Source organism: Macaca nemestrina, chromosome 14 (assembly GCF_043159975.1).
Source record: "Macaca nemestrina isolate mMacNem1 chromosome 14, mMacNem.hap1, whole genome shotgun sequence".
In the NCBI taxonomy this organism is placed as follows: Eukaryota; Metazoa; Chordata; class Mammalia; order Primates; family Cercopithecidae; genus Macaca; species Macaca nemestrina.
The window spans coordinates 2,444,603-2,588,781 of NC_092138.1; the positions used below are offsets into that span (position 1 = coordinate 2,444,603).

The following is a 144,179-nucleotide window of genomic DNA, read 5'->3' on the forward strand; positions in this document are numbered from 1 at the left end:
ATAGAGAGGCTCCCAAGCCTCTAGTCTCATGATCCATCCACCCAGTGGCTTAACACTATGAGGAAGTTACCAAGACTTCTAACTTGCACCCTCTGAAGCAGTGACCCAAGCTGCATCTGTGCATTTTCAGCCGTGGCTGGAGCTGGAGCTGCAGGGCTGCAGGCAGCAGTGTCCTGAGGCTGCACTTAGAGGGGAGTCACAGGACTGGCCCAGGAAACCATTCTTCTCTCCTAGGCCCAGGGCCTGTGACAGCAAGGGCTGCTGCAAAGGTCTCTGAAATGCCTTCAAGGCCTTTTCCTGTTGTCTTGGTTATTAGCACTGGGCTTCTTTTTATGCAAATTTCTAAAGCCTTCCTGAATTTTCTCCTGGAAAGTCAGCTTTTCTTTTTGACACTTGGCCAGGCTGCAAATTTTCCAAAATTTTGAGTTCTGTTTCTCATTTAATATAAGAGTCAGGACTCATTTAATGTAAGTCCCATCCAGAGGTCATTTTCTTGGTCACACATCAGAGCACAGGCTATTCGATGCAGACAGGACACCTCTTGAGCTTTACTTCCTAGAAGTTCATTCCACCAGATATGCACTAAGTCAAAATCCTCAAGTTTAAAGTTTCACAGATCTCCAGGGCAGGGTCATGGTGCAGTCACATTCTTTACTACAGCAAAACAAAAGTAACCTTGGCTTCTGTTCCCATTAAGTTCCTCATTTTTATCTGAGACCTTCTAAGTCTGGCTTTCACCGACCATTTTCCTGTCAGCCCTCTGATCACAAGTATTTAACAATTCTTTACAAAGATCCAAACTTCTCCTCATTTTCCTGTCTTCGAAGCCCTCAAAACTCTCTCGACCTCTGTCTGTTACCCCCTTCTGAATCTGCTTCTACATTATCAGATATCTTTGTTGCAGCCTGGCAATGTGGTAAAGGAAGACAAGTCCATTTTCAGGGGGAAAATTCAAGAAGGCCTCAGATACTTGAATGAAAAGAAGCTGAGTGCGGATTGCCAAGACATTTGGGAAAAGGCCTTGAAGACATTTCATACATCCACTTCCCGGTACTAATTTTCTCTGTGATCAGAAACAAAAGGGGTTTAATTGGCTCATGATTCTGCAGGCTGTAAGGAAGCACAGCGGCTTCTGAATCAGTGAGGACTCAGGAAGCCGCCCAATCTTACCAGAATGTCAAGGGGCAATGAGATGATTCATGTGGCAGGAGTAGGAGCAAGACAGAGAGAGGAAAGAGGTGCCATGCCCTATTATACAAGCAGATCTCATGAGAACTCACTATCACAAGGTCAGCATCAAAAAGATGGTGCTTAACCATTGGTGAAGGATTCATCCCCCACCCCCAACTCCCACTGTTTCCAGGCAGAAGCCTGATGCAGAGGCAGAGCCTCTAGGAAAACCTCTACTAGGGAAGTACAGAAGGAAAATATGGGCTTGGAGCCCCCACACAGATGGCCACAACGTCCAGACCCCAGATTCACAGACCCACCAACAGCTCACATCCTCAGTGTGGAAAAGCTGTAGGTAGTCAGCACCAGCCCACCCATGAGAGCAGCCACAGGGGCTAAACCCTGTAAAGCCACAGGTGCACTGCCCTAACAGAGGTTTTCCATGAGCCACTGCCTCTGCAGCAGGTTATCCCCCCTTCCTACAACCTCACATCCTCCAATTACAATTCCACATGAGTTTCACAGGGACACACAGCCAAACCATGTTATTCTGACCCTGATACCCCAGAATCTCACGTTTTTCTCACACAGTAAAATACAATCATGCCTTTTCAAAATTTTCCAAAAGTCTTAACTCATTCCAAATGTAAAAAGTTCAAAGTCTCATCTGAGACAAGGCTACAGTCTCTTCTGCCTATGAGTCCCTGAATTCAAAAGGATTTCTTTTCTTTCAAGGTACAATGATGGTACAGGCATTGGGTAAGCTCTCTCAATCCAAAGGGAATAAATTTCCCAGAAAAATCACACAAATGTAAGTCCAAAACCCAGCAGGACAGTATTCACTCAATCTTAAAGCTCCATAATCATCAAGAGAACTCACTATCATGTGGACAGCACTAAGGTAACACAGCACTAAGTGTTTAATCATTTGTGAAGGATCTGCCCCCCATCCTCATCTTTCAACCCCACCCCCAAAATAATCTCCACCATTCTCCCCACACCCTTACCTCCAACACCCATGCTTCACCATGATTAAATACCTTCCACCAGGTCCCAACTTTCACATTCCCCATTACAATTCCACAAGAGTATCAGTAGGGACACAGAGCCAAATCATATTGTTCTGACCCTCATTCCCCCAAATCTCATATCCTTGTCTCACTGCAAAATACAATGATGCCTTCGTTACAGTCCCCCAAAGTCTTAACTCATTCCAGTATTTACTGAAGTGTCCTAAGCCCAAAGTTTTATCTGACACAAGGCTGCAGTCCCTTCTGCCCCTGAGCCTCTGAAATACAAAGTAAGTTAACTACTTTCAAGGTACAATGACTGTACAGGCATTGGGTAAGAATTCCCAGCCAAAAGAAAAAACCTTTGCCAGAAAGAAGCACAAAACACGGATGGGACTTACAGACCCCATGCAAGTCAAAAACCCAGCAGACCAGTCATTCCATTGTACAGCTCCAAATCATCTCTTTCAGTCTAAATCCCACATCCAGAGCACAGGGGTGTGAGGGCTGGGCTCCCAAGGCCTTGGGCAGCTCTGCACTTGTGGCTTTGCAGGGTCTTTCCCCCACAGCTGCCCTCATCGGCTGGGCTAGTGTTGAGTACCTGTAACTTTTCCACACCAAGGGTGCAAGCTCTTGGTAGGTCTATGAATCTGGGGTTTGCAGAATGGTGCCTCCATGTGTGGGGTTCCAACCCTATATGTTCCTTCTGTACTGACCTAGTAAAGGTGTCCCATGAGGGTCTGTCTCTTGGAAAAGCTTCTGCCTTGAAACCCAGGTTTTTCTGTACATGCTCTGCAGTCCAGATGAAGGTTCCCAAGGTTCTAGTCTTTTGCTCTGTGCACCTGTTGGCTTAACACTATGTAGAAGCCACCAAGGCTTGCAGCTCGCACCCCTGAAGCAGTGACCCAAGCCGTACCTGTGCATCTTTCAGTCATGGCTGGAGCGGGAGCTGCAGGGATGCAGGCAGCAGTGTGCTATGGCTGAGACCAGCAGTGGGGCCTTGCAGCTGGCCCAGGAAAACATTCTTCTCTCTCAGGCCTTAGGGCCTGTGACAACAAGGGCTGCTGCAAAGGTCTCTGAAATGCCTTCAAGACCTTTTTTCCATTGTCTTGGCTATTAGAACTGGACTCCATTTTATACAAATTTCTGAATCTGTTTTGAATTTTTTCACTGAAAATCAGCTTTTCTTCTTGACCGCTTGGCCAGGCTGCAAATTTTTTAAACTTCTAAGCTCTGCTTCTCATTTAAATGTAAATTTCTGCTTGAGGTCATTTATTTGGTCACACAGAAGACCACAGGCTGTTGGGCACAGACAGGACACCTCTTGAGCTTTGCTTCCAAAGGTTCATTCCGCCAGATACACCTGAAACCATCACCCTCAAGTTCAAAGTTTCACAGATCTCCAGGTTAGGGGCATCATGCAGTGACGTTCTTTGCTAAGGCAAAACAAATGTAACCTTGGCTCCTGTTCCCAGTAAACTCCTCATTTTCATCTGAGACCTTGTAAGCCTGGCCTTCACTGTCCCTCCTTCTGTCACCCATTTAATTATAACTATTTAACAAATCTCTACAATAATCCAAACTTTCCCTCATCTTCCTGTCTTCTTCCAAGTCCTCCAAACTCTCCAACCTCTAGCCATTACACACTTCTCCACCTGCTTCTACATTTTCAGCTCTCTTTGTTGCAGTCTGTCAATGTGGTAAAAGAAGAAAAGTCCATTTTCATGGGGGAAATTCATGCGGGCTTCAGATATTTTCATGAAAAGAAGCTGAGTGCTGATTGCCAAGATAGGAAGGAAAAGGCCTTGAAGGCATTTCATAGCTCCACTTCAGAGCACTAATTTTCTGTATGATCATAAAGAAAAGAGCTTGAACTGGCTCATGGCTCTGTAGGCTTTAAAAGAATCATAGAAGCTTCTGCTCCTGGGAGGAATCAGGAAGCCTCTCAATCATACAACGAGACCAAGCGAAAACAGAATATTTTATATGGCAGAAGTAGGAGCAAGACAGAGAGAGGAGAAGGTTCCACACTTATACAACCAGATCTCATGAGAACTTACTGTCACAAGGTCAGCATCAAGAAGACGGTGCTTAACCATTGGTGAAAGATCCGCCCCCTACCACATCCCCACCCTCCACTCTTTCTAGGCAGAGGCCTGTTGCAAAGGCAGAGCCTCTTGGAAATCCTCTACTGGGGCAGTGCAGAAGGAAAATATGGGCTCGGATCACCCATGTGTGTGTGGGGGGTTACCAACCTCCAAGATCCCATTTTCTTAGACCTACCAACAGCTCACATTCTCCATGTGGAAAAGCTACAGGCACTCAACACCAGCCCAGTCCATGAGAGCAGCCATGGAGCTAAACCCTGCAAAGCCACAGGTGCACTGCCCTAGTAGAGGTTGTCCATGAGGCTCTGCCTCTGAAGCAGGCTACTCCCCCTTCCTACTGCCCACCACCCTCACACTACCCTACTGCCAACCTACACCTCTCCACCCTACCCACTTGTTTTTCCTTCCACTCCAACAAACCTCCCGTTTATGACTAAATCACCTCCCACCAGGCCCCACCTCCAACATTTAAGAATACAATATCCTATGAGTTTTTGTAGGTAAACACAGTCAAACCATATTATTCTAATCCTGACATCCCCAAATCTCATGTCCTTCTCACAGAGCAAAATACAAACATGCCTTTTGAAAAGTTTCCAATAGTTTTAACTTATTCCACCAGTAACTCAAATGCAATAAGTTCAAGTTTCATCCAAGACGAGACTGCAATCCATTCTGCCTATGAGTCCCTGAATGTACAAGGGAGTTCTTTTCCTTCAAGTTACAATGATGGTACAGGCACTGGGTAAGCTTTCTCAATCCCAAGGGAAGATTTTCCCAGAAAAATAACACAACTGGGACACAGGCCCAATGCAAGCCCAAAAGCCAGCAGGAGAGAATTCATTTATCACAAGAACTCACTATCACACAGACAGCATTAAGGAGATAGTGTTTAACCATTTGTGAAGGATCTGTCCCTGTCTCCATGCTTCACGACCACCCCCACCATGAACCCCCATTCTTCCCCCACCCACACTTCCAAACCCCACTGTCCACCATGATTAAATCACCTTCCACCAAGCCCCAGCTTTAACATTCCCCATTACAATTACACATGAGTTTTGGTAGGGGCACAGAGCCAGATCATATTATTCTGCCCCTGGCCCCCGAAATCTCATGTCGTTCTCACACTGCAAAATTCAATGATGCCTTCTCTACAGTCCACCAAAGTCTTAACTCATTCCAGCATTTACTCACATGTCCAAAGCCTGAAGTCTCATCTGAGACAAGGCTACAGTCCCTTCTGCCCCCAAGCCTCTAAGTTAACTACTTCCAAGATACAATGATTGTTCAGGCATTGGGTAAGCATTCCCAGCCAAAAAGAAGAAATTTGCCATAAAGAAGCACAAAACACAGATAGGACTTACAGACTCCATGCAAGTCAAAAATCCAGCAGGCCAGTCATTCCATCCTACAGCTCCAAATCATCTTTTTTTGAATCTACGTCCCACATCCAGAGCACAGTGTGGTGTGATGGCTGGGCTCCCAAGGTCTTGGGCAGCTCTGCACCTGTGGCATGGCGGGGTCTTTCCTCAAAGTGCCCTCATGGGCTGGGCTGCTGTTGAGTGCCAGTAGCTTTTCAACACTAAGGGTGCAAGCTGTTGGTGGGTCTATGAATCTGGGGTCTGGAAAATAGTGCCTGCCTGTATGGGGGCTCCAACCCTATATGCTTCTTCTTTAATGCCCCAGCAGAGGTTTACTGTGAGGCTCTGCCTGTTGGAAAAGCTTCTGCCTGGACACCCAGGCTTTCCCATACATCTTTTGGAGTCTAGATGAAGGCTCCGAAGCCTCTAGTTTTGTGCTCTGGGCACCTGCTGGTTTGACAGTACATGGAAGCCACCAAGACTTGGAGCTTACACCCCTGAAGCAGTGACCCAAGCTGTACCTCTGCATCTTTCAGCCATGGCTGGAGCTGGAGCTGGAGATGGAGGTGTAGGGGTGCAGGGAGCAGTGTCCTGAGGCTGCACAGAGCAGTGGGGTCATGGGGCTGGCCCAGGAAAATATTCTTTTCTCCTAAGCCCCAGGGCTAGTGACAGCAAGGGCTGCTAGGAAGATCTCTGAAATGCCTTCAAGGCCTTTTTCCCATTGTCTTGAATTATTAGCACTGGGATCCTTTTTATGCAAATATCCGAAGCCTTCTTGAATTTTCCCCCTGAAAATCAGCTTTTCTTTTTGACCACTTGGCCAGGTTGCAAATTTTCCAAAGGTTTAAGCTCTGCTTCTCATTTAAATACAAGTTCCAACTTAAGGTCATTTCTTTGGCCACATATAATACCACAGGTTGTTCGAGGTAGGTAAGACAACTCTTGAGCTTTGCTGCTTAGAAGTTCATTCCACCAGATACACCCAAAATCTTCAGCCTCAAGTTCAAAGTTTCAGAGATCTCCAGGGCAGGGACACTGTGCAGCCAAATTCTTTGCTAAGGCAAAACAAAAAAACCTTGGCTCCTGTTCCCAGTAATTTCCTCATTTTCATCAGAGACCTTCTCTGCCTGGCCTTCACTGTCCATTCTTCTGGCAGCCTTTTACTCACAACTATTTAACAAGTCTCTTTCCCTCATCTTCCTGTCTTCTTCCAAGCTCTCCAAACTCTCTAACCTTTGGCCATTATCCAATTCTGAACCTGCTTCTATATTTTCAGCTTTTTTTGTCACAGTCTGTCAATGTGGTAAAAGAAGAAAAGTCCATTATCGGGGGAATCTTCAAGAAGGCTTCAGATATTTGTATAAAAAAAGCCCAGTGCTAATAGTCAAGAGATTGGGGAAAAAGCCTAAAAGTCATTTCATAGCTTCACTTCGCAGCATTAATTTTCTGTATGTCCATAAAGAAAAGAGAATTAATTGACTCACAGTTCTGTAGGCTGTAAGGAAAGCATAGTGGTTTCTGCTTTTAGGAGGACTCAGGAAGCCTCCCATTTATACCAGAAGGCCAAGCGGCAATGAAATGTTTTGTATGGCAGGAGTAGAAGCAAGACAGAGAGAGGAAAGAGGTGCCACATCCCGTTAAACAACCAGATCTCATGAGAACTCAGTGTCAGGAGATCAGCATCAAGAAGATGGTGCTTAACTACTGGTGAAGGATCCGCCCCCAACCCCACATCCACCCCCTATCGTTTCCAGGCAGAAGCCTGATGCAGAGGCAAAGCCTCTTGGAAAACCTCTACTAGGGCAGTACAGAAGGAAAAGATGGGCTTGGAGCCCCCACGCAGGATACCACCATTCTCCAGACCCCAGAGTCATAGACCCACCAACAGCTCACACCCTCAGTGTGGAAAAGCTACAGGCACTCAACAGCAGCCCAGCCCATGAGAACAGCCATGGGGACTAAAGCCTGCAAAGCCACAGGGGCACTGCCCTTGTAGAGGTTTTCCATGAGCCTCTGCCTCTGCAGTAGGCTACTCCCACTTCCACTACCCACCACACTCACACCACCTTACAGCCAGCCTACTCCTCCCCACCTTACCCACCTTTTTTTGCTTCCAACCCCACCCCTCTCAAATGCATGAATAAATCACCTCCCACCAGGCCCCACGTGCTATATTTGGAATTACAATTTCCCCTATGTTTTGGTAGGGGCACACAGCCAAACCATATTATTCTGACCCTGATCCCTGGAATACCATATCTTCTCACCGAGTGAAATACAATCATGCCTTCTCAAAAGGTGCCAAAAGTCTTAACTCATTCCAGCATTAACACAAATGTAAAAAGTTCAACATCTCATCTGAGAAAAGTCTACAGTCCCTTTTGCCTGTGAGTCCCTGAATTTAAAAAGGGAGTTCTTTTCTTTCAAGGTACAATGATGGTACAGGCATTGGGTAAGTTTTCTCAATCCAAAGGGAAGAGATTTGTCAGGAAAATAACACAAATGGGATCGCAGGCCCACTGAAAGTCCAAAACCCAGCAGGACAGTATCCACTTAATCTTAAAGCTCCAAAATCATCACGAGAACTCACCACCATGAGGAAAACATTAAGGAGATGGTGTTTAACCATTTGTGAGGGATCCTACCCCAACACCCACCTTTCACCCCTCACCCCCACCATAATCCCCCCATTCTCCCCAATCCCCACCTTCCAACACCCACTGCCCTCCATGATTAAATCACCTTCCACCTGGCCCCACTTTTACAATTTCCAATTACAATTCCACCTAAGTTTCTGTAGGGACACACAGCCGAATCTTATTCTGTCCCTGCCTCCCCCAATCTCAAGTCCTTCTCAATTTGCAAAATACAACAATGCCTTACCTACAGTCCCCGTGGTCTTAACTCATTCCAGCATTTACTCAAATGTCCGAAGCCCAAAGTTGTATCGGAGACAAGGCAGTCTCTTCTGCCCCTGAGCCTCTGAAATACAAACAAGTTAACTACCTCCAAGGTATAATGATTGTCCAGGTATTGAGTAAGAATTCGCAGCCAAAAGGAGCATTTTTGCCAGAGAGAAGAACAAAACACAAATGGGACTTACAGGTTCCATTAAAGTCCAAAACCCAGCAGGCCAGTTATTCAAACCCACAGCTCCAAAGTCACCCTTTTTTAATCCTTGTCCCACATCCAGGGCACAAGGGTGTGAGGGCTGGGCTCCCAAGGCCTTGGGCAGCTCTGCACCTGTGCTTTGCAGTATTCAGCCCCCACAGCTGCCCTCATGGGCTGTGCTGGTGTTGAGTGTCTGTAGTTTTTACCCATGAAGGATACAAAGCTCTTGGTGGGTCTATGAATATGGGGTCTGCATGATGGTGGCCTCCATTGTGGGGGCTCCAACCCCATATTTTCCTTCTGCACTGCCCTAGTAGAGGTTTCCCAGGAGGCTCTGCCTTTTGGCAGCCTTCTGTCTGGACACCCAGGCACTTTCATACATCTTCTGAAATATGTATGGAGGATCTCAAGCCTCTGGACTAGTGCTCTGTTCACCCACTGGCTTAACACTATGTGGAAGCCACCAAGGCTCATAGCTTGCATCCTCTGAAGCAGTGACCCAAGCTGTACCTGTGCATCTTTGAGACAAGGCCAGAGCAGGAGCTGGAGCTGCAGGGAGCTACAGTGCTGCCTGCATCCCTGCTGCACACAGCAGCAGGACCATGACGCTGGCCCCGGAAACCATTCTTTTCTCCCCAGGGCCTGTGACAGCAAGGGCTGCTGCAAACATCTCTGAAATGCCTCCAAGGCTTTCTCCCCCATTGTCTTGGCTATTAGCACTGGCCTTCATTTTATGCAAATTTTTGAAGCCATCATGAATTTTCCCTCTGAAAATCAGCTTTTGTTTTGACCACTTTGCCAGGCTGCAAATATTCCAAACTTTTGAGCTCTGCTTGTCATTTAAATATAAGTTCCAACTTGAGGTAATTTCTTCAGTCACACAAAAGAGCACAGGCTGTTTGACACAGACAGGACACCTCTTGAGATTTGCTCCCTAGAAGTTCATTCCACCAGATACACCCTGAATCATCATCCTCAAGTTCAAAGTTTCACAGATCTCCAGGGCAAGGTCACCCTGCAGCCACGTTCTTTGCTACAGCAAAACAAAAGTAACCCTGGCTCCTGTTCCCAGTAAGTTCCTCATTTTCATCTGAGACCTCATAAGCCTGGCCTTCACTGTCTCTCCTTCTGTCAGTATTTTAATCACAACTATTTAACAAGTCTCTACAATGGTCCAAACTTTCCCTCATCTTCCTGTCTTCTTTCAAGTCCTCCAAACTCTCCAACCTCCGGCTGTTAGCCACTTCTGAACTTGCTTTTACATTTTCAGCTATCTTTGTCACAGCCTGGCAATGTAGAAGGAAACAAAAGTCCATTTTCAGGGGCAAACTTCAAGAAGTATTCAGATACTTGTATTAAAAAGAAGACCAGTATTAATAGCCAACACGATGTGGAAAAGTAATTGAAGGCATTTCATAGCTTCACTTTGCAGTACTAATTTTCTGTATGATCATAACAAAAGGGGTTTAGTTGGCTTATGGTTCTGTAGGCTGTAAAGAAAGCATGTAACTTCTGCTTCTGGGAGGACTCAGGAAGCCTCCCCATCATACCAGAAGGATAAGCAGCAATAAAATGTTGCATATGGCAGGAGTAGGAGCAAGATAGAGAGAGGAAAGAGGTGTCACACCCTGTTATACAACCAGATCTCATGAGAACTCAGTATCACAAAGTCAACATCAAGAAGATGGAACTTAACCATTGGTGAAGGATCTGCCACCCAACACACCTCCACCCCCTACTGTTTCCAGGCAGAAGCCTGATGCAGAGGCAGAGGCTATTGGAAAATCTCTACTAGGGCAGTGCAGAAGGAAAAGATGGGCTTGGGGCCCCTAGGCAGGAGGCCACCATCCTCCAGACCCCAGATTCAGAGACCCACCAACAGTCTGCACCCTCAGTATGGAAAAGCTACAGGCACTCAAGACCAGCCCAGCCCATGAGAGTAGCCATGGGGGCTAAAGCCTGCAAAGCCACAGTGCTCTGTCCTAGTAGAGGTCTTCCATGAGCCTCTGCCTCTGCAGCAGGCTACTCCCCCTTCCTACTACCCACCACCCTCACACCACCCTATGGCCAGCCTACTCCTTCCCACCCTCCCCACCCCTTTCTCCTTACACCCCCACCCACCTACCATCCATGATTAAATCACCTCCCACGAGCCTTCACCTCCAAAATTTGGGATTACAGTTCCACATTTTTCTAGGGAAACACAGCCAAACTATATTATTCCGACCTTGACCCTTTCAAATCTCATGTCCTTCTCACAGGGTAAAATACAATCATGCCTTTTCAAAAGTTTCCAAAAGCCTTAACTCATTCCAGCATTAACTCAAATATAAAAAGTTCAAAGTCTCATTTGATACAAGGCTACAGTCTCTTTTGCCTGAGTCCCTGAAGTTAAAATGGAGTGCTTTTCTTTCAAGGTACAATGATGGTACAGTTATTGGGTAAGATTTCTCAATCCAAAGGGAAGAAATTTCCCAGAAAACTAACACAAATGGGACCACAGGCCCAATGCACATCCAAAATCCGGCAGACCAGTATTCATTCAATCCCACAGCTAAAAAATCATGAAGAGAACTATCAGAAGGACAGCATTAAGGAGATGGCATTTAACCATTTGTGAAGGATCTGCCCCCCACCCCTGCCTTTCACTCCCAACCCCACCATAATTCCCCCTAATTTACCCCATCACCCCTCCTTCCAACCTCCACTCTCCACCATGATTAAATCACCTTCCACCAGCCCCCACCTTTAACATTTCCCATTACAATTCCACATGAGTTTTGGTAGGGACACAGGGCCAAATCATATTATTCTGTCCCTGGTCCCCAAATCTCATGTCTTTCTCACATTGCAAAATACAATGATGCCTTCTCTATTGTTCCCCAAATCTTAACTCACTCCAGCAAATGTCCAAAGCCCAAAGTTTCATCTGAGACCAGCATACAGTCCCTTCTGCCCATGAGCGTCTGAATTATAAAGCAAGTTAACTACTTCCAATGTACAATGATTGTACAGGCAATGGGTAAGCATTCCCAGCCAATAGAATAAAAATGCCAGAACGAAAAACAAACACCAATGGGACTCACAGGATACATGAACGTCCAAAACCCAACAGGCCATTCAATCCTACAGCTCCAAAATCATCCTTTTGGAATCCTTGCCCCACATCCACGGCAGAGGGGTGTGAGGGCTGGGCTCCCAAGGCTTTGGGCAGATCTCCACCTGTGGGTTTGCAGTGATCAGCCCCTGCAGCTGCCCTCATGGACAGGGCTGGTGTTGAGTGTCTGCAGCTTTTCCACACTGAGGGGGCAAGCTGTTGGTGAGTTTATGAATCTGGGGTTTGGAGGATGGTGCCTCCCTGTGTGAGGGCTTCAACCCAATACGTCCCTTCTTTGCTGCCCTAGTAAAGATTTCCCATGAGGCTCTGCCTCTTGGAAAGGTTTCTGCCTGGACATCCAGGCTTTTCAGTACATCCTCTGGAGTCTAGACGCAGGCTCTTAAGCCTCTAGTCTCTTGCTCTGTGCACTACTATGTGGAAGCCATCAAGGCTTGGAGCCAACTCTGAAGCAGTGACCCAAGCTGTACTGGTGTATCTTTCAGCCATGGCTGGAGCTGGGGCTGCAGGGATGCAGGCAGAAGTGTCCTGATGATGCCCACAGCAGTGAGGCCATGGAGCTGGCCTGGAAAATCATTCTTCTCTCCTCCGCCCCAGGGCCTGTGACAGCAAGGGCTGCTGCAAAAGTCTCTGAAATGCCATCAAGGCCTTTTCCCCATTGTCTTGGCTATTTGCACTGGGCTCTTTTTTATGCAAATACTCTAGTGTTCCCTAATTTTCCTCCTGAAAATCAGCTTTATTTTTGACCATTTGGCTAGGCTGCAAATTTTTAAAATTTTTGAGCTCTGCTTCTTATTTAAATAGAAGTTGCAACTTGAGGTCATTTCTTAGGTTGCACACAAGAACACAGGCTATTTGACGCAGACAGGACACCTCTTGAGCTATGCTGCCTAGATGTTCATTCCACCAGATACATCCTAAATGATCACCCCCAAGTTCATAGTTTCACAGATCTCCAGGGCAGGGTCATGGTGCAGCCACATTCTTTGCTAAGGCCAATCAAATGTAACCTTGGCTCCTGTTCACAGGAAATTCCTCATTTTCATCTGAGACCTTTTAAATCCGGCCTTCACTGTCCATCCTTCTGTCAACCTTCTCATCACAAGTATTTAACAATTCTTTTCAGTGGTCCAAACTTTTCCTCATCTTGCTGTGTTCTAAGTGTTCCCAACTTTCCCGACTTCTGTCTTTTACCCACTTCTGAACCTGCGTCTACATTCTCAGCTATCTTTGTCACAGCCTGGTAATGTGTAAAAGAAGAAAAGTCCATTTTCAGGGGAAAATTCACGAAGGCTTCAGATATTTTCATGAAAAGAAGCTGAGTGCTGGTTGCCAGGACAATGGGGAAAAGGCCTTGAAGGCATTTCATAAATCCACTTCACAGCACTAATTTTGTGTATAATCATAAAGAAGAGAGGTTTAATTGGCTTACTGTTCTGCAGACTGTAAAGGAAGCATAGTGGCTTCTGCTTCTAGGAGGACTCAGGAAGCCTCCCAATCATACCAGAAGGCCAAGGGGCACAGAGATGCTTCATATGGCAGGAGTAGGGGCAAGACTGAGAGAGGAAAGAGGTCCCATACCCTGTTATACAACAAGATCTCATGAGAACTCAGTATCACAAGGTCAGCATTAAGAAGACGGTGCTTAACCACTGGTGAAGGATCCACCCCACCAACCTCACTTCCACCACCCACTGTTTCCAGGCAGAAGCCCGCTGCACAGGCAGAGCCAGATTCATAGACCAAACAACAGCTTGCACCCTCACTATGGAAAAGCTACAGGCACTCAACACTAGCCCAGTCCATGAGAGCAACTGTGGGGACTAAAACCTGCAAAGTCACAGGTGCACTGCCCTAGAAGTTTTCCATGAGGCCGTGCCTCGGAAGCAGGCAACTCCCCACTCCCACTACACCCCACCCTTCCACCACCCTACAGCCAGCCTACTCCTCTCCACCCTACCCACCTCTTTTTCCTTCCACCCCTACCCACCTTCCATCCATGATTAAATCACTCCCACCAGGCCCTCATCCTTCTGTCATTCTCTAATCCCTCCAAACCATCCCAATCTCTGTTTGCTACCCACTTTCAACCTGCTTCTACTTTTTCAGGTATCTCTATAGCAGGTTGGCTATGTAGCAATAACACAAAACCTGATTTAAGGGGGAACATTCAAGAAGACTTCAGAAATTTGCATATAAAGAAGTCCTGTGCTAATAGCCAAGACAAATGGAAAAAGGCCTTGAAGATATTTCACAGCTCCTCTCTGCAGTTCTAATTTTCTGTATTATCATAAATAAAAGAGGTTTAACTGACTCGGGATTCTGCAGGCTGTGAAGGAAGCATAGTGTCTTTTGTTTCTGGGAGGAGTCAGGAAGCCTCCTAATTATACCAGAAGGCCAAGGGACAATGAGCTGTCTCCCATGGCAGTAGGAGCAAGACAGAGTGAGGGAAGAGGTTCCACAGCCTGTTAAACAGCCAGATCACATGAGAACTCACTCACTGTCAAGAGGACAGCATCAAGGGGATGGTCCTTTATCATTTGTGAAGGATCTACCCGCACCATTTTATGACTAAATCTTTTTCCACCTAGGCCCTGCCTCTAACATTAGGGAGTATAATTCCACATGGGTTTTTGTAGGGACACAGAGACAAACCATATTATTCTGTCCCTGACCCTACAAATGTCATGTCCTTTTCACATTGTAAAATACAATCATGCCTTGCCAGCATGAGTCTTAACTCATTTAAGCATTAACTCGTTTCAGCATTAACTCAAACTTACAAAGTCCAAAGTCTCATCTGAGTCAAGGCTACAGCCTCTTTTCCCTATGAGCCTCTGAAATAAAAAGCAAGTTCACTGCTTCTAAGGTACAATGATGGTACAGGCATTGTGTAAGCTTTCCATATCCAAAAGGAAGACATTTTCCAGAAAGCTTCTTATTTCTATCTGAGGCCTCCTCAGCCTGGCCTTCACTGTCCATATTTCTGTCAGGATTTTTGTCACAACCATTTAACCAGTCTCTAAGATGGTCCAAACATTTTCTCATCTATCTGTCTTCTTCTGAGCCTCCAAACTCTTCCAACCTCTGTCCATTGCCTAGTTCCAAAACTGCTTCCACATTTTTAGGTATCTTTATAGCAATGCTCCAGTCCTCATTTGCCATTTTCTGTATGATTTATTTTGAAAAAGAGGTTTAATTAGCTCATGGTTCTGCAGGGTGGACAGGAAGCACAGTGGCTTCTGCTTCTGGGAAATCTCAGAAACCTTTCAATCTTCGTGCAAGGAAAAGAGTGAGTTGTCTCACACGGCAAGAGGAAAACACACAGAGTAGGAACATGACACAGAGTTTTCAATGAACAGGTCTCATGAGAAGTCACTCATAATTGTGAGGACAGTAGCAACGGGATGCTGCTAAACCATTCATGAGAACTTTGCCTTCAGGATTCAATCACCTTAGACCAGGATCCACCTTCCACATTAGGAAATATAATTCAACAAGAGATTTGGTGGGGACACATACTTGAATTGCATCATCAATCTTTGAATATAAAGACATCCACAGCAGGCTTTATCCAGCCAGCTTCTTTGAGACTCTTCACAGGGTTTGAGGTCTACAGCATATAAACTAAAATATTCACACTTCAAAAGCAATAAAATAAGTGGTATCATTCTTCCAAAAATTACAATGGTAGTGTAGGCATTCATAGCCTGATTTAGTTCATGTTTGCTGCTCTTTCTATTCTATCACCATATTAACTCTTTCCTACACAATTCTGTATTCGGCTGAGTTTCAGTTGAGAACAAAACCATCCTTGTCCTACCACCAATAGCTGGCACTAGCTCTTTGCTAGTGTTATTATTCTGCTATAGAAACTATCCTTGAACTGGAAACAGTCCACAAAGGAGTATCTAGTCATTCAACACTATCAATTCCTGGGTGACTTTTTGAAAAACTAGTATCTCTTGTTGCAAGAAATACTGCATCTGCGAGTCCATGTCTCTCATTTGAATTGGATGGAAGCAGTGAATTTCAGCCAAAGTGGCCACAAAAATCCTGTTCCTGTGATTCTGGCGTCATCAGCCTCTGCACCTCTGTCTTCCCTTCTGCCACATGTTGCCTGCTCTGCATGACTTTGGTAAGAGCTTCCTTGTGTATACGGATGATGTCCAGGATTTTGGTCTGGTGTCCCTGAGACAGCACTAACAGGTCCATGACTGGGTCCAGGTCCTGCCTGGGCTGATTGGCAAAGAGCCAATCAGTGTTGAAGGCATCTCTGGTGAAGTGATGGCCTGCTCCAGCTCCAAGACCTGGCCGAGGCTGAAGAACTGGCCACCTTCTGATGCTCTTTCTTAAAGCCCATCACCATCACCTGCTTGCATGTCAACTCATTGGCTGTGAAGTTGAGCTGAGTGCCCTGTTGTCCATCTTCCTGGTAAAGCACTCAAAGCCATCAATCTTGCTCTCTCACTTCTAAAGGTTGAGCCCACCTTGGAGGTGGGCTCAGCGTCAGGAAGAAGCTGGAATTCACCATCTCATCCTTCTCAGCCTTCCTCTTGCCCTGTCTCCAGGCTGTCTCTTCAGCACTGGTGGGGCACATCAGGAAGTGATGGAAGATGTGGCACAGTGCCCGCACCCAGAAGCTGGCTGTGTGGTTCACCCACCAGACTGGGCCCTTTCTGTACTTGAGCATAGAGTCCTCCTCAAGATGGCCTGTGGTCTGCCTCTTGGCACCAAAGAAGCCCACAGTGCTGTAGGAGCCCTGATGCATGGACCGGAGCCCCAAGGGCAGCGCACACCCTGCTCCTGAGCCTGCTGCTCATTTTCTCTATGTGGCTCCATTTGTAGCATAGTTGTTGCACTGAGGCCTGTGCATGCCAGGCAAGGCCAAGCTGGCTTAAAGAGCAACCAGCCACCTCTGCAAGGGTGTGCCAGGAGCAGGTAGATCAGCCACCAACCTCACTCGCTGCCCTCAGGGTAAATCAGTTATTCCTCCCTGGAGGTAGGGCCTCAGTGCCATCTGCTTTTCCTCAGGCCTCCACTCCATCAGCCATCAGGTGGCAGCTACTCAGGCTGTGGGAACCTGGCCACCCCTGCTTCCTTAAGGGGGTGAGGTTGGTGGCTGGTCCACCTTCTCCAGGCATACCCTTGCAAAGGTGGCTGGTTTCTCTTTGAGCCAGCTTGGCCTTGCCTGGCATGCACAGGCCCTGGGTACTGACAGGCTGCTCTGAGTAAGCTTGTCCTGTCTTGGGCCAAATTCTAAGTCTGGCCAGGGCCATAGAAGGCTGAGTCCCCTGGGTGGTAATCCTGGTTGCTGCTGGGGGCCCATGGTGCCCTTCGCCTCCCAGGGCACAAGATGAGGCCCGACTGGGCCAGGACCCTTTAGGTATGGATCTTATTCCCCAGGAGGGGGCCTCTCTCCCACAGGTTGGGTGAGAAGATGTATGGCATGCTGCTGGCTGCCAGGGTTGTCGGGATGCCACGTTCACCTTTCCCTCCAGGGACCTCAAAGTGACGAGCTTCCCCTTTGAGAACGACTTCCCAAGGCCCAGGTGCCATCTGGGGCTGCAGGGCAGCTGTCCGCATGCTGCCCTGGCTTCTTCCATGTTGTGCTCATCACTACCCATCAAGGGGAGTCAGATGCAGCCACCATGCAGGGCAGTTTTCTCTGGATCTGCTTCTTGGCTATCATGGAGCCAGACTGGGCCTGGTGATAGGGCCCTGATGGGGTTGTCCTGGTGGTCCTTCGGGGGGGCCAGAGGAGATGCAGAATGGAATTGCTGTGAGGATAAATAAGATGACTGTCAGCACAGAACAGGCACCTGGTGAGTGCTCAGGGATTACCCTCAGTAGCTGCCCAGAGGCCAAAACCACCCACCTGATAGCGACTGTCCCTAAGCCAGGAGGAAGAGAACAGAGCAGGTTCCACTCACCTGAGTCTGATCAGTCAGCTGTGCTGAGATGTGCCTTTCACCTAGAAAAGAGTCCTTCACGCAGAGCCACTCACGGATACTGCTGTGTGTCTCTAACTGCTCCACAACACAGAGGCAATGGGGGCTCAGCAACAGTGACATCGTGGGGTGACACAACCCACCACAACTGGAGCCTGCTTGGGTCAAGAGGGCCCAGAGTCAGTGTCCTCTATCCACTGAACTGACATGTGTGCATGCAATGTGTTTGTGCATCTGTGTGTGTGTGTACATATGGGTGTGTTTGTTTGTCTTGCTTCTCTGGGCCAGGTCCTCATCACTGTCACCACCAGGGCGCAGGGCCAGCATTACAGCCTCCACAGGTGCTCCCCAATCTCTGCCCTCCCCACGGAAGGTGGTCCTGGGAATGCAGACAGAGGAGGGGTGCCAGACAGAGCAGAAAGGGCTGGCACCCTCTCTAGGTGGAACCCAGGTCAAGTGTAAAGTTCTAGGTCTGTCAAGCAGTGTGGATTCAACATATCTTCTCATGTACTCTTTCTAGCAACCCTCCAAGGTGCCCTGACCCAGCTTCCCTACAGATGGAGGCAAGGAGGATCCACAGACAAACCCCTTGCCTAAGGTCACACAGCGGCCAATTGGCCAGGTTCCTACTGACCAGGCACCCTTAACCAGGTACCCACTGACGAGGCCCCTAATGACCACTCCTCCATTGACCAGGTCCCACTGACCAAGTCCACACTGATCATGTCTCCATAACCAGGCCCCCATTAATAGGCCTCATGGACCAGACCCCACTGACCAATTTCCCACTAACTTGGTTCCCACTGACAAGACCACAATTTACCAGGTTGCTGCTAACCCCACCTCCACTGAACAATTCTCCATGGATCAGTCCCTAGCTGACCGAGCCCCCTCTGACCAGGCCCTCACTGACCAGGCTTCAAGTCACTAAGGCCCCACACTGACCATGCCCCTAGTATACTGAATAGACCCCATCAATTGTTTACGTTCCAGCAGTTCAGGTTCCATGAATAAGGCCACCACTGACCAGGTCCCCACTGACTAGGCTTCCAATGACTAGGTCACCAGGTTCCCACTGGTAAGGCCTTCACTAAGGAAGCTGCCACTAACCTGGTCCCTGCTGATCAGGTCCCAACTGACCAGGTCCTGATGACCAGGTCATCTCTGACCATGGTCCACTGATGAGGTCCTTGAGCAGCTGTGTTCAAAGTCTCATTACAATGCCCCCATCAGCCCACAGACCCTCCCGCCCTGTATGTGTGCCCAGAGGTCAGGCACTGGGGGTTTTCTTGGGCCCCAAGGCCTCTCCTCCAAGACACAGGGAGAGACAGTCAGCCTCAGGCTCCAGGTGCCCAGCTTCATATTCACCCCCCAAGGCACTCTGGGTCCATCTCAAAGGAGACAGTGAGGTGGCCTGGCACTGCCTGGACACGCCACCTATCCTATTCCAGAGTGTCAGAGTGCGAGGAAGGGAGAGACATCTGGCAGAGGAGACACCCTGTGCTGCTGGGTCTCCCAGGGCCCATCTCACAGAGCCCCAATCTAGAGACACAGCACAGAGGCTGCAGGGAGACTAATCCAGAACCCTTGAGGCTGAGCCAGGGACCACGTCAGGACTGTCCCCAGATAGCCAGAAGGCCCTCTGCTAGTTTCTTGGTACCTCAGTGGATGTAGCAACAGTTCTTCTGTTGGGGACTAGTGAGTGCATGCTGGGGAAGACTCACCTGTGCTTCCTCGGTGGCTCCAACTCTGCTTCTAAGAAAAATTACTCATTCTAGGGCTGAGGCAGAGAAAATACAAGATTAGTTTAGAACATCTCATGCCAGAAAGTAAAAAAGTGCTGACAGAGTAACGGGGACAAATAAGAAGGACATAAAGTCAGCTTGAAATGTCTACTCCTGGCCTAATCTTGGGGAATTGGAGCACCAGAATCATGAGCTTTCCTTTCTCCTTTATTTACTCGTTTTATTTCTCCATGTAGAACGAAGAAGAGAATAAGAAAATAATCATCTGGCAACCATCACAGTAATACTTGTTCAAAGACAAGTCATCAATGAAATGCTAAATCTAGTGGGTTTTGAGGAGTAACCAGTGTTTACAGAGCCTCAAAGTATCTCCACACAAAATACTGTTGAACTACAAAAAGAAAATCATAACATTAGTATGGATGAACCTGGCAGGTACTCCTTAAGTCTCCTACTATATGTAGTAATAAAAACTGTAAAATGAAAATAAGCCTTTGATGACCTTTACTAAAGTATCAGTGATGACTTGGTTGTTTGGCTGTTTAAACAACTGACATTTGGGCAATTTGAGTATGCCAAACTCAATGGATCATTTGCAAGATCCACTTAAAACTTAAGGCGGCGAAGAAACATCATTTAAAATACCATAAAAATTTTCATCATACATATGATATGAAAATGTTATATATTTATGAAAAACAATTAAAATTTCATGTAAATGGCCCAGTGATAAAGTTTTATGATCTTTTAAATCACACAACTTTTCTTTAAGATTTTCTGGTTAAATATCCTCTTCATTAGATGTGGCTTACCAGTGGATTCTAGAGAAGAAAGTAGACCGGAGCAAGTGCCCAACACATCAAAAGCTGGAAAGAAAAAGAAAGAATTATGTTCTTTACCTAAAACATTTCAGTTAACCAAGTGTAACTTTAAAATGTAAAGCATTGAGAACGTTATCAGCGTTAATAAGAATGAGGAATATGTATGTACAATTATAATACAAAACTACTATTAAATAATTTATACATGGCATTAATTCTAATTGTGGTTAAATATCACAGCTTTTTCATTCTTCATTCATGTACTCAACAGCCACATGCTAAGGTACTAGAACTAGCACTGGAATTACAAGATGAAGATGGCATGGTCCACCTCTCAACAGTCATATGCTATAACCTAAAAAACAGACAGGCAGGCAATGTCCATATAGAGTCACAGATACCATGACAGGTATACAGCAGGGCACTACTGGAACACACAGAAGGGACATCTATTTCACTTTTGTGTCAATATCATGGGCTTTCTGGTGGAGGAGATGCATAGGTTGATGCCTGAAGGACAAAGAAAAGCTTGCCAGAAAGAGGAAAGAGGCGAAGGCAAAGAGCCTGATGTGAGAAAGAGCCCTGCAGAGTTCTACTCCGTCCACTTTGGTGCTAGAGCAAAGGGCAGAGTGCGGTAAGTGGCAAGAGACAAGGCTGAGTAACTAGACAATTACATTGACATGGGTGTTTTTATTTCATGGTGAAAATTTTAGAACTTTTCCTGAGAACAGATGTAAGACAAGTCAATGACACAGTAAACGACAGGAGGTTTAAAATGCCACCTGTCAAGTGGCTGCTTATGAAGGGTTATTGCTCAGCTAAGTATTTCTAAGTGAGTCTGAGGTCTGTTGGCCTTCAGTCTGTACCAAAACCCTGAGAACCTGACGATGCCTTTGTTTTCTGAGAATCATTTCGGTGTGCTGGCTGACAGTTCCATGAGGATGGCAAAAGTGAAGAAATTGTAGAGCCAGTGAAAAAGAGATGGATACACTTCTTGGGAATTTTTTAAGGTATGTAACATGATGAATTAACAGTGCATAAGTATACTCTTCACTGTGAAAGTTTTTATTTTCACATCTTTCATTAGATGTGTGTAAGAAAAAGATACTGTACATAGTATCTACTAACCCACAATGAAAAGGAATGCCATTTGCTATTTACACTTTATTACTAAAATAAACCTAAATTTAATTAATAAATTTTGGCAACATACTTTTCTTTGTTTCTCTAATTATTTGTTCTACACAGTCCGGCTCCATCTAAAATAAGTTTAAAAAAAATGTTTAAGTTAAACAGGAGACATTATCATGAGAATAAGATATCACTTACAAAATGTGGCCTTTAGAATTTTTAGTGACTAGACATAACATAAGTTTGCTTAGATAGAAAAATAATCACATAAGTAAAATTTCTACTTATTTTAAGTTTAGATAATAGAGGCTGTATCTGTGTAATGCTATTTAGAGTAATCTGACAAAAATAGATAATATTGGTCTATTGGATATACATAATTTTAGAAAGGCTGGTCACGGCGGCTCACACCTGTAATCCCAGCACTTTTGGAGGCAAAGGTGGGCAGATCACAAGGTCAAGAGATCGAGACCATCCTGGCCAACATGGTGAAACCCTGTCTCTACTAAAAATACAAAAATTAGCTGGGCATGTTGGCGCATGCCTGTAGTCCCAGCTACTCAGGCGGCTGAGGCAGGAAAATCACTCAAAGTCAGGAGGCGTAGATTGCAGTGAGCTGAGATTGTGCCACTGCACTCCAGTCTAGTGACAGAGTGAGACTCGGATAAAAAGAAAAAAAAGGTTAAACAATTACAGTCATATTTTGCAATGAATGCATTGCTTTGAAATTCTTAGCAAAACTCTGCCCTTTATAAAAAGTTTAATCATTTTTTACATCAATAAATTTTTTCTTAAAAAGAAATTTCTATTCTCTACTTATAGAAAAAATATTTTTATAGTACATTTTTCTTTTATTTTCTAGTTTGTATTCTAAATTAAAGTGGAACCTGTGTAAGTTTATTCCAAAGGTATATTGAGGGATGCTGAGGTTTAGAGTACAAGTGAACCCATCACACAGGTAGTGAGCATAGGACCCAAGAAGTAGTTTTTCAATCCTGGCCCACTCTGTGCCTTCCCGTTCTTATTTCCCAGTGTCTACTGTTCCCATGTTCACGCCAACGTACACCTAATGTGTAGCTCCCACATGTGAGTGAAAACAAGATATTTGGTTTCTGTTTCTGCATTAGTTTGCTTAAGAGAGTGGATTACAACTGTATCCATGTTGCTGCAAAGGACCTGATTTTGTTCTTTTCATGGCTGCATAGTATTCCATGGTATATATGGAATTTTCCAATCTACCTTGGATTTTCAATCTATGTTGGGTGCACCTGGATTGACTCCATGTCTTTCTATTGTGAACAGTGCTGCAATGAACATACATGTGCATGCATCTTTTTGTTACAATGATTTATTTTCCTTCAGGTATACCCCTAGTATAGTAATGGGGTTGCTGTGGGTGGGATTACAAGTGCCTGCCACCATGCCTGGCTAATTTTTGTAGTTTTAGGAGAGACGGGGTTTCCTCATGTTGGCTAGGCTGGTCTCCAACTCCTGGCCTCAGGTGATCCACCTGCTTTGGCCTCCCGAAATGCTGGGATTACAGGTGTGAGCGACCGCACCTGGCCAAGCGCAAAGCTTTTAACAGAAAAATGGAAATGAACCTTTCAGTGTTTTGTTTATTTAATTCATAAAATGCACTTATTTTGGATTCTATTAAATAATAAATATCTATATGTGGTTAAGTGTTTGGTTGCCAGTCATTAGTCATTCACTTGTGATTATGGGTGGGAAGAGTTATGTTGATCCTTCTTAGTTCTTAATTTCCAAACTGCTCTCCATAGTAGCTGAATTAATTTACATTGCCACCAACAGTGTGTAAGTATTTCCTTTTCTATACAGCCTCCCTAACATCTGATTTTTTTGTTTGTTTGTTTGTTTTTGCTTTTTAACAGAAGTTATTCTGACTGATGTGAGATGGTTTCTCATTGATGTTTTGCTTGGCATTTCTCTGAGGATTAGCAACGGTAAGCATTTGTTAACATGTTTGTTAGCCACTTCTATGTGTTCTTTTGAAAAGTGTCTGTTCATGTCATTTGCTCATGTTTAATGGGGTTATTTATTTTTTGCTAGTTGATTTGTTTAGTTTCCTTATGGATTCTGAATAACAGGCCTTTGCTGTGTGCATTGTGAGTGAATATTTTCTTCCATTCTTTAGGCTGTCTGTTTAATTAATCCCTTGATAGTTTCTCATGCTGTGCAGAAGCTCTTTAGCTTAATTAGATCAAACTTGTCAATTTTTGTTATTCTTGCAATTGCTTTTGAGGACCTAGCCATAAATTAAGTGACAAGTGCAATATCCAGAAGAGTGTTTCCTAAGTTTTCTTCCAGGATTTTTCTAGTCAGAGGATGTACTCTTAGGTAAGAAAAGTCAAAGTCTTTTTTTTTTTTTTGAGATGGAGTCTCCCTCTATCACCCAGGCTGTAGTGCAGTGGCATGATCTTGGCTCACTGCAACCTCTGCCTCATGGGTTCAAGTAATTCTTCTGTCTCAGCGTCCTGAGTAGCTGGGATTACAAGTGCTTGCCACCACGCCTGGCTAATTTTTGTATTTTTATAGAGACGGGGTTTCATCATGTTGGCCAGGCTGGTCTTAAACTCCTGACCTCAGGTGATCCACCTGCCTTGGCCTCCCAAAATGCTGGGATTATAGGCATGAGCCACTGCACCTGGCTAAGCACAAAGCTTTTAACAGAAAAATGGAAATGAACCTTTTAGTGTTCTGTTTATTTAATTCATAAAATGCACTTATTTTGGATTCTATTAAATAATAAATATCTGTATGTGGTTAAGTGTTTGGTTGCCAGTCATTCACTTGTGATTATGAGTGGGAAGAGTTAAGATGGTGCAAAGAAACTTTAAAAGTGGTATAGGCTGGGTACAGAGGCTCACCCTGTAATCCCAGCACTTTGGGAAGCTGAGGCAGTTGGATCACAAGGTCAGGAGGAGTTTGAGATCAGCCTGACCAATATGGTGAAATCCCATCTCTACTAAAAATACAAAAATTAGCCAGGTGTTGTGGCAGGCACCTGTAGTCCCAGCTACTCGGGAGGCTGAGGCAGGAGAATCACTTGAACCTGGCAGGCAGAGGTTGCAATGAGCTGAGATCGCGCCACTGCACTCTAGCCTAGGCAACAGAGCAAGACTCCATCTCAAAAAGAAAAGAAAAGAAAAAAACATGATATGAACCACAGAGAAACTACAATCAAAGACAAAGAATCTCAAAGTATACTGTCAGTTTTTAGGCAATAACATGCATTTTCTAAAACCTAACTTAAATGCAGCTTTTAAAGAAATTTTAAATGTGTCAGTTTAGTCACATTTATTGAACAAAGTTAGCAATGGGTATCTCTTGAAAATGAGAGCTCCAGGGAATTAAAAAATGTAAAGTTCCCATTTCCTTTCTGTGTTAACACAGCTAATTATAATCTTTACTTAACATGCATAAGTCAACAGAACAGCTTAGTATTTCACCAAATTATAAACAAGAATTATATCAAAGAAATGAAAGCCAAAAGAGAAACGGTCATATAACTAACCTCAGTCAAGGAGTTCTTGCAGTTATTTGAAGTCTGTGGGTTTGAAGTAGGAATTCTTATGGGCGTTTTGGGAATATATTTTCTGTTGAGTCCTGTACTATTAAGATTTTCAGCACAAGGTAACTCTGGGTGTGGCCTCGTAGGAAGAGTGCTGAGAAAATATTTCATCCGCTCTTTCTCCATAAGGAGCTTGGTGTTGATTATTGCTATTTTCTTATTCGATCTGTAAAGATAGCAAAGACAAATGCTTAGTATTTCATTTTTCCTTGAATGATTCTTAATGACTTGCATTTTTTAAAAAGTTGCCCTGAGAGTAAACCAAATTACCCACTCAACAGTGTTTTCACACCAAAGATGTGTGAGAGCCTACCTCTTGTAAGCAATTGTAATTTTAAAATTATTCTAAATAAGTATATGTGTTTCTAAGGTGATTTCTACTGAACAAGGAGTTCAAAGGAGGGAAAAGAAATGGCTATCACTGATGTACGGCTCAACAGGTAACCTAGCTGCCTTCTAAAATAGCTCTACTTGTAAGATTCTACAGATTCCATAGAAATATTTGTATTTAAAGGGTAATATGTGGGACAATGAATATGTTAATTTGCTTGACTATAAGAATGACTTCACTATAAATAATTATACCAAACATCATGTTGTACTCCTTAAAGAATGTAGATTAAGAAAACTAAAATGAACAAAAATAATCTAGAAATACTTGTGTTTAGTAAACCAGTTTCAGGTTTCACCCTTGTACATTTCACCCGTGATCTAAGAACAATTGAGTATTTGGCACTGAGGAATAACTCAGAGCAACAACTCCTGGGGGAGAACCAGATTGGTTGGTTGGTGATCAAAGAGAACTAAAGCATCTCTGAAGGCAATTAGCCCCCAGCACTGTGACCAAGGCACTGTAGGTGGGGCTTGTTCTTTCTGCCTTCCACATACCCCTTTAGGCTGAACATGGTGTTTTTCTTTTAACCACCTTGTGGATTATACTTCTTTTCATTCCTGTGATAATTATTCCATATTTCACAAGGATGCCTTTCTGTAACTCCTTGAAAATGTTACACAAATAGTCTTTCTTGAGGCACCCTCTAGTGATAACACTAAAGATCACAATCAATAACAGTCCCTGCCTCAGCACCAGGATGTGCCCAGAGTAGCAGTACCACTCGACACTTTGGGTTTAGGTTATGATCTACCAAAAAATAAATTAAACTCATTAATATTTCTATTTAGGGAAATTCTGACAAGTAATTTTATAACAAGATCACTTAATTAATTATAAAGCTTCAAAAACAGTGAAAAAACCCAACAGATCAGGTTAACTACATGAGACTTTTCAGGGGAAAAAAGCCATACAAAAGCAAAAAAAAAAAAAAAAAAAGAGAGAGAGAGAATAAAGACAGCAACTATCCTTGATGAACATTTTAAAGGTAAGATTACTTACTAACATTATTTTCCAAAATTACATTATCAGATTAGCATTCACTTCCTACTGATCTCCTGAAGTCATGTCACTAAAAATTATGCTTGCAAAACAAATTAATGAGTTTAATTCGTTTTCTATGAGTGTATGTTTTGACTTACTTCATTATTTTTTTTGACATGGAATTGTTAGCTTTCAATGTTGCTGCAAAGGCTTCCTTATATTCTTCTAATTCGGTTGTAACCTCTTCATAAGCAGTTTTCATTTCGGAGAATTTACATTCCACATCTTTAAGTGTGAGTTCCTTCATATTTAGTGAAGCCGTATTATCCTTGTTTAACTGCTCTAATTGTTTTTCATACTGTGCTTGTTCCTAAAACAAATGAAAGAATACACTTTTAAAACAATTATTACCTAATTACCATGTTTGTGGTCTTTCATTTTGAGTCAGTGATTCAAAGAGCAATTTTTAATACATTAAAAAAAGAAGCTGAAACTTAACATATTTATCAGCAATATCAACAAAACTAATAACTGAATTCAGAATTAAGTCTAATTTAAATAAATTTGAAATAATAATTATGTCAGTATTAATGTAATCTAGTCATATAAAAATAATAGAATCCATTTATAATTTAAAAAAGTGAACAATGAACAACATAGCTTAAGACCAATTCAAAAGTATCACATAATTTCTAAATCACAGTTTTCTCTTATGCCAACTGGTCTTAATATTGAAATGACTCTATAGTGAGAATCATTACTTTTTTTTTTTTTTTTTTTTGAGACGGAGTCTCGCTCTGTCGCCCAGGCTGGAGTGCAGTGGCCAGATCTCAGCTCACTGCAAGCTCCGCCTCCCGGGTTCACGCCATTCTCCTGCCTCAGCCCCCCGAGTAGCTGGGACCACAGGCGCCGCCACCTCGCCCGGCTAATTTTTTGTGTTTTTAGTAGAGACGGGGTTTCACCATGTTAGCCAGGATGGTCTCGATCTCCTGACCTTGTGATCCGCCCGTCTCGGCCCCCCAAAGTGCTGGAATTACAGGCTTGAGCCACCGTGCCCGGCCGAGAATCATTACTTTGAAAGATGAATTTTGTTATAAAAATAATGGAAATTTAAATATTTAAAAGAAAAAAGATGCCACTTTTTTTCTAGAACCCTACAAAGGAAATTGCTGTAAGAGAGGCAGAGGAAACACAATATATACATATCCAAAATATAATTTGCAGTGAAACAAATGAAAGCACATTACAGATAAACTTACCTGACTTTAAAAACTAACCTGTAAATGGATTTCTTCTAATTTTTCTATTATCTGCATTGTCTTTTCATCTAGCTCCGATTTATATTCTTGTGCTTTACCAAGTTCTACCATATTGTTTTCCATATGTGTCTTAAGAGTTAATACTTCTTCTTCCAACATCTTTTTATCCTCCTCAAGTTTTTCACATTTCTCTTGTATTTTTCTCATAGATAAAAACTCTTGTTGAAGAACTTGATTGTCTTTAGCCAAATTGACACATTTTGAAGATACAGCTTCCTTCTCGGCCATAAGATCATCGAACTGCATGAATAAAATAATAGAGCTTGATAGGGAAGTAGGCTGCGAATAATCTAATACAAAACCAATAGCAAATTTTGAAATGCATTTACTTGCAATAACATGTTATCAATAATGTAGCACAGTCTTCAAATGTGAACCCTTAAATTACTCAGAATTTTAAGAGCGAAGTTAAAGCTACCATGAGTCACAAAAATACACGCTCTACTATCATCATCATTGCCACAGAACATCTGCGCTTGATCTTTTTATTTTCCCGATGATTCGTTTTTGTTCCTCCTGAAACGGCACTGAGTGGTCTCTTAGTGAAAAGTGTCCAACCCCTTCCCTCATGGCCACTCCCCAAAATTTGTCAAAAAAAGTTTCAGAGCTATCACATTGAGTTATTTAGGCCAAAGTGATCTCTTAGTGAAAAGTGTCCAATCCCTTCCCTCATGGCCACTCCCCAAAATTTGTCAAAAAAAGTTTCAGAGCTATCATATTGTTATTTAGGCCAAAGTCAATAAATGGCTCTCAGAATAAGACTTTGAAAATAATATAATACTCTAGGCTAGGCCTCGTGACTTGTGCCTGTAATCCCAGCACTTTAGGAGGCTGTGGCAGAAAGATCACTGGAGGCCAGGAATTTGAGATCAGCCAGAGCAACACAGTGAGACACTCATCTCCACAAAAAAATTTTAAAAAATTAGCCAGGCATGGTGGCTCAGGCCTGTAGACCCAGCTAGTTGGGAGCCTGAGGCAAAAGGATGGCTTGTACCCAGAGTTCAGGGCTGCAGTGAATTATGAACACATCCCTGCACTTCTGCCTGGATGACAGACAAAGACCATATCTCAAAAAACACAAAATAATGAATCCTGAAAATAAGGATTCTGATGCCATAAACCTTTCCCTAAACTGCAAATATTTCATGCTAATTTGAATTGCATTTTAAGAAGTAATGATTCTTGGGGTAAAGGCCATAGAATACGGCACCTAGAAATAAATACACATATTTACAGCCAACTGATTTTGGACTAAGATGCCAAGAACATACATTGGGGAAAGGACACCCTCTTCAAATGAATGACACTGGGAAAACTATCCATATGGAGAATGACACTAGCTTCCTATCTAACACTATATAGCGAAATAAACTCAGAATCAATTGAAGACTGAAATGTAAGGCCCAAAATTATCAAACTACTATAAGTAAACATAGGGAAAATGCTTCAGGACATTAGTCTGCACAAAGATTTATATGGGTAAGACATCAGAAGCACAGGCAAAAAACAAACGATAGACAAACAGTACTACAACTGAGTGAAGTGAAAACCTATAGAATGGAAGAAAATATTTTCAAGTTTTTCAGCTAATAAAAGACAAATATCCAAAATAAACAAGGAACTCAAATACCCTGAGAGTAAAAACAATAAACTGAGTTCAAAATTGGGCAAAAGATGTGGTTAGATATTTCTTCTTTTTTAAGAAAGAAAAAAAGAAATACAAATGGCCAATAAATACATTTAAAAATGTTCAGTGTCATTAATCATTAGAGAATCAAACCTACAATGTGATATAATCTTGCTCCATTTAGAATAATTGGCTATCGAGGAAAAGACAAAAAAAAAAAATAACAAACGCTGGTGAGGTTTCAGAGAACAGTAAACTCTTACATGGTGTTGGTGGGAAGGTAAATTAGTGAAGCCACTTAGAAAACAACATGAGGTTTTCTCAAAAAACTAATAATGGAACTGTCGAGGGATCCAGCAACCCCACTACTGGGTATTCAGGCAATAGAAAAGAAAACAATAGATCGAAAGGATACCTGTCCTCATAAGTTTATTGTAGCACTATTCACAACAGCTAATGTATAAAATCAACCTTCATGTCCATCAACAAATGAATGGACAAAAAATTGTGGTACACATGCACAATGGAATATTATACACCATATAAAAAATGAAATCCTTTTATTTGTGGCCATGTGGATCAGTCTGGAGTATGTTACGTTAAGTGCAGACACAGAAAGATAAATACTGTACATTCGCACTCATGTGTAGGAGCTAAAGAAAAATTGAGGGCTGGGCGACACGGCTGATGCCTGTAATTTCCTAGCACTCTGAAAGACCAAGGCAGGAGAATCACTGGACACCAAAAGCTCCAGAGCAGCCTGAGCAACACAGAGAGACATCTCTACAAAGTGAAAAATCAGACAGGTGCAATGGTGCGTGTCCACAATCCCAGCTACTCAGGAGGCTGAGGTGGGAGGATCACATGAGCCCAAGAGTTTGAGGCTGCAGTGAGCTATGATCAAATCACTGTCTCTGGTCTGGGTGACTACAGTTGCCTGGAGAGCAGAGGACACTAGCAAGACCATGTCTCTTAACAACAGCAAAAAAGCTCACAGAAGTAGGGGCGGGGAGTCTGGTTAATGGCTACAAAATCACAGTTAGATAAGAGGAATGAGTTCTGGTGGTCTGTGGCATTGTAGGGTGAATGTGGTTAACTATGATTTATTTATATTTTTAAAAAGCTAGAAGATTTTGAAAGTTCACAATTCAATGAAAAATGGTTGAAGTAGTAAATATGCTAGTTGGCTTGATCTTTACACACTATACTCCCGTATCAAAGTGTCACTTTATAGCCCATAATTATGTATATACTTGTCAATTAAAACAAAAGAGAAGCTATATTCATCCCACTAAAAGAACAGAATTTGGGCCATCCTTACTGACTTCCTTCTAATGAATAGAATGCAGTAAAAGGGATAGCATGTGGCTTCCCTATCTCAGACTGCTTTCCCTTCAAACTCAGCCCCCAGATTGTGAGAGAGATCAGACCACAGAGACAGCCTGGGAGTGCCAGCGTCAGTGTTCATGCTGCCTGCCCCAAGCAAGGTTCCAGCCAATGGCCAGCATCAACCATCAAACGCATGGGTGAGCAAAGCTTCAGATGATGCCATTTCCCCAAATGATCAGCTGTTCCTAGGGAAGCTGAGGGGAGCAGAGACAAGCTGTCCTGGCCAACCTTTTCCCAAACCACAGGTTGATGAACAAAATTAATGTTTTTCTGTTAAGCTAAAAATCTCTGGGTAATTGTTAGAAAAATACGTTTTAAAAAGAGACAACAGGAAACGTAACTTATGCAGCAGAAAAGAGTCTCCTTTAAAGTAGGATCTAATAAATGTTGAGATTAATTTATTGATGACAAACATTATTGAGAAGCAGCAGATAACCAGGAGAGATACATAAGCAGATGAAGAGGAACTTTTCCTAAAACTCCTTTCAATTACGAACTCTGATAACAAGGCAAGGGTGTCTCCTTACAATTTCCCCTCAACTCACGAAATAAGACTGCGAAGCAAGAAGACATATGATTTGAAAAACAACTAGAAATACTTGGTTACATAACCAAAATCAGACATTTACCTGATTTCAATTAATGAAAATTCTAAAAGAAGCAGCTTTGAGTATTTATTAATCAATCTAGTATTCAATTTTCATTTTCCTTTTTCTCAATGAGGCAATAAGAACATTATGGAATGATTTTTAGTCTTCACAGAAGTAATATAAACATAGTGTGCTTTGAGTGTTAAGACATCAAATGCAGTTTCTCCTTTACTCCAGGCTTGTTGTATGGAGAAGTTAAGATCGTCTGCTCTCTATGTTACACCACAATGCTTCTCTATAGCACAAAACTTGCCTCTGAAATTTTGAAATTCAAAATACTAATCTACTATTTGTCTCTGATAAATTGCCTGAATATTACCTGATTTTTAACTGCTGCACTCCTAAAACTTTTTCTTGGAATGAGCTAAACTTTTTATTCCAAGAATCGTCCACTGAGCTGGAAAGCAGAGCTGTGCATCTCTGTTTCAGGAAAAGGAGGTTTATGCAGGAAACTGTGGTTTCTGAGAATGCAAGATCTGCACCAAAAAAAGGATTAGCCACAGTGCTACTCAAGAGAACCAGCTACCACATGGCAAGAGGATCTGCGAACTGGAAGATGATGACTTCACTTGGTTTCCACTGAGGAAAGCTGGCAGCTCAGACTTAAACTTCTCCTTCCTGGATGGTAAACATCTGTGGATGATTCTATGAATTATAATGAGTTAGCAAAACATAATGCACTAAATAGTAGACTATGTCAGCAGATCCTGTGACCAAAATTTACTGAAAATGAAACTATAGAGGGAGGCACTGGATAAGAGACTGAAGGTTTGAATGAAGAAAAAAAGAAATAAAGTGTGTCTTGTAAGCCTGACTTGCCATCATGTCTTAGAGTAAGTAAGGTATAAGCTGGCCACAGACTTCTTTAAGACACAAAAGGTGAAGTAAATATTCCACTACATTTAACTTTTATTATGATATAAGACAACTGGTAACATGCAACATGCTTGGAAAAAATCTTCTCATTAAATTCGATTTGGTCCTGGTTTAAGAATAGACATAAACAAGCTAAGAATTGATAATCTAAAAATAAACTTGCACATTTACAGTCAACTGATTTTATACAAGGTTAACAAAAAAATAGAATGGGAAAAGAATAGTTTTCAACAAATGGTGTTGGAACAACTGGGTATGCATGTGAAAAATATATATATAAAGTTGGATTCTCACCAAATACCATATTTAAAAATTAACCCAAAATAAAACAGTTAACTGTAACAGCTAAAACTATAAAACTCTCAGAAGAAAATACTGATATTAATCTTTGTGACTGCATTTGGCAGTGTTTTCTTAGCTATGACTCCAAAGGAAAAATGGATTCAATGGACTTCAAAATTGAAAACCGCTATGCCTGAGAAGATAGTATCAAGAAGTGAAAACGTAAGACACTGAGTAGAAGAAAGTATTTGAAAAGCATATATCTGATAAGGGACTTACATATATAGGATATATAAAAAATGCTTGCAATTCGTAAATAACAAGATAACTCAATTTAAAAAATGGGCAAAGATTTTGAATAGATATTTCTGCAAAGAAGACATAAAGATGGATAATAAGCACATTAATAGATGCTTAATGTAATTAGTCATTAGGAAAATGTAAATCACAACCAACTTGTGGTATCACTTCACCCCACAGGATGAAACCTTCAATAAAAAAGAGAAAATAAGTGTTAGGAAAAATGCAAAGAAATTAAAACCCTTATCCAATGCTGCTGGGAAGGTAAAGGGGTGCGGCCACTTTGAAAAACAAACTGGCAGCTCCTTAAAAGGTTAAGCAAGAAGTTACCATATGACTCAGAAATTCGAGTCATAAGCATATGCTCCAGAAAAATAAAAACATATGTAAGCACAAAAACTTATACATAAATGTTTACAGCAGCATTATTAATAAGAGTCAAAAAGTGGAAAGAACCCAAGGTCCATCACCTCATGAATGGATACATAAAATGTTTGATTTATCCATACAATGGAATATTACTCAGGAGAATCTCCAACCGGGCCCACAAGTGTCTACACCGGACAAAACATCTGGTGTAGATAAGGGAACCTGCACAGGGTTTTGCCTGGACATGCCAGCAGCGGACCAGAGGCCCACATGCACCGGGGGGTTGGGGTGGAGCCACCAGGAATTCATGCCTTATGCAGAGGAGGAGCCTGGCCTCTTCAGCTCATGTGTGCTGGTCCTGGTATTCAATTGTGAGGTGGAAATCTGATTGCAGGACCCTTCTCTTTGCTGAGAGCTTTCACTTAATAAATTCTGTCCTCCTCACCCTTCAGTGTGTCCACGTGCCTAATTTTTCCTGATCATGAGAGAAGAACCCAGATTTAGCTGAATTAAGGAGCAAAAACCCTGCATCAATACCTGCTATAGCACAGATGCATCATGAAAAATTATGCTGAGTGAAATAAGCCAGTCACAGTAGACCACTTGCTTTTTATTTTAGAGGCTTATAGGCAAATCTATACAAAGAAGGTGGGTGGTTACCTAGGGCTGAGGGAGGAACAGAAAACTAGTGAATATGGCTAAATGATATGGGGTTTGTTTTTAGGGTGATGAAAATGTTCTAAAATTGATTGTAATGATGACTGCATAACTCTGAAAATACTAAAGTCAATGAATTGTATATTTTAAATGAGTGAACTGCATGGTGTGTTAATTATTTCTCAATAAACTTGTTACACCCTGAAATTTATTTGGTACTAGTGATCTGGAGACATGGGCTGCTTGGTTTCAGACCACTGGCCAGGGTTCAAGACATAAGAGAATCAACAGCATGTCTTTTGTATAGAAATATATATATATATTTCTATTATATATATTATATATATTTATTTCTATTCTATTATATATATTATATATATTATATATAATATATTCTAATATGTATTATATATATATTTTGTATAGAAATATATATATTTCTATATATAAATGGTGAGGACAGAATTTATTAAGTGAAATGAAAGCTCTCAGTAAAGAAATATATACATTAAAGTATCCTTTTTATTAGCATCAAGTCTGTAAAATTAAATGAAAAATCTTTCACCGCTTAAAGCACTGAGAGATTTATATTGAGGAGAAAGACCTTGTATTCTTTTGCCCCAATTTCTATCTAAAGGGTCTGGGAATCACACCCTTCAAACTATCAAATCTCATCAGACAGGTTTTATTAACTCTTATGACGTGGCTTACTTTCTAATGTGATTCTGGTACAGCATCACAGAGAGAAGAAGCTGAAAAAAATCAAAGTATTTTACCCCCAGATATATATATTTTTGACACATTTTGAAATGGCTGTTGCAGGACCAAGAAATTGAAATGGCCGTACAAAGCTGTCTTCTGTGGGGGAAACTGCATCTGTGAGAAGTCTTCATTAATGTAGCCCAATCTCTCCCCTTCTAGGTCTTCCCAGATCTAGGGAAGATTAACTAAGAGCCTGATGCATTTAAAGCCTGAAAAGATATTTTTACCCTCTATTTCCTCTGAGGGCTGCCAGCTATGAGGCTTTGTCTACATAATAAGAACCTTAACCTCCGTAACCACCTTATCTTAATTAAGGCCTTCCTTTCTACCTATTTCCAGTTTTAGACAACAGTTTTCTTTACCAATTGTCACCTGAAGAATCCCCAAAACCCACCTATGACTTGTTAGCCCCTCCTTTTTGATGTCCCACTTTTAGGCTGAGCCAGTGTCTGCCTTCCTCATACTGATTTGTGATTTTCCCTATACCTTCTGTCTGCTGGAAATGTACAAAACCAAACTGTAATCTGACTGTCTCATGAAACATTCTCAAGAGCTCTTGAGATTCAGTAATCCAGGGCCACTGTCACCATATTGGCTCAGAATAAACTTCCTTAAACATATTTTGGTAGAATTTGGGTTTTTCCAGCACTAATATTTCCCCAAATTACATGAGTTTTAATCCCCAATCTGATTTAAAATTACCTTATATTGGAATATAAATTATTCTATTATAAAGATACATGTATTTGTATGTTCATTGCAGCACTATTCACAATAGCAAAGACATGGAATCAACCCAGACGTCCATCAATGATAGACTGGATAAAAAAAATGTGGTATATATATACATCATGGAATACTATGGAGCCATACAAATGGATGAGATCATGCTCCTTGCAGGGACATGGATGAACTCGAAGCTGTTATCCTCAGCAAACTAACACAGGAACAAAAAACCAAACACTGCATCTTCTCACTTATAAGTAGGAGCTGAATGATGAGAACACATAGACTTGGGGTGGGGAACAACAAACACTGGGGCCTGTTTGGGTCAGGAGGGAGAGCATCAAGATTAATAGCTAACACCTGCGGGGCTTAATATCTAGGTAATGGATTGATAGGTGCAGCAAACCACCATGGCACACGTTTACCTATGTAACAAACCTGCACGTCTCACACATGTAACCTAGACCTTAAGATAAAATAATTATTTTTTAAAAATTACCTTCTGTTTTAGCTTCTTAAACAGAATATCCATTTTCAGTTGATCTGTATTTAAGTCTCCATGGCAACTGAAGTCTTCATTTCCAAATACATTTAACATATTTATTGTCATTTCTAGGCATTTCTTATATCTGCAGAAATGTACAGATTTAGTAAGTCAATTATTTGTAAAAGTAAATAATAATTGTTTAAACAGATATTATGTTATGGCATATCAAAGAAACAAAGCTATAAACTGTGCTCCTCTCAGTTTCAACTGAACATAGTTTGAAAGCATTCTATATGAAATTATAATCTTAGGTAAATAATATGCAGAACAATTTTATGGCATATATAGCAGGTAAAGTGATATTATAGCCATACAGTTTTGTTTTTTTTTTGAGATGGAATTTCACTCTTGTTGCTCAGGCTGAAGTGCAATGGCATGATCTCGGCTCACTGCAACATCTGCTTCCCGGTTTCAAGCGATTCTTCTGTCTCAGCCTCCCAAGTAGCTGGGATTACAGGCATGTGCTACCATGCCTGGCTCATTTTGTATTTTTAGTACAGATGGGGTTTCACCATGTTGGTCGGCTGGTTTCGAACTCCTGACCTCAAATGATCTACCTGCCTCAGCCTTCCAAATTGCTGGGATTACAGACCTGAGCCACCACACCTGGCCTAACCATACAGTTTTTTATAAATAAACTATTCATATCCATTTTGGTATGCTAAGATAAAATGACCTATTAGTAAACATAAACCATAACCCAGAGATGAGTAACCAAGATAAAAAATGTAAAAACACATACATGTTTGAAAAAGACACAAAAATACATTTTGATATCCGTTGACCACAGTTTATAAGAAGAAAAAAAAGTACACACAAAAAGCATCAAGGAGATCATTCAATGTAGAGAAAGAGAAGTAAGGAAACATCTTTAATATCTGAGTTGAGGAGAAAAAGAAAACAGGCAGTTTTAGAAAAAAGGAAAGGTGGAGACAGATATGTGATGATTTAAAGACTTTGAAGAAGAGATCTAGAGATCTTTACTGACATAATCCAACAAAATGAAAGAGATACAAAACCATGTAGAGAAAGACAATGACAGAAAAATGTTGAATAGAATCAGAGAACCAACTTAAGTGCTCAGTAAATAAATAGAAAACTAGCTGTGTTCAGGGCTTCAAAGACACATTCCATTTTTTAAAAATAATCTGTTATCAAAATATGAATGCCCATTTTACTCTTTTTCTTTAGGTTATACATATATTTATATATACATAATATTTATTTCTATAAAACAGAAGTTTAGTAAGATGTATACTTCATGTATACAAGGGAGGTACCCATGTAAAATGAGTAAATTTCCGTATGTTTTATATCTAAAAGAAAAAGAAAGAAGCAGAAACAAAATACAAGCTATATATCAAGATAAATTTTGATGTTAAAGAATGATACGAATAGGTCTTTAAAAAATTTGAATGCAGAAGAGAAGAATACTACGAAAGGAAGAAAACATGACCAAATACAGCAAAAATATCTTCAGAAATAAAAATTCAAACTAGATAATGAAGAGTGCACTTGACATTACATGTCCAAAGCGTTGTCATTATTGTTTTCAAAACCATTAAACAATATGTCGCCAAGTGTAGTGGCTCATGCCAACTTTGGGAGGCCAAGGCAGGTGGATCATGAGATCAGGATTTCGAAACCAGCCTGACCAACATGGGGAAACACCATCTCTACTAAAAACACAAAAATTCGCCAAGGGGGGTGGTGCACTCCTATAATCACAGCTACTCAGGAGGCTGAGGCAGGAGAATCACTTGAACCCAGGAGGTGGAGGTTGCAGTGAGCCAAGATCATGTCATTGCACTCCAGCTTGGCTGACAGAGCCAGACTCTGTCTCAAAAAATAAATAAATAAATAAATAAATGAATAAATAAATAAATAAATAAAAATAAGTGTAACATTTTGGCATTCAAAAACAATTTCAGATTGTGTTATTTCTTTTTTTCACATATTTTTAATATAAATTTTTTTCATCCCAACCTCACCCCAGCAGCTCATCTGACTTCCGCCCCCTGTTTCTCCCCTTCCATTGGACTCTGTGACACATGATCTCATCCAGAGATCTATTTTTCACCACTTATTGTGTTTTTATGTTGAAATTTGATTTTTTAATAATTCCAACAAAAAAGTCCAAGGGGTCATGGGCTCCTGCTCGTATGCCTATAAAGTTGTGCTGTCAGTTTCTGAAATGCATTTTGAAATAGAATTCGTTCATGAAAATGCTGATATAAAATAAATTTGTGTCTACGTTTTAGTCAAATAAAGATAGAATTAAACCAATTAATAAATGGTTAAAATGTTCTTCAATATGAAAACCATACCCGGTTGTCTCTTCTTCTAATTCATGATTTTTCTTTCTTATTTGATCCACATTATACTCCAGTGATATTAACTCAAAAAGGTTCCCGAATTCTTCACGTTTTCCTTCAGGCTTGAAAAAAAGTGTTTAAAATTATTTTTATAAAATCTAGAGACCTTCTTCTATCTTAAAAATATTATTTCTCATAAGTTGATGAGTAATATGTATTTAGGCAGGTGTATAAAATGCATTTTATAAACCTGATGCCAAGAAGGACAGATTTCAAAACTAGCCATTTTCTTAAAACAGCTAAAAATGATTCACACTTCCATCATTATCTTTTCTGAAGTTTAAATTACCAAAAATGTTTGTTAAAAATGAGAGTTTTTGCACATGAAATACTAAGGGTTAGTGAAATAAATTAAGAGTACTTATATTTACATTTTAGTTTTTAAAGATGCTCTAGAAACATTGTCATTAATAGTTTAAGATATTCCAAGTTAAATTACATCTTATTAAGATGATTTTTAGAAAACTCTTATCTAGTTCCCATTACATTTTTGATCCTCATCTATCTTCAGGCTGAGCTAAGTACTGTCATTCTCTGTACGTATTCACCTGTAGGTTTTAGGTGTCTTTTAACCATTTCTCTTCAAACGAAGTTTATTTTTTCTATAATAAACAAATAATAACTTTTGTCTACTTTTTGTGGCTTTTCTATTATCCTGTTTCTCCCCTTCCATTGGACTCTATGACACATGGTCTCATCCAGAGATCTATTTTTCATCACTTTTTGTACTGAAACTTGAGATAAACCAGTGTACGGCTCTTTAGAGCAAAACCTAGATAACAGACATCTGGGTTGCTTGGCAAAGGTCATGTGTAATCCTGAGTTATGAACCTGTCACAATTTAATTAATTGTTCTGCCTCTGTATCCTTGCTTTTGTACCACTGTAACTGTAAGCCTGCTTCAAGCTAGCCCACCCCCTTTTTGAAGTGTGTATAAAAGTCAAGTGCTGTCTTTGTTCTGGGCCCAGTTTGTCAGATGTTGAGTCTGCTGGGTCTGAGTGCACTCAATAAAGACATCCTCCTGTATACACCCCAAGGTCTCTCTCTGGTCCTCCTGATTCCTTAACAGCACGATCTCCACTCACCACAACCTCCACCTCCCGGGTTCAAGCGATTATCCTTCTCAGCCTCCCGAGCAGTTGGGATTACAGATGCCCACCACCTTGCCCAGCTAATTGTTTGTAGTTTTAGTAGAGATGGGGTTTCATGATGTTGGCCAGGCTGGCCTTGAACTCCTGACCTCATGATCCGCCCACCTCGGCCACCCAAAGTGCTGGGATTACAGGCATGAGCCACGACGCCCGGCTGCTACTCCTCTTTTTACACTTTCTCAGAACTCCTAAAATCTCAAAATGTTAACCCAGATTCCCTAATATACATTTCCAGCTCTGACCTTTTTACTGAGGCCTCTTCCCTTCTAGCACACATATTGTAGACAATGTTGCCAACCACACACTCATACATTGCTACTCGGTGCAGATTAGTTTAGTAGATAGTGAATCTTGTCTATTTTATGTTGATTCTTATTGATGTTACTTTGAGTATAGTGTTATTTTCTAATCTTGAAGGGGAACTGTCTTACCCTTAGGATATTGACCAGTATACTCTTTTCTTTTCTCTTTTTCTTTCCTTTCCTTTCTTTCTTTCATCTCTTTCTTTTCTTCTCCCTTCCTTCCTTCCTTCCCTCCCTCCCTCCCTCTTTCTCTCTCTCTCTCTCTCCTTTCTGTCTTTCTTTCTTTTCTTTCTGTTTTTTGGACCAGGGTACTTTGTCCTTTTTTTCTTTTTCTTTTTTTTTGAGATGGAGTCACACTCTGTCATCCAGGCTGGGGGGCAGTGGTGCCACCTCTGCTCACTACAACTTCCACCTCCTGGGTTCAAGTGATTCTCCTGCCTCAGCCTCCCAAGTAGCTGGGACTACAGTTGCACACCACCACGCCCAGCTAATTTTTGTATTTTTTAGTAGAGACAGGGTTTCACCATGTTGGCCAGGCTGTTCTTGTACTTCTGACCTCAGGTAACCCACCCACCTCAGCCTCCCAAAGTGTTGGGATTACAGGCGTCAGCCATGGTGCCCAGCCCTTTTTTTCTTTTATAATGAAAACCTTCCCATGAGAATCAGATTATCAATTGTTTGCCTTTGCTTTCTTTTAAAGAATGTCCTTTTCCATAGAGATAGGGCATGATGAACATCTTGTTCTAAAGTTTCTTTTGGGGGACACTCAACTATATCATTGGGAAGCTCCAGTCAAGTACAGATCTCCCTTCTTCCTAATTGAGATTCTTCATCTCAAAATGGTGTCCACCAAATGTCTTATCCAGGTAGTCTCTTGCTTAGGAACTCATGAAATAAGCACCTTCAGGAGAAGTTAGAGGCTATTGATTGAGATGGTTTAAAGCTGTCCCTTATTATATGTTTTACTCCCAAGGCAGACATCAAGTGGCTAATAATTCTATGCCTGATGTCTAACTCAATTCTGTGGGAATCTATACAAAATATTTTATTTATGAGACAGAGTCTCGCTCTGTTACCCAGGCTGGAGTGCAGTGGCTTGATCACTGCTCACTGCAGCTTTGATATTCCAAGCTCAAGCGACCCTCCCACCACAGCCTCCCAATGTAGCTGGCATTACAGGCATGCACCACCATGCCTCAGTTAACTGTTAAATTTTTTTTTTTTTTGTAGAGACAGGGTCTCACTTATGTTGCTCTGGCTGGTCTCCAATTCCTGGGCTCAAGCACTGTTCTTGCCTCAGCCTCCCAAAGTGCTAGAATTACTGGCATTAACCACCTCACCAACCAGGTGTTCCATGGAATGGTTTGAGAGGCAGTTCTACACAGAAGCCAGAAGGCCTGGGTCTGAATCCCAGCTCTACCAGATACTAGCTGTGTGACCTTGAGCAAATTAATTTTCTGTGTCTCTGGTTCTTTATCTATGAAATGGAGAGAATAATACACCTACTTCACTGGGATGTTGGGAAGATTAAACCGGGGACTGACATGAAGCACTTAGAAGAGTACATGGTGCATGGTGAGCTACAGATAAGATTTGCTTAGAAGCACTTAGAAGAGTCCATGTACATAGTGAGCTACAGATAATATTTGCTATTAGCATGGTAATTTTTACTTTTTTATATCTTGACAATTGTACACGTTAGGCAGGTGGCATTCCAACGGGAGTGGTCTCCTAGAGCTGCACTGAATCATTCTTCACACCACTGAAAGCGGCAGCAAATGGGGAGTGCATAATTTATAGCTTACTTTTCTCTCCATATGACTCAGTGGGCAACAGTCATGTACGTAGTACAATGTAAACAGCACCTCCTGGATGGAGTAATCCATAACCGACATGACCAGCAGAGACAGGCTGAGCCACGGAGCTGAAAACCCTGGACTCCATTGCTAAATCAAGGCTTCTGAATCAATTCCCTCCCAGAAGCTGTTGCTGTGGCACTGCTTTCACGAGTACTCTGCTGAGCGCTCGGATTAAGGGGCTGTGCTTTCATCGACAAGCTGCACCCAGAACTGTTCAGCTGACAAACTGGCAACCATCCAGAAATACAGTTTTGGCTAAATAGTGAAGGAAGGCAAATTTAGATTCTTTTTTCATACTGAGAAAAACATGAGCATTTGATTGAACAATTCTCCTCTATTAGACTAATTGGTTTTAATTTCATATTTAATTGCTAAAAATACACTTAGAATAAAAGACTTACTGTGTTAATGTCTCAAAGAAGAAATCATTGGTATGGTATATTTTGTTCTATGCTAAAAGTTGCCAAGCTAAAATATTTTCAATTTATACAAGGATAGGTGACATGCATGTCAGATATTATTTTCCCTTTAAGCAAATTTATGACGAGACAAAATTATCTTCCATTAAAAATAAAAGCCATGTCAAATTAAGGGCTAAGTTATTCTGCAGACTGGGCAACGGATGCTGAGATATAAGGTCAGTGAGAGTCAGAACAGCCAGAGAAAGATTCCTGAAGAGGAAATTGCCTGCCAGGTCTGAATGAATGAGGCTAGATGAGCAGGAACTGAGAAGGCAGGAAGGACAGCATGGGTAAAACTGGGGCTGACATCTGCCCAATTAACGCTAGGATAAAGTCCAATGGCAGAGAAATAAAAACATACATCCATACAATAACCTGTAAATGAATGTTCACAACAGCTGTTTTCATAATAGCCAAAAAGTGGAAACAACCTAAAGGTCCATCAGCTGACGAATGAATGGAAAACTGGTGTAGCCATGAAATAGACTATTATTAGAAAATAAGAAGGAAGAAACTACTGATACGTGATACAACATGGATAAAATTCTGAAAACATTCTGCTAAGTGAAAACAGCCAGTCAGAAAGGACTTCATATTGTATGACTCTGTGTATATAAAATATGCAGACCATACACATCTATGGAGACAAAACGGGATGGTGGTTGCCTACAACTGGGGTAGGTGGAGAGACATGGAGAGTGGTTGCAGTCACGGCTAAGAGATGTGGGGTTGCTTTTCAGAGTGGTGAAAATGTTCTAGCATTGATTGTGCTGATGATTACACAATGCTGTGAATATACTAACAGACACTGAGTCGTACATTTTAAATGGTTGAACTGTCTGACATGTGAATTATCTCTCAGTGAAACTGTTTTTAAAATCCCATGGTAGGATCAAGAAAATTTTCTCAGCTCTCTATTTTGGATGTACATACTCTATCAGATCTGAGTATTTCTATGCCATTACAGTATATTTTAAATGAAATGAAGATGAAGGCAATGCCTAACTTTTCAAGTAGTTTGTGAATTAATCTAAAACGTGTGCATTTCAAAGAACAGTATGATGACCTTTCTGTACAAGTTAACCTAGAATCCATGAAATGAATAGGCACAGCTTCTGTGTCCATTCACAAAAGTGAAGAAATGAGACAACTTTCTGGAACATTCCTTTAAACATTCTCCTCTGACTTAATCTGGCTTGCCTCACCAAGGCAATAAGGAAATTATCTAAAAATACTGTTTAACAGGAAAAAAAGTCAATTTTCTGTGAGGAATATTGTATCATTCTCAACTTTCCCAAGAGTAAATATTGTAAGAGAAAACATATGCAACTATTTTTCAAAATGGTAGAACAAGAGCCAGAGTTGAAGAAATAAGTACGCTATAAAGATAATAAAATGGTGATAATTATAATGAAAATATACAACCAGGTGGTCCACTGAAATTAGTATCCTAAAAGACTTTATATTATCCAACCAGCTACAGATTAATGGTCTACATGTTAAATTCCACACATACTTGACTTCCTACTTGAAATAATTTCTTCTTTGAAGCCCGTGTCTCATCCAAATTAATGTGACAACGTGATGTACCTTCCAGTGGAGAATCTGACATAGGAAATTTTTTAAGGTGATTGGCCAGTTCTTCTTGAAGTTGTCTCACAATCACCTAATAAAATATTTTTGTTACTAATTTTATAAAGTGTCTTATTATTAAATTATGTTAATATTTAACTCTAGCATACACACTTTGAAAATTATTACCACACACACAGATTCACTTTCTTTTCCTCATATGTACACATTCTTCTTTATTACTGAATTCAGTGAGGGGCACAGAAGGTGTTATCTTCCTGCCAAATCATTCTCTTACATGACAGATGGATTCAGCCCGCTATTCATTCACCTTAGACCCTCAACTCAACCTGAGTTCCTCACATATTCAGTTGCCTGTTGAAATCCTTCCAACAGATTCCTATCTCAGAATAAAATTAAATTTCCAACGGCCTTCAAGGCGCTAGGTAACATGGCCTCTAACTCCCTCCCTACATCTGTGTCCCGTACTCACTTCCATCCCACTCTCCGTTAACTCTGCCACCCCTCATTAGTCTGAAAATGGGGATTCAATGTCAAACTCATAAATCACAGACAGTTACAAGTATCTTTGTACTGGAAAGAGTTATGTCCAAATGATAGTCATTGAGACTTAAAATGACTTAAAATTATGAGCTAATTATTCATAAAAATATTGACAGTAAATTATAAATACCTACCAGTGGGAACATTACATCAAAATTTTTTTGGCTAAAATTTACCACGTTTATTCCAAATTGTGATTTTATAGCAAGTAGATGTCTTTAAAATTCTAAGTGGTCAGAAAAATGCATAATGTGAGACTGACCTATTTTCAGACTTAAGTCACATTGGTACGAATCAAAACAAAGTTATAACAACTAAAATACATAAAAGAGAGAGCCACTGAAGGAAAAGCATCACAAGACACAGCAACACACTTCAGTTCATCTGGGAAATCTAGAATTAAATGTCAAAGCAGCTCACTTAATTGAATCTTAATTTCAAAATACATATTTCAGGTACAAGCATTTCCATTTACCTGCTTCATTATGGTCTTAAAATGTGGCAACAAAAAGACATTAAATTTATTATTTCTGCAGTATAAGACTATATACCTTATCAACATTGCTCTGTATCTACTAAAATTTCATAGGTGACATGATGTCTTTACTCAAAGTTAAGCATCTCTCAGCTCTATTTTTTATTTTTTGGAAACAAAGTATGTAAGTATGTTTCCAAGCTGATACAGTAAACACATTTTTTTGGTTTTTTATTAAAACAGTTTTGTTGAAATATGATTTATAGAATTTATCTATTTTAACAAGCAGTTCAAAGATTTTTAGTAACTTTACTGTGTCGTGCAACCATCTCTACAATACAACTTTAGAACATTTTCATCACTGCAGGACAATCCCTCATGCCCATTAGCAGTCACCACCCATTTCCAGCCCCAGGCCTACACAAACATTAATCTTCTTTCTGTTCCTATACATGTATTTCCTGGATGATTAATACAAATGGAATTATACAGTATAGTAAACACATTTTCATCTATTTATTTTTATATTTAACTAGGTTAAACATATAGCCAGAATGAAATGTTTAAATTTTCTTTCCAGAAGGTTAAACATAGTTTTTTTCATACTTACTTCTTCTGCTGCTTCTTTCTCATACTGAAACAGTTTTTCTTTCAAATAATTATATTCATTCATTAATTCCTTATTTTTTTCTTCTAGAAGAAGATCTTCCTTTCCATTATCAAGACAGTCTTCTTGGATATTAATGACTGTCTCTTCATTATTGCCTTCCTTATAAGCATCCTTTAGTTGTTGTTCAAGCAAGAGATTTTCAAGTTCTTGTTGACGTATTCTCTCCTCTAAAGAGTTCTGCTTTCCAATGGAATGACTCTCTTTAGCTTCCTCACTTGGATGCATCTGCTTCATTTCCTTTATTTGATGCTGTGCTTGCTTTAGATAGCTTTTTTGATAACTTTGAGAATCCTAAATAAAACAAAACAAACTTTTAACTAGTATTCAATAAAATAACATATCAGGGTTATTTCTGAAGTGAGAGAACAACCTGTACATTCATGCAATTAAAAGTTGCTGTAAGTGGATATCCAACTGGAGAAAAAGTTGAAGCAAAACCTTGAACCTTAGAGAACATACATTTCAAAAAGTTCAAAAGTTTATTTGAAGTCAATGGATCCATAAAAGTAAACACACACACACGCGCGCACACACACTCTCTCTCTCTCTCTCTCTCGAGAATTTTTAAGAATATCAGAATTGGAAAAGCCTTTCTCTGAATTACAACAAACTCAAAGCATAAAGTTAAATGCTAAAAAATTTGACTGAATTAAAATCTTGGAAAAAGAAAATTGTATTTATACTCTGATATCTAACCCAGACACCACCCCATAGTAAGAGCTTTACCTCTACATCTATTTGGACAGATAAAATCTCTCAAAGTTTTGAAAGTTCTGTTTCCCTGATCATATTGTATTGTGATTTGACTAAACATTTTTTAGTCAGTTGTAAGAATTACATTTACTAAATCATAAATCTAGACATTGTACTAAGCACTTCTACACACATACATTGATGAACTTATTCAGTTATCACAATCCTTAAAAAAGAGAGGTTAAAAATATAAGCAAGCTGCAGGATTTTCCTCAGGGCTTCTGATTCTACTTCTAGTTCTCCATCAGATCACAGTTACTTCTGTGGTGTAAATATATCAACATAAAAACAGAGAAACAAAAAGACACAGGCATAAAATGTGTCTTCTGTCTTTGTCACCTGGATTCTCCATGAAATAGCCAGATTGAGAGGATGTGACATGTGGGGCCTCAGAAACAGAAAAGAAGCTTTCCCTTTTCTGCACTAAGCTATTCTTTTCCCCACTGCTTGTTCTCCTTATTTTTTCATTTGGATCCTGGGATACCAAAAAAGTGAAGGTGCTCACTGAAATGAGGAACCAAAGTTTGTCACAACACAAGGAGCCGAGTGAAACTGCTGAGTTGCTAGTGCAGAATCCTGGAAAATGAGATGTTCCTCAAATTTACATTCAATTACCACAAAAGTTTATAGCTGGAAGATATGCAGTATAGTTGTCCACTCTAGCCCCATTACCTACTTGATAAGGGAAGTAAAACCAAGAAATAGTAAGTAACTCACCCAAAGCTCCTAAGGTGGCATTACCTAGCATTTCATGGCACCAAAAGGGAAGATACAATTATATATTGCTGAATTACATAAATTATCATATAAATACATCAAATTCATCAAATAAATTAAAAGTGTGACTTTGGCAAATCAATTTAATGGCTCAGAGGGTGGTGGGAGGCCTCATCTGCTTTTACTTTGAAAGAAGAAAATCTCTAGATTTTTGTCTATCTTTAGAACACAATATACAGAACTCAGCTTTCTACTCTAGAGCCAAATGCTAAATTTTTGGCTGAGAAGTTATGCTACTTATATGATAAAATCATACATGTCAAAACCTACCATATTTTATTTTATTCTATTTTATTTTTATCTACCATATTTTATTAAACAACATCACGTAAAAGTCTCTGACTCAACAGAAACATTGGAGAGTGGTGATTTTTCTAAATATGTGGAAGTGTATGTATTTGTTTCCAAAAATATTTAAAGTGGCCATGATGGAATTATAAGTTTAAACAGTTTGAGTCAAACAGATAAACCTGCATGCATAAAAGCACATTAAACAGACTTCTTTGGCTGGTAATATTTGCTGCAAATCTCAAGGTCAGCTACATTTTCATGTCTCTTCTCAGTCACTGCTTCCCTCCTATTGTATTACCATTTTATCATTTAAATAAATGTAATTCATCTTTAAATGAATATAGAAAAAAGAATCTAGACATTATTTCTTTAGCAATTTTCCTTATGCTTATCTGGTTCAGATCACATGGTATATCGCTAAATAATTTTCCCAGCCCATATGCCACTTGGAAGACTCATAGTGAGACTTAGGTTGATGAATGATCAAAGATTATGAGAATGTTTTCCAGAACTGTCATTTAGATAGCAGGACTAATCTACTTTGACACGTAATTACACATTTAGATAACCCCACTGTAACCATACACATGAGATTTTCTTGAGTAGAAAACCAGAATGAATCAGATAACTTATAATAAGAGAAGCAGCAAGGGAACCTCTTTCTTTTTATAGTTGAACTTTTTTCTTCAAAGCCAGGACCTCTACTTGTAACAAGCCCACCTCATTCTTAAGCCTTTGCATATCTTGCTGTAAGTCTTCTTCTAGATATGCTTTTGATGTTCTGTCACTATGTGGTGGAGAATAACTCAGATTTTCTAATTCGGGTTTCATGCTTTTATAGATATTAGCAGTGGGACTGTCACATGTGGGTCCCTGAAACACACTTGCCAGTCATCTTCTAAGCTTTAGAAGAGCTTCTAAGTTCCATATGGCTTGTGGAACAAGCGCTGTATTGGTTTTCGGTTTTTGTAAGTGTCTGTAACAGCAGAAATACTGTGGCTTTCTATCTGCATCACATGCTTCAATTCTTTGGAGTGAGCAAACCACAAATCAAAAAGACTTTTTGGATTTCTAGACTGAGGCCAATGCCTAATGTCTAATTTCCAATCTGTGGTATTTTGGGTTATATTTTCTTGTCATTTGCATATCAAACTCTTGGTCTTCTTTCATTTCAATCATAACTACTGGGTTCCTTAATTTTTCAACTTCTGTATCATTACAACAATTCTCTTTCTTCTTCATCTCTGTGAGAAACAGGCTACATGTCTGGTTTGTTACAATTTTTACAGTCTGATTTATTTTCATTTGAATAAAGCTTAGAAGACGACTGGCAAGTGTGTTTGAGGGACCCAGAGTATAAATGCAACGAAAAGACCTGAGTGAGATGGGCTTGTTCCGTTCAGGCAATGCCTGGAATACTACAGAGTTAGACACTCCAGGTGCATCTGCTTCCTCACCATCAGGGATATGATTCATGAGATTACGGGGCACTCCCTTTAAGTTTGTCCCTCTTTAGGTTTACAATGTAAGAGCTCTTCCTCAGGACAAACAGTAATTTTGGATTTTTCAAAACTTTCACCAATCTTCAGTTGAACTTTTTTGTAATGATTTTTTTTTTTTTTTTTTTTGAGATGGACTTTCACTCTTGTTGCCCAGGCTGGAGTGCAATGGCATGATCTTAGCTCACCACAGCCTCTGCCGCCCAGGTTCAAGAGATTCTCCTGCCTCAGTCTATCGAGTAGCTGGGATTACAGGCATGCGCCACCACACCTGGCTAATTTTGTATTTTTAGTAGAGACGGGGTTTCTCCATGTTGGTCAGGCTAGTCTCGAACTCCCGACCTCAGGTGATCTGCCCGCTTCAGCCTCCCAAAGTGCTGGGATTACAGGTGTGAGCCACCACATCTAGCATTGTAATGAATTTTAAAAGAAGTCCTGAATATACAGATATATCCTCTTTATTACAATTCTTACTCGGTTCTGGTGCTTGAGACATTTTTTTGCAAGTGCAAAAGTGGAAAATTAATTTGCTTCTTTTGTTTCTCAGATGTCTTTTCTGACAGGGTGCATGTTTTAAAATTAACTTTATTCTAAATTAAGTATGAACAAAGAAAAAATAGAAAATAATTAAAATTGAACTGTGAAACATAATCTATGTTTTACTACCTCTAAATTACTGGATTATAACTAAGAAATAAAAATAATTTGCCTTGGCTTAATATAGGAGAAAAAAGTGACCAAGGAAGCCTAACTCTTTCTGTTTGTTTGGAGTAAACTTAATTCATTATGAATTAAATCTGCCAGAAATGGGTTCACAGATGATACACAGTATTCTAAAGGCTTTCTGTCTTGGAATGATTTTTACCTCAGCATACCCTAAATAGTGAACCCCTACAGTGAATTCATATTTCTGAGGATTAACTAAAGAGTAGGCAATTGCTAAAATATTAGAAGTCAAAATGAACACCAATCAGAAAGAGAAGAAAATTTTTAGATTCTACTCCAATGCTATACCGTAATATGATAGTGTTATCTAGAAGGTTATCTGCTTATATCCAGGTCTAATACATTCTAAGCTCCACTGGTGACAATGGGTTAAAAAATTTTTAAAGCGTTTTCTATGTATGTTAAAACAAGAAAGTTATTGTTTGTACCCTGACACCAAAGTCCCTTTCTGGAAGGCATCATTCTCTCAATAGGCAGTTGGGTTAATTTTATGACCCCATCCTCTCCCTGAACATAGACACCAAAGGCAACCAGAAACCAAAAAACAGATGAAGTCTTTAACCTCAGCACTGGTGACCAGCAACATAAAACTGCAAAGTTCGAACCACTGGGAACCACTCCTTTAACATGAGGTGAACTCAGGGGCTGTCACTGTCCAATTATTCATAATTTCTCTTGCTTAGTAAGTAATACAGCTCCATTTCTGATGTTACCTTCTTTATCATGAAGAAGGTTATAAAAATGAAAGAGCAAAGAGAGTTCTGGAAATTTCTGGCCTCAATTCCAAAGGTACAGATAGCTATGAGTTACTACAGATGGTAAGAATATTTCAAATTTTATAACTGGCTAAAATGTTTTAAAATTCAATATGAAATTATGCTCTGTTGGATTCTAAAAGGATAGTCTAAAAGGTCACTTCATTTGGACTATGCCATGGTATTAAAGAAAAACAAGCAGACAAACCAATATTAAACCAGAAATTTAAATTGTTATATACCTGTGGCTGTTTATTTTCACTTCTTTCAAGTCTTTCTTGCTTTTCCTCTGAAATGACTTTTAAGTTGTGTTCTGCTGACAAATCCATATGTTTAGTGAAAATGAATGACTTAGAACAGTTAACTTAAAAAATTGATACAAAATAACATATACTTTGCTTTCTATATTGAGAGTTTAAATGAAGCTTTATGTTTACTGGAATATTTACATTTTTAAGAAACACTTCTAATTATCTGAAACTTTAACAACCCACTTGGGGAGACACTAGATATCAGCAGGTTCAAGCCACGCAAAAGTCTCAGTGTCAGCCACAAATTATTCCACCTTAACATAAGTAAATAAAAGTGCTGGAAACAAAACAAAATTTAAAAATACAGTGAAAACATATTAAGTTACACTTTACTATTCTCTACTTCATAATAGTATCTGTTTAACAGCATGCTAAGCGAGTTGTTATTTACTAATAATTTGCAAAATTTTTGTTACCGTTATACCTTTATAGTGTACACCCTGTTTTTTACATCTGAAATATTTCCTTCTACTATTCTGACAAATTTATTGTTGTGTTTTCAGACTCAGAATGTAGGCTGGGCACAGTAGCTCACACCTGTTATCCCAGCACTTTGGAAGGCCCAGGTGGGATAACTGCTTAAAGCAAGGAGTTTAAGACCAGCCTGGAGACCATAGTGAAATCCTGACTCTATAGAAAATTTGCCAGACATGGTGGTGTGTGCCTGTAGTACCAGCTATTCAAGAATTTGAGGCAAGAGGATCCCTTAAGCCCAGGAGCTTCAGTTTGCAGTGAGTCTCGATCATGCCATTGCAGTCCACCCTGGGTGACAGATTAAGAACTTGTTTCCAAAAACAGAAAAAGAAAAAAGGCTCAAAATGCTATGTGAAGTCCTCCTTGAATCTGGCTTTCTCCACATACACAGGCTCTCCTTCCTTGGGGCTCCCTTAGTACTTTGTCCATTTTTCTAGTGTCACTTCACCATCTGAACTGCACATCATGTCTTTGCATGTCTATCCCCTTTGTTGCCAGACTGTAGCAGTCATCTTTGTATAAACAGTCTTTATTTTACTAAATATTTATTGAGTTCCTGCTAAGTGGTAGGCACTGGGGTTTAAAGAATGAGAATAAAAGCTGTCAGGAATGGCTTTTGGAGAAAACATGCCTGGACTGAGACTTAGACAGTGAGGTTCACCAGATTAAAAGAGGCAGAGGGCAGGAAAGATAGTACATGCCAGGCAGTGGCAAGAGAGGGAGAGAAGCCTCCCAGACTGTATGTATTTGTCTACATGAGAGGGACGGTGACGGGGGCATCACCAGCAGCTCAGTAATGCCAGAAAAAGAGGCAGACAGAGAAAGGGCTGCAGATGGAGATTTGGGCAGAAGCCAGTTTCTGAAAAGCCTTATATAAACCAACTATTACTGTTGTTTCTTAAATTTTTTTAAAAAGCAAAACAAATTAGAAAAGCATAATTCCAAGAAAAAGACCAACATTTTATTTTATTGTATCTTATTTTACTTGATTTTTTATCAGAGATGGGGTCTCACTCTGCCCCTCAGGCTATAGTATAATGTTGTTATCATAGCTAACTGCAGGCTCAAACTCCTCGGCTCAAGTAATTGTCCTGCTTCAGCTTCCCAAGTAGCTGAGATCACAGGGGCAGAACACCACACCCAGCTACAGATTTTTAAAAAATAGACACGGGGTCTGGCAATGTTGCCCAGGCTGCTGGACCTCCTAGCCTCAAGGGATGCTTCTATCTCAGCCTCCAACACTGCCAAGATCACAGGCAGGAGCCACCATCCCTGGCAACACCAATATTTTCAAATGAATAAACTGGAGCTCCACCGTTTTATTTTATAATGGATGGGTGAAAACCTTGTAATAGACTCATGGACTCCATGGATTTGTGACAAGGAAACTACAGCATTAACTACGGCTGAAGCTTCCCTTGTCTCCCCGTCTCTTCACATGGTTAAGAGCAGAGACACTCAAGTGTCTTACCTTTTGCAACTTCTTTTCCTTTTTTCAAATTTGCAGGCTTCACAGCTGCTGTTTCTGCCAAACATGCAAGCTTGTTAGCTATTCCTTCTAGAAAACATCATCCCTCTGCCTCCTTACCTGGCAAAGTTTCACTCACTCTGCATGCTTCCCCTAAATCCTACCCATTTTTTTAGAAGCTTGCAGTCATCACCACAAATTTAAAACTGCATGGCATCTAATGAACATAATAAATTTCCAGTAAATAATAACTATATGCTCCCAGGTGACAACTATCCTCCATCTACCCTCTACAAAATGGGTCAGCACACTGCAGACCACAGGCCAAATCCTGCCTACCATAAGTTTTTTCTCAGTAAAGTTTTATGAGAGTACAGTCATGCCTATTCACTGACATGCTGCCTATGACTGCTTTCACACTACAATGGCAGGGTTGAGTAGCTACGACAGAGATCACATGGCCTTCAGCTGCTTAAATCGTTCTTGAAAAAGACAGAGAGAGAGAGAGGGAGAGAAAGAGAGAGAGAGAGAGACCCCATGGCCTAAAATATTTCCTATTTGGCCCTTTACAGAAAAAGCTTCCCAATCCCTGATTTACACCCTGAACAGAATGCCCTAATTCTCAAATCGAATCTAACGCCTCCCCTGCTCACAATTTTCCAATGAATTTCTAGAGCAAACACTGCTGGCTCCCTAACCAAGAGCAGTTCCTTGTTGTTTCTTGCTGGAGAATCACAAATTTGGATATTTCTTATCCCAATACCCCTCCCCAGCTTCAAAAGGTAAGCGATTATTCAAAGCTAATCACATAACCACATTTGCTTTCCCAGTGCCTGGTTTAGGAATGAACATGTGGTGTGACCCAGCCAATAAAGTATTACAAAAAGGGCTGAGCACGGTGGCTCATGCCTGTAACCCCAGCACTTTGGGAGGCCGAGGCGGGCAGAACACGAGATCAAGAGACCGAGACCATCCTGGCCAACATGGTGAAACCCAGTCTCTACTAAAAATACAAAACTTACCTGGGCATGGTCGCACATGCCTGTTGTCCCAGCTCCTGGGGAGGTTGAGGCAGGAGAATTGCTTGAACCCGGGAGGCAGAGGCTGCAGTGAGCCGAGATCGTGCCACTGGACTCCAGACTGGTGACAGAGCGAGACTACATTCCCGAAAAAAAAAAAATTACAAAAAGTCCCCTGCAAGCTTCTGAGTTTTTTCTCAATTTAAAAGACACATGTGAAGAAAAGCAGCCCTTCCAGCCTTTAGATACTGTCTTGTGAGAACATGATGTTTGGAGCTGTTGCTAAGTAGCCAACCATGAAAGGAGACATGAACAAGACACTGTCAACAGCATAGCTGAAAGAGGAACAAGTGGGATCCAATAATATCACCGGACAACCAAAACAAGCCTGGTTCTTATGGTTTGGCCACTGTTATGTCCTCTAGTATCTGCAGCCAAAAGCATTCTACCTCAGAAGTTTCCCCTGGCCTACAGGATAAGATCTACTCAGTTCTATACTATTAAAAGTCTTTTACTGGACTTGTTTCTAGACACAGGTAAACCAACAACAAAGTCTCTCCTAAGCCTGCCTTCACTGACACATACTAAACACGATAAATACGTAATAAATAATAACTGTAAGCTATTTTCACCTCATTAACAAGCACTCCATATATATTTTTTTGCACTAGTAAATTTGAGCTGCTCATAAACTCTACAAAGTTCACTCAAGTGTCCTATCTTTTGAACTTGCTCCTTGTGTTTTAAAACTTTCATTCCTCGTGGCTGCTGCTTCTGTCAAACATGCAAGCTTGTTAGATACTCCTTCTGCCAAGCATCATCCCTCTGCCTCCTTACCTGGCAAAGTTCCACCCACTCTGCATGCTTACCCTAAATCCTACCCACATTTTAGAAGCTTGCATTCATTACCACAAATGTAAATGTGCCTGGAACATACTGAACATGATACATATGTAATAAATAATAACTATAAGCTCCCAGGTGACATTGGACACACAGTAAGCACTATTTAAGGTGGTAAATAAATAACAGTGGTAATAACAATCTCCTAACTGTATTTTTTAAATGTATTTTGTAACATTGGAAAAATGCTTAGTCTATAAAAGATAAATGATAGTTATTTTTTAAGTGGATAAGTATATGAATGAATTAAAATATTTTAAAAATTCTGTTGAAAAAACACAAAAATTAACTAGTTATCTATATTCTATTATGAGCACCTTAAAGACAAAAACTATGTCAATTCCATCTTTGTCTCCTGCAATTTGCCAAACCTAACTTATAGAAGTGGTTTGATAAACATGTATGAAATTAACAGTGTCTTTATACAGTTCAGATTGTACAATGCATTAGGTGTTATATTTGTGTTATTGTGAACCATTTTTATAATTTTATTATAATTTTTTAAGCCTAGAGTTTGGCTATTGGAATATTTATTATGATCATCCCTTGCCTAATGGTTAACAGAGTATCTAATCTTTTCTTTTTTTTGAGATAGAATCTTGCTCTGTCACCCAGGCTGGAGTGCAGTGGCACATTCTCGGCTCACTGCAATCTCCACCTCCTGGGTTCAAGCAATTCTCCTGCCTCAGCCTTCTGAGTAGTTGGGATAACAGGTGCCCACCCCCATGCCTGGCTAATTTTTGTACTTTTAGTAGAGATAGGGTTTCACCATGTTGGCCAGGCTGGTCTCAAACTCCTGACCTCAAGTGATCTGCCTTCCTTGGCCTCCCATGTGCTGGGATTACATGCATGAGCCACCACGCCCAGCCTGGTAACAGATTATCTTGTCCCAACAAAATTACTATTATTATAATTATCCAGCATATAAAAAAACACAGCTTGTTCTAAGAAGTGAATATATCTCATGAGGTTCCAACTTATGGTGAATAAATTAAAAGTAGACCTTGTTTGTATAAGAATATGTAACATAACTTCTGCTTCTCGGGAAGGGATTACTTTTCTGTCTTCTGCATTCAGTAGGTATCTTCAGAAATAACCTCCTATTTGTATGGGTGCACAATGGCTCAGTTTTATGGTTCTTATTGCCATTTGTTTATGGTATCAGAAAGGGATTGTTGAATTCCCAGTTCTAAAGACAGTTACTTTCTTAGTGACACAGATTCCTGTGTAACGCAGTTGACCCTGAACAACAAGAGTTTGAACTGCAGGGGTCCACTTATATGCAGATTTTTCTTCAGCCTCTGCAACCAAGAGACAGCAAAACCAACCATTTTCTTCCTCCTCAGCCTAATTAACCTGAAGATGATGAAGATGAAGACCTTTGGGAGGATTCACTTATGTTTATGAATAGTAAGTATATTTTTCTTTTCTATGATTTTCTTTATAACAGCTTCATTTCTCTTGCTTACTTTATTCTAAAAGCATAGTATATAACAATGCAACACATACCAATTATGTGTTCATCAACTGTTTATGTTATCAGTAAAGTTTCCAGTCAACAGTAGTCTACTAGTAATTAAGTTTGGAAGGAGTCCAAGTTATACTCAGATTTTCAGCTGAACATGGATCAGAGTCCCTAACCCCCACAACATTCAAGAATCAACTGTAATTAACATTTATTTACTATATATAAACCATTTACTATAAAAATTAAATAGAAGATCCATTTGCATAACAAGTCCAATTTGTAACAATGTAATTATAGAGGAAATCGCAACATATTAACTTAAAAATCTAATTTCTTACTTATATTAATACAAAAATATAATGTAGAATTTTAGGGATCATAGGTAAGTAAATGAATTTTTTTCAGACAATACTGTTTGAGATTGAGAATTAGCTAGAACTAACTTTTTAAATAACTCAATTCTAAACTAAAGAAATTAAATTTAAAAAATTATTATATATATAAATGTATATATTTTAAACTGCTCTTTTATGATTAAAAATATGTAATGTTTTTTTTTTTGTTTTCTTTGGAGATACAGCCTTGCTCTTTCATCCAGGCTGGAGTGCAGTGGTGCAATCTCAGCTCACTGCAACCTCAATTTCCCGGGTTCAAGTGATTCTCCTGCCTCAGCCTCCCAAGTAGCTCAGATTACAGGTGCCCGCCACCACGCCCAGCTAATTTTTGTATTTTTAGTAGAGATGGGGTTTCACAATGTTAGCCAGGCTGGTCTCAAAATCCTGACCTCAGGTGATCCACCCGCCTTGACTCCCCAAACTGCTGGGATTGCAGGTGTGAGCCACCATGCCTGGCCTGTAATTTTGCTTTCTGAAAATCAGTAAGATCACCAAGAGACATGAGAAATTTACTATCAGAAGTCTTACCTTGATTGTCATTTCGAAGATGATTTTTAAGCATCTTATTTTTATGTTCCAAAATTTGTTGTTGAATGCTATGCATAATAAATGTAACAAAATTAGTATTTTAATAGTGATATGAAAAATAATTACCAAACATATTAAATTCTTAAAGCATTTCAGACAATATCAGAGCTAATATCAGAACTCTAATGTCCAATACACTTTAACATTTTAAGCTCTATAAACTTGTTAAGCTTCTAATTAAAGAAGAAAAACAGAAAGTACACATAAACTGAGAAAAGCATAGCTCAGTAAATTAATTTTAGTTAGCTTAACAGCCTGGAAACTGCCCTGCACTCAGAGTAAGTCCTCGCTCTGTAACCAATAGGTATTTCGTTTTCAGACCAGTTGCTTCTCTTAGGCTCCATGGTTTCTTCTAAAAAACAAAGATTTTAATACTTGACTTCACTAGGTTGTTAGGAGGATGTAATGAGATAACATGTTTAAATGTTCAGAGAAATAAAGCAATGGAAAATTTTATTCTTGAGCTGCATTGCTGGAACAATTTTGGAATCTCAAATAAAACCTGATGGGTGTTTTTTCATAGGTTCTAATATTTAAATGTCATAGTTTTCAGAAAATGTTATTAAGTGCTAATTTTGCTTATTGGTTCTATTCATTGTGGCTTGTAGTTCACAGCATTTTAGCTAGTTCATAACTTGTAACTAAATTTATATATAAATATATTATTATCTCATTAAAACATATAACCTAATTGTCCCCTATTACTGAGCTCATCAATCACACCAAGGGCAGAAAACTAATAGATGTCAAAACCTGGCTGGGACAACTAACATTCCTTCCCTCCCTCCTCAAACTCAGAGTCAGCAGGTCTGTGTTAGAGGCTGCATCTTCTGGGTCCTCTCCGACTGACATACAAGACAAAGCCTTGCTTGTATTGTTTTTCAGTTCCATGAAAGAGATGCAAGTTGATGTTTCCTCATTTTCAAGTCATGTACTAACAACATATTTGCATGTAACATCCCATATGCCACTCAGCTGTGTTCTCATTTCACAGATCACCTTACATGAATACTTCTATAATGTTCATAATAACAATTTCCATATCAGGTGTCTCCTGTTTTGGTTTGACTCATATTGTTTCCTTGAAGCTAGTTAACAAATAGTCAAATGACCTTCTGGGGACTGTGCAACATGTGGAATGCTTTCTGAATTTGTGTGCCATCCTTAGGCAGCAGGCATGCTTATCTGTTCTGTATTGATCCAATTTTAGAATATGTGCTGCTGAAGCAAGTATAAAGCCCTGTTTTATATATGGATATTCAAGAGTCATGGATGAGGCTTAGCTCTGTTAAATCCAAATTACCTACTTTAGATACAGAGAATTCTATTGAATGACTTCCTGTGAGGTAGAATTTTAAAATATTTTAAAAACTTGAGGTAGAGAGGCGAGTAGCCTGAGAGATTTTCATTATTATGGAAACACATTATTTGTGGGGCCAACTGCAAGTTGGTGCCCCCGATTCTATTGAAGGATAATGTGGAGCCTTTTACTTTCTAACAATAGCTGCTACACAGGACAGAAAAAAGCCTCAAGGTACAGATGTGACAACAAAAGGCAAAGGGACCTCGGCTCTCTTCCTGCAACATTATTTGAACATCCCTAACTGTTGAGTACAATCCAACTAATATTTGCTAGAGAAAAGATGGACATTGGTCTCAAAGGATAACATGCCATGAAGGTATAGGCTAAGCCTAGTCAGGAGGTGGGCTACAAGTAAGGTTTTTAGTATTAGTTAGAATGTCAATTTACTCACTGTGTGTGTGGGTAAAGCCAGGAGGACTTGCTGTCAGAGCAGGGTGCCGAGAACAATGGCTGAGCCTATGTACATGAACTAAAAAACACTGTAGCTGTGGGCCGGGCACGGTGGCTCATGCCTGTAATCCCAGCACTTTGGGAGGCCAAGGCGGGTGGATTATGAGGTCAGGAGATCGAGACCATCCTGGCTAGCATGGTGAAACACCATCTCTACTAAAAATACAAAAAAAATTAGCCAGGCTTGGTGGCAGGTGCCTGTAGTCCCAGTTACTCAGGAGGCTGAGGCAGGAGAATGGCGTGAACCCAGGATGGGGAGCTTGCAGTGAGCCGAGATCACAACTCTGCTCTCCAGCCTGGGTGACTGAGCAAGACTCTGTCTCAAAACAAAAAACAAAAAACAAAAAACAAAACCCACTGTAGCCTAGCTAAGAGGTGGGCTACAGATAAGGTTTTTAGTGTTGGGGGAAGTTCAGTTTATTCACTATGTGTGTGGGTAAAGCCAGGAGGCCTCACTGCCAGAGCAGGGTGCTGGGAACAATGGCTGAGCCTATCTATGTACATGAACTAAAAAAGCACTGTAGCTGTGGACACTGTGTATGAGTCACCATGAAGAGAGAGGGATCTGAATCGGTAAGGGCATACTGGTGGCAAAAGTCAATCATTACCAGATTGCAGGACCAGTTACAATGGCAGCAATACAGCAAGTGAATCAATGGAAACAACAGAATGACTAGAACAGCCTTTCCCCCTCTTCTTCTGACTTGTAAAGCAAGATTGTCTTCCTTGGACTTAGGGAACCCCTTAGCTTTCTGAAAAATTCAAAGCAGGAAGGCATAGGAGATAGCCCCAGGGGATAATACAAGATTCTCTGCTAAACTGGACATTTCAAGACCCAATAACTAATTAGAAAAGTCAGTCCAGGCATGGTGGCTAGCAGTTTGTGAGGCCGAGGCAGAAGAATCACTTGAGCTCGGGAAGATCGGCAACATAGTCAGACCTTGTTCCAAAAAAAATAAATAAATAAATAAAAATAAAATAAAAAAATTAAAAAAGGAAAAGACGTGACATTATTTATATCTCACATATAAGGAGTATACTCGGAATAAAATAAACAACACTGAGATCCCTAGGAATAAAGGTCTTTAAAAGTCCTGAAAGAATCGTGCACTCATTGCTACTTCTAACTAGTCTAGCTTTCTGTTTGATTTCTGGCTAAAAAGTGGACTAACTAGTGGCCATTCCAAACTACCTCAACCAAACTATGAACTGTCACCTAATGTATAAGATGCAATATTTGTAATTATTTTAAGCCTTAATTTAGTGTTAACCAGTCTTTTCATATAAGCACGTACCTCCTCAAATCACAACAAACAGCATAATCCTCGGCAGTTTGGCCAAACATGTCTTGAGAAAAGATATTTACATTTTGTTGAAGGAGGAGGCTGACGATACTTGACGAGTTATGCTGCACAGCAAGCATGAGGGCTGTTCTAATATAAAGAAATAACAGCACTCAAGAACTTTAATAAAGATATTTAATTAGCAAATTGGATACACTTTACCAATTTCATATCTTGCCTGTCAGGATAGACATAATAACCATTTACATGTACTAGCTTATGTGTATAAGCATCTTGGGTGCTCAAGTGTTCATCTTGGTAAATTACCACCAAGGCTAAAAGGCAGGGACAACAAGGAAGCTTCTTGTCCCATTGAGGTATGATATAATACAAGTTACTAATTTATAGTCCTTTGATGGCCAAGAAACTGTGCTGAGGTCACTTATCTAAAGTAGGGAAAGATTTAGATGAAGATTTCCCCATTGCTTTTCTAGTCTGATATATTGTAATTCAAAGTCAGCTAGGGATCAAACATGTAAGAGCTATCTGCAGGCTGAAAACAACAGCAACAACAACAACAACAACAACAACAATAATGGTAGTAGTTGTAAACTGAAAGTTAAAGTTACACTTTATAAAATTAATAAAATACAAAACCCCTTTAGCTAATATAAGATTACAGAACTAAAAACATCAGATTACAAATAACAGTCTACAAGAGAAGATGAATCCTACTACATTGTCTTTTTTTATGTTGCTCAGTCCAAATAACTGCTTTTCTACCTAACTAATTATTTACTATACGCCAATAATTATAAGCTAAACTTATTAACATTTCTGACTTGCGTGACTGTTACCACTCTAGAACACTCAGGTTTTTAGGAAATAAACAAACAAACAAAAAAACAAGCAAAAAACCCCAAAACGATTGCACCTTCTGTAATTGTCAACGGCATGTATATTTGCCTGGTTCTTCAATAAAAATTCCACCATTTGCTGTCTCCTAGAATTTATAGCAAACAAAAGTGGAGTGTTTCCTTCCTGTAAGAAAGCAAAAACAACTTATATTTCACAAAATTATGTATATCTCAACTGAACTAAAAATCTTCTATAAGATGCTATGAACTTAAACATGCAATAAAGAAAGTAAACGCAAAGCAGTCCTTTCCTTTTCACTCCTCTGTGATTTCCCACACACTGCCTTGCAAACACCTCTCCTCTGCCTCCCCAGGCTAACTTCAGTCACCTCTAAAACTCACTTTATTTACCAGCCCCCAAAACCCTTGCTTCTATCTCAGCATTTAGCACAGTACATTGTAATTATTTCATTGTTTCCCACTGAAACCAAGAGCTTCTTGAGGGCAAGGGCTGTATCTTTTTTCTCTATAACCCTAAAACCTAAGATATAGTAACAAATACTTTAAGTTTTTAAAATAAATTAATGATCTAAATTATTATCTCTAGAGCAGTATTTCTTAAGCTATATTCTAAAGAATATTTGTTTTACCAGAAGAACTGTACCCTAACAAAAAGATTCCATGATCATCTGCATTTGAGAAGTATTACAAAACTGTATTATATGGCCAACAATCTAGAAATCCCTTGAACTTTGCCTAATCTCAACTTGACAATATTTTTTATGGCAAACATTAACATTTTAGGAACTAAAATTGCAGGGATACAGTTGCCAGAGCTTCCCAATACAATTGGAGATTTCCTCTGGGTGGCACAAACTTGCTTGACTTAGTTCTATCAATGGTGTCAGGATGCCAATATCAGGCACTCCTCATCCAAAGGGATCACCAAGGAAATGAGCTCTGAATTAAGAGAGATTGCCTTCAAATGCACTTATTTTCCTTATCATTAAATAGTCCATGGGATTTTTCCTAATACAAGAGGATAAATTTTTATCTTAACTATTAGAAAGCTCAGTATGTTCTATGTAAGAAAGACCAGTTAAAACTTTTTGAAAATAAATATTAAAAAGCAAAGGTCAGTAAGAAATTCTATTCTCAATTATAATGATAATCCTGGGATGCTAATGCAACTTTACTTTTTAAATCCATTTGTATTGGTTTCCATTTAAATTGCTATTTAACTTTTTTTTTTTTTTACTTTAGGCAAAATATAAGTCAGAAATAAAAATACAATGGCTTATCAATAAAAGTTCTAATACTGATGTATAGGGCTTATTTCGAGCATAATAAAAGCCAATAAGTCACTTGCATTTTTAAGGGACATTGCTGAGAAGAAAGATATAATGTCTGCAATATTTATAATCTATCCACTTCTCAGCAGGAATGACCTAAAAAGGCTTCTAGGCATTCTCATGAGCAGATGACTATTTGTGGTATATATATTTAAAAAGAGTTAAAAAAAACTTCTGAATTCTAAAATTCAAGTCTATAATTGAGGGATTTATATAAACTATAGACTATATATTATGAACCAATATATGCTGTTTTGAAAACCTCGAAATCGTTATGGAAATATACTATAAAAAAGGAATTGTAAACTCAAATACTTATAAAGATGAAGGAATTACCTAAGTAAGTGAAGTACTCAGGTGGGCACAGTAGGAAACTGGAGAATATGTGCCTCCTACACAGGACAACGTCTGCACAGCAGACCAAGCAGTGATGCGGTTCAGGGGACACCAGATTTGATTCTTAAGCCCGAGGTCCATATTTCTGCATGAGTCTACTAAATTTAACATGTTGACTCAATTTAAAAAGGCAAAGAAAAAATCTGTGTGCCACATTTAGACTCTAGCCCTTGTGTTTTTATATTTGCTATGAATGTGTTACTAAATGATTGTGTATAAACCAAGTATTTGCAAGTGGAACGTTTTCTTTCTCTAGTATCATATGTTTAATTAAAAAACTCAGGCCCTGACATATACATAATAAAAATTGCTGTTAAGACTCATAATACCCACCTCAAGAATTTTCCCAACATTTATTCATTTTTCAATCTATGTGTATATCATTTTCCCAGATTGCTAACCAAATAGATAATTAGTTCATAGGACTGCGAAAACTGAATTATTAAAAGAATTCCTATTGTATTCTCACTGACTTCAAGGATTTCAGTGTTTAAAACTGACATCCTGATTATGCCAAAGCTCTATAAGCTTAACAGACACACTGAGATAGTCCCTAACACAACTTCAACTGAAAAAAAAAAAGGGTTCAGGATTTGCTACTAACCTAATTGAGAAAATCTCACTTGTAATGAACATTTGTTGACACATAATCACTAGAATGGTGACAGAGGAACATGAAATTGTGAAAGGGTCAGCCTCTACTTATTGAAAGATTACCCACAAGCAAATTGCTGAAGACTCTCTGAATGGCAGTGAATGATTCATGGTGGGAAGGAAAGAGTGTTATTCTGTAAGCTGAGAGCTGTTGCCAATGATATTTCCTTTCACTTCCCAGTCACAAACGTAGAGAAAGACAGATAAGTCAGGCTAATGTTATTGGAAAGGAGACCTTTGAAGAAAGTAGCACCTATCAAATGCCAACTCTTTTAGAGATTTCTTATGTCTTTGAGATACGGGAATTTATATACTGCACTTATCTATTCTTTGCTTCTTAATCAGGAGTGTATTTGAACGCTGAGGTATTTTTTTTTTCTCTTGCTGTTCTAAGAGACAAGAGTCTTACTATGTTTCTCAGGCTGAACTCAAACTCCTAAACTCAAGCAATCTTCCCACGTCAGCCCCCTGAGTAGCTGGGACTACTGGAACATGCCACCGTGCATAGCTTCAGACAAATATTTTTAACTGTACATGTTCAGAACTTATTATATCTATTACATCAAAATCCTCAGGGGGAAAGCCTACACAGGTAGACTTTTAACAAAATTTCCCCAGGTCACTGTAATGCACAATTCTAGCTGAGAATTACTGCAGCAGACAATCACTTCAATTTCATCTCTCACCCACATGGCCAGTATCCTTTATCAGGTTGGGATGTGGCCAGAAAGAGAAGAGTACGAGATAGTTATTTATGAAAACTACAGTTAATTTTCCTGGGTGTGGGTATAACAGGGACAAGTAAACTCAGAATCCCAGTTGATTTTACTATTTATAAGCTCCTTATCTCCCACCTTCCCACCAAGACATTCTAGATTTAAAAGGAGAGTTTAGACTCTTATCTAAGTGGCTGTTTTTGCCAGGATGGGTAATAAGTTAGTTACTAACTTGTTCCACCCTTTGCTGAAGTGTTTCTCACTTCATCACCATCTACTCACTGCCAATCTGGTTTCCTCAGAGTCCTCTAAGAGTTAATCTTCATGCAAGTTTCAATCTCTCTTTTTACCAAACCAAAAATGATTACCCCAAAGCTGAAGAGCATGTTGTCTCAATACATAAACTGGAAAAACAACAAAATAAAAAACAAAACCTCTTCTTGGCATTTTCCCTCATTACCTAATTTCCAAGTAACCTGCATGTTTTCGATTACTCTCCTTTCCCCTTCTAATTTTTCCCTCCTAAACCTTGCCAATGAAAGATACATCAAGTTTTTTTTTTTTGTTTGTTTGTTTTTTTTTAGAAAACTGTTAGCAGCAGCAAGACTTCCATTTATTGTAAGTTGCTTTAGTTTTGAGTTTTAAGATAAGGCCTCTTTCCAGAGTAATTTTTTTCCTGTGATTTTTTAATACTAATTAGAAAACAAATACACCTCGGGTAGGAAACAAATACTTGAAGAGAAGTTTTACCTTAACAAATTCATAAATATTTCCCATAAGTGCATTAAAATAGCTGTGCCCTCTAATGCTTCTTTAAAAGTATCAATATTTAAAGTAAAATTTTAGACAATTAAGTTATTTCAAAATGTTTTCATTCAGGAACACTTGAGTTCCAAATATGAAAAACTGACTCTTAACTATGTCAATGTTAAACATTTTGAAAAGAAAGTTGATTGATCTATACCTCATTTAGTGCTTCAATATTTGCATGGTGGGAAAGCAGTTTCTCTGCCAGTGAAGTCCCCTTATTATACACAGCATAATGGAGAGCAGTGTTGCCGTAGATATCCTTAATGTTTGGATTGGCGCCACGTTCCAGGAGAATAATGGCACAAGCCTCTTCCTGGCAATGTACAGCCTATTGGTGTTAGATAAAAAATTAGACTATAAATTCTAAGAATTCAAAATACATATTCCACAGGTTTCACCAACTAGTTATATTTAAATGACATAAATTCATTTTAACTCTAAGTATTTAAATCAAATCCATTTCATGCTGAAAGAGTTGGCTACTATATACCTTCATTAAAGGTGTCCTGTTAAGTCTGTCATAGATGTCGATCTGGCATCTTCTCCTCAGCAAGAGAGTAACCACTTCTATATGGCCATGGACACATGCAAAATGTAGAACAGTCCTATGAGAGTGATAGGAGATTTCAGGAAATTGCAGTGCAGTATCTCAAAACCTACCCTGGTTCATGTAATTGTAAACATTGAATAGCATGTTATTCCTCTGTCTTCAAAACAAATAATTTTCTTTTGAAGAAAATACAATATTTATTAGCTCTTACTGCTCCCTACCTTAATGAAACAGCAGCCTATTTGGATAGAATAAGCTTGGTGTCTAGATTCAGTTCAACTATGGCTTGAGTTCTACTTTGAACTCAGTCACATACCAGCTATTGCTTAGACTTTCTGTGCCTCAGTTTCCTCATTAACAAAATAAAGATGACAACGGCAGCTAGCTCACAGGACACCATTATGATGCTTAAATGAGAATCTATGTAAAGCATTTAGAACCATTTCCAGAACAAACAACTCAATAACTGTTAGATTTTTGTTTGTTGAGACAGAGTCTTGCTCTGTTGCCCAGGCTGGAGTGCAATGGTGTATTTATACCTCACTGAAGCCTGGAACTCATAGGCTTAAGCAATCCTCCTGCCCCAGCCTCCTGAGTAGCTGGGACCACAGGAGCGCACCAGCATGATCAGTTAATTTAAAAAAAGTTTTTGTAGAGCAGGAATGTCACTTTGCTGCCCAGGCTGGTCTCAAACTCCTGGCATTATGGGAACTTACCACCTCAGCCTTCCAAAGTTCTGGAAGGACAGGTGTGAGCCGTGCACCCAGCCAGATGTTATAATTATTACTATTACTATTACTTAACAAAAACATTTTAGTTAAGGGAAATGATACAATTATTGCTTTTCTGCAGGATGATTTAAAGGTTAGGTCACATTTTAGTGTATCTGATATTGGAATGGCATTTATAATTCATAACTTTCTATAACTATAATTGGTAGCATTTAAAAAATCATCTTACTAATATAGAAAATAGTAGGGTATCACACAATCCATGAGGTCTTACATTAAGTAGAATATGGTGTACACAGCAGGTCTAGGGCAGTTCTAGGCATCTAAGTGGCACTTAAATACATTTTAATTCCTAAAAGTACCATGGGGAAAGAGCACTGAACAACATGTTTTCTTTAAACAAATTATTTCTTACTTTGATTTTTTAAAATGTGAAGGTAAAGGAAACTAATGATTGAGATGAACGGGTATGGCTCATTTTAGTCAACACTTAGATTTACAGAATATATGCAAATCAGATTTTCCAATGATTAATATTAGTATTTAAGACTGATACATTTTGAAAAGGGCAGTTAAAGGTTATCTCTTACTGTTTTCTACCTTCAGAAATGCTTTTGCTTGAAAGGAGGGAGCAAAAGTTTCAATGAGATTAAGTCCTGCTATTCCTACTTTAAATCTCTCACATTGCAGGAAGTCAGGGACATCAAACGGAGGGACCGGCTTGAGCCGTGGCAGAGGAACATAAATTGTGAAGATTTCATGGACATTTATCATTTCCCTAATAATACTCTTACAATTTCTTATGCCTGTCTTTACTGCAATCTCTGAACATAAATTTTGAAGATTTCATTTTAATATGGACATTTACCAGTTCCCAAAATTAATACTTTTATAATTTCTTATACCTGTCTTACTTTAACCTCTTAATCCTGCTATTGTAAGCTGAGGATGTACGTCACCTCAGGACCATTATTGTGTTAACTATACAAATTGATTGTAAAACGTGTGCTTGAACAATATGAAATCAGTGCACCTTGAAAAAGAACAGAATAACAGTGATTTTCAGGGAACAAGGGAAGACAACTATAAAGTCTGACTGCCTCTAGGGTCAGGCAAAATAGAGCCATATTTTTCTTCTTGCAAAGAGCCTATAAATGGACGTGCAAGTAGGGAAGATATCACTAAATTCTTTTCCTAGCAAGGAATATTGATAATTAATACTCTGGGAAAAGAGTTGCATTCCTTGGGGGGGGGAGGTCTATAAATGGCCGCTCTGGGAGTGTCTGTCCTATGCAGTTGAGATAAGGACTGAAATACTCCCTGGTCTCCTGCAATACTCTCAGGCTTACTAGGTTGGGGAAAAATTCTGCCCTGGTAAATTTGAGGTCAGACCGGTTCTCTGTTCTTGAATCCTGTTTTCTGTTGTTTAAGATGTTTATCAAGACAATACATGCACAGCTGAACATAGACCCTCATCAGTAATTCTAATTTTGCCCTTTGCCTTGTGATCTTTGCTTTTGTCCTTGCCTTGTTTCCTCAGAAGCATGTGATCTTTGTTCTCCTTTTTTGCCCTGAGACCTGTGATCTTTGTGATCTACTCCCTGTTTGTACACCCCCTCCCCTTTTGAAATCCTTAATGAAAACTTGCTGGTTTTGTGGCTCAGGTGGGCATCATGGACCTACTGACTTGTGATTTCACCCCCAGCGGCCCAGCTGTAAAATTCCTCTCTTTGTACTCTTTCTCTTTATTTCTCAAACCAACCAACACTTATGGAAAATAGAAAGAACCTACATTGAAATATTGGGGCAGGTTCCCTTGATATCTGGTGCTCCAATGTGGTTTTAATTTTTCCTAAGTGCATGTGGGAACCCGATTCCCTTTGGTAGGTGTGGAGAAACGTTCATTGGTTCGGTCCACAGAAACGCTTGTTTGGCTCCCTGACGATTGGTGAGTTGTCTGTGTATTCTCCAGGGTAACTATGGGTCACATGGAGTCTAAACATTATGCTTATCTCTGCTATATTAAACTCCTGTTGAAACCGGGAGGTGGTCACGTACCAATGGAAAATATGGTCACCCTATTCAGGGCAGTGGAAGAACACTGTCCTTGGTTTCCTGAAAAGGGAATGCTAGATGTGGAACTATGGGATCGTGTTGGTGCAACATTCCGGGAACTGGTCCCAACAGGAAATTATGTTCCCATCACTGTTTGGGGTGATTGGACATTGGTATGTGCCATCCTAATGACATAACAATCCCGTGATCCCCTGCAGTTACCACAGCTTTCTGAATCTGGCGACCCTCTACTTCTTCCTCAGCTTACCTCTCCCACACAGCCTTCATTGTCTGCTCAGCCTCTCCCTTCGCCTACTCCTCCCCCACCTGATAATGTTGAGAATTCAATATCTAACTCCAGTGACTTTGTCTTAATGTCACCCCCTGATGATCTTATTTATTTTCACGAAGAGCCGGTACTTGAAACTCCCATGGCCCCGATTTGGACAGTCAGGGACTATATATATGCTAATTCTTCCCTCTTCAAACCTTTGCAGCATTTGCCTCTGGAGTCGCCTAATGGCTCCAGGACCAAACTACAATTTACCTGTAATTCTGCAGGCCCTCCCCCATCCATCGCAGCCCCTCACCCTCCTGTCATTTCGGTCCCTCAACTGGTCACTTTGCCATCCACTCAATCTTCTCTGTACCCTTCTTCTCACATGGACGCCAGTAATCACTAGTATACTTCTGCCTCTTCTGCTCCTCCAATACCCCTTTCTCACACTCTCATACCTGTCCAACCTCCTCAACCTCAGTTTCCCTTATCTACACATGCTTTTCCTGTCACTTCTATGCCAACTCCATCTCATGTGCCTGCTCTTGAAACTTCCATTCAATGCTTATTTCACCAAAACGAAGAAACAAGTGGATTAAACGTGCAGTCTTATACAGTCGTGCTGGAACCTCCTGATGCTCACGGCCTACAAGTACATCAATATGTGCTGCTCAATTGTACCTTTTTAAAAGAATTCAAGGATGCTTGTACCCAGTATGGTCCTACTTCTTCATATGTTAAAATGGTATTATAGACTCTTTGTACTGATGTCATTTTGCTTCCTCTAGACTGGGACCTTTGGGCAAAAGCTGTTCTAACCCTGTCTCTGCATTTACAATTCTGTACCTGGTGGTCAGAGGAGGCCCATCTGCAGGCTCAGATAAATTGGGCTGATGGCATTCTAATTACCAAGGCTCAGCTCACAGGCTTTGATAATTACTCTGATACTTCTGCCCAATTAGGCTTTGATGCTGTCACCATGGAACAAGTAACAAAGGTGTGTATGAGAGCTTGGGATAAATTATGCACCCCAGGCCAAGCTCTTGTTTCTTTTATTACTGTTAAACAGGGTCACAGTGAATTATATCCTGATTTTTTGGGCTAAATTACAAGATGTTGTTGAAAAATCTGTCTCTGATGAGTGTGCTCAAGGTATTCTCCTTCATATGTTAGCTTTTGAGAATGTTAACCATGAGTGTAAAATGGCCATGCATTCCATCCAACAACAAAATTTACCTGATCACAAGGTGTTCCCTGCATATATTAAAGCTTGTGAAGGCATTGGATCAGAGACCTACAAAGCTATTCTGTTAAAAACTTCAAAGTTTTTAACTTTGGAGCCAGCTCAACAAACACGGCCAAATGCTGCTGCTACTGTTTGCCCACCTTGTTGCAAAGGTAAACATTGGGCAAGTACTTGCTGCTCTAAGTATGACATAGATGGAAATCCCTTGCCACAGAACCATGGAAATGGGAAGCAGGGCCAGTCCCAGGCCCCAATATCAAATGGGACACCTCAGACTCAGACCAATGTTGCGTTTCCCCTTCAAGCAGTCCCAACGCAGCCCCCAGCACAAACAAATTTACCTACAGCTAATTCAGATGGGTCCCAGCCTCTTCTGTCTCAGTACAATGCTAGTCCACCTCCACAGTAGGGGTAGGGTGGTCGATCTCTGTAGTACCATTCCTCTAAATTTACTACCTAATTCTTTGCCTTTAATTGTCCCCACGGGGTCACTGGCCCTTTATCTCAAGGTTTGGTGGGCCTGCTGTTAGGTAGGGCATCCACCTCTGCTAAAGGAATCAGCATTCATACTAGTCTCATGAATTCTGATTCCTCTGATGAGATTAAACTCATCGTGTCTGCCAAGGTTCCTGTTTCCATTTCAGCTGGTGAGTCAATTGCTCAATTACTTTTACTACCTAATGTTGTTTTAAACAAAGGAGACACGGGCCCTGGGATGGGCTCTGGTTGTGAAAAGCCCGCTTATTGGATTAATGTAATTTCCAAACAATGGCCTACTTGCACCATATACATTCAAGAAAAAAAGTTTGAGGGCCTAGTAGACACTGGTGCTGATGTTTCTATTATTTCCTCTAATTTATGGCCTTCCTTCCGGCTTAAACAGCCTGCTAACATGGGACTAGAAGGTGTTGGAAAAGCTGATGAAGTTCACCAGAGCACATTTATCTTACCTTGCACTGACCCTGATGGTCAAAAGGGTGCAATTCAGCCTTATATCACGCCAATCCTCATTAATCTTTGGGATAGAGACGTGCTGGCACAATGGGGGGCTGAAATTAATATTCCACATAACTCTTATAGTGCTCCCAGTCAACATATAATGGAAAACATGGGGTTTGTTCCCGGATTCAGTCTCGGTCCAAAACATAACGGAATTACTAAACCTCTCTCAGTTACTGTAAAAGAAGACAGGGCTGGTTTAGGTTATCCTCTTTAATGGTGGCCACGGCCACGCCTCCTAATCCTATTCCTTTACAATGGAAATCGGAAACACCTGTTTGGATTGACCAGTGGCCGCTCTCTAAAGAAAAACTGGAGGCTTTAACTCGATTGGTTTCTGAACAGTTACAACTTGGAAATGTGGAACCTTCTCTTTTCCCCTGGAATTCTCCTGTGTTTCTAGTAAAAAGAGAAATCAGGCAAGTGGTGGATGGTAACTGATTGAAGGGCCATTAATGCGGTAATCAAACCTATGGGAGCCATCCAAACTGGCATGCCTGCCCTGCTTGAATACCTAAGAATTGGCCTCTCATAGTCATTGATCTTAAAGATTGTTTTGTTCATATTGCTTTACATAAATCGGATTGTGAAAAATTTGCCTTTACTGTACCATCTATCAATAATCAGGAGCCTGCAGCTCATTATCAGAGGAAAGTACTTCCTCAGGGAATGCTATATAGCCCTACCATCTGCCAACTTTATGTTGGACAGGTGCTTTCACCAGTTTGAGCTCAATTTCCCCAGGCCTATATTCTTCATTATATTGATGATATTTTAATTGCTGCCCCCACTGATAAAGAATCAATTGACTGTTATCAATTTTTGAGCCATCGTGTAAGAGGCTGGATTACACATCGCTCAGGATAAAATTGAACGGACCACTCCTGTTCAATATTTAGGAATGGTGGTTGATAAACAATATATTCAACCCCAAAAGGTTCAGGTTAGGAGAGATTCTTTGAAAACCTTAAATGATTTCCAAAAACTTTTAGGTAACATTAATTAAGACCTACTTTAGGCATTCCAACCTATGTGCTATCTAAGTTGTTTTCTATGCTGCGGGGAGATTCCAATCTCCACAATCCCAGGACTTTGACCCCTGAGGCTTCACTAGAACTGGAATTCATAGAGGAAAGAATCCAAACTGCCCAGTTGTCTAGGGTACAGCCATCCCAGCCTTTTCAGCTTCTGGTTTTTGCTTCATTGGACTCCCCTAATGGACTAATAGTTCAACATAATGATTTAGTGGACTGCTGTTTTCTTCCTCATTCTGTGTCAAAAACTTTATCTGTTTATCTGGACCAAATGGCCACCCTAATTGGACAAGCTCAGTGTAGAATACTTAAAATTTCCAGATTCGATCCGAATTTAATTGTGGTTCCTTTAAATCGGCTTGAAGTCCAGGCCACTTTTCAACATTCCATACTGTGGCAAATTCACTTGGCTGATTTTATCGGTGTTATTGACCATCATTATCCAAAAAACAAATTGTTTGATTTTATAAAAATGATTTTTTGGGTGGTCCCTCGACTGACCACAGATCAGCCCATTCCTGAGGCCGTTACAGTGTTCACTGATGGCTTGAGTAATGGAAATGCTGGTTGTGTGGGTCCTACAGACAAGCTTATTTCTACCCCTTATACCTCTGCTCAAAAGGCAGAGTTAATTGCCATAATTATTGCCTTACAGGATTTCCCCAAACCTTTAAATATTGTCTCTGATTCTGCTTATGTTGTACATGCCACTGAAAATATAGAAACTGCTACTATCAAACATATTGATAATTCTGAATTGGCTTCTTTATTTTCAAGGTTACAACAGGCGGTTCGCCAACGTAGACACCCTCTCTATATTACACATATTAGATCTCATACCACTTTACCGAGACCTATGTCTATTGGTAACCACAAGGTCAACTATTTGGTCTCTTTTGCAACCCAAGAAGCTCAGGAGTTCCATAATCTCACTCATGTCAATGCTGCTGGATTAAAATAAAAATTTGCTATCACCTGGAAGGAAGCTAAGCTTATCGTCCACCGTTGCCCTCAGTGCCAAGTTTTTGTACTTCCAAATCAAGAACCTGGTGTTAATCCCAAAGGCCTAACTCCTAATGATTTATGGCAAATTGTGACTCATGTTAGCTCCTTTGGCAGACTTTCATATGTACATGTTTCTGTAGACACTTTCTCAGGTTTTATCTGGGCTACTTGCCAAACAGGGGAAGGCATGGCCCATGTTAAAAAAAAAAACCTTGTATTCTTGCTTTGCAGTTATTGGGCTTCCATATCAAATAAAGAAAGACAACGCCCCTGGATATGTTAGTAAGGCTTTAGATTTATTTATGCAACAATGGGGAATTTCCCATATCACCAGAATCCCTTACAATCTTCAGGGACAGGCTGTGGTAGAATGAGCAAATCGCACCTTAAAAACTCAATTGTCCAAACAGTCTGAACAGCAAAAGCATAATTTGACCACTCCCCACTCCCAATTACATTTAGCAGTGTTTACTTTAAACTTTCTAAATGTTCCTAAAGACAATACTCTGACTGCAGCTGAACACCATTATACAGGCAAAAAATTCTCCTTAAATGAAGGCAAGCCAGTGTTACAGAAAAACTCCCAAACCAATACCTGGGAACTTGGAACAATTATAACATAGGGAAGAGGATATGCTTGTGTTTCACCAGGAGATCATCAATCCCCTGTCTGGGTGCCCACTAGGAGACTTAAACTTCATGTGAATACTGACAATGAAAACCACAGGGAAAAGACATCCAAGTCAGAGACTACCCTCATACATGGTGAGATCTGTACCGACTCCTCAAAAACTGGCAGGCCAAATCAAAATGGGTCTGGTTCATTCCTCCCTAATGATAATGGAGACCCCTCTAAAAAATTCCACTTCTAAACCTAAAAATCTCACCATTTCTATTAGCCTGAAAATAACATCCCTTTGTTCTTCTCTTCCTCCTTCAGCACTGGATCTCGCTTACAGTAGGTTTCATTTAATGGTTCTCTTCCTTATACTTTCTGTCTCACCAGTTTCCCCTCACACTGATTTACCTGCTACACAAAATTATTCTTATTGGGCTTCTGTACCTTTTCCTCCACTTATTCAACCTCTCACCTGGACAGATGCTTCTGCGGAAATCTATGCTAACGATAGTGTGTGGATGCCTGGAGCTACAGATGACCATTGACCCACTCAGCCAGGAGAAGGCGGCACTGCATTTAATGTTACTATGGGTTACAAATACTCCCCTCTGTGCCTTGGACATGCAACTGGTTGTATCCATCTAGAAACTCAAGTCTGGGCTGCTTATCTTCAGGAAAGATTAGCTACAGAGGAACTGGGACATTTGGTCTCTGACCTCTCCCTTTCTCCTTTAAGACAAATGAAACAGGGAGTAATAGGAGATACCTCATACTTTCAATATAAACCTGCTGGAAAACCATGTCCTAAAAATTTTGAGGACCCATCTAAAACTTTAATTTGGGAAGATTGTGTTAACTCACATGTAGTAGTATTAAAAAATGACTCATATTGTTTAGTAATAGACTGGGCACCAAACGGCTATTTAAAAAACAATTGCTCCTCTGGCAGAAGGGAATGCCTGGGAGGACAATTGGGAGGACAAGGATTATCATCCTACTTAGCATAGGAGGTTCACCTCATTCTTTCCCTTAACATGGGAAGATAAGGGCATTACCTCCCCGAGGCCTCGTATGATATTCCCCATTCTGAGCCCAGAACACCCAGAACTTTGGAAATTGGCTATTGCCATGTCTGGATTGCAAGTATGGGAAGGGGAAACTTTTCTGTCTGTTGTCCTGTTACTGCCCCTTGTGTCCATGATTCTGAACCCCATGATAAATCACCTTTCAATGCTTTTCCTCTTTTTGATGCCAATCCTCCTTTATGGGACTCCAACTGGCATTATGATAATTCTTCTTGACCCAGGTATGCCGCTCTACTTCTTCGGCATCCCTGGGCATCTTGGATTGCTTCTTTATGGCGCAGAATATTGGGCATTGCCACTGCTGCCCCTCTCCCTCAGTATCAACGTAGATTCAGACATTCTGCTTTGTTTACCTCCAACCTTACTATCCCTATACAGAGTTGTGTTAAGCCTCCTTACATGCTGTTAGTGGGAAATATCAAAATTTGGAAATCAAACTGTCCAATGCATTAATTGTCATTTATACACTTATGTTAACTCCCATTTTGACTCCAGAAAAAGTGTAATGTTGGTTCAAGCTTGAGAAGGAATCTGGATACCGTTTACTTTGCCCAGACCTTGGGAATCTTCCCCCTCAGTACATTTAATTAATGAAGTGTTACACAGAATTCTCAAAAGATCTAAGAGATTTGTTTTCACTTTAATCACTGTGATCGTGGGCCTAATTTCAGTCACTGCACTGGCCACCACTGCTGGAATGGTGTTACATCAATCTATTCAAACAGCTCATTTTTTTAATGATTGCCAAGCCAATTCCACCCAAATGTGGAATTCTCAACAAGGCATTGATCAAAAATTAGCTAATCAAATTAATGATTTAATACAGTCTGTCATTTGGCTTGGAGATTGGGTAGTGAGTCTCAAACATCACATGCAAATGCAGAGAGATTGGAATACTTCTGATTTCTGTATCACACCATATTCCTACAATGAGACTGATCATGCATGGGAAATGGTCAAAGGACATCTTCTGGGTAGGGAAGATAATTTATCCTTGGACATAACCAGATTAAAGAAACAAATTTTTGAAACCTCTCAAGCTCATTTATCCATTGTGCCTGGAGCTGAGTCATTAGATCAGGTGGCAGAAATTCTTTCTGGACTAAACCCCATGACTTGGATTAAGTCTATTGGGGGCTCCACTGTAGTAAATTTTGGAATTATGTTTCCCTGTTTAATCTGCTTGTTTTTATGTGCCGGACCAGTCAAAGAATCCTGCGTAAAAACCAAGAGAACAAACAAGTCTTCATTGCCATGGCACATTTATATAAAAAGAAAGGGAGAGATGTTGTGGGAAGTCAGCGACCCCGAATGGAGGGATCGGCTGGAGCTGCGGCAGAGGAATATAAATTGTGAAGATTTCATGGACATTTATCACTTCCCTAATAATACTCTTATAATTTCTTATGCTTGTCTTTACTGCAATCTCTGATCATAAATTGTGAAGATTTCATTTTAATATGGATATTTATCAGATCCCAGAATTAATGTTTTTTTAATTTCTGATGCCTGTCTTACTTTAATCTCTTAGTCCTGTTAGCTTCGTAAGCTGAGGATGTACATCACCTCAGGACCACTATTGTGTTAACTGTACAAACTGATTGTAAAACATGTGTGTTTGAACAATATGAAATCAGTGCACCTTGAAAAAGAATAGAATAACAGCGATTTTCAGGGAACAAGGGAAGACAACCATAAGGTCTGACTGCCTGCAGGGTCAGGCAAAATGGAACCATATTTTTCTTCTTGCAGAGAGTGTATAAATAAGTGGACATGCAAGTAGGGAAGATATCGCTAAATTCTTCTCCTATCAAGGAATATTGATAATTAATACTCTGGGAAAAGAATTGCATTCCTGGGGGGAGGTCTATAAATGGCCGCTCTGGGAGTGTCTGTCCTATGCAGTTGAGATAAGGACTGAAACATGCCTTGGTCTCCTGCAGTACCCTCAGGCTTAGTAGGGTGGGGAAAAATCCCATGCTGGTAAATTTGAGGTCAGACCAGTTCTCTGCTCTCAAACCCTATTTTTGGTTAAGATGTTTATCAAGACAATACATGCACAGCTGAACATAGACCCTCATCAGTAATTCTAATTGTGCCCTTTGCCTTGTGATCTTTGCTTTTGTCCTTGCCGTTTCCTCAGAAGCATGTGATCTTTGTTCTCCTTTTTTGCCCTGAGACATGTGATCTTTGTGACCTACTCCCCGTTTGTACACCCCCTCCTTTTTGAAATCCTTAACACAAATTTGCTGGTTTTGTGGCTCAGATATGTGATGTCACCCCTGGTGGTCCAGCTGTAAAATTCCTCTCCTTATACTCTTTCTCTTTATTTCTCAGACTGGCCGACACTTAGAGAAAATAGAAAGAACCTATGTTGAAATATTGGTGGTGGGTTCCCCCGATACACTCATCTTGCTCAGGCAGAACATGTAAACAAAGTTTTTTGGTTTTTTGTTTTGAGATAGAGTCTCCCTCTGTCGCCCAGGTTGGAGTGCAGTGGCATGATCTCAGCTCACTGCAAGCTCTGCCTCCCGGGTTCACTCCAGTCTCCTGAGTAGCTGGGACTACAGGCACTCACCACCATGCCTGGCTAGTTTTTTGTATTTTTAGTAGAGATGGGGTTTCACCGTGTTAGCTAGGATGGTCTCGATCTGACCTCGTGATCCACCCACCTCAGCCTCCCAAAGTGCTAGGATTACAGGCATGAGGCACCGCGTCCGGCCCAACATAAAGTTTTTAAGTATGGAGGGGTCCTGAGAGAGAGTACAAAATGTCTGCTACATAACAGGTAGTCAGGTTATGCTTGATGAATAAATGGATTGATAGAATACAGTTGGGGAGCTCAATATTTTAAAATACAACTTCTATAAACCAATATTTTCATTAGTAATAATATTTGCTATTTGTTATTTTTATAAAACTACAAATATAACGAAATGATTATCATTGTTTGCATATATGTAATAAATCTATACATAATAAAAACATATATATGCAATAAAATACATACATAATAAAATCTGCAAGCACAGATTCCCTTTTTACTTCTGAAGAAGCTAAAAGTTCAAAGAAGATAACAACCCTCACAATAATAATGATAAAACATAGTGAGAAAATTTTATCTGTACAAGATTCATATTTCTCTCTTCCAAAAAATTATTCCATTAATAATACATTTTTACTAGAAGTTTTATAAAAGCTCACTTCAGAAATCAAAGGTAAGAAAAAGGAACAAAAGACTTTAAAATAATACTAATGCTCAGAAGTTACAAATTTTATCCAATTTTGTACATAGTTTTGTCTAACACAAGACCATAGTACGTTTGTGTGTATGTGCAAGCAAATTTTTTTTTCCTTACTGGTTATAAGAAAATACATCTTTACACATCATCATACGTCTCTACCTATTGCTACCTTGAATGGTCACATATCCATTCTATGGGTTCTTGTTAACATAAATGCTGAGAAAAACAAAGTGCATGTATCTCTATTTTCTTTTTTATTTTTAATTTTTTTTATTATTATACTTTAAGTTCTAGGGTACATGTGCATAATGTGCAGGTTTGTTACATATGTATACTTGTGCCATGTTGGCGTGCTGCACCCATCAACTCGTCATTTACATCAGGTATAACTCCCAATGCAATCCCTCCCCCCACTCCATGATAGGCCCCGGTGTATGATGTTCCCCTTCCCAAGTCCAAGTGATCTCATTGTTCAGTTCCCACCTATGAGTGAGAACATGCGGTGTTTGGTTTTCGGTTCTTGCGATAGTTTGCTGAGAATGATGGTTTCCAGCTGCATCCATGTCCCTACAAAGGACACAAACTCATCCTTTTTTATGGCTGCATAGTATTCCATGGTGTATATGTGCCACATTTTCTTAATCCAGTCTGTCACTGATGGACATTTGGGTTGATTCCAAGTCTTTGCTATTGTGAATAGTGCCGCAATAAACATACGTGTGCATGTGTCTTTATAGCAGCATGATTTATAATCCTTTGGGTATATACCCAGTAATGGGATGGCTGGGTCATATGGTACTTCTAGTTCTAGATCCTTGAGGAATAGTCATACTGTTTTCCATAATGGTTGAACTAGTTTACAATCCTACCAACAGTGTAAAAGTGTTCCTATTTCTCCACATCCTCTCCAGCACCTGTTGTTTCCTGACTTTTTAATGATTGCCATTGTAACTGGTGTGAGATGGTCTCTCATTGTGGTTTTGATTTGCATTTCTCTGATGGCCAGTGATGATGAGCATTTTTTCATGTGTCCATTGGCTGTATGAATGTCTTCTTTTGAGAACTGTCTGTTCATATCCTTTGCCCACTTTTTGATGGGGTTGTTTTTTTCTTGTAAATTTGTTTGAGTTCTTTGTAGGTTCTGGATATTAGCCCTTTGTCAGATGAGTAGATTGCAAAAATTTTCTCCCATTCTGTAGGTTGCCTGTTCACTCTGATGGTAGTTTCTTTTGCTGTGCAGAAGCTCTTTAGTTTAATTAGATCCCATTTGTCAATTTTGGCTTGTGCTGCCGTTGCTTTTGGTGTTTTAGACATGAAGTCCTTACCCACGCCTATGTCCTGAATGGTATTACCTAGGTTTTCTTCTAGGGTTTTTATGGTATTAGGTCTAACATTTAAGTCTCTAATCCATCTTGAATTAATTTTCGTATAAGGAGTAAGGAAAGGATCCAGTTTCAGCTTTCTACTTATGGCTAGCCAATGTTCCCAGCACCATTTATTAAATAGGGAATCCTTTCCCCATTTCTTGTTTTTGTCAGGTTTGTCAAAGATCAGATGGCTGTAGATGTGTGGTATTATTTCTGAGGACTCTGTTCTGTTCCATTGGTCTATATTTCTGTTTTGGTACCAGTACCATGCTGTTTTGGTTACTGAAGCCTTGTAGTATAGTTTGAAGTCAGGTAGTGTGATGCCTCCAGCTTTGTTCTTTTGACTTAGGATTGTCTTGGCAATGTGGGCTCTTTTTTGGTTCCATATGAACTTTAAAGTAGTTTTTTCCAATTCTGTGAAGAAACTCATTGGTAGCTTGATGGGGATGGCATTGAATCTATAAATTGCCTTGGGCAGTATGGCCATTTTCACGATATTGATTCTTCCTATCCATGAGCATGGTATGTTCTTCCATTTGTTTGTGTCCTCTTTTATTTCACTGAGCAGTGGTTTGTAGTTCTCCTTGAAGAGGTCCTTCACATCCCTTGTAAGTTGGATTCCTAGGTATTTCATTCACTTTGAAGCAATTGTGAATGGAAGTTCATTCATGATTTGGCTCTCTGTTTGTCTGTTACTGGTGTATAAGAATGCTTGTGATTTTTGCACATTAATTTTGTATCCTGAGACTTTGCTGAAGTTTCTTATCAGCTTAAGGAGATTTGGGGCTGAGGCAATGGGGTTTTCTAAATATACAATCATGTCATCTGCAAACAGGGACAATTTGACTACTTCTTTTCCTAACTGAATACCCTTTATTTCTTTCTCTTGCCTGATTGCCCTAGCCAGAACTTTCAACACCGTGTTGAATAGGAGTGGTAGAGAGGGCATCCTTGTCTTGTGCCAGTTTTCAAAGGGAATGCTTCCAGTTTTTGCCCATTCAGTATGATATTGGCTGTGGGTTTGTCATAAATAGCTCTTATTATTTTGAGGTACGTTCCATCAATACCGAATTTATTGAGCGTTTTTACCATGAAAAGCTATTGAATTTTGTCAAAGGTCTTTTCTGCATCTATTGAGATAATCATGTGGTTTTTGTCTTTGGTTCTGTTTATATGCTGGATTACGTTTATTGATTTGTGTATGTTGAACCAGCCTTGCATCCCAGGGATGAAGCCCACTTGATCATGGTGGATAAGTTTTTTGATGTGCTTCTGGATCCGGTGTGCCAGTATTTTATTGAGGATTTTTGCATCAATGTTCATCAGGGATATTGGTCTAAAATTCTCTTTTTTTGTGTGTCTCTGCCAGGCTTTGGTATCAGGATGATGTTGGCCTCATAAAATGAGTTAGGGAGGATTCCCTCTTTTTCTATTGATTGGAATAGTTTCAGAAGGAATGGTACCAGCTCCTCCTTGTACCTCTGGTAGAATTCAGCTGTGAATCCGTCTGGTCCTGGACTTTTTTTCATTGGTAGGCTATTAATTATTGCCTCAATTTCAGAGCCTGGTATTGGTCTATTCAGGAATTCAGCTTCTTCCTGGTTTAGTCTTGGGAGAGTGTAAGTGTCCAGGAAATTATCCATTTCTTCTAGGTTTTTTAGTTTATTTGTGTAGAGGTGTTTATAGTATTCTCTGATGGTAGTTTGTATTTCTGTGGGGTTGGTGGTGATATCCCCTTTATCATTTTTTATTGCGTCTATTTGATTCTTCTCTCTTTTCTTCTTTATTAGTCTTGCTAGCGGTCTATCAATTTTGTTGATCCTTTCAAAAAACCAACTCCTGGATTCATTGATTTTTTGGAGGGCTTTTTGTGTCTCTATCTCCTTCAGTTCTGCTCTGATCTTAGTTATTTCTTGCCTTCTGCTAGCTTTTGAATGTGTTTGCTCTTGCTTCTCTAGTTCTTTTAATTGTGATGTTAGAGTGTCAATTTTAGATCTTTCCAGCTTTCTCTTGTGGGCATTTAGTGCTATAAATTTCCCTCTACACACTGCTTTAAATGTGTCCCAGAGATTCTGGTATGTTGTATCTTTGTTCTCATTGGTTTCAAAGAACATCTTTATTTCTGCCTTCATTTCGTTATGTATCCAGTAGTCATTCAGGAGCAGGTTATTCAGTTTCCATGTAGTTGAGCGGTTTTGATTGAGTTTCTTAGTCCTAAGTTCTAGTTTGATTGCACTGTGGTCTGAGAGACAGTTTGTTATAATTTCTGTTCTTGTACATTTGCTGAGGAGTGCTTTACTTCCAATTATGTGGTCAATTTTGGAATAAGTGTGATGTGGTACTGACTAGAATGTATATTCTGTTGATTTGGGGTGGAGAGTTCTGTAGATGTCTATTAGGTCTGCTTGCTGCAGAGATGAGTTCAATTCCTGGGTATCCTTGGGTGCTTCCTTCAGGGTCTCTTGTAAGGCAGGCCTGGTGGTGACAAAATCTCTCAGCATTTGCTTATCTGTAAAGGATTTTATTTCTCCTTCACATATGAAACTTAGTTTGGCTGGATATGAAATTCTGGGTTTAAAATTCTTCTCTTTAAGAATGTTGAATATTGGCCCCCACTCTCTTCTGGCTTGTAGAGTTTCTGCTGAGAGATCTGTTGTTAGTCTGATGGGCTTCCATTTGTGGGTAACCCGACCTTTCTCTCTGGCTGCCCTTAAGATTTTTTCCTTCATTTCAACTTTGGTGAATCTGGCAATTATGTGTCTTGGAGTTGCTCTTCTCGAGGAGTATCTTTGTGGCGTTCTCTGTATTTCCTGAATTTGAATGTTGGCCTGCCCTACTAGGTTGGGGAAGTTCTCCCGGATGATATCCTGAAGAGTGTTTTCCAACTTGGTTCCATTTTCCCCCTCACTTTCAGGCACCCCAATCAGACGTAGATTTGGTCTTTTTACATAATCCCATACTTCTTGCAGACTTTGTTCATTTCTTTTTCTTCTTTTTTCTTTAGGTTTCTCTTCTCGCTTCATTTCATTCATTTGATCCTCAATCGCTGATACTCTTTCTTCCAGTTGATCGAGTCGGTTACTGAAGCTTGTGCATTTGTCACATATTTCTCGTGTCATGGTTTTCATCTCTGTCAATTCGTTTATGGCCTTCTCTGCATTAATTATTCTAGTTATCAATTCTTCCACTCTTTTTTCAAGATTTTTAGTTTCTTTGCGCTGGGTACGTAATTCCTCCTTTAGCTCTGAGAAGTTTGATGGACTGGAGCCTTCTTTTCTCATCTGGTCAAAGTCATTCTCCGTCAAGCTTTGATCCGTTGCTGGCGATGAGCTGCGTTCCTTTGCAGGGGGCGATGCGCTCTTATTTTTTGAATTTCCAGCTTTTCTGCCCTGCTTTTTCCCCATCTTTGTGATTTTATCTACCTCTGGTCTTTGATGATGGTGACGTACTGATGGGGTTTTGGTGTGGGTGTCCTTCCTGTTTGTTAGTTTTCCTTCTAACAGTCAGGACCCTCAGCTGTAGGTCTGTTGGAGATTGCTTGAGGTCCACTCCAGACCCTGTTTGCCTGGGTATCAGCAGCAGAGCCTGCAGAAGATAGAATATTGCTGAACAGCGAGTGTACCTGTCTGATTCTTGCTTTGGAAGCTTCCTCTCAGGGGTATACTCCACCGTGTGAGGTGTGGGGTGTCGGTCTGCCCCTAGTGGGGGATGTCTCCCAGTTAGGCTACTCAGGGGTCAGGGACCCACTTGAGTAGGCAGTCTGTCCGTTCTCAGATCTCAACCTCTATGTTGGGAGATCCACTGCTCTCTTCAAAGCTGTCACAGTCGTTTGTGTCTGCAGAGGTTTCAGCTGCTTTTTTTGTTGTCGTTGTTGTTTAGCTGTGCCCTGTCCCCAGAGGTGGAGTCTACAGAGACAGGCAGGACTCCTTGAGCTACTGTGAGCTCCACCCAGTTCGAGCTTCCCAGCAGCTTTGTTTATCTACTTAAGCCTCAGCAATGGCGGACGCCCCTCCCCCAGCCTCCCTGCTGCCTTGTGGCGAGATCGCAGACTGCTGTTCTAGCAATGAGGGAGGCTCCCTGGGCATGGGACCCTCCCGGCCAGGTGTGGGATATAATCTCCTGGTGTGCCCGTTTGCTGAGATCCTTGGTAGAGCGCAGTATTGGGGTGGGAGTTACCCGATTTTCCAGGTGTTGTGTGTCTCAGTTCCTCTGGCTAGGAAAAGGGATTCCCTTCCCCCTTGCGCTTCCCAGGTGAGGCGATGCCTCGCCCTGCTTCAGCTCTCGCTGGTCGGGCTGCAGCAGCTGACCAGCACTGATTGTCCCGCACTCCCTAGTGAGATGAACCCAGTACCTCAGTTGAAAATGCAGAAATCACCTGTCTTCCGTGTCCCTGTGCTGGGAGTTGGAGACTGGAGCTGTTCCTATTTGGCCATCTTGCTCTGCCCCCTCAGATTGGCCATTAACTGTATCTCTATTTTCTAAAGGTATTTTAATACAATGGAATTGATGGGCAAAGGGCATACACATTTTTAAAATGTGGTAATTATCTCCAACTTATCTACTTGAAAAGTCATCAGCAACTTAAACTTCAAGCAGCAGTATAAGTACCACTGCTCTTTATTCTCACAAACATCGTGGATAGAAAACAGTCTCATTCCTCTTTCAACTTAAATTCTCTTATGAGAAACACTAAGGATTTTTTTCCTATGTACATAAGTAACCTGTAGATCTGCAAAAAAAGTACTTTGCTCACTTTTACAGTTTTCTTGTGGATTTGATTGGAAAGAATTCCCTGTAAAACAAAGATGTGCTTTCTATCTGTATATATATAACTGATATATATATAAAACATATTATATTAGCAATATATACAATTTGTTATATATAATCAATAATATATATCATATCATATATAATAAAGAATAACTTCCCTGTAGGATGAAGATATACTTTTCATCTGAATACATATTTTTACATATTAGTAAAAATATATATTGTAAATATTTTTCAAGTGTGCTATCTTTTGTTAATTTTTTTCTGATACACAGGGGATTTTAATTAGTTTGCTAAATCAATCTTCAGAATGCCTGCTTGTCAGATAATTCTTAGGAAGGCCTTTGTTAACATAAAATGTACCTGTATAAATAAGTCTTTGTGTTTTCTTCTGGTACTTTTCTCATTTTGCATATGTAAAAATTTTAGTCTGTATTCCATCAGGAACTCATTTTTGTGACATAAAGTTTCATTAGTTTTCTTCACACAGTAGGCATTTTATTAATAACTCATCCTTTCCTACTCATCCAAAATGTTACCATTATCAATCCCTATGTATATATCTTATATATATTTCAGTGTTTTTGAATTTCCTATTCTGTTCCATTTATTTATCTGTGTTTTCAGCTGTTAGTAAATAATTGATTGTGGGAATTAATAGCACATTTTGATATCTAGAGGAGCAAGTCGTTTCACTCCATTATAAAAATTTTTAAATGTCACCACAATGGTAAGACAGACAGCAAGTGTCATGCAAAAATGATAAAACCATGATATTTTAATTAAGTTTATGTAAAACTGATAAACATATTAAGAGCTCACATTTTGAGAAAACTGAGTCTTCCCATTCAAGGAGCCCACGTCCCACTTCCAAGTGTCCCTCTAAGAAGCCACAGTAAAGAACCTATCTACCTAGGTGGATTCGGATGTAAAACCAACCAACATAGGGTTTTATCTGAGAACTCTTCGCCTACTGAAAATGGCTCCTGGTATTTTTGATGGGAATGAGTTCTCATTAGGCATCTCCCTATCATGTATACGACCCATGTTTTAAACGTGTATATGCTTAACTTCGTGAGTTAAATCACTCAAATTCTCCACCAAGCACTACAGGCGGGAATTGCCAGCGATGGAAAGCAGCTGAGGCTCCGTTTGGCTCCTCGGCTCCGAGGGTGCCGGCGCCCTCCAAGGCCCCCGCCTCAGGGGCTGCGGTGAAACCAGGCCTGGGGCCCCCCTCCCACCGCGGGCTGAGCCCCCGCTACCTGTCCTTTCTGTCGCGGGCGTCCACGTCCCAGAATCTGCGCTTCAGGCAGCGCTCCACCTCCGCGGCGTCGCCCTTGATGGCCGCCCTGTGGATCTTCCGCAGTTCCCAGTCCAGGGTGTGGTACCCGCGACCCGCGTACTCTTTGTCCCTGGAGCTCAGGAGCGCCTGGCCCAGGCGTCTCCCGAAGCTGAAGAGCTTCCTCATGGTGGCGACTTCTCAGACGCCCACAACCCGCTCCTGAGCCGCCGCGGCCCCTCGTGGCCTTTCCACCCCCACCCAGTCCCAAATCCGCGATCCCCCCACCAACCCGCGATCCACCCCCAAATCCAAGATCCCTCCCCAAACCCGCGATGTAGCTCAGAATCCGCGATCCAGCCCGGTCCACCACAGCCTTCAGCAGCGACACTCGCAGCCTCCGACCTCTCAGACCGAGAGAGCCCCGCGAAGCAGTTAGGCGCGCGCCTGCAGTTCAGCGCTCCGACCTCTCAGACCGCGTGAGCCCAGCGAAACCGTTAGGCGCGCGCCTGCAACTCAGCTCTCCGACCTCTCAGACCGAGTGAGCCCCCGCGAAGCCCTTAGGCGCGCGCCTGCAACTCAGCGCTCAGACCTCTCAGACCGAGCGAGCCCCGCGAAGCCGTTAGGCGCGCGCCTGCAGTTCAGCCCTCCGACCTCTCAGACCGCGTGAGCCCCACGAAGCCGTTAGGCGCACGCCTGCAGCTCAGCGCTCAGACCTCTCAGACCAGCGAGCCCCGCGAAGCTGTTAGGCGCGCGCCTGCAGTTCAGCCCTCCGACCTCTCAGACCTCGTGAGCCCAGAGATGCCGTTAGGCGCGCGCCTGCAGTTCAGCGCTCAGACCTCTCAGGCCGCGTGAGCCCCCGCGAAGCCGTTAGGCGCGCGCCTGCAACTCAGCGCTCCGACCTCTCAGACCCAGTGAGCCCCGCGAAGCCGTTAGGCGCGCGCCTGCAACTCAGCGCTCCGACCTCTCAGACCCAGTGAGCCCCGCGAAGCCGTTAGGCGCGCGCCTGCAACTCAGCGCTCCGACCTCTCAGGCCGCGTGAGCCCCGCGCAGCCGTTAGGCGCGTGCCTGCAGCTCAGCGCTCAGACCTCTCAGACCCAGTGAGCCCCGCGAAGCCGTTAGGCGCGTGCCTGCAGCTCAGAGCTCAGACCTCTCAGACCGCGTGAGCCCAGCAAAGCCTTTAGGCGCGTGCCTGCAGCTCCGCGCTCCGACCTCTCAGACCGAGTGAGCCCCGCGAAGCCGTTAGGCGCGTGCCTGCAGCTCAGCGCTCAGACCTCTCAGACCCAGTGAGCCCCGCGAAGCCCTTAGGCGCGCGCCTGCAACTCAGCGCTCAGACCTCTCAGACCTAGCGAGCCCCGCGAAGCCGTTAGGCGCGCGCCTGCAGTTCAGCCCTCCGACCTCTCAGACCGCGTGAGCCCCACGAAGCCGTTAGGCGCGCGCCTGCAACTCAGCGCTCCGACCTCTCAGACCCAGTGAGCCCCGCGAAGCCGTTAGGCGCGTGCCTGCAGCTCCGCGCTCCTACCTCTCAGACCGAGTGAGCCCCGCGAAGCCGTTAGGCGCGTGCCTGCAGCTCAGCGCTCCGACCTCTCACACCGAGCGAGCCCCGCGAAGCCGTTAGGCGCGTGCCTGCAGTTCAGCGCTCAGACCTCTCAGACCCAGTGAGCCCCGCGAAGCCGTTAGGCGCGCGCCTGCAGCTCAGCCCTCCGACCTCTCAGACTCCCTGAGCCACGCGAAGCCGTTAGGCGCGCGCCTGCAGGTCAGCGCAAGCCGGGACTCCGGAAGCCGCTCCCAAGCCCGCATAGCCGGCAGGGGGCTGCTGCAGCTCGGGCGCAGGCGCCGCTGGCTTGCGGGTTCTCCTGGGCTCGGGCGGGACGTCCCGGAATCGCAGGCGTGCATCCCTTCCGGCCTGAGGGCCCGCTGGCCGTGACTCCCGCCGGCTCCTCCTCTGAAGAGAGATCGCGGCAGCTGACGGGGACCCTCCGCAGCCACCGCGGATGGGGCTGGGGTTTGGTTCCCGCCCCGGCGCAGCCGCCGCGGGGCAGAACGCCTGGCTTGGCCGCAGCCACGGCGACATCTAGCCCCGGTTCTGCGAGGCTGGGAGCGCCAGCCAGCTTGGGAGTTGCCAGGCAGCTGTCGCCAGCAGGTAGAGGGCGCCTGCAGCTTGGGCGCCCAGGTGGTGGAGCATGGCCTGGGCGGCCTCTGGATCGCGAGTGCACCTGGCCTGAGAGCCCGCCAGGCCCTGCCCCCGCCGGCTCCTGCTCTGCCGGAGCTCGGGACCTCTAGCCGGGGGCCCTCTGCAGCCACCGGGGATGGGGCTGAGGGCCGGTTTCCGTGCCTGTGCTGCCGCCGCAGGGCAGACCGCCTGGCTTGGCCGCAGCCACTGGGACGTCTGGCCCCGGTTCTGAGATACGGGGAGTGCGGGCGGGCTCGGGGATTGCCTGGAAGCTGCTGCCTGCACACAGAAGCCGGCTGCAGCTTGGGTGCCCAGGCGGGCTGGAGGTACATGACCTGGTCTGCCTCGGGATCGCCAGCGCGCCCAGCCTGAGGCCCCCGGCCATGCCTCCAGCCCCACTCCTCCACAGGAGGGAGATCGGGGTCGCTGGCATGGGCACTTGCAGTCACCCCGATTGGGGTTGATCGGGGGTTCTCAGTTCTCGCCCCTGTGCAGCCGCCGCCGAGCAGAATGCCTGGCTTGTCCGCAGCCTCTGGGACACCTCGCGGGCCGGGCGGGCCGGAGGGTGAAATCGCTGGGAGGCGGGTGCCTTCTCGCCCTGTGACGCCTCTGGGCCCCAGGGGCCGGCCTCCGGCGCACAGGGCTCCCCAGCATCCTGGGCGCGGGTCCGCTGCCCGCATGAAGTCACCTCAGAGAGGATGAACTTCGGGTTGCCTTGTCCGGCTGTGCTGCCAGGCGGGGCAGCTGACCTGCTGATGGGGTGGCTTTCTTCATCTTCTTGCCCACAGGACAGCGGGCTGGGAAGCCAGGGGCCGCCGGGACCTGGGGCTGGAAGCCGCATCTGCCCACAGCCGCAGCCTCCTGCACCTGCCATCCTGGCGGCGCCCTGGCGTCGGAGAAGCAGCAGGCGCGGAGCTCCTGCAGCTGCACCCCTGCAGCAACCCGTCCCGGCGCAGGCAGCAGTGGAAGGCGGCCTCCTCGCGCGGCTTCCGCGGTTGCAGGACCAGGGGTGCGGCCAGCACCGTCCTCGCGCCCTGCGTCTCGTGGACATTAGTTCTCCCTGGAGGCGGCTGGACCCGAGCGAGGCTCGCAGCGATCTGCCCCCGCGAGGACGCGCATGCAGGGCTCAGGATCCCGCACTCTGGCCCCGCGGCACCGCACCTTTCAGCAGCCCTTCTCCTCCTCTTGTTAAACTTTCGTCACTGCCATGAAAAGCATCCAGGAGTCCTTGATTTCGACGCTGCCTCACGCTCAACCGAGCTCATCGGACGGGCAGTTCTCCCCAGGGCCCGCGGGCAGCTTGTTCCCGGGCGGCGGCTCCTCCTGGACGCAGCTCCTTGTGGGTCCACCAGGATCCGGAGAGCCAAGGCCTGCCGCGGCCAGCAGGCCTGGGGAGAGGAAGAGTAAGGCGGGCTCTTCAGGGAAGCGGGCGGGGACCATGAGAGAGGCGGGTCAGTCTGGGCTCCAAGCGCAGCCTCTTGGGATTACCCGGGACCCACGGCTTACAATGCGCTTAAATCCCACGCCTTTCCCGAGAGACAGCGCGTCATAGCCACCGCCCAGCGCTCCTGACCCGCTCCCACTCTCGCTGCCGCGGAGGGTGTGTGGGGGAGAGACGGACGCAGGGAGGGAAAAGCGCTGGGAGGGCGAACATCTTTTCATAAACTTTTCCCCTTCTATATGCCATCTCTGATGGGAGCCTTTTTACATCTTTTGTTTATTTACTAATTGGGTTGTTTGATTTCTTATTGTTGAGTTGTAAGTGGTTTTTAATGGTCTGGATGCAAGACAAGTGTTTTGCAAGTATTTTCTCCCTGTCTGTGGCTTGTTTCTCCATTCTCTTAATATTTCCTTTCCCAGAGCAAAAGTTTTTAATTGTAACAAAGTCATACCAATATCTTCTTTCATGGTAAAATGTGCTTTTATGTACTTTAGTGTTGTATCTACAAAGTAATTGCCAAATCCAAAGTTACCTAAATATCTATTCTTTTTGTTATTTTACAGAAGTTTTACAGCTTTTGGATTTAAATTTAGGTCTAAAAATTGAACTCATAAAGGTAGACAGTATAATGATGTTTACCGGAGGCTGTGTTGCTGGGGAGAAAAAAAATGGGAAGTTGTTCACAGGTGCAAAGATTCAGTTAAACAGGAGAAATGCGTTTTGAAATCTATTGCACAGCAGGATGACTATAGTCAATAATAATGTACTGTATATTTCAAAATAACAAAAAGTAAATTTCAAATATCTGACCACAAAAAAATTGAGGTGATGGATATTTTATCCACGATGTAGTCATTCCTCATTTTATACATATATCCAAGCATCACATTGTACCCCATAAATGTATGCAATTATGGTTTGACAATTTAAAATATTATTAACTTAAAAGTGTATCATTCGAATTAATTTTTGAGGAGCAAGGTCTGTGTCTCAATTCCTTTTTTTTTGCATATATGTATATATAATACATGAAATGGATTCATCACTGTTTTTGAAAAAGCTACCCTTTCTCCATTGAACTGCTTTTACCTTTTTGTAAAAGGTCAATTGACTGTGTTTGTGGACTCTTATTTCTGAGTTCTCTATTCTGTTCCATTGATCACTTTGCAAGTCCTTGAACTTTGTTCCTCCCCTACAATATTGTTGGCTATGCTGGTTAGTTTGTCTTTCTATATAAACTTTAGAATTAGTTTGTCAGTTTCCACACAATAATTTGTTCATGCTTTCACCAAAGTTGTATTGAATTTATAAATCACATTGAAGAGAATTGACATCTTAACAACACTGAGTCTAATTTTGTGAACATGGATGTCTCTTCATTTATTTAGATCTTTAATTTCTTTCAACAGATTTTATAGTTCTTCTCACATACACCCTGCCTGTATTTTGCTAGATTGTGTCTATTTCATTTTCTTGATGCTAATGAAAATGGTATTGGGCTTTTAATTTCAAATTCTCATTGTTCGTTGCTGGATGTAGGACAGCAATTGATTTTGTATATTAACCTTATACTGTGCAACCTTGCTATAATCCAGAAGGGTTTTTGGCTGATACTTTGAGATTTTCTACATAGAAAATCAATTTATCAGTGAGCAAAGGGCATTTTAATGCTCCCTTTCCAATCTTTATACCTTTTACTTTATTTTATATTCTTGTCTTATTGCATTAGCTAGGGTTTTAGTATGATGTTGAATAGGAGCAGTGAGAGGGGATAACTTTTCCTTATCTTTTGTGTAAAACATCCCATTTTTCATATTATGTATGATATTGTCTGTAGGGTGTTCTTTTGGTGTATGTTCTTTATCAGTTGAGGAATTTCCCTTCTATTTCTAGTCTACTGAGAATTTTAACCATGAATGGGCTTTGGAGTCTATAAAATGCTTTCTTAATCTATTACTGTGATCAAATAACTTTTCTTTTTTAGCTAGTTATGTGATAGATTGCCTTAACTATTTTGTGTTAAGCCAGGCTTGCATACCTGGAGTAAATCTCACTTGGTCTTGGTGTGTAATTCAACAATGTATTGCTAGATTCAGCATGGTAATATTTTGTTGAGAATTTTTGATGAGAGACATTTGAACATTTGTTTTTCCTTAAATGTCTTTTTCTGCTTTTGATATTAGAACTTCATAGAATGAGTTGGGATATGTTCCTTTTGCTTCTGATTTTTGGTAGCAATTATAAATAATTGATATCTTTTCTTCCTTAAATGTTTCATAGAATTCGCTAGTGAAATGATCTAGGCCTGTTGCTTTCTTTCTTGGAAGATTGTTAATTATTCATATATTTCTATACTAGATAAAGAGTTATTGGAATTATCTATTTCTCCTTTTGTAAGTTCTATGGACTAAATTTTTGTGTCTCCCCAAAATTCATGTGCCAAAACCAATCCTCAGTGTGATGGTATTTGGGTATTTGAGGTCCTTTGAAAAGTGATTAGGTAATGAGGATGGAGCCCTCATAGGTGGGATTAGTAGTTTTTTCTAGAAAGGTTCCTCACCCCTTCTGTTATGTGAGAACGTATTGCAAAGATGGCTTCCATGAGCCAGAAAGTGACTCCTCAGCAGACATGAAATCTGCTGGTGCCTAGAATTGATCTTGGATTCCCCAGCTTCCAGAAATACGAGAAATAAGCTTCTGTGTTTGTGAGCCACCCAGTTTATGGCATTTTGGTATAGCATCCTGAACAAACTAAAAGAATTTTGGTAGTTTGTGTCTTTCAAGATATGGATCCATTTTGTCCAGGTAATCAAATTTGTGAGCACATAGTGTTTATACTATTCATTTATTATCCTTTTAATGCCGGTGGCATCAATACTGATAACCTTTCATTTCTGACTAGTAATTTTTGTCTTCTGTCTCTGTTTCTCATTTGTCTCCTCTCCTTCATTTCTCATCCCCTTTCTGCCTCTTCTTCTTCCCCTTCTCCCCCTCCTCCTTTTCTTCCTTCTCCTCTTCCTTCTTCTTCATTGTCTTCTTCTTATCCATTAGATTATATAAAAGTAAGCAAAATAGAGATTTTATTTTACCTTCATGTATTCCTTCTCTAAGCTCTCCTTTCTTTATGTAGATCCAAATTTCTTATAATTTTTCTTCTTCCTGAAACTCTTCTTTGAAATTTTTTACAAAGTAGGTCTACTCATGACACATTTCCTCAGTTTTTGTTTGTAAGAGAAAGTATTTTTTCTCCTTCACTTTTGAAGAATAATTTTACTAGATACAAAAATATCAGTTGATTATAGTGTTCTTTCAACACTAATATAATATTTCACCTTACTGTCTTTTGATTGGATGGTTTCTGAAAAGAAGTCTTATATAAATCCTATTCTTGCTTCTTATAATCAAGTATTTTATTCCATTCTCTTTCAACAATTTATCTGTCTTTGATTTTCTGAAGTTGAAATATAATTTGCATATGTGTATAGATTTTTGGTATTTTTCTGGACTTCCTGTGTTTGTTGTTTCAGCACTTAATGTTGGAAAATTCTCAGTCAATATTACTTCAAATACTTATCTGCATTTTGTCTTCTTTCTTCTCTTTCTAGCAATCCCATTGTGCATGTGCTACATGCTACAACAATTACTGAATATTCTGTTCTTTTTTTCCGTTGTTTTCTCTTTGCATGTCAGTTTGGGAAGTCTCTATTGACATATCTTCAAGATGACTGATGTTGTTCTTGACCGTGTTCAGTTCACTGATAAACCTGTTGAGGACATTCTTCATTTCTGTTGCAGTGTTTTGTTTTCTAGCATTTCCTTTTTTTTTTTTTTTTTTTTTTTTTTTTTTTTTAAGAAAAAGGGTTTATGTCACTGAGACTGGAGTACAGTGGTATGAACATAGCTCACTGTAGCTTCAACATCCTAGGATTTAGGAATTCTCCCACCTCAACCTCTGGTACCACAGGCATGTGCCACTATGCCTGGCTAGTTATTTGTTATTTTTATTTTTATTTTATTTTTTTGAGAGAAGGGTCTTATTTTGTTGCCTATGCTGGTCTTAAACTCCTGGACTCAAGCGATCTTCCTGCCTCAGCCTGGGATTATAGATGCGAGCTGGGATTACAGATGTGAGCCACTGCACCCAGCCAAAATGGATACATTTAAAATATACTGTTTTTAATGTAAATGGAAGATGGAGAATTACTATGAGTATTTCATTAATATTTTGTGGGAAGCCTAATAAAAATAAAATTTCCTGTGAGTATACCTCACCCCTCCAAATGTTGAGCCACTTCTCCAAGGAACAGTTCTTTGGCTGATATTTGGTGTTTTATCTTCTGCCAGTAGTAAAATGAATGACATGACTTATGGCCCAAGGCTTTACTCAGAAGCTTGGAGCCTGTTACCAGTGCTGCTGGGAGCTTCTGAGGTAGATACAAAGGCCAGGTGTCAGGGAGACTACCCAAGAGCAAAGAGCCAGAGAGGGGAGGCAGGTGCTGTTGGACACAATTGCCATCACTAGGCAGATGCTGTGAATCCAACACAGATCTGAGTCAGGTTCCATATGCAGGATCTGGGGCGGGTGCCTGGGATCACTGTGTGGCTGGAATGCTCCAGAAACCTGGTTTATACAAGTGTAATTGAAACTTGAAGCAGCATCTGATGCAGCTGGGGCAAGGCTGATTAGAACTAGGTGGTTGGAACACGGTCTAGCTAGGAAGGGAAGGGACCATGCACATCAGGGTGGAGGCTGCAGGCAGGCAGATGGCCATCACAGCCCAGCGGGCTGCCCATTACTCTCCTCCAGGCCCAGGAGACTAAACACACTTGAGTCACAACTGCCTCTGGGCGTGGGAGCTGTGGTCTTGTTTCCACTCACACGTCCCAGCAAGAAGGAGCTTCCGCTGTGCTTGCAGACTTGACCCTACTAGTCTGGGCTGGGGAGTTCTGTGTCTGCCCATGGCTGGTCATTATTGTCTACAAAACCTGCTGTGATCTGTGAGAATTTTTATGACTAGGTAGCTCAAGGGCATGATTACATGCCTATGCTATTGCTGAGGGAATATCTCTATTTTCAGGTGAAGATTGTTTCTAATTTTATGTTCAGAATTCCATACAAGAGGCACAGTGGAGGTATATAAATGAAGATTAATCCACCAGCATTCTTTCAAAATACTGAACCACACTTTCTGATAGACATTGGGGTGGGGTGGCTGCAAGCAGAATGTCTGGGTTGGAATTCTCATTCCACAGCTTCATGCTGTGTGATAGTGAGTAACTTACTTTCCCTCTCTGTGTCACAGTTTCCTATTCTCTAAAAACAGATAATAATAGTGACCTACCTTATAGACTGTTATGAAGATTAAATTAATTTTTATATGTAAAAAAGACTTGGGACACAGATTTTCTGTAACTTTTAGCCATTGTTATTGCTACCTGAAGTATAAAAACAGAAATGTGACCCTGGTCCTTGACCTTGGGTAGCATCACAAGATAAGCAATAGTTTAGGGAAAAAATATTTGTACTGGGTATTTTCATTATTCAAAACATTATTAATAATGTGCTATTAAGATAATGTTACAAAATTAAAATATTAAAAAGAAGCCCATGGTACAGAATCAGAAAGTCTTACTGTGCATGTGTGTATTTTGACTCTATAATTCCTCTGTCAATCATCAGCTTTGCAGATTTCAGTTAACTGGGTCAACTTGCCAGTAATAACTGCTTTGGTCTCCCCATCTCTAACTCACCTCATGATCTATTTGCTGTCCTGCTGCTACGGTAACCTTGCTACAGATCTCTTACCTGATGATCTTCCTTTTCCCAGCAAAACACTTCATACTTTCCTTCATAACACATCACACACACACACACACACACACACACACACCATAAACACCCCCATACACTCACACACCACACACCAGAAACTCACACATTCCACACACATCACACACATGAACACCCCAGTACACACATATTCATACCACAAATACCACACACACATCACACCCACCACCTACACTAACATACATACCACACATACACTATGAACACCCCAATACACGCACACTCATGCCACACACACACACCACACACACACACCCACCACCTACAGTAACATATATACCACACACACACACCAAACACACATTCCCCACGCATACCATGAATACCCCAATACACGCACACTCATACCACACACACACACCACACACACCCACCACCTACAGTAACATATATACCACACACACACACCAAACACACATTCCCCACGCACACCATGAATACCCCAATACACGCACACTCATGCCACACACACATCACACCCACCACCTACAGTAACATATATACCACACACACACACCAAACACACGCTCCCCACGCACACCATGAATACCCCAATACATGCACACTCATACCACACACACACACCACACATCACACAAACTTATACACACCGCAAACACTCACTTCCTACATCCACACACACGACACACACACACACACCACATGCATCACACACACACCACAAACACTCCCGCATACACTCACACGTATCACACAATACCACGCACTGACGCATTCCACGCACACACCATAGACACCCCAATACACACGTACTCATACCACACATACCACCACCCCCACACCATATGCACATCACGCACATTCTCACAAATACAACACTCACCACCTACACACACACACCACATACACACAAACCATACACACCACATGCAGAAAACACACACAAAAACACTCCCCATACACTCACACTCACATACCACACATAGAACACGCACACATTCCACACACACACACCGTGAACATACACACACTCATCACACACAGCACGCACATCACACAAACTCTCAAACACACCACTCATGCACAGACACCACATACACAGACACCACACACACCACTGCCATCCCTCATACACTCACACTCACATACCACAAACACACCACACACACCTTCCACACACACCCGCCACACATCCTTATACCACACTCATCACATATACCAGTCACATACACCACACACACATCACACGCTCTTACACACACTACACATTGCACTCGCCATCTACTCACACACATTTCACACACACACACCACAAACATCCCCCCTACACCCACATACCACACACACCACACACTCCACACACACACCATAGATACCCCATATATACATGCATGCCACACCCACACACCAAGCCCACTACACGCCGTATATACTCACACACACCACATAAACACAAAACACCCGCACCCACACTCACACACATCACACACACCTGTCTCCTACACACTCACACACACAAACTCACACTCACACACACACACTCACACTCCTTGAAACACTTCTCTTCACTCACTGATCCCTTCCTGACCCTAATCCACACCCACCGGGCTGCCCGGGCTTTCTTCCACCAGGACCTCCATAGCCCCTCCCTCCAGGGGTTTCTCTCCACTCTGGGCTCCCTATGGAGCCTCTGTTGCTTCTGCAGCCCTTTGCTCCCCACTTCCGCATGCATTTGCCTCACTGACTCTCCACTCTGGGCTCCCTATGGAGCCTCTGTTGCTTCTGCAGCCCTTTGCTCCCCACCTCCGCATGCATTTGCCTCACTGATTGCGCTGGACCATCTTGGTGGTTTTTCCAGTGTGTCCCCCCATGACAGGTCTCCTCACATACACCGCAGGCCCTTTTGACGAGCCCAGATCCTGGCACCGGCCGTTCCTTGGGCATTGTACATCCCTGCACATAGGACCACATCTGGCACACAGTATGCACTCAGCTGTAATTTCAGAGCATGAGTGCTCACAAGTATTAGGATCAATGTTCAGAAGGTGCTTTCCTTTTTACTGAACCTGTGGCCTACTTGATTTACCTGAAAGTTTGTAATTCCGTTCATTAAATTTCTGTTAAAATATTAATACACCAGGTGACTCTCAATATTGTTGCTGCAAATTATGTTTTCATTAAGATGGACAAAGACTGAACAAGCCACATGTGCAGGGCACTGAGTTTGAGAATTAGCCTAGAAGCACTGGAGTCTTCAGTGATTTCTGTTTATATCAACAAACAGAAGAAAAAAGATAGAAAAGACAAGTATATACAAATGAAATTAGAAACTGAAAAAAATTAATAGTTATGTAAAATTAACTAGGTGCTGGGCAAATTCTATATAAAATCTCTATTTTTCATTTGGGGTGCAGTGTCTCAGGATTTTTGCTTCCTAACTGATTAACTGGAGTGTTGTACCATGATTACATTGCCAAGACTACTTTAATAGTATCTGTGCTAAGTATTTTTTTGAGCTTTTGTTGAGGTTTACTTGACATATATAGAAAAGCGCACATTTAAAAGGTGCAGGCTGGGGGCGGTGGCTCACAGCTGTAATCCCAGCACTTTGAGAGGTCAACACAGGATGATTGATTGAGTCCAGCAGTTTGAGACCACCCTGAGTAACACGGCAAAAACCCCTCTCTCTACAAAAAATACAAAAATGAGCAGGACACGGTGGCCTGCGCCTGTGGTCCCAGTTACTTGGGAGGCGGAGGTGGGAGGATCGCTTGAACCTGGGAGGTCGAGGCTGCTGTCAGCCAGGACTGCGCCACTGCACTCCATGCATCCCACCTGGGAGACAGAGATCCTGTCTTTTAATAAGCAAATAATAAAAGGTTCAATTTGATAGGTTTTAACGTGGGTATAGAAGTCTGAAACCATTACAACCATCAAGATTACCAACATATTTCTTGTTTTCTTTTTTTGGGGGGAAGGTTGGGGGGGGAACAGTGTTTGGCGTCATCCAGGCTGGACTGCAGTGGCACCATCTTGGCTCACTGCAATGTCTGCCTCCCAGGCTCAAGTGATCCTGCCTCCTTAGCCTCCCCAGTAGCTGGGACCACAGGAGTGTGCTACCAAACCCTGCTCATTTTTGTATCTTTTTTTTTTTTTTTTTTTTTGGTGTGTGTGTAGGCACTGGGTCTCCCTGTGTTACCTAGGCCGGTCTCAAACTCCTGGGCTCAAGCGCTGCACCCACCTCAGCCTCCCAAAGTGCTGGGATTACAGGCATGGGCCCCTGTGCCCAGCCATACATATCATTTCCAAGCACTTCCTTGCTTCGCTTTCCCTCCCACTTCTTCCAGCCTACCCATTCCCATGCAACAACTGGAAATGATTTTGATTTAGAATATAAACACACTTTATATGTCTAAAGAGATAACAGGTGGGGAAAATGGAAATAGTAAGAGACTTATTTTGTATATCAAAATTATCAAGTAAAATTGAAAAAGAACAGTATTTAGAATGAAAATTGAATTACTGAAACGAAGAATTTAGTGGATTCTGAAACAGCAGATTAGACGTATGTGAAGAGAGACAGCAAATTAGAAGAAAGCTCTGAAATAATTAACCAGCATGCACAATAGAGAGACAAGAATTGGGAAATATGGAAGAGATGTTAAGGGATGGGGGGGAAGAGGAAACACTGAGGAGATAATCTGTGGGAATGTCCATCTATGTGACTAGAGATGGGCACTGTTGCTGTAGCATTGTACAGCATTGCACCGTCGAAGGGAAAGCATCTCTACAATGAGAAATTGTATGGGTTCATTCACCAAATGTTTTGTCTAGTCTAGAAATGTTATGTATCTTTATCACAAATTCTCCTTTTAAAAATATAGGTAATTATACATTAAAAGAATTTTGTAAAGAACAGCATGCATAGCTGAAATGTATTTGGCAGCATTTATTAAACACTCCCTCTGCATATTGAAGTCTGGGTCACACAAAATAGTCACACAGGGGCTGCTGTCAGCCATTGAAAAGAAACACTAAATCTATTGACTGAACTCAACACGCTGACAGAAAGGCATGCTGAAATAGAAAAAGTGTAAGAAAAAGTCAATTCAACCAAAACAAATGTCCCGAATCAAATAGGAAGCTTGACTTTCAGCAAAGTAATTTCGAGAATATTAACACATGATTTGCCCCATCAATCATATCATTTGTCTATCAACCCAACGTTCTCACCTTAGGCAGCACAGAGTACCAGATTCTTCAAAGGAAGACGAACAACTGTCATTACATGTGAAGTAACTCATGCAATGTTACACACCAATTGAAAAAAGCAATATTTCTGTGAATGATGTACAGCAACTAAATTAATCTCCTTCTTTCTTTCCTTCTTCTTCTTCTTTCCTCCTCCTCCTCCTCCTCCTCCTCCTCCTTCTTCTTCTTCTTCCTTCTTTCTTCTTCTTTTTTTGAGACGGAGTCTGGCTTTGTCACCCAGGCTGGAGTGCAGTGGCGCGATCTCAGCTCACTGCACCCTTTGCCTCCTGGGTTCAAGCGATTCTCCTGTCTCAGCCTCCCAAAGTGCTGGGATTACAGGCAAGAGCCACTGTGCCCAGCATATGTATTTCTTTCTGAAGATTTGTTTTTGTTGGCAAGATTGTTCTTTTTTGTTTGCTTGTTTTGTTTGCTTATTTGTTTGATGATATATTTTTCTTTCTTCCCTATATGTACATTCATTGAAGTGTAGCAAACTAAAAAGTGCATAGATGATGAATATCTAGCTCTACGTATTTTTCCAAAGTAAACCACCAAGCAGATTAATTCTTAAGAGAATTATCAGCACCCCAAAGCCTTCTTGTATCTTCTGCCAGTCATAATCCTTTCCTCCCATCTTGCCAAACTATGTTAGTTTTATATCTTTTTTAAACCTTTTTATAAGTGAAATCGTACTATGTATACTATTTTGTTCAGCATTATGTTAGTGAAATATATTCATGTTATTGTTTGTAGTCGTGTTCCATTTACTTCAATTTCTACATAGAATTCCTGTTGTGTGTAAATACAAGTAGGTGATGATTCATATTTTTTAATTCTTGAAATTTTTATTGAGATAATTGTAGATACACAGGCAGTAGGTAGTCCAAAATAATCCAACGAGATCACATATATTATTTATCTGGTTTCCCCCAGTGGTAACATTTTGCAAAACTATAACAACCAGGACATTGACATTGATCCAGTCTACCAGCCCTGTTAAAACTTTCCATGTTTTATTTATATTTTGTGTGTACCTGTGTGCACATAGCTCTCAACGACTATGTCACATGTCTTATCTCCTGAATCCACCACCATAGTCAACCCAGGGCAGCTCCATCCCCTCCGAATTCTCTGGTGCTTTGCCTTTAAAATCACACCGACCTCCTTGCAATGCCCCCTCCACTATCCCTAACCCCTGGCAACAACTAATCTGTCTCCATCTCTAAAATTTTCTTTAAAAAATGTCATACAAATGAAATCATAGTGTTTAACATTTTGGGATTCAACTTTGTTCACTTGGCTTAATTCCCTGGAGATTTACCCCAGTTCTTGTTTATACCAATAGTTTGTTCCTTTTTATTGCTGGGTAAGTATGTCATGTTGTGGATATACTACAGCTTGCTTAAGCATTCACCTGATTAAGAATATTTGGGCTGATACTAGTTTTGGCAGATGACACCTAAAGCTGCTATGAACATGTGTGTGCAGGTTTTTATGTGAACGTAAATCTTCACTTATCTGAGATAAAAGCCCAAGAGTGCAACGGCTGCATTGTAAAAATCACATGCTTAGTTTTTAATCTACCAAATTATTCCCCAGACTGGTTGTACCATTTTACATTCCCACCAGCAATGTGTGAGCACCCCAGATTCTCTGTATTCTCAACAGGCATTTGGTGGTGTCAGCATTTTTTTACGTTTCTCTAATAGCTATGTGCATTTAACTGATGGCTAATGATGTAAAACATTGTCTCACATGTTTATTGTCCATCTATACCTCCTCTTTAATGAGAGGTTCCTCTTTTCTTCCTTTTAAATATCAAGAGTTCTTTTATATATTGTAGCATAGATCCCAGTCCTTTGTCTCTCTTGGCGTTGGGTCATGGGATGCAGTTTCTGGATGTTTCAGGTGAGTTTGCGTTGATCCCCAAGCTTGGCTGTGCGTTCTTGTCTTCTCCAGAGAGTACTTGGTTTCTTCTGGCAGTCACAGGACCACCTTAATCCAGTCAGTCACTGGACTGAATCAAGACTACATTTCAGCCGAGTGACTTTCCCAGTGCTCATCTCTTTTTAAGTCACAACCCCAGAGATTGTGATTTTTCCAAGCAGGATCTCCTTTAAAAGAGGTCACGCTGTCATCCCAGCACTTTGGGAATCCGAGGTGGGCGGATCACGAGGTCAGGAGATCGAGACCATCCTGGCTAACACGGTGAAACCCCGTCTCCACTAAAAAATACAAAAAAAAACTAGCTGGGCGAGGTGGTGGGCACCTGTAGTCCCAGCTACTCGGGAGGCTGAGGCAGGAGGAGAATGGTATAAACCTGGGAGGCGGAGGATGCAGTGAGCCGAGATCGTGCCACTGCACTCCAGCCTGGGCGACAGAGTGAGACTCCGTCTCAAAAAAAAAAAAAAAAAAAAAAAAAAAAGAGGCCATGAACTCCCATCTCTGTCTCCCAGCACCCACAATTCCCAATGCTGCGCTTAGCTTTTTAGACCACTGAAAGCACCTCTTTTATTTGGTTCTTTTGCTTCTAATCTTACAAAAAAAAATGAGGATTGGGCAAATCTATCAAGAACCTAAAGCCAGGCAGATGTCAGGCTCGCTGTCTTGTAATTCTTTCCAGATAATAGGTCCCTCAAACTCTCACTGCTTGATAGCCCAGTTCAGGGGTTCTCATATCCTGTGTCTCCCAAAACCACTTTATCTTAGCTGCAGATTCCTGTTTGACTGCAGTGCCCTAAACTGAAACTCGGCAGCAAATCCCCTGAAAGGAAAATGATTTGCAAAATGTGAGAATAATCTTAATACATATGTCTGTGTCTTGATTTTTTTTTTTTTTTTTTTTGAGGCGGAGTCTCTCTCTGTTGCCCAGGCTGGAGTGCAGTGGCGCGATCTCGGCTCACTACATCCTCCGCCTCCCAGGTTCAAGCGATTCTCCTGCCTCAGCTTCCCAAGTAGCTGGGACTACAGGTGCCCACCACCGTGCCCGGCTAATGTTTTGTATTTTTAGTAGAGACGGGGTTTCACCGTGTTAACCAGGATGGTCTTGGTCTACTGACCTCGTGATCTGCCCGCCTTGGCCTCCCACAGTGCTGGGATGACAGGCGTGGGCCACCGCGCCCGGCCAGTCAGCACCCTTCTGATCTGTGTTCCCACCTCCACTCGCTTCTCCCTTGTTATACGCCTTTGACTTTGAGACTCCTGCCACCACACACGGTGACTCTACTGATGTCCATCATATCCTCTCCCTTCATGTAGCCTCTGGCTTCTTGTCACTGCTTCCCGTGAGCAGTCTGCTAATTTTTGTAATGTGACTCATGGTTCCTTGATTATTTTAACCTGGTGACTTTTCGCTCCACTCCACTGCAAGGTGTGACATCAAGGTGCAAGTCATGAAATCACTGGTCATATCTTGCAACTTGCTACACTTTATCATAAAAATCTTAGGCACCTAACCCATCTTTCTGTCCACCCTGCCATATCTTTTAACTATTGTATGCTTGTACTTCCTGAAACACTTTCCCAATACTTGGAGAGGACCTCTATTAATGGTTTTGTCAATTTTTTAACCCAGCCTGAATAAAAAAATAAAATAAATTCAGTGTAGTCCAAGGGTACTGTGTTTATAAAGTCAGCAATAGTGTACATTAATGTCCTAGGCCTTCACATTTACTCACCATCACACACTGGCTCACCCAGAGCAACTTCCAGTCCTGCAAGCTCCATTCATGGTAAGTGCCCTATGTAGGTGTACCATTTTTTGTCTTTTCTACCATATTTTTACTACACCTTTTCTCTGTTTGGATATACAAGCACTTACCATTGTAATACAATTGCCGGCAGTATTCTGTATAGTAACATGCTATACAGGCATGTGGCCTCAGAGCTACAGGATATACCATGTAGCATAGGTGTGTAGTAGGCTTTATCATCTAGGTTTGAGGAAGTGCACTCTGTGGTTCACACAGTGATGAAATTGCCTAATGACACATGTCTCAGAATGTAGTACTGTCATTAAGAGACGCATGGCTTCATATATTTTTTACTCTGTTCTTATGCTTCTCTCAGTAGAACTCCAATGATACAAATGTTAGGTTTTTTTTTTTTTTGTATTGTTACACAGATCCTTAAGGCTATGCTCATTTTTCTTCAATCATTTTTCTTCTCTGTTGTTTATATTGAATACTTTTTATTGATCTATCTTTAAGTTCGTGGACTTTTCCCTTTGTCATTTCTATTCTGCTGTTGAGATCATCTTGTGAATTGTTAATTTTAGTGTTTGTATTTTTAGTTCTGAAATGTAACTGTCGTTTTCACTTGCAAGTTGAGATTTTCCTTGTTCTTTACAGGCTGAACCATTTTGGATTATATCCTGGATATTTTGGATGTTATCTTATGAGACTCTGGGTTTTGTTTAAAGCATCAGGACAATGTGCTTTGCTGTTGTTTTAAACGGCAATCAGCTAGGTCAGATTCAATACGCAAATTCCTCCAATGGGCTGTAGTTCTATTGTTGGTTCAGAGCCATGTGGCACAAGCACACAGAGAAAGCGAGCAGTGAAGATTCACTCCGAACTCCTGGAACCATAGATTCTCGGGTTAGAGAGAAGAGTTTCCTTCCTTCAGAGTTGAAGGTGCTTCTTGTTGGTAACTGTTGCTCTTAGCCCAGCTGCAACCACTGAATCACCACCACAGTATTGCTTAGGTTATAAAGAAAGGAAAGCAGAAAGATAGTAGGGAATTCATCCTCCTCTTTCTCACCTGTAGGGGCTCATTTTCCTTCCCCTCAGGCCAGAAAGAGAGATACTTTGGAGATTCTTTTTATCTATAACCAGGATGTATTTAGTTTCTTTAAGCCTCCTCTCATTGCCCAGTTTTGCATGTTGCTTGTTTTTAGTTTTCAAAGTAAGAAAAATCCTGTGATTCTCCTGATGCTTTATACCTCTATGCTTTCAGATTAATGTGAAAGATTATTTAAAAATAAGCTTTCTGTAAAAATGAAGGGCATCCAAAGAAGCCTGCTTTCCACTTGCCTTCTGGCCATCTTTCCTTTCTGCGGGGGTTCAAGAGTTTGGAGGCGTTGGATCTGGCATCAGAGTGGTCACCTTTCCCTCTGATGGGGGAGCCTAGTGGCCTTAGGAATAAACGAAGCCAGTACTGAGGAAGGGGAAACTGAGAGGACCGAGGAAGCACCGATTTTACACGCCTGTGGAATGCAGGAACTCTTTATCGCAGGAGCGGGTCTTTATTTTTTTATTTTTTATTTTTAAATAAAATACATGTGCTGAACATGCAGGTTTATTACATAAGTATACATGTGCTATGGTGGTTTGCTGTACCTGTCAACCCATCATCTAGGTTTTAAGCCCCACATACATTAGGTATTTGTGCTAATGCACTCCCTCCCCTTTTCCCCACCCCCTGACAGGCCCAGGTGTGTGATATTCCCAGAAGTGGGTCTTTATATTAACGAGTCTCTAAGGGGCGAAAGGAGGGAGAAAATAGGCTGGGCTAGCACTCCGCTGAGTTCTGCACTGCACTGGTTACCTAACTTTGTGCTGTTTGCCGCTGTCTTCCCTGCTTCTGCCCCTGGCTTCACTTCCTGGAACAGAGCCCTGGGGAACCCAGGAGCTGTGGAAAGCCAGCTCTCCTTTGTGGCCCAGGAAGCACAGAAATTCAGCCAGCCAAGAGACAAAGAAAGAGAAGTAAAGCCAGCACATGGAGATAAGAAAGTGAGCATAACTTCAGAGCAGTATCGCCAGGCCCAGTGAGGCATGCTTGGATCTTGACACAAAAATCCCTCTTCGACTTTATGGATCTTTCACTTTAGCCCAGAGTGCCTCCTTGAACTCTCAAACGTATTCTGAGCTGAGCGCGATGGTGATTTGGGGTAATCATGATCTTCCCCAGGGGGATTTTCTCTCTCAGAGCTCAGACCTTGCGCATGGCCCCTGTGACCCACCTCCTGGAACTGGGGGCTCTGGGGAATGCCTGATGTGCCTCAGGACGGAACAGGCACGGTCCGCCACCACTTGTGCTAACCATGGAAACGAAGGGTACATGGGGCATATGTAGCTCAAAGGTTATGTGCAATTTTATCAGAAAATAAGTGTAATTTATTCTAACACTGAAAAATGAATTAGGTCTCATGCTTCTTTTCTTCTCCTTTTTTTTTTTTTTCCCCCCAGACTAGGTCTCACTCTGTCGTCCAGGCTGGAGTGCAGTGGCATAATCATGGCTCACTGCAGCCTCGACCTCCCTGGCTCAAGCGGTCCTCCCGTCTCTGCTCCTGTTTCTCATGTCTGATTGACAGGTGGATAAAATCACATGCCTGGCACCTCTCCTTGTGCGGGAGGTCTGGCCACATTTTGCGGAAGTTGGAGAGGCGTACACTAGATGGCGCTGTTGGCTTGCATTATACAATTCACACTGCATGGGGTGGAGAATTGAATTTCACATTTGAGAAATGGGAAAGGAGGAAATAAAAACATGGAATGTCCTAACCTTTCTGAAAATCCAAAAAAGGCCCAAGGAAAGCTAGTTCAATTATTCCTGCTGTGACAAACTATGATACGGTCAGACATGCGCACTCTGGCGGGGTGTTCCCAGCCTGGGCTGCCCAAGAGGTGGCAGCTATTCTAGGACAGATGGAGTGTGGACCCTGTGTTGAGCTGGGATCACTCTTAGGAATGACCATCAGCCCAGAGCCATGGGGCTTGTTAGATGCAGGGGTGAGTGGGGGGTCGCCGGAAACAGCCCGCTATCGGTGCTCTGATGTCCGAATGCCACTCTGGTCACCTCGAGATTAAAATTTAGAGGCAGACCATCCTGTGTGGCCTATTGGTGAGATAGGGACTCAGAGGAACACAGGAACCACCCACACGTTCGCCCTGCCATGGCTACCGGCCGCCCAGGCACGCCTTGGCTCCCTTTGAGTTCACCATCCTCGTTGCTGCATCCCGTCCTTTTCCGGACACCTCTATTTTTCTCACACCTGGAAATTACACCTGCTGGCAGTCTTCAGAATTTTCCAGAGTTGACAACTTGGGGCTCATTTGTTTCTGCTCATTTTTATTTAGTTTTTCAGACGTGCTGTGCTCCAGGCAAGACATGATAGTAGCTCATCAAAGAGAGGCTGTTTTGGGGAAGTGGAGCAGCTGCCGCTGGTTTTGGAGCTGGGGTAGCTGCCGCTGCTACCATCACCGCAGCGGCCCGAGGAGTGGCCTTGGGAAGGTGGTGGTCACCATGCTCAGAGCTGTGCTTGGAAGTGACAAAAAGTGTGCTGGTACAGAAAGCCAAGACCGCTGAGCAGGCTGAGTGTGGTGATGATGTGGCTGCAGCTGGGAAGGCAGCCATGCCACAGGGGCATGCACCCCCAACTGAAGACAGCAATCTGCCCTCTGCCACCTACAGGAACATGGCGGGTGCCCGCCGTTCTTCCTGGATTCTCATCTCCAGCACTGAGCAGGGAACAGGGAGGAATGAGAAGCAGCAGATGGGCAAAGAGTACCGTGGAAGACAGAGGCAGAGCTGCTGGACATCTGCAATGAGGTTCCAGAGCGGTTGGGCAGGTTCCTTACTCCCCATGCTACACAACTTGAAAGCAAGGTGTTCTTGAAAATGAAAGGAGATCATTTCAGGTATCTTTCTGGGGTGGCGTCTGGAGACAATAAACAAACCTCTCTGTTGAACTCCCAGCAGCTTACCAGGAAGCATCTGAAATTAGTAAGAAAGATAGGCAACCCACACAGCCAATTCGACTGGGTCTGGCACTTAATTTCTCAGCCTTTTGCTATGGGATTCTAAACTCTCCTGAAAAGGCCTGCAGCCTGGTAAACACGGCATTTGATGAAGCAATTGCTGAGTTGGATACGCTGAGTGAAGTGTCTTATAAAGACAGCACTCCCATCATGCAGTGACTTCGGGACAGTCTCACTCTGTGGACATTGGGAAATCAGGGAGAGGCGGGAGATGCTGGGGAGGGAGAGAACTATGTCTGCCATGCCTCACGATCTGTTCAGTGTCACCCTGTACCATCCACATAAATCCTTTTGTGAGATTAAAAAAAAAAAAGAATTGTACATCGTCTTGTGATTTTTCACAGCCTCAGCCTAGCTGTGAATGGTTCGTGGGATAAACAGCTGGTATTGGTATCTAGAACCCAGATTGGCTGCATAAACACCACGGCATTCTGAAGTTTTGGTTTTGATTGACGTTGGCAAGATTACTGTGTGTTTAATTTTCTTAAAGCTGAACACTGTGGTGATGGGTTTTGAAATTCAGCATAATTCTTTCTGATAGGAAAAATAGACCTGAATGTTGTGTACCTCTTTGGAAAGTTTAATCCAGTATCAAAATAGTCACTGAAATACAATTCCATTGTAAAGTTGTACAGAAAGTTATAGAGGTTGTGTTGTGTTGCTGGGATGTGGAGTGAGACACCCGCATTTGGCATTCGAGTTTAATGGTAATTCACAGTGATGCTGCCTGTTCAGGCACTGGACCTGTTTGGCTATTGCCACTCAAAAGTTCATGACCACAAATGTCCACAGCTTCTTCATCTGAGGAAATGCAAATCCTGAAGCTGAAATTCCTTGTGACAGATAATTGGCTGTGACACTGTGAAATGTTCTGGTGCTCATATGACACACCTGACTAAACCCCCTTTTCTACAGCAATAGGAATATGTTACTGATTTGTAACTTGTGCCTCAATAGTGGAATTATTTTTCATTGTTAATACTGAGCTAAAAAAATGCTGTGTGTTTTATGAATGTTCTTTTCTGTTTCCTGGCTAATATCTCCTTCTTTCTTTTCTTTGGTGTGAGGAATTTAATGTGATAATGCATACAAACTGCTCAGAACACAGCATTCATCGAGTGTTAGCCACTCCCATTATAGCACGGAAGTCCCTTCCCCCACATGTCTTTGCCCCACATTCCTGGATAATACCTTTAAGAATAAGGTTCTGAGTCAGGCATGGTGGTGCGTGCCTGTAGTTCCAAATACTTGGGAGGCTGAGGCAGGAGGATCACCTGAGCCCAGGAGTTTAAGGCTGTGGTGTCCTGTGGTTGCACCTGTGAATAGCCACTGCACTCCCGCATGGGCAACATAGCAAGACCTTATCTCCAAAAAAAAAAAAAAAAAAGAAGACTGTTCTGTAAAGATTGCCTTTCACTTGAGGAGTACTCAGTCTTCAGGTTCTTCCTACCTTGGGGCTTTTATTTATTATTTTATTTAATTAATTAATTAATTATTTTGAGACAGGTTCTCCCTCTGTGGCCCAGGCTGGAGTGCAGTGGCACAATCTTGGCTTACTGCAACTGGCTTACTTGCCTCCTGGGTTCAAGCAATTCTCCTGCCTCAGCCTCCTGAGAGCTGGAATTACAGGCACGTGACACCATAGGCCAGCTAATTTTTGTATTTTTAGTGGATAAATTTATCATATTGGTCAGGCTGGTCTCGAACGCCCGACCTCAGGTGATCCACCCTCTCTTGGCCTCCCAAAATGCTGGGATTATAGACATTGCTTGGGGCTTTTAAATTTTGAAATCTAAACATTTATTGTCACTGTCTTTTTTAACTGTTGACTTTGGTTTTCTCTTCTCTTTAAATTTCTGTCCTGCTTTCTTACATTGTTTTACTTTTGAATTCTTTCTTCATCCATCTTTTGTTTGTTCTTTTTTTTTTTTTATTGTGAGAGGGGAGTCTTGCTCTGTCACCCAGGCTGAAGTGCAGTGGTGCAATCTCAGCTCACTGCAACCTCTGCCTCCCCGATTCAAGCAATTCTCCTGCCTCAGCCTCCTGAGTAGCTGGGATTACAAGTGCGTGCCACTACGCCCAGCTAATTTTTTGTATTTTTAGTAGAGATGGGGTTTCACTATGTTGGTCAGGCTGGTCTTGAACTCCTGACCTCATGATTCGCCCATCTTGGCCTCCCAAAGTGCCGGGATTACAAGCATGAGTCACTGCGCCTGGCCTTTTGTTCACTTTTTTTTTTCTTTCTTTTTTTTTTTTTTTGAGACAGAGTCTTGCTCTGTCGCCCAGGCTGGAGTGCAGTGGCGCAATCTTGGCTCACTGCAAGCTCCGCCTCCCGGGTTCACGCCATTCTCCTGCCTCAGCCTCCCGAGTAGCTGGCACTACAGGCGTCCGCCACCATGCCCGGCTAATTTATTTTTTTATTTTTAGTAGAGACGAGGTTTCACCGTGTTAGCCAGGATGGTCTTGATCTCCTGACCTCATATTCCACCCGCCTTGACCTCCCAAAGTGCTGGGATTACAGGCGTGAGCCACAGCACCTGGCCTATTCATTTTTTAATGCTATATATGGGCAGGGATGAGAGACATGAGTGAGCACCTTGGTGAGCAAGCCTTGCTTTAGAGTTGAGAAGAGCTGCCTGCACCACAGCTCTGCCTTCCTCCCGTTCTCAACACAGTGTTGCTCTTCAATCACACCATGATCTGAATCAAAAAAGTATTTTTAAATACCCAGGATTTCTCCCTATATTGAGGCTGACCCTGATCATTCTTGCAAGTACCTGTCACCAGGTGTCCCAAGTACACTCATCCAGCTCAGCTCTCAGGAATGTTTAAACAAAATGCTACCACTCAGGGCAGTTGTGTGGACACTGCAGCGGAGAGGCTGGAGAGGATCCAGGCCCATCAGTCTCCCAGGGTCTCCACTCCATCTCTGACATTCCACCTGGCTGCAGGGTCCATCCGTTTGTCCATCTGCCGAAACAAGAAAAGAGAAATTCGTGCACTGACTCAAAACAAACCAAAAAAGAAAAAACAACAATAAAAATCCTTCTCTCCTTTCTAGCTGAACAAAAAAATGTGCATTCAGTTCATACTTGCTGCTTGAAAATGAGTAGTGAATGTGGAACCAAGCTTGTCTTGTTTGTGTATCTTGTAGCTTTGTTTTTCCTTACCAGTATTCTGCCTATGTTTTCTTCTGTGATGGTTCTATTGCCTAGCAAGCATAACTGTGGTTGGGAAAATATAATTGCAAAAAAAAAAAAAAAAAAAAAAGAAAAGAAAAACGCCTGGTTGTTGATATACTAGACATATACAAAAGACATATACAAATGTCTTTTGTGTATGTCTTTTAAACAGTTACTGTTTCACCTTACATGGAATAATCAAGAAAAGTGTAAAAATTAAAAAGTGAAATAAAAATTTTTTCAGTTAAGAGAGACTTTTAATTTTCCTTTTTAGGTGGCACTTAGAAAACTTCAATTATACATTCCATTATTACATGTGGATGTTAGCCAACTAACCTGTTGAGTAAAAGGCTTGACTTCCTTATGTCTGTTTAAAAAATTTAGTTTGAATTTTTGTGCATACATAGTAGGTGTGTATATTTATGGGGTAATGAGATATTTTGAGACAGGTATGCAATGCATCGTAAAATGCATTGCATCAAGGCAAATGGGGTATCCTCTTCACTTTTATTTATTATTTTTATTTTATTTTACTTTTTGAAATGAGTCTTCCTCTGTTGCCCAGGCTGGAGTGCAGTGGCATGATCTAGGCTCACTGCAGCCTCTGCCTCCTGGATTCAAGCAATTCTCCTGCCTCAGCCTCCCAAGGATCTGGGATTACAAGCATGTACCACCACACCTGGCTAACTTTTGTATTTTTAGTAGAGATGGGGTTTCACCATGTTGGTGAACAGGCTGATCTCGAACTCTTGACCTCAAGTGATCCTCCCGCTTTGGCCTCCCAAAGTGCTGGGATTAGAGGCATGAGCCACCACGCCTGGCCTTCCCCTTCACTTTTAAATGAGAAGTATTTTTCTACTTTCTCTGTCATGGAGTTTATGATTTAAAACAGAAGACGGAAAGCCATCTTACTGTCCTGCACTTCCTGTACTATCAGTTTCATTTAACAGAAAACGTATTTCTAGAGGATGTTGGCTGCCCAAAGTTTTAAAATCTGAGTGAAAAGGTATCCCATTAAGAGGTTTTGGGTTATGAATTTTAGGGAAGTTATTCACTGGACACGTCTAGATGCCCTGTTGTGTATTGTTGCAAAGTATGAAGATTTGTTTGGATCTCACCCCATTATACATATTTTTCTCTCTTTGGAGTCTTTAAAATCTACCAGGTGAATATGTGATGAGGACAAGGCAAATGTGCCCTCTGCCTGTAACATGCCAGTTTAATTGCTCATGGCATTTGTGAATGATGTGGTATGAAAAGTAAGGGGAGAGGGAAGTGTGGGAATATCAAGGGCTGGTCTTGATGATGTGTGACTTGCAACAGTCAGGTCAGGCGTGGTGGCTCACGCCTGCAAGCCCAACACTTTGGGAGGCTGAGCAGGGAGGATCCCTTGGGGCCAGGAGCTCAGACCAGCCTGGGCAACATAGCAAGTCTGACTCTACAAAATAAGAATAATAATAAAAATTAGCAGGGCATGGTGGTGCCTGTGGTCCCAGCTACTTGGGTGGTTGAGGTGGGAGGATCCCTTGAGCCCAGAAGTTCAAGGCTACAGTGAGCCCTGATGGTGCCACTGCACTCCAGCCTGGGTGACAGAGCGAGACCCTGTCTCTAAAAAACTAAAAATAAAAAATAAAGAGCGAACCTATGTGAATGGTAGAGTTCATTGACTTTGCTCGAAGACTGGGATCACCTATAAAAGGTGGACCCCTTGTTGCTAGATTAGCTTGGCTCCATTGTGACATGTTTTCAGAACTCCTGCACGTTGCCATTATGGAGGGTTGCTGTGTCTATTAGTGTGAGAATTTGGTTATCATCTTTCTCCTCCACCAGACTAGAAACCCTATGAGCCCCAAGGCTGAGCCCATTTTGCTCACCACGGCATTCCCACCACCCAGCCCAGTGTCCAGCACAGGGAAGGTGCTCAGTGCACTTGGAATCAAAAGCATATCCTTTGCTGTGGCTCACACAGCTGTGTGACTGGCCTCAGCCCCTTCAGCCTTCCCATAGTTCTTGGAAATGACTCCAGAGAAGTGTGGATGTCTGGACCGGGAAAGGGGAGATGGGAAACTTTCCTGTATGGCAGAAGAGCAAGCGCCAGGGAGGGCATAGACCTACTCATTGTTTAGTCAGATATGGATTAAGAACTTTTGATGTGCCCAGTACTGGGGAGACAGGGGTGACCTAAACAGACATGAGCTCTGCCACATGGTTTTTGTTCTTCTGGAACAGCCTAGTGAGGGAGATAGACTGTAGTGAAACAGCCACAGATATGAGTGTACAATTACAAACTGAGGGCAGCAGGTCAACCTGTAAAGTCAAGGACCAGGCATCCATAAGAGCATCCATCAATGAAACCCAGCGTAGACCCAGGGAGACAGGGGAGGCTTCCTATAGGCAGGGACACTTCTGCTGAGTCGAAGGGATCTGAAGCAGAGGGGCCTGTGCAAAGGCCCTGTGTCCAGAGGAAGCTAAACTTCTTCAAGGACCTGCCAGAAGATGAGATGTCTGGAACCTTGAAAGTAGGGGAGCCTTGTGCCAGGTGAGGTGCAGAGGTCAGCAGATTCCAGGTCACAAAGGCCCTTAGGTGTCAAGGGTTTTAGTCTTTATTCTTAAAGGCTGGGTGGTCTTGAAGTAAAGAAGAGTGTGGTATAATAGGTGTATCAGTTATCTATTGCTGTGTAACAAATTACCCCAAAGGGTAGTGGCATAGAAGAACTTATATTACTCTCTCACAGTTCTTTGGGCTAGGAACTTGGTCATGGCTTAGCTGGGTCCTCTGTCTCTGGGTCTCCCATGAGGTTACAATCCAGTGTCAGTGGGAGCTGCAGCTATCTCAAGGATTGCCTAGGGAGAGGATTCATATCCAAGGTCACCAAGTGGCTGTTGGCAGACCTCAGGCCTTTGCTCACTGCCGGCTGGAGGCATTTCTTCATTGTCTCATGGGCCTCTCCCTAAGGCTTCCCACAACATGGCAATTTGATTCCCCCAGAATGGAAGGCAGGAGAGAGAGAAAACATTCTTTTTGTAACCTAATCTGAAATGTGGCATTCTGTCACTTTTACAATATTCTATTCATAGAAACAAGTCACCTGATGCGGCCCACACTCAGGAGGAGATTGTACCAGGGAGTGAATGCCAGGGGGTGGGAATGTCTGGGTGCCAGTGGAGATGCTGCCTACCGCAGAATGGATTGGAGTGTGGAGAATGGATTGGAGGGGTCAGAATGAATGTAGAGAGAATTCAAAGGCTCCTGCAGGAGTCCAAACAAGAGGATTGCAGATTGTAGCCTGGAAGAAGCCAGTAGCTGTGGTGATGATGGACACCAGGTGGATATGTTGGAGAGACACTTAGGAGGTAAAATTGACAGGTAATAGGTTAGAGATGGGTTGAATATGAGAGAAAAGGAAGAGAACATTACAGAGCATTCTTAGGTGTCTGTCTTCCACACTGCATAGGCTGGTGCTATTTGTGGAGTCAAGGACCGCGAGATGAGGACCAGGTTAATGGGGAAACATCAGGGGTTCCGTCTTGAAGGGACTGGCATTGAAATCATGCACAAGCAACTTAAGACTCCGAGTCACTTTACTGGACATCCTGTGCATGCAGGGAGATGTCTAAGTCTTGAGCTCAGAGGTGCAGGTTTGAGATTTAAGAGTGGCAACATCAGCAGGTTGCCTTGTGAAGAAAGTTCAGGGTGATGAGGGGTGGTTCAAGGCCTGAGTCTTGGTGAGTTCCCCATGTCATGGTGGGTAGAGAAGGAGCGGCCTAAAAGAAGGTAGATGATAGGCCGGGTGCAGTGACTCACGCCTGTAATCCTGACACTTTGGGAGGCCAAGGTGTGCGGATCACCTAAGGACGGGAGAATGAGACCAGCCTGACCAACATGCAGAAACCCCATCTCTACTAAAAATACAAAATTAGCCAGCGTGGTGGCACGTGCCTGTAATCCCAGCTACTCGGGAGGCTGAGGCAGGAGAATTGCTTGAATCCAGGAGGGATGCGGTGAGCCGAGATCATGCCGAGATCATGCCCACTCCAGCCTGGGCAACAAGAGTGAAACTCTGTCTCAAAAAAAAAAAAAAAAAAAAAAAGAAAAAAGAAGGTAGATGAGGTGGGCCTATCAGAGAGACAAAGGTCAGGGAGGGGCGATTTCAGAATTTCAGAGGCACAGGGAGGAGAACATTCAGGAAGGAGGGAGTGGCTGACAGCACCCAGGCTGCTGGGAGGCCAGGTCGGGTGGGGGCCACTGACGACCGTCACTCATTAGCAGACACTTACAGAGCACCTGCTAAGCGTCAGGCCCTGTGAGCACAAAGATGAAATGTCTGCATCTGTGGTCACCTTCCTGCACATCTCAGCATAGCGGCTGTGTGGGAACCGAACACACTGACGTATACTTTTAAATCCCCCAGCCACAGTGTTAGCTGCCAGATCAATGTTAGCAGCTGCTTGACGTCTCATTTTTCCCAAGGGCCCCGGTGGGTGACTGGATGGGGTGACTGTTTTGCATGCAGGCCCCTAGCCTGGCTGCGTAAGGCTGGGAACTTGACAACAAAACAGGCACCAGGACCGTGGGCCCAGGAGATTCTAAGTCAGTGGGTCAAAGGGAACTAAGCAACCGATTTAAAATAATCAGGGTTTTTTCTGGTGCACAGGCAGGATGGAGAGTCCCTCAGAGGCCTGGGCTGAATTCCGATTCCTCCCAGAGTCAATGCTTTCACCCCCTACGGGTCACCTGCTGAGCCTCCTTTTCCCACCATGTGAGATGAGGATAGCAGCTGCTGCTAGGTTGCTGTATTGAATGTTTGTGGAAGCACTGGAGTAATGCCTCAAAAGAGTCCCAAACCCCAGGGTGGCTGAGGATGGTGCCACTCGGGCATTAATGTGCACAAAGCACCTGCAGATCCTGTAAAATGTACTTTCTGCTTCCATTACCCTGGGTGGGGCCTGTGAATCTGCCTTTAGAGCATACTCCCATACGAGTCAATGCTCTGCTGTGTGAGTCACGGGTCCTCTGAGTGGTAAAGGTTGAGGAAATCTGCATGTGGTGTTAGGAATGACCTCCTAGTTGACGTCTTCATGAGGTTGGCATTTGATGACACCATCACAAGATTGCTTCATATTTGATAAACGTATCTTCTGCAATACTAATAACCAAAAGAAAAGCCATTCTAACCCCCAAGCCAGCAATAATAGAAACAGTGAACCTTCCAGCTCTGAGCACTGCGATCATAAAAAGCAAGCAGCCCACTAAAGCACTGGCTAGAGAAAAATGGAACAGTCAAACCTGTGATTGTCACAGAGCACTGCATAAGCAGCATACGCTGCATGGGCAGATGAATAAATCAACCCCACCCACTGCAAATGTAGCCTATTTCAACATGCTTCACACCAAAGCACTTTTGATTAGAAAGTTTATTCAGGAGGTAAACGCAAATTACCTCTGGGTGCGTTCCCTTCAGCCAGCTGTTGAGGAATCTTAAGTGCAAGGGTTCAGCACCCACAGATTTTATCTCGTGCAAGCCCAATGATGCACTGTTTTCTTAGGCAGGGATTTTGAGTACGTCTTTCAGAGCTGCAATTTTCAGCAGCACAGCCAGGGCGTTTAAAAGGATGATCATGAGAATGAGATTCAGGCGATTGGAGGTGCTCACAGTTTCACGAAGAGTTATTTGTATGGGATACAGCCCAGGATGGCACATGCCAGACCTCTTTTAAGTTGATGACATTTGCAACAGGCTTTAACAAGCAGAGCATGCAGAGAAAAGAAATACATTCTGAAATTATGCAGGTAAAATTAATCAAGCTCTTTGTTGTAGAGAGGGCTTGAGAGAAGAGAGAGGAGAAAGCAGAAAGGGTTTGCAGTGGCCCCAGTATTCCAGAATAGCCTTGACTTCAAGGAGACTGCTCTAATGTCCCCATAATCACCCCAGTATTTGTCACACCAAAAATATCATTACTATGAGAGGCAGGCACTAACATTTATTTGTGCTTATGTTGTTTCCAGGCACATTACGTACTTTTTCTTTTGTTTTCTTTTTTCTTTCTCTCTCTCTCTCTCTCTTTCTCTTTCTTTCTTTCCTTTCTTTTTCTTTTTTTTTTCTTTCTTGTGACAGAGTCTTGGTGTGTCACCCAGGCTGGAGTGCACTGGCACAATCTTGGCTCACTGCAACCTCCGCCTCCCAGATCCAAACAATTCTCCTGTCTCAGCCTCTCCAGTAGCTGGGATTTCAGGCACACGCCACACGCCCGGCTAATTTTTGTATTTTCTTTCTCTTTCTTTCTTTCTTTCTTTCTTTCTTTCTTTCTTTCTTTCTTTCTTTCTTTCTTTCTTTCTTTCTTTCTTTCTTTCTTTCTTTCTTTCTTTCTCTCTCTCTCTCTCTCTCTCTCTCTCTCTCTCTCTCTCTCTCTTTCTTTCTTTCTTTTTTTTTTTTAGACAGAGTCTGGCTCTGTGGCCCAGGCTGGAGTGCAGTGGCCCGATCTCAGCTCACTGCTCCCGGGTTCACGTCATTCTCCTGCCTCAGCCTCCAGAGTAGCTGGGATTACAGGTGCCCACTACCACACCTGGCTAATTTTTTTTTTTTTTTGTATTTTTAGTAGAGACAGGGTTTCACCGTGTTAGCCAGGATGGTCTCGATCTCCTGACCTCGTGATTCGCCCTCTTCAGCCCCTCAAAGTGCTGGGATTATAGGCGTGAGCCACCGCGCCCGGCCTAATTTTTGTATTTTTACTAGAAATGGGGTCAGGCTGGTCTCGAACTCCTGACCTCAAATGATCCACCCGCCTCGGCCTCCCAAAGTGCTGGGATTATAGGCGTGACTTTTTCTTATTTAATACTCAAAACAACCTTAGGAAGTGGGACTATTATTACTCCCACTTTGGGATGTGAAATTCCATTGCATGGAATTGAATGATGCTGTTCCCTCTCTGCTCATGGGAGCCTGGCCCGAGACACAGCAGCAGCCTGGCCAGCGTTGTCCCCACTTTATACTTCTGCCATTTACTGCTTCCCGCCGGTGACAGCTCTGCCACCCACACCTCTCTAAGGTCATGTCTTGTCTAAGAGTGGTGTCCCTGATGTATTTTAAATAAAAAGTGGCATTTTTAGAAAATGCATACAGCAGAACTCCATGAAAAAGAACCACCCTCAGGTCTGCGAGTGTGCATGCGCGTGCCCGTGTGGGTTTCAGATCCCTTGCACTTCCCTCTATTTTGAGGAGGGAATGGGGAGGTCGTCCCAATCATGACTGTATTTTGAGCCTGGTGTGACAGAGCCCAGAACGGAAGTTAATTTGTTTTAGAGAAAATAATGAGGCATTTTACATACACACAGCAGTGAAGTCAAAATTTCATCCCGGTTACACAGTCTGGCAAAGGAGCCAGACTGACCCCAAACGCCAGAGTTTGTCCTCAGTTTTAGCTGCTGCTGTATCCCCGCTGCACCAAGGACCTTTGCTGATTTCTCCACTGGTTGTTAGCAATGCTGCTGACTCCAGAACACTCCAGAATAATTTGGACAGGAACCGAAAGAGTGGAAGGGGACTCTAGTGAGCCCCAGAGGAAATAGCCTGGGCTCCCTTTTTCCAGGTAGAATAGGGACAGTTGGGCTAAGTTTGCAGGGAAAACAAACAGCAAATATAACATTTTACTGTGGTAGTGATGGTGAAAGGGTCTGAACTTAATCTGAGAGGTGAGTCCATTTTGGGGCTTGGCTGTCACACTCAAATGGTTATTCCTGGGAACTGTGAAATAAAGCCTTTCTGTCCTCTGTGCACCAGAATCATTGCTTTTGTCTGCATATTTTCTGAAAGGTGCTTCTCATTCTATTACCCTCTGATTATCAGCATCACCAGTGTGAACATTATGAATGAGTTTTATGCCCTGCACAAAATATCATTGTCAGAAACATATTCCAAAGCAGGGAATGTTAGATAAAATCAACAAGGGTTGGAGGAGACCCCTCCGTCCCCTCTGCCACTACCTGGGTGCAGATTCTCCTTGCCTCTTTCTAGACCACCGCAACAGCTTCACAGATCTTCTTGTTGCCCCAGGTCTCCCCTATGAAAAATCTGTGCTGTTGTGCACAGCCACTCAGGGACACAGGCTTCTGGCACGTTGTAATTGGGAGTCCTCTCCACGCAGCCACGAGATGAGGACACAGCCAGTAAAGAGCTTGTCGCTTCCACTCACATGCTGTTAGCAAAAACCTGTGCACACGGCCCCCCTTAATGGCGACAGAGCTTGGGAAATGTCATCCTTCTCTGTGCTCAGGCAGAAGAGGAAGACATGGGTATTGGAGAGCACCAGCAGATTCTGCCACAGGGGCCAATCCTTCTCAGGCTGGCCCCAGCCCGCCCATTTCCTTGTTGCCCCATCCCCAGCCCCAACCGTGGGACTGCGTGTCTTTGCTGATGCTCCTGCCCACAATTCTCATCTAACTCCTGTTCTAGGTGTGTTCCACCTGGCTGTTTCACTCTTGTGAAACTGCCCTAGAACACACAAGTGGAGAAACACTGTCTAAGTATAATGGGCTGTGTTTACTCATGAAGTTGTAGCCCGTTCAGAAATACATTGCTTTGTATGTATACAGAATTATAAAGGATCTTGAATAGTCAAGGCAAATGTTAAAGAATAGAAACAAAGTTGAGGAACTCTCAATGCCAGATTTCAAGATTTGCACTAAAACTTTGTTAATTAGGACACTGCGGTATTGACACAAAGACAAATAGTCCAATGGAGGAGGCTGGTAAATCCAGAAATAGCCTGCACAGAAATGGTCACAGAATCTACACAAAGCCACTCCTGCAATTTAGTGAATGAAGAATGTTTTTTTCAATAAATGATGCTACATCAACTGCTTATCTATATGGAAAATTTGGACTAAGTTCTTAGCTCACCCCATTTACAAAAATTAATTTGACATGGATCAATATCTTAAGTTGAAGGTTAACATGACGATTTGAGAAGAAAATATAAAAGAATATCTTCACGACCTTGGGACAGGCAAAGATTCCTCCCATAGACATGACGCATAAGCACTAACAATAAAGGAAGAAGTGATCAATTGAATTTCATTAAAATTAAGAAATTCTACTCTTTGATATACACTATTGAGTGAAAACACAAGCCAAAATCTTGCATATGTCCAACAAAGGACTCATGTTCTAAGTATGTAAAGAACATGTTCAAATTAATAAAAGACAATTTTTTTAAGACAAAAGAATTAACAGGCACATCCCCAAAGAGGATATACAAAATAGGCAAGAAACATATGGAAATATGTTTAATATCATTACTCTTCAGAGAAATGCAAATTAAACTCACCATGAAAAACCACTGTACATTCAACAGAATGAACAAAATTAAAAAGACTGACGATGCTGAGTGCTGGCAGGGATGCCAAGTGTACGGAACTCTCACACACTGCTGCAAGGGGGAAAAGGGTGGACCAACAGCTTTGAAAAACTGGAACTACCTGCTAAAGCTAGACCTATGCCTGTCTTACAGCCCAGAAGTACCAGTTACCTGTAGGTGTTGTCAGGATTAATTCAGGTAGGCTAGAATTAGCCCGAGCTCTTTTGCTGAAGCACCTGCTGAACCCTAGTCAAAGCGTGAAACACAATGATTAATTAATGGTGGTGCATGGCACCCGTGGATTTGAGGAGCACTGTGTGAGCTGTGCCGGCTTGTCCTCATTGTTCATTGGTAACAGATGATTTGTAACTGGTGTTGCTGAGAATCCCAGAGGGCTCTGCCATTGTAGCCATGATGTTCTGAAGCGCCTGATATATGTTAAAATTAGAGGTAGTAAAATAACATGCTTTGCAAATATCTTTTTGTTAAAATTCATATGAAATGTAGTTTTTGGGGAAGAATGGCCAAACCACCTGTTGAGTAACAGGCAGTGCATTTGAGCCTCGGTTCAGGGAGTCGGGAGAAGGGTGAAGTGTAGAGAGCTCTGTGCCACTGTGCTCACAGAGAGGCGAGATTAACCATTATCTCCTATGTCTGTGCATTTTGCTTTACTTATCTCTGTATATAGTGTAGATAAAGGACAAATGAGTCCAGTTTACATCTAGTTTTTCTAGATGTTAAAGAGGTTGCCAGTGTACGGCAAAAGCAGATTAGTGAATTAATGTATTTTGTACACTTTGTTTTAAAATTCCTAGGAAAGATTGTCTTCTGAAAATCTGAGCATTCTTTCTCACTGGGTTGATGGAGCTGGGAAGGGTCCTAGGCCAGAATGTCCATATTTCAAAGACTCTTTCAAATTATAACTATGGTTACATGTGTGCAGTTTATTACAGACTGCTGTGTACATAGTGGACAAATTAACTCCTTACCTGAAACATCTAGTTTACGTAGACATTTAAAGTGCCTGATATATGTTAAATGTAGAAGTGGCAACATAGCACTTTGTAAATATCTTTTTGCTAAAACTAATAGGAAATACTGTCTTTTGGAAATTGAATTGTGAAGCCACCACTGGGAGCAGTAGAGTACTGTCTATATTTGTTCAATGGCTTAGAGGAGGTGGGAGGGAAGAAATTGCAAAAGATAATGTGCTAGTGTGTTCATACTTGGACATCTTCAGACGCCATTTTTTCTTTGTGCATTTTGTTTTGCTCTGTATATAGTGTACGTTGTGAAAAAATGAGTCCTAATTTTGCAACATCTAGTCTCTAGATGTTAAAGAGGTTGGCAATGTATGACAAAGTACTTAGAAAATTAGCATATTTGTATGCCTTATGTTGAAATTCATAGGAAAACTTGTCTTCTGCAAATGACTTTTGGATAGAAATTGTTCATCTCTAAGCATTACATGCGTCTGTACTTGTCCACTGGATTGAAGGAGGAGAGAAGGAAGTGAGGAGAGAATGGTTTGAGGCCAAAATGTTCATGTTTAGAAGATACCTCAGATTATAACCATTGCTATATGCGTGCAATATTATTTAACAGTGCTGTGTACATGGTGAACAAGTTATATGAAATATCTAGTCTTTCTAGATATTTGGAAGTGCTTGATTATTCTTTTATTTATTTATTTATTTTTATTTATTTATTTATTTATTTATTTATTTTTGAGACAGGGTCTCACTCTGTCACCCAGACTGGAGTACAGTGGTTTGATCTCGACTTACTGCAACCTCCACCTCCCAGGCTCAAGTGATTCTCCTGCCTCAGCATCTCGAGTAGCTGGGATTACAGGCATGTGCCACCACCACCCTGCTCATTTTTGTATTTTTAGTAGAGATGGGGTTTCACCATGTTCGCCAGGCTGGCCTTGAACTTGTGACCTCCAATGATCCACCTGCCTCAGCCTCCCAAAGTGCTGGGATTTTAGGTGTGAACCACTAGACCCGGCAGGCGATTATTTAAAAGTAGAAGTAGTATAATCACATTATTTTGGTAAATAACTTTTTAAAAATGGATGGGAAATACTATTTGGAATTGGAGTTGTTGAACCACCTCTGCAAACAGTGTACTCTTTCTACTTGTTCATTGGATTGAGGGTGGTGAGAGGGAAGAAATTGCAGAAGGTGTTTTGCTAGTGTTTATTAGAAAATTTCAGCTTAATCCATTGCCTGTATGTTACATACATTTCAATTACCTTTGCTAAACTGTATATATTGTGTATATATTGAACAAATGAGCCCTAATTTTATAATATCTAGTCCATTCTCTAGATAGTAAAGAGGTTGCCAATGTATGACAGAAGTAGTTAGTAAACTAACATATGTTTTACACTTTGTTAAAATTCATAGAAAGACTGTCTTCTGAAAAGGACTTTTGGGAGTGAAATAACATCAGCTCTAAGTGACTCATGTGCCTATATCCACCTGGTTGGTGGTGAAGAGGAGTTGAAAGGAATGAAGGATTCTAGGACAGAATGTTCCTATTGAGAAGACATTTTCGGATATAACCACTGTTACATGTGTGTAGTTTATTCAACACTACTGTGTGTATCATGGACAAACTTAGATCTTATTTAAAACATCATTTAGTGCACAAAGTATGTTCAAAGGAAAGGCAAATAACACATATCTTTTGATGTGAAATATTGTCTTTTGGAAACTGAGCAAACCAATTCCCTGAGCTGTACACATTGTTATACTTGTGCCAGTTTGGGGAGGAAGGAGGAGCAGAAAGTGCAAAGGGCTTTATACCAGTGTGTTCACGGTGAGGCACATTGATCATTATCTTTTGTTTTGTTTTGTTTTGTTTTTTGAGACGGAGTCTCGCTGTGTCCCCAAGCTGGAGTGCAGTGGCGCGATCTTGGCTCACTGCAACCTCCACCTCCTGGGTTCAAGCGATTCTCCTGCCTCAGCCTCCCAAGTAGCTGGGACTACAGGCATGCGCCACCACGCCCAGTTAATTTTTGTATTTTTGGAAGAGACGAGCTTTCACCATGTTTGCCAGGATGGTCTTGATCTAAGTCTGCATTTCTTTTACTGTGCAGATGTTGTATATAAGAGGACAAACCAATCCTAATTTATAGCATTTAGTCTTTGCAGATGTTAAAGAGGTCCAGTGTGTGACAAAAATAGAGTTAGTGAACTAACACACTGAGTACATTTTGTGTTAAAATTCATAAGGAAGACTGTTGTCAAAAACACAGAAGTGGGCCGGCACAGTGGCTCACACCTGCAATCCCAGCACTTTGGGAGGCCGAGGCGGGCAGATCACCTGAGGTCAGGAGTTCCAGACCAGCCTGACCAATACGATGAAACCCTGTTTCTACTAAAAATACAAAAATTAGCTGGGCATGGCAGCGGGCACCTGTGATCCCAGCTACTTGGGAGGCTGAGGCAGGAGAATTGCTTGAACCCAAGAGGCAGAGGTTGCAGTGAGCCAAGATCACGCCATTGCACTCCAGCCTGGGCGACAGACTGAGTCTCCATCTCAAAAAACAAACAAACAAAAAACAAAACAAAACCAAAAAAACAAAAAAACCCACACACACAGAAGTGAAATTGTTAGAATCCTTTCTACACATTACATTTGGCTTATAGCTGTCCACAGGGTGGACAGAAGTTGGAAGGGGAAGGGATCTAGGCCCAAATGTTCAGGGGAAGGGTGCTAGGCCAGCATGTTCCTATTTAGAAGACACTTTCAAATTACAGTCTGTGTTATGTACATGCACCATTTATTCAATGCTACTGTGTATATAGTGGAAAACCTAAGTCCTCTTTGGAACATCTAGTCTTTCTAAACGTTTAAAAGTGCACAACATAGGTTAAAAGTAGAGGGCTAAGGTGACACCCTTTAAGCATTTTCTTCATGACTTCTTAGGAGTGTTTGCATTTGGAAATGGAATTTTTAAACTTGATGCTTTGGACTGTTCACAGGGTGATGGTGGGTGGGGGAGGAGGAGGTATGCAAAGGGAACAGTTCTGTGCCCATGAGTGAGATTAGTTCACATGGTCTAACCATTGTTCTATATGCATTTTAGTTCATAGTGGGTTTTTTTGTTTGTTTGTTTTTGAGATGGAGTTTCACTCTTGTAGCCCAGGTTGGAGTGCAGTGGTGTGATCTCGGCTCACCGCAACCTCTGCCTCCTGGGTTCAAGTGATTCTCCTGCCTCAGCCTCCTGAGTAGCTAGGATTACAGGCGCACACCACCACACCTGCCTAACTTTTTTGGTAATTTGTAATAGATTCAGTGTTACGCCATGTTGGCCAGGCTGGTCTTGAACTCCTGACCTCAGGTGATCCGCCTGCCTCAGCCTCCCAAAGTGCTGGGATTACAGGCGTGAGCCACCGCACCTGGCCAATAGTGGGTATTAAAAGATAAACAAGTCCTAATGCTCAAAGTATGTTAAAAATAGATGTAGTAATACAATCCATCTATAAATGTTCTTTTGTTATATGTTAGGAGGCCTGTCTTCTGGAAGTGACCTTTGTTACTCCACCTCTTGGAGCGAGGCATAGTCCTATACCTAGTCACTGGGGTGGTGGACGAGGGAGAAAAGGAAGCGTGAAGGAAAGAACTCTTTGCTAGTATCTCCATATATAGAAGATGGTTTTAGATGATAACCATACTAAACATGAGCATTTTTAGTCAAGTGCCTGTGTGTAATTCTGGACAAAGTTTATTATTTTGCACTATCTAAGCTTTATGAATGTCCTGGGGTGACAACATGTGATAAAAAGTAGAACTAGTGAATTAGCCAATTTGTAAATATTTTCTTGTTACAATTTATAGAAAAGATGCAACTTGGATATGGAATTGTTAAACCATCTCTGAGTTTTGTATGCCGGGACTTGTTCATTAGGTTGGCAGCAGAGGGGCTAAAGGAAGTATGAGAGACGTATGCAGACGTCCATATTTACATTTTGATGATAGCCGTTGATGTAAGTGCATCTCTTTTAGCTGTACTATAGGAAGACATTAAGTATTTCAATGAAAACATACCTTGCTAATATTTGAATAGGATAGATCTGCTAATGAATTCTCTTAGAAACATTATACTTAGTGTATTCTATTGCTGTATATTTCATTTTAAAGTGAGCATTAAGGTAACACAGTATTTCAATAAAAACTCTGCCAATGCTTTTATCTAGAGGCGTGTGGCCATTTTTGTCTTTTATGAAAATCTGGCCCAAGAAAGGCAGGATTACATTGTTTTTCCAACGGATTGAGTGGGTGTAGTGTATTCTTGATTATCAAAATATTCATATAGCTTTGAGATTTTGAATTGGTAAATACTGAAGATGTGTGAAAAAGTATGATACATACTGTATGATCTCAGTCCCATAAAATTGACTGTTGTATCTACAGCCACACAGGACCTAGAAGGACACGTTAAACTCTAAACTGCTTGTGACTTTGGATGACTTTGTTCTTTGCTTCTTGTGTTTTTCAGTTTCCTATAATGCACAGAGTAACTTTAAAAAATAAAGATTATTTTTAAAACCTAAAAAAAAGAGGAGGTTACAGAATTGAATAGTCCCTGAGATAAGGTAAAATCACCTTACGCTAATGGTTGCAAGATAATGGTATAAGTAAGCTTTCGCTACAGGTATTAATGAACTTTAAGATTTGGAAGACAAAATTCATTTTATGTATTCAACTAAGTGTGCTCAGATTGTATTGTGCTAGATAGGCATGTCATTCTAATATAATATGAACGAATCAATAAAGTCCTTACAATATTGATGAAATGTGGTCATTTCCATGTAAATCTTATATGGCTATTTCCATATGAATATTAATAATATGTAGACCATATGTCACTAATAGATATTTAAATTCCCTCAAATACTTGTGGATGTAACTTTATGCCACAGGTTTATCTTTGGCATGAAAAGAATGAATGGATAAGACAGACGACTTGTAGGTAGAAACCTCTTGGAGGTTGTGTAACATCTCGTTTCTGCCCAGATCCTGTGTGTAGTCACAGTATTCTGTGGAAAGGAAGCGAGTATAAGTCAGATTCCTGGTACCTTGAATAACACTCAAATCTGCGCCTCTGTTTCATTATCCTGCAGTGAGCTAGATAGAGTTCCCTATCCCTTCTCATCCTTCCACCCAATACGTACCTGTCCACTCTGATTTTTATTTTGACTTTTGAGTTTGGGGATGTTAAGGGTTGGTGGAGGCAGTGCGGTGCTGCTGCTCAGCGAGAAGCTTGCGTGGCCTTGCCAGGTTCTCAAATCACAAAACCACACACTGTTCTCATTAGTGTGAAGTGCAAGATTATCTCTTCTGTGCTAATTTGCAGAGAAATTAAGATGGTACCTTTCAGTAGAAAACCTTCCCTCAGTGCCCTAGTTCAGAGGAGCAAGGAAGTGTAATACGCAGAGAGTCAGATGTTGAGGTACTCCTCAAGTTTCCTGTAAAAGAGCCGAACTGCAGGCTGCCGGAAGACTCAGGGTGGGGCTGGCACTGTAGCAACTGAGGGATGTCTTTGCAAATATGCTCTTGTGTGTTTTTATGTGAAAATAATCTTAAAATTTCTCAATTCAGGCTAAGAAAAAGAAAGAAGACACAATTACTAATGTCAGAAATGAAAGAGGGATCATCATTTCTGACCAAATGGATGTTAAAGGGACAATAAAGGAATATTATGGACAATTCTATGCCCATAAATTATATAACTTAGATGAAAAGAACCAATTCGTTGAAAGACAGAACCTACCAACAGTCACATCAGGAGAAACAGATTATCTGAATGGGCCTGTATCTACTACAGAAATTGAATCGATAATTAATAAACTTCCAAAATAGAAAGCCCCAAGTTTAGAGGGGTTCAAAGGTGAATTATATCAAACAATTGAGGAATAAAGGATATCAGTTATTCATAATTTTTTCCAGAAAATGAAAGCAGAAGGAACACTTCCTAACTCATTATATGAGGCCAGCATTACCCTAATACCAAAACCAGATAAAGATATTACAAGAAAGAAAAACTCTAGACAAATATTTCTTATGAACATAGATGCAAAAATCCTCAACAAAATATTAGCAAATTGAATCCAACAGTGTATAAAAACCCACAATATGTGTGTATAAACGACAGTCAAGTGAGGTGTATGTCAGGTATGCAATCTCAACATTCAAAAAACCATTAGTGCAATCTACCACATCAACAAGCTAAAGAAGAATCAGATCAAATGATCATATCAACAGACTCAGAACAAACATTTGACAAAATCCAACACCCACTTATATTAAAAACACTTAGCAAACTAAGAATAGAAGAAAAATGTCTCAAATTGATAAAGAACATCTACAAAAAGTTTACAGCTAACATCATACTTAGTGGTGAGAAACTAAATGCTTTCTTTCTAAAATTGGGACTAAGGACAGGATGCCCCTTCTCATCACTCCTATTCAGCATTATACTGAAGTCCTAGTTAATACAACGTGACAATAAAAGGAAATAAAAGGTATACAGATTGGGAAAGAAGAACCAAAATTATCTTTGTCCAAAATGAGATTATTCTACATTATTCAGTAGAAAAACCTCAAATAATTAACAAAAATTCTTCTGGAACTGATGCATCATTTAAGAAAGGTTGCAGGATGCGAAACCTTTAATTGGTTTAAATTCAAACCAAATTTAATTTGGATTAATATCCAAAAGTCAGTTGGTTTCCTATATATCAGCAATAAACAATTGAAATTAAAAGCAAAACACCATTTACATTAGCACTAAAAAAGCAAAACATTTAGGTATAACTTAGCAAACCAGGTATGAGATCTATATGAAGGAAAACTACAAAACTCTGATGAAAGAAATAACAAATCTAAAGAAATGGAGAGATGTTTAATGTTTGTAGATAGGAAGACTCAATATTGCCAGGAGGTCAGTTCTTCCCATGTGGGAATCTATAGATTCAATGCAATTCCAGTCACAATCTCAGCCGATTACTCTGTGCATATCAACATACTGATTCTAAAGTTTACATGAAATGGCAAAAGATCTGTGGATAGATCAATTAAATATTGAAGAAGAAGAAAGAATGACATTACCCAACTTTAAAACTTATTTTAAAGTTACAGTAATCAAGTGTCTGGTATTGGTGAAAGAACAGACAAATAAGTCAATGTAAGAGGATAGAGAGCCCCAAAATAGACCTATGTAAATGTATAGTCACCTGATTTTTGACAAAGAAGAAATACAGTTCAATGGATAAAAGGACTTTTTTTTTTTTTTTTGAGATGGAGTTTTCTCTTGTTGCCCAGCTGGAGTGCAATGACGCGATCTCAGCTTACTACAACCTCTGGCTCCTGGGTTTCAGTGATTCTCCTAACTCAGCTTCCTGAGTAACTGGAATTACAGGTGCCTGCCACCATGTCTGGCGAATTTTTGTATTTTCAGTAGAGACAGGGTTTTACTATGTTGGCCAGGCTGGTCTTGAGCTCCTGACCTCAAGTGATCCACCCTCCTCCGCCTCCCAAAGTGCTGGGATTATAGGTGTGATCCCGCGCCCAGCCCAAAGGTACAGTCTTTTTAACAAACAGTGGAACAACTGGACATCACATGCAAAACAAACAAAAAAAAAGGGATCTAGACAAAAACCTTACACCCTTCACAAACTGAACTCAAAATGGGTCAGAGACCTAAATGTAAAACATAAAAGTATAAAACTTCTAGAAGATAACATAGGAAAAAATTTACATGACTTTGGATTTGATGATGAGTTTTTGATGCTACATCGAAAGCATAATCCATGAGGGGAGAGAATAGGTAAGCTGGACTTTATCGAAATTAAAACTTCTGCTCTGTGAAAGAAACTGTTACGAGAAAGAAAGGCAAAGCCACATGGTTGAACTTAGACATAGTTGTGAAGAGACACCAGCATGCTTTTTGTGAGTCATTTCCCTCCCTCTCTCTCTCTTTCCCTCTCATCCCTCAGGTCAGTGGGGAGTGGTTCTTTCTGCTTCCTTTGAGGTCCTTGTTAAGGGATGGAAACTTGTCACTAAAAAACCCAGTTATGAATAAAATCCCTGAGTGCAGGTACTGGTCAACAGTGTTAAAAAGCTTCCGTATGTATGAAAATTTGCAGAAATAGAAAAAATATGTAAATAACATTTGAAGTGTTTTCTGTAATAAATGTAAAACATGATAATGTTGGAAAGCTTGGAAACACTTCCAAACTGGACCAGCCCCTTCAGAATAAAATGGCTCTTCTTGCTGGCTAAATCTATGTGGAACTTGCTGTGGGGGTGATGAGAACATCAGGCTCATTCATAGTTCCAGTCAAAAGAATAAGAGACTTTAGTGACATCCCATTGGCCTAGTTCTCACACTGCTGAAGGAGCCTGTCTGTTCTGAAATCCATAATCTTATCACAAGAATGAGTGAAGGGGCTGTGCGCAGTGGCTCATGCCTGTAATCCCAGCACTTTGGGAGACCCAGGCGGGCAGATCACTTGAGGTCAGGAGTTCGAGACCAGCCTGGCCAACATGGTGAAACCCGTCTCTACCAAAAATATAAAAAATTAGCCACGTGTGGTGGTGCATGCCTATAATCTCAGCTACTGGGGAGGCTGAGGCAGGAGAATCACTTGAACTTGGGAGGTGGAGGTTGCAGTGAGCTGAGATCGCGCCACTGCACTCCAGCTTGGGAGACAGAAGAATGAGTGAAGACTCCCCTTCTTGAGAAAATGTTGACCTGTAAAAGATTGTGAGGACCTGAATCGATCTACTTCTCTGTGGTTCAAAATGGTTTTATTTTCCATGCTATGAGCTGGGGACAAGCTAAAGCATTTTTTCTCCTTCCTGATTGCTATAGCAAAACTATCAATATTGTCATGGTTCCAGCCAAAGAAGAGAGTGACCATGGATTCTTGCCTTGATTTCTTTTTCTATTTATTTATTTATTTATTTATTTTTTATTCGCTCTGTCGCCCATGCTGGAGTGCAGTGGCGTAATCTCAGCTCACTGCAAGCTCTGTCTCCCGGGTTCACACCATTCTCCTGCCTCAGCCTCCTGAGTACGTGGGACTGCAGGCGCCTGCCACCACGCCTGACTAATTTTTTTGTACTTTTAGTAGAGATGGGGTTTCACCATGTTAGCCAGGATGGTCTCGATCTCCTGACCTCGTGATCTGCCCACCTTGGCCTCCCAAAGTGCTGGGATGATAGGCATGAGCCACCGTGCCTGACCTCTTGCCTTGATTTCTGTTCATTTCTCTCTCCTTGTGTTGGAGGAGCAGCAAGTTGGCCGGCTGGACTGTTCTGATCATGCATGAAGTACCTGGTGAGCAAGGAATTCATATGGTTTCCTAGTTGCATGTTTAGGGTAACCACATGGGGTCTGTAAAGGTGAAAGCAGCTCTGTCATGGCCAGTGGCAGGCTGGAACCATTGGACGGGTTTTCACTGCCTTCTTGGACTTCTTTTCCAGGAGGACCCACATATGTGACAATGGCTCTTGGGGTGTTGGGGTGAGATAACAGGTATCTTAAGCCTCTATTTAGTGTGTCCTTAAGGAAGTTTTAAATGTTGGGCATTGCTCCTAGCACAGGATTCTTACTAAATAGTAGTCATAGTACTTTCTGGCTTGCTGACTGCTTAAACAGAAGTTTCAAACATAGAAACAGGTCGTGGTTTTTATATGTTATTGTATGTCTATAACTAGATGCTGGTCACAGCAAAGCCAGGTTAAAAACCCAAGATGCTGCTGGTGATGAATCCCATTTGCAATAGTACAGTAACTAAAAATCCAAAAGAAAAAAAATACAGGAGCTTTCATAACATAAACCATAAACCTTTACAGACACCAATAAAAGTAGACTTGCATAAGTGGCAGGATACTATAATAAGATTAAATTCAAATCAAAAGCTCCATGCTATTGGGAGAGCAGGATTGGACGAAGTGTTGCTAAAATATCTTGTAGGTAAGTGCAAATATTCACCAAGAAATCTTTAAAAATCAAGAATATTGGAAATATTTAAGTATATTATAGACCTCTATGCAGATGTAGGTCTGTTATAAGAGTAGATAGATGAATTGGAGAGCACAGGCTGTTTGCAGGACCCCTCCTCTGCTCCACCCCCAGAATAAGAGTTTATAGGCAGCATCACTAATTATGAGGGAAGGAAAACTGGTCAGTCAGTGATGCAGGCATAATAGGTGGGGAATGGATGTAGATTCTCTCCTCATACCGTATACTGACCATAGTTAGTCTCCAGCCTCTTCAGTGGTCAAATGGAGAGAGCATGGGCCAAGGTCTCCACCCTGAAATAATCGCACAGTGAGCACACACGCTGGTGTGGCCTGAGACGCCAGGTACACGAAGATGCTCTTGTAAGGCAGGATGTTCTAAGCACCGAGGGTCACCACCCAGAAACTGGCCAAGGGCCAGGCATGTTCAACATCCAGGGTTTGAATGCTCCAGACTTTCTGAGTTAACCCTTCACTGCACAGGGACTATGTGGTGGCTGCACAGAGAGCAGGAACAGGCAACAGGAGACCTGAGGAGGGACTCAGGCAGGTGTCTGCGAACAGGGGAAGGGGCGAAAGTCTGGGGGTAGGAAAGAACACTGGAAGAACTCAGCCTGTTGTCTGACGGCATGTATGTTTAAAGGAGGAGTAGCTGCACTGAGGAAAGAGCCCTGGGCCAGAGGCCGAGGCCATGAGGAGGGAAGGCAGTGCCGATGGCTGAGGCACAGGCAGTCCCAGGTTCCAGGGTCCACAGCAGAGCCCTGGCTGCAGCCTCATGCCCTCCTTCCCAGCACTGGCTTAGCAAGGGCCATACCTGCTGATGATCTTGTAGAATGAAGGCTGAGAGTTTTCTAACAGACCACTTGGTCAGTTTCTAATTGGGGAATAAGAAGATTTCTGAAGAGCTTCAAGGCATTGCTGCTGATTCAGATATTTCCACGGGTGCTGTGCACGTGACTCATTTTTTTCTCTCCTTGTCTTTTTCCTCCCTCCCTTCCTTCCTTCCTTCCTTCCTTCCTTCCTTCCTTCCTTCCTTCCTTCCTTCCTTCCTTCCTTCCTTCCTCCCTCCCTTCCCTCCCTCCCTCCCTCCCTCCCTCCCTTCCTCCCTTCCTTCCTTCTCCATTCCATTATGAATTCTCATTCCAGGATGTTTAAAAACGTAGTTTTCAGTGACTCATGCCTGTAATCCCAGCACTTTGGGACGCCAAGGTGGCGGACCATGAGGTCAGGAGATCGAGACCATCCTGGTTAACATGGTGAAACCCTGTCTCTACTAAAAAAAATACAAAAAATTAGCTGGATGTGGGGGCGGGCGCCTGTGTTCCCAGCTGCTCAAGAGGCTGAGGAAGGAGAGTGGTGTGAACCGGGCAGGTGGCGCTTGCTGTGAGCCAAGATGGCCCCACTGCACTCCAGCCTGGATGACAGAGTGAGACTCCATCTCAAAAACAAAACAAAACAAACTAAAAAAAAACCGTAGTGTTTGCCCATTTTCTGGAAAAAGAACATCTATAAAGATCGGACCAATTCTTGCCATTACCCTCTCACCTCTTGTACGACCCTACAAGAGAACAGACAGCCAGACTGGGGCAGGACAACACATTCTCAGAAAGAGAATGCCCACAGAGCAGAGGCCACACATTTGCTAGTGCTTTTTAGTTCAAAGATCCTGCCCATTCCATCCTCAGGAGCAGTTTTCACAGTTACCAGGGCTTTAGGGCCAAAGTATGAGGAAAAACTAAAAGCTGATCCTTCTTATGCATTCAGTGATTTTTTTTTCTTCTCCTTCTCCTTCTCCTTGACCTTCTCCTTCTCCTTCTCCTTCTTATTCTTCTTTGATGGAGTCTCTCTCTGTCGCCCAGGCTGAGGTGCAGTGGCACGATCTCGGCTCACTACAACCTCCACCTCCCTCGTTCAAGCAATCCTTCTGCCTTAGCCACCTGAGTAGCTGGGATTACAGGCATGTGTCGCCACACATGGCTAATTTTTTGTATTTTTAGTAGAGACAGGGTTTCACCATATTGGCCAGGCTGGTGTCGAACTCCTGACCTTGTGATCCACCCACCTTGGCCTCCCAAAGTGCTGGGATTACAGGCGTGAGCCACTGCGCCCGGCCTGAGCATTCAGTGTTTTAAACATTAAAACAGAAAAGGTTATTGCATTATCTGGTATCTAGTGGGTATGATCCCATAGGAAAAGCAGAAAGTGATGTCATTTCTTGCTGTGGGGCATGAATTCCCGGGAAACAGATGGGCTCTTCTGGGACAGGGACAGTCTGCACCACCGGCCATCGCCCTATGTGGGAACAGAGCCTTCTCCATGGCAGGGCAAGCCCTGTGACTAAAGCGCTGCTTCATCTCTGTCAGCCAAGCACTCAACGCTGTATCAGAAGATAGTATGAGCTGATGATACGTGCCAAAGCCTGCAATACTTTAATCACTATTTCTCAGATTTATGTAAAAAACAATTAAGGAAAGCTGTGAAATAAGAACATAAATCACTAGATGAACATTTGACATTTAGTGCCCTGTTACTAGTGACGAGAGGGCACTCCAGCACTGGGCGTTAGTGGACTCTTAAAGCAATCTCAAATTATGTGGAATTCAAATTCTGTGGAATAATCAGAAATTTAATAGGAATAAGCTTGTCTCACTTAAGACATTTCTGACTTAACCATTACTGAATTAGCTACGAGCAAGAGTTGGGGAGGACTAGAAAAAAATCCCTTTCATTAAGAGCCCAAAACAGTAAATAAGAGCAAGAGATGAGAAGCAGTAATAGGAATCAAAGACCAGGACTTTTCTCTATATTACTCAACCACAACCCATGCCCTTTAAAAGTTTACTGAGAGGGTACTCTGCACCAGAGTTTAACCACCTTCTATGTTAAACAACCCTACGCTGTTCTTTAATTATACACTGTAATTAGTACACAAAACACAATGCCTAGTAAATTAAAAACATAAATTCAGGTCTTAAGATACTTGTATCTGTCTTGATTAAAGTTCTGAGTCGATTATTTGATAAAAGGGTGAAGTGCCTGCTTTTATGCTCAGCTGGAAGAGCCGTACATGTCACATGAAGGTATTCCATACACCTGGTGCAGGCAGGGCCTCAGAAGAATGAGTCATGGGCTTCTCCAAGCCAAACAACTGGGCTGTCACCTCCTCTGCATGGAATTCTTTTCACGCAAATAGACACAGGCCACATAGCAGAATGGCAAAATTCTGAAAGCGTTATCTCAAAGGACCAGAAGGGGACAGGAAAAAAAGGTGAACCGAGGCTTGAAAAAATGTCACAAATGGTGAACAGATGAGATCAGGGTAAAACAATGCAAATGTTACTGGAAAACAATAAAAGAAATGTTTGGTTGAAGAAAGTCTAAAACTCATTTCCTATGATATCTCATGTAGACTTCGTTTACTGGAGAAAATAGCTAGCTCAGGAAGTCATCGGTCAGGGAATGATCACTGGAACACCTCACTTTTCTGGAGGCCACCTCTGGTAAGGACCAAGTCCTCTCTTGTGTTTGCTCTCTTGACCCTCCTCGTGGGGGCTGGAGACTCTTCTTACCCTCCTACCTGTGGGGAAATGACTCACCCCTAAACACTTGGTGGGCAGCTTTGAAAGCCACACAGGCAGTCAGAAAAGTCATGGCAGGGACACTTCAAAATAAATCTCTGAGGGAGCTGAAAAAAAAAATCAGACTAATCGGAGACATGAAAAGGCCTTCTAAATCCCACCCACTCTGCCAATCACTGGGGTCTTCCCTGAGGAAACCTCAGAAAATTAAGAAGGTAGAAGCCGAACTCAAATACTGTTGCAGCTCCTCTTCTGGAAAAATCACTCTTTGCTGTAAACTTTCATGTCCATGGGACAATCCAACCAATATTTTAATGCTAATAGTAATCACGGGGCAAGCAGTTCCACTCCAACGTTCAGAAGCCAAGGAATAATGGCATTCTGGCTTTGATGCCTTGTGTCCTTGTTTACACAGTAAACGAGACTCTCTTAACAGCCCTTGGAAAGATGCCCTTTCATATTTGACACTGAGTTCATCTGGTACAAATAGAAAACCTTGAGGAAATGTGAGTCTGCCTTCCCCAGAGTTCAGCGCTTGTTATGTGAGCACCCAGGGCCCTGCTCCTGTCCTTGCTGGGTCTGTACCACACCTAGCAGAGCCAGCTGCTCTCGGACCAGCCCTTCAGCCGGATCTGTGGTCGCCTCTGAAACCGCAGGCTCCCTCTGTGATGGGCTCGCCAGGCCCTGCTGCTCCCTGGTGCCATTCTCCTCCGGCTCACCGGAGTGCCCTGTGGCGCGCGGGGTTTTCACTCTGGATGGAGCCCGGGAACCCCGCTCCCATCAATGTTGAAGTGTCCCCTATCCAAAGGAGCTCCTCTGCCAGCTTATTTTTTCTTCTTCTTTTTCTTTCTTTCTTTTTTTTTTTCTGAGACGGAGTCTAGCTCTGCCGCCCACGCTGGAGTGCAGTGGCTGATCTTGGCTCACTGCAAGCTCCGCCTCCGGGTTCACGCCATTCTCCTGCCTCAGTCTCCCGAGTACCTGGGACTACAGGCCCCGCCACCACGCCCAGCTAATTTTTTGTATTTTTAATAGAGACGGGGTTTCACCACGTTAGCCAGGATGGTCTCCATCTCCTGACCTCGTGATCGGCCCGCCTCGGCCTCCCAAAGTGCTGGGATTACAGGCGTGAGCCACCACGCCGGGCCACTCCTCTGCCAGCTTTGCAGACCACTGCCTGCCTGAAAATCCATCTGACATCCAAAACGTGTATGCCCAACAGTGTCCTGGTGTGTGTTTTACCACTTTAAAAACAAGAGTGGTCCAAACATCTACATTAGGGACTAACTAGTAGATTGAGACTTGCTCTCTGAAACTCCACAGTGATGACCCTAAAAGTTCCCAAGGCAGGGCCTTGCCTGTGGTGATGGGAAACGTCAGTGAAATGTGTATGCTCAGTGATTTTCATTGACTATTAGGCTTATGGAAGATAGTCTTTGCCAAGTTATAGAATTAGTATTCCTTTTCCAGATTTCTCCCTCACTTATACCTGGACAACTGAAGCAGAATTCATAGAATGGGGAAAAGGTGAATGTGCTGAGAGGAGGAGGAGGAAGAAACAATCCCTCTATTTGTTTAGCCAAATGGCTAAACACACCCTGACCAAAAGCTGGGGACCGAGAATGAACCGCTTCAATTTATGTGAAGCAAACTAACATCTCAAGTTACATTCAGCACAGACACATCTGCTGCAGTAATTTTTAAAAACCATATAAAAAGTTGTCAGGCAATCGTTGCCAACACAATACAATGAAAAGAGCACATGCCCTAAGTCATGGCTCAGTCCTGGGCACTGAAGCCGAGCTGTGCCATCTCCAGCAAGACCCGCAACATCTCCCGGCCTCAGTGTCCTCCTCTGTGAGGCCTGGATGTGAACCTCATAGGGCTGCTCTGAAGAGTAAATGCGATAATGAATCTGAGGATACTTTGTCAGTGCCATTCAAACGTTCTTGTTTTAAAATTTATTGCTTTTAAAGCCATGTGAATTGGGTGTTGAGACATTTAAAAATTCTCACCACATGTGGCAAGGTTTATAGAGCCCTGACTTACAGAATGCCAATTCACAAATGTCAGCCACACCCGGCTTTGGGGTGGCTCCGTGAGTCTCTGGCTGTGAGAACTGTATTCTCTGTACGCTACTGCTCCTGGTGCTGCCAGTGCCTAGGCTTCCTCTCTCTTCTCCCTTCCATTTCTCTTCAAAACCCCTCTCGCACTCCCCACCATCATAGCACAGAGCCATACTTTGGGCATAAGGTAATCAAATAGACTTTTGTAATTGACCTAAATACTGAAGCACCGAGCAGAACTAAGGTTGTATGTGAAAAAGTCTCATAGTTCCCAAGAAACTGACAAACAAATACACATTGAAGATCAACATATTTGGAGACTGAAGACTGCCTGGACAATATTTTTCCATGTGTAGACCTAGCACAATTTTCTTTTTTGTCAATTAGATAAGGAACATTCACAGCTAAAGACAATCTGGCAAATGCTTAAAGCTATGATCAAGTAGCAAAATCATGAGTTGTGATTCTACTTACTTTTCTATTTCCAAAGCTCAGTCAAACTAGGAATAGAAGAAAGCTTTCTCAATCCGAAAAAAGTTATCTATTAAAAACTCTACAGATAAATACAATGAAATACTGAACACATTTTCCCCTAAGTTGAGAACAAGACAGGGACGCCCACTCATACCGGCTCTATTCAACCTTGATAGCACAGTAAGTCAAGAACAATACATGAAAGTTACAAAGTCTAGAAAGGAAGAATTAAGGCTGTCTTTATTTGCAGGTGGTAACTGTGTACATAAAACATTCAAATTCAGAGATTCGCATGATGGAACTTTCTGAGGTGTTTAAAACGTCCATATTTTGATCTAGGTGATGGTTACACAGGCATTTACTCATGTGAAAAGTCACTAAGCTTTACACTTCAGATTTGTGAATTTTACTTGGTATAAATGTACTCCAAAATAAGTTATAATGGTTTAAAATCATTTGCATGAAAATATAACCACTGATGGCTTCAAAACATGTTTGCAAATTATTTGATGTTCTTCCTTTCAAAACGTGGACTGTAACGCCCTCCCCTTGAATATGGGCTGAACTTAGTGACTCACCGCTAGTGAATAAAGGTGGTGGAAGTGAGGCCATGTGACTTCTGAGACTAGACCGTCAAAAGGAGGATGCAGCTTCCACCTGGCTCGCTCTCTCTCAGGATGACCACCCTGTGGGAAGGCATCATGAAGACACTCAAGCAGCCTTGGGGAGTTGCACGCTTGGTGAGGAACTGAGGCCTCACGCCAGCAACCAGAAGCTTTGTGCCGGCTGTGTGAGCTCACCAGTGTGCAAGTAGATTCTCCAGCCATTCAAGTCATCGGGCCCCTGCAGTCCTGACTTTTTGACTCTAGCCTCATGAGAGAGCCTGAGCCAGAACCACTCAGGGAAGCTGCTCATAAATCCTTGCCCCACAGAAAACTTCGAGAGGTAATAAGTGTTTATGATTGTTTTAACCCAGAGAGTTTTGGGGGTAATGTGTTACACAAACGTGGATAATGCTTGTCTTTGAAGTTAGTGGTTATGTTTGAATCGGATGCTTCATGACTGGGAATGATTGAAATGTTAAAAGTTCTATATATCTTATATTCTAACCTGCAAAATAAGCTTCAAGTGCTATGTATAAGGCGTTATGTAAATTAAAACGGACCAAGTCCTGAAAATGTAAAAGTGCAAGCAATGTTATGTTGTTCATTTTCTAGATGCCCCTTTTCGCTTTTGGGCCTCAAAACCTCTACATCTGGAGAAGGTGGGTGACCTTGGAATAAAATACTAAGAATGCAGCAGCCATGAGAAAGTGACATTCTGAGGAATTTTCCCAGGATAGCGAACGAAGCATGACAACTGAGGCCTTTTTTGCTAAATTGACAGTGTGAGAAGGAAGAAGGAAAAGCCTCTGACTAGTTGTATTTTGGTCTCATTACACTAGTTTGTTCTTCTAAGCTAGATGTCAAGTCCCTATAAATCCTCTTCTGGTTTATGCTCTTGAGGCAGTAGGAAGTCAGGTTTGAACTCACCAAATGACAGAGGGTTTGGTGAGCACAGCATCCCCATCACCCCAGCTCCCTCCCATGCAGGCCACCGGGCTCAGGCCACCTTCCACTTTAGGAACTGGTCAGAGCTTGTGTTGCTGTTGTCAGAAGACTCAGATCCTCCCCCAGCACCAAATGCTCTACATGGAAGAGCACAGCAGCCCTTCTCCTTGCTTAACACTCAGTACAGAAAGACAAGTTAATTCCCAACACAATGCCCAACTTTGTAGCCAGGCCCTGCCCTTTCAGATTAGCTTAAAGCTGCGCAGCTGCTTCCAATTCCATGTGCCGTTCCTCCTCGATGCTGCCTTCCCACCTTTCCACTTCTGCAATTTCAACAGTAAGTTTGTTAAGTGAGCCCTCTAAAATGCGTGGTCATGAATAATTTTAATAGTAAAATGGGGCCGGGTGCAGTGGCTCACGCCTGTAATCCCAGCACTTTGGGAGGCCGAGGAGGGCGGATCATGAGTTCAGGAGATCGAGACCATCCTGGCTAACATGGTGAAACCCCGTCTCTACTAAAAATACAAAAAATTAGCCGGGTGTGGTGGTGGGCGCCTGTAGTCCCCGATACTCGGGAGGCTGAGGCAGGAGAATGGCGTGAACCTGGGAGGCGGAGCTTGCAGTGAGCTGAGATCAGGCCACACTGCACTCCAGCCTGGGCGACAGAGCGACACTGTCTCAGAAAAAAAAAAAAAAAAAAAAAGAAAAAAATAGTAAAATGGCTTAAACTCTAGGTGCTGGGTATAAGTAAGCACCTGATAATGGATTAGTTGCACTTAAGAATTTCCCCTTAAAAAAATCATTAGCATTTCTCTACAACTACTGGGGGGTCTTTTGTTGTTATTGTTGAGACAGGCTCTTGCTCGGTCGCCCAGGCTGGAGTGCAGTGGCACGATCATGGCTCACTGCAGTCTCGACCATCCAGGCTCAAGAGTTCCTCCCACCTCAGCCTCCCAGAGTGCTGGGATTACAGGCACGAGCCACTCTGCCTGGTCCTCTGGTGGTTTTGTAAGGGCATCGATTTTGCCCGAAGAGCAAGGAAGAGTCAATGAACAGGAATAAATACCTGAACAAAAAGAGCCGTCCTCTGTGCCTCAGGGAGATGTGATCCCCCACCATAGCATGTTCTTGATGCCTTGACACTTACAGTGTGTCCTCATGTGAAGTCATCACGTAAAAAAACACACACCTGAAAGGAAAAATGAGCAGGTACAGAACGTAAAATGCAGAACTCACTGGAAACTATTCTTAAGGCAAAAAAGTTAAGATTCAGCAATAAAACCATTAATTTAAAGGGATACAAAAGCAGAAGGTTTTTATGTCAGGAGAAACAATTGTGTAAGTAGGGGTCAGAGTGGAAATCAAGGGTAGATAATACTTACAATGATGGTGAAAATGACTTTTTAGCAATCACGAAAAGAACAGAAACCATTATAAAACACTTCCCCCACACCCCAAATGGTTTGAAGTCTTCTTGGAATCTGGTGGAAGGTGAGACTATGGAGGTAAGATGAGGGAGTCCTGGGAAGATTTCTTTTTCAAACAAAGGAGCTTTGGAAAACCTAAAAGGAGGCAGAGAACAAAAGTCTGGGGTGTGTGTGTGTGTGTGTGTGTGTGTGTGTGTGTGTGTGTGTTGCTGTGTGAATAAAGCTGAGTGCCCCGAGGGCTGCTGCAGTTGGAGTCTGACAGCTGACATGGAGGGGAATGAGCTGTGGCCAAGGGCAGAGGAGGCGCGGGTCATGGAGGGCGTGCGGAGGGGAACATGCCACAGAGGTGATGAAAGGCAGCTTTGTGGACAGAAAGCAGGGAAACGTCATGGGGAGATGGGAGATATGGAACTGTGGGATGTTTAGGGTCACTGGAACCATTGGCTCAGTGGGGCCAAGGCTGGACGGGGGTACTGAGGGACAACGGTGGAGGTTTCAGCTGGTGACTTCATGGCAGGTGCCTCTTTTATCACCTCCTGGGCCAAGAGCTGGAGGGGTTATCTCAGCACGCCCTGATCCTGCAGTGGGAGCCTTATGCATTTCATTCCTCATTTGCTCCAAGAGATTAGCGTGTTCTTCACTGGGATCTCCATGAGGAGGGTGGGGACGGCAGGATTTAGAGGAAGCCCGGGAGACCCAGCCTATGGGAGTCTATGCATGGAGGTAGAGGGCATCCTCAATTTTCCCCCCAAGATTAAGTGAAACTGCAGAAAGCCAGAATAGACTCCAGCTTCAAGACGGTATTTACACAGGACGCTCCTAACAGTGGAGGCAGAGCCTGGGGCACGGCTCATGGGACCAGGACTTTTAGGGGCTTAGCATTACCTGGTAGTTCTGCTCATCATGTGCTTTTGATCAGCCAGAGAGTCCACACACGCTGAACAACCAGAGTGTGTGGTCAAGTCTGAATGTTCAGCCACTCTACTGTGTATGGCTTTGCCCATGTGCAAATGACCAGATCTTTATGCCACTTCCAGGGTGCCATTATAGTGGAAGTTGCTTCTAAAAATGCAGTGGTGAATGCCATATGGAGCAAAGTGGTGTGAAAAGCACAAGAGTTTTAGCACTAAAATCAGATAACAAATCTGGCCCAGCACTCCTTGAAAGCCTCTTGGGCCAGCTGCTTGACCTCTGAAGGTTATCCCCTTAGGATGCTGTTGTGGATGCAGATGAGGTCCATCTCTTGCTCCTGGTGTTATGAGTAACAAAGTGTGAAGGGTCAAAGTAACAAAGTGTGAGTGAATGTCACCTATTCTTGCTCTAACTCAGGGTTCAAATCCTAGACCCACCCCATCTGGCCCCTTAGCAGGGTTTCCGAAAGTCCGGCATGGCTGAGTTTTTCATGAACTTGGTGGGTGCAGACACACTTCGGGTTCCAGGGAGACCCATCGCAGGCTCCACACTCAGCCCCCGATGGGTGAGACGGTGCTTCTCTGCAGACACGGGGGGTAGGATTGGGCTGAGTGTCTTACTGTAAAAGAAGTTCTGGCCAGGCGCGGTGGCTCACGCCTGTAATCCCAGCACTTTGGAAGGCTCAGGCAGGCGAATCACAAGGTCAGGAGATCGAGACCATCCTGGCTAACACGGTGAAACCCCGTCTCCACTAAAAAATATATATATATGTAAAATTAGCCGGGCATGGTGGCAGGAGCCTGTAGTCCCAGCTACTCAGGAGGCTAAGGCAGGAGAATGGCGTGAACCTGGGAGGGAGAACCTGCAGTGAGCGGAGATCGCGCCACTGCACTCCAACCTGGGCAAAAAAAAAAAAAAAAAAAAAAAAAAAAGACGTTCCACTTCACATTAGCTTTCAGAAATTACAAACTGCTTCAGAAGTCTGATTCTAGATTCGCTAGTTTTGAAACTTGGATGAATAAAATCAATGGAAAACCGACCGTTTAGAAACTACCAGGTGGCTTCCTCTCTTGTAAGAGATGAAGACTAAATTAATGGTTGGAGGAAAATTGCTCTTCTGTTTGAGAAAAGGGAAGAAAGACACTTCACTATGGGTTTCAGTTTTCGAAAGGTGAAGCCAAAATCCTACTCTGGAATAGCTTTTAAGACACCACAGAACCACACGATTTTCTATAATAATGTCAAGGGTGGTCTTCACTGTGGGTAGAACTGCATTTCTACATTCATTCAAGCATTGTTCATTGAACTAGGATGTACAGAACCCAACCATGTGCCTTACACCCTCCAGGCCTGGGTGCTGCCTGCATGGGGCCTGCAGTCTAGTAAGAGGAACAGACACCAATCTGCCGTCACATCACTGCCACCAAGTGCTGTGACGCCAAGGCGATGCACGATGAGGCACCGAGCCTGGTTTTGAAGGGTTCTCTGAAAAAGTGACTTTTAAGCCCAAATCCAAAGATGAGTCAAAGTTTATAGACAAAAGGGGGTAAGGTGCTCACTTCGGCAGCACGTGTACTAAAATTGGAGCAATTCAGGAAAGATTCACATGGCCCCTGTGCAAGGAGGACTCATGAAACATTTCATATTTCTGTACAACAATGTGAAGGCATTAAATGCCACTGTACTGTACACTTACAGTGCTTAAACTGGTACATTTTATGTTATGTATGTGATAATATATATCACAATTTTCAAAAAGAGAGAATGGGTGGAGTTGCAAAAGCCCCATTGCAGGCAGAGGGAGCATCAGGTCCAAGTGTTCCTGGACCAAGAGGAAACCCAGCAGCCAGGACTTGTGTGCTGAGATTTGTGGGATGGCGGGTGGCCCAAGATGATCCTGGAGTTGCAGAACCTGGTTATTGGTCTTTGTCTCAAGGCCAGTAAAAGATTCCTGAAAAGCTTTTATTAAGGCAGTGACATAATTTGTGTTAAAAACGAAAGTCCCCCTGGACTAGGGTGAGAGTGTTTGGAGGGGCAGTGAATGTGGCTGACCAGGTGGCTAGCTGTCAGAGTTCTTCAGGAGAGAGATGGCTGTCACTTGGAGTAAGGTGCTGGAGCTGAGATGCAGAAAAGTGGGTAGATTTGAGAAAAGCTGGAGGACAAATGGCTGAACTTGTCGATGGGTTGCTCTGGGGGTGAGAGAAGGGACTCATTGGGACGGATCTCCACGTTTCTGGTGGACGGTGGTGCTGGTAACTGGGGCAGGAAGCACAGAGAGAAGGGGTTGGAGGATGGATAGCTGTGCTTGTTTTGGGTATGGTGTTGGGTTTATGCCTCAGTGAGGTTTGCAGCTGCCAGAGGGGGAGGATCCTGTGCACGGGTCATTGACTCAGGGCTCACTAAGGCCTGCACTAATTTCTGATGGAGTCTCTGGTGATTCTACCCACTCACGTACTGCACTGTTTTCTGAGGCACGTCTGTCATGGGACAAGTGAGAACTCAGGACCACTCCCGAGAGAAAACAGATGGAGCACCCCATCTGCCACACGCGGCGGCCAGGCCTGCTCCCAGCGCAGCTGACAAAAACGATCTCTTCTTCTTCTGAAAGGCTGCTCCAAAGAAACCACACTGGCCTCATGACAGCATCCTGACTGGACCGTCCGTGACATGTTGGGATTTCAGGCCTGCCAATTAACCGTGTGTCCAACTCTGGGTCCTGTAGACCCCAGGGTGGGCAGCTCTCAGAGCATTTCTGAAACATCGGCTTATAAGGCAGACACTGTGTTGAGTGATTGAAGCTAAATGTTGCTTCAGTGGCAGGGCTCGAGTCTCTGGAACAGCTGCCCTTTCATTTAACAATCTTGGAAAATAAAAGCATACCGGCCGGACGCGGTGGCTCATGCCTGTAATCCCAGCACTTTGGGAGGTCTAGGCTGATGGATCACCTGAGGTCAGGAGTCTGAGACCAGCCTGACCAACATGGTGAAGCCCCGTCTCTACTAAATACACAGAATTAGCCGGGCATGGTGGTGCATGCCAGTAGTCCCAGCTACTTGGGAGGCTGAGGCAGGAGGATTGCTTGAACCCGGGAGGCAGAGGTTGCAGTGAGCCGAGATTGTGCCATTGCACTCCAGCCTGGGCAACAAGAGCAAAACTCTGTCTCAAAACAAATAAACAAAATCATACCCAGTTGAGATCCACCAGAGGCAGAAGTGGCCTTGTATTTGCAAGTTTCTCTCCTTCTCTTCCCTCCCTCCAATTCCTCTGCAATCCCTGGTCCATCCTAGTGCCATTGTGAAGGAACGTCATTCTTTATTCATGCCCTGCTGCTGAAAGATGTATAAAGGTTTCGACTGAACAATCAAATGTCAAGAAAACAACATTTAGGACATACCACCGAGACCACTAAGCATGTAATAAATTCCTGCAATTAGTCACACATGCCTCGGGGAGTAAACATGGGCTGGAATGAAGGACAGCTTTTTAATTACGGCAACAGATGAAGTCTTCTTACTATGTACAGAAGCTTTCAGGCCAAATTCTGGGGTAAGTTCAGAAATTTAACTCCCTAAAAGTGGCTGGTCATAACTGATTCGGAATTGGATAAGAATAGGAGATAAACCATTTTTAGCAATGACTCACTCTCACATTTAAGGGTAAACATGTACTGAAAGAAACTTGTTAATCTGTGAAGGTCAACCAAGATGATCTTGATGTGTCCTCAAGAAAACACAACATGATATGAGTAAGGTTACATAGAAACGAACATGATAGGCATCTCTAAGGACAACATTCTGTTTTGAAAATGAAGGTAAGTAGTGCACCCTGAGTGTTGGAAAAGAGCCCCAAAGTGAGAATGTGTGGTGTTTTGCAATGCTCCAGTTCCACACTCACCAAGCACCACTCTCTTGTAAATTTGCCCTGCTTGTTGGCTTTGCTGCAGATGGAAGAAGTTATTAACAGGCTGGTACAAGGATTCTGAATTACCTAATCAAAATATTCCTGACTATAAATTGCTACATTGTAATTTAGATTTACACAAACTCCTTAGGTTAGTGCTGGCCAGGTAGGTATCTTCCAAACTGCTTGGATATTTCCCATGAGCCCACAGCCTATGGGGTGACAGGAAGCTTCACACTTGCCAATTAACATCATTTTAC

At 42.1% G+C, this 144,179-nt stretch overlaps 2 protein-coding genes, 1 non-coding gene and 2 pseudogenes across 4 annotated transcripts; 2 read left to right on the forward strand and 3 right to left on the reverse strand.

The window, feature by feature from the left end:
• Nucleotides 1-13,820: 13,820 nt before the first annotated feature.
• Nucleotides 13,821-85,599, reverse strand: LOC105498991 (ankyrin repeat domain-containing protein 18B-like). Of its 2 annotated transcripts, XM_071077486.1 has the most exons (21): nt 84,983-85,599; nt 65,225-65,339; nt 64,889-65,062; nt 60,884-60,990; nt 59,962-60,099; nt 56,794-56,861; nt 53,503-53,637; nt 52,484-52,537; nt 50,470-50,540; nt 45,367-45,717; nt 43,662-43,811; nt 38,325-38,434; nt 35,950-36,079; nt 27,771-28,052; nt 26,652-26,863; nt 25,062-25,284; nt 21,609-21,654; nt 20,387-20,440; nt 19,554-19,609; nt 17,812-17,984; nt 13,821-17,658 (listed from the first exon to the last, which is right to left on the reverse strand). In XM_071077486.1, exons 1-19 carry the CDS (start codon nt 85,186-85,188, stop codon nt 19,599-19,601), a joined length of 2,637 nt encoding a protein of 878 aa, XP_070933587.1. In that variant the 5' UTR covers nt 85,189-85,599; the 3' UTR covers nt 13,821-17,658; nt 17,812-17,984; nt 19,554-19,598. The 2 variants fall into 2 exon arrangements, with proteins under 2 accessions (XP_070933587.1, XP_070933586.1); XM_071077485.1 differs by lacking the exons at nt 13,821-17,658; nt 17,812-17,984; nt 19,554-19,609 and having other exon boundaries at nt 20,322-20,440.
• On the reverse strand, nt 57,981-58,083 carry LOC112423016 (U6 spliceosomal RNA). The gene has a single exon (XR_003013464.1). It is a non-coding gene; the product is annotated as a U6 spliceosomal RNA (small nuclear RNA).
• Nucleotides 85,600-86,405: 806 nt separating the features above from the next.
• On the reverse strand, nt 86,406-87,931 carry LOC112423009 (collagen alpha-1(I) chain). Its single transcript, XM_071077487.1, is given in 5 exon segments — nt 86,406-86,916; nt 86,919-87,561; nt 87,564-87,613; nt 87,616-87,645; nt 87,648-87,931. Coding segments are annotated over 5 exon segments (1,107 nt in total). The 5' UTR covers nt 87,853-87,931; the 3' UTR covers nt 86,406-86,737.
• Nucleotides 87,932-105,365: 17,434 nt separating this feature from the next.
• On the forward strand, nt 105,366-106,721 carry LOC105498989 (14-3-3 protein beta/alpha-like; annotated as a pseudogene).
• A 34,849-nt stretch (nt 106,722-141,570) lies between these two features.
• On the forward strand, nt 141,571-141,669 carry LOC112423018 (U6 spliceosomal RNA; annotated as a pseudogene).
• The last annotated feature ends 2,510 nt before the right edge of the window (nt 141,670-144,179 follow it).

Coding starts and splice junctions, on each gene's coding strand:
- LOC105498991 (XM_071077485.1), bottom strand. CDS start 85,188: ATGAGGAAGCTCTTCAGCTTCGGGAGACGCCTGGGCCAGGCGCTCCTG. Junction 60,991..64,888: donor ATATTGAAGCACTAAATGAG/GTATAGATCAAT, acceptor GCTTTCTTACAG/GAAGGAAACACTCCACTTTT. Junction 36,080..38,324: donor TTAGAAGAAGAGACAACCGG/GTATGGTTTTCA, acceptor ACATTTCTGCAG/ATATAAGAAATGCCTAGAAA.